This window comes from Mytilus galloprovincialis, chromosome 9 (assembly GCF_965363235.1).
Source record: "Mytilus galloprovincialis chromosome 9, xbMytGall1.hap1.1, whole genome shotgun sequence".
NCBI classification, from domain to species: domain Eukaryota; kingdom Metazoa; phylum Mollusca; class Bivalvia; order Mytilida; family Mytilidae; genus Mytilus; species Mytilus galloprovincialis.
In genome coordinates this window covers 92,993,750-93,119,906 of record NC_134846.1, presented here as the reverse complement: position 1 = coordinate 93,119,906, position 126,157 = coordinate 92,993,750, and the positions used below count along the sequence as shown (strand labels likewise).

The following is a 126,157-nucleotide window of genomic DNA, read 5'->3' as shown; positions in this document are numbered from 1 at the left end:
CGTTATCTATAGAACGACGTTGCTGGCATAACAGCATTTCTTGCAATGCTTGGGCTGAATTAAAATATAATAACTATATCATGATTGAATCTTTTTTTAGATATATATATATTGATTATTCATTGATATTTTTATCAATCTATCGAATCGTTAAATATAGATACAGTAACATTAAATTGTAAAGTAATTGTCAAAGTTGAAGCAGTTACATATACTGTTCCCAGGTTGAAGTCATCTTTAGTATTTCTTAATTGCATTGGTTGTAAGGGGAAAACGAATGTTTGTCTCCGATGATGCCGTATTATGCAAATAAGTTTCGGCTTCCAGGTTAAGAATCTTCTATCTCGGAATACCGAGGATATCCGTGCTAAAAGGTAACACGCTCCTTTTAGACTGCAGATAGAATAATTTCACGAGCTTGTCCATTCGCATCGTGTAGATAAAACCCGAAATGCCGTGTTTGAAATGCCATAAACTCAAAACGTTAATAAAAACTATTTTCGTAAGGAATTAAAAAATGGTTAACATTTCCGTAATTACACAACGCTTCATAATCACGTCAGTTATTCGAACTGTGGAAACCAATTTTTTGTCTGAGTTCTATCATCCCGCACCCATTTTTCATACATCGTTTCGTGTTCATTGTACATAATATGTTCAGTGTTCATCGCCTGGGTATTAAAGCTTTATGTATTACTTATATATGATATTTCCGTTCGATTAATCGCGCAACCTTGGTACGTTATGAGATATACAATGCATCTGATAATTCGGTGCTACACATCGTTTAAATATTGATATCAGGAACATATAATGTTCCCAGTTGATATGTAATAAATCAATCTTTTAACTTATAATAAACGGAACTAGTTTTTTTTTCTTGTTCTGCTACATCTTCTGTGTTTCTGTGGAAAAGTTGATATATTTTATCTAACTCTAGTTTTTTGTCAGATGACAAGTGAAGTGTTGATGATCGTTGATAACATTTGAAGACATTTTAATGAGTTCGAGTTCCAGTTAGATTTTGAGTTGAAGTTCGAGTATCATTTTGAGTTCGAAAATTAACTCGAGTAAGAGTTCTAGATAAAGCTCGAGTTCCGCTTAGAACTTCCAAGTTATAGTATTACTGTGAGATAGTATGAGAAATTTTGGTAAGAGTTAAAATTTTGAGATCCGATATTATTGATGGTGAGATGTTAATAAATTAGTATTGTATTATTGTATGTCCGATGAAATTAAGAGAAAGATTGCAGTTTCTATTTTCTGTTGGTGCACCTCTTTTTCTTTGAATGTATATTCTTTTATAACATTTATGTTTCAATATGGTATATATACTTTTGTTTCCCAATACGGATTAATAATAGGTAATTTGAAAATAACTGATTAATTGTGTGTGCCATTTTCAACACTCTGATATATAATGTTGGCCATTATTCTTAAAAAGACTAAAAGAACCAAGGTATCAAGAGAAAATCAGCTGCCTTTGTATTAAAACAAAATCGCAAGGGTTCCGCGGAACCAAGTGTCTTGCCTTCTTTTGCTGTTAATCCCTCAACAAAAATGAGGGGGAAAAATCAATAAGAATATTCCGCTCGATACTATCTTTTCATTGTAAGAAGCTTCTGTCCAAGATTGGTAAAAATTAAGGATAGTTTATGAATCTAATAAATGTTTTTTAAAACTTTAACTGTAGACTGTATGTAATATTAACTGGAAGAAAAACTAAGGTCATTTATAAGTAAAATACGGATAAACAGGAACAAAATTTCCTTCAAGACAATAGCTAATCATAAATTTAATCATAAACAAGCTTCAGTCCAAGTTTGATACAAATCCAGAATAGTATAAGAAAGTTATTAAAATTTAGAAAAAAATACAATCACAGAGTAAATGTGTTGTACCCTGGCAGAAAACCTAAGTCTATTTATAAGTAAAATACGGAAAAAATGGATATTCTTTTTTCAAAATTTACTTCTGGATACTGTCTTATGATCATAAACAAGCTTCTGTCAAAGTTTGGTAGAAATCCAGAATAGTTTAAGAAAGTTATTCAAATTTCAAAAACTTTAACCACAGAGTGAATATTTGTGGACGCCGACGCCGATAGAATGTAGGATCGCTATGTCTCCCTTTTTCGACTAAAGTCGAAGGCTCGACAAAAATTGTTGTCCTTTTCAGTCATGATGGGATTCCGACAATCTCTGTATTTCACTGTTTTTTGAAAGGCAAGTGATCACATTGAGAGATCTGAACACACACTTACATCTAAACAACCAGTTTTTGTTTTGTTTTTCCCCCGTCTTTTTTCTTTATTTTTGTAAATATTTCAGTGGCAAATATTACACGAAATTCAGCACAAAAACATTTTTCTATATGAGTTGAACACTCTTTTACAAGACGGACCCTGGTTTGATGGTTACAGTTTAGCACTCTGAAAGATATGTTACTCTACATAAATACATGTATTTGTGTGTTAAATATTTCTCTTGTCGGTGACTTGTAAAACCAAATATACAGTGTGGAACTTTTGGTGTTGTGGTCATCAATAGGACCAAAATAACTAGGCATAGTGTTTGATATTCCCATATTGCTATGACGTCTAGTGGTCGTATGTTTTAATCTGCTGGTCGTACAGTTTGTTGCATGTAGCTACAGTTTGTTGCATGTAGCTACAGTTTGAAGAAATACAACAACATATATTTTTTTGGTGCTTAAACTATAAAGCATTAAAGAAAGATTGAGTATGATTTATTTTATATTACGGTGCTAATTTTTCATTGATTTCGACAGCTAGCAACCGATGTAAAATTTTGTATGCTTCTTACAGTGAATTTTAACTGGCGTTATTCTTAAATAACGTTTGATATATTTCAACAAATATATGATTACTCTAGAAATCACTCGTGTTCATGTATTTGTGCTCCACCTCCCCAAAAGTTAAAGAAAAAAATAGAGGGAAAGAGAGACGTAAGATACCAAAGGAATATTTTGGGAAAGATGGATGACACTTGGATAATTTCTGTCGTCACATGTGAAATAAATAATATTTCAAACATTTCACACATTAACGGCCAGTGGCAAGTTAAATAGATATAGCTGACTATGTGGTATGGGCTTTGCTCATTGTTAATGGCCGTACGGTAACATATTGTTGTAAATGTCTGGATCATTTTGGTCTTTTGTGGATAGTTGTCTCATTGGCAATCCGATAACACATCTTCTTTTTAATATATTCAGACCTAGAACATATTGACTTATGAATTTTGACCCTTCTTTGTATAACCCGACCGGCTAAGTCGGATAAATACAAATGTGAAATTAAGTTTGGATGAATTGTTTAAGCCTGTAATATAGAAGACTATATAGTAATGAGGTTTCATGTGATATGAGAAAACTTACAGTCGACAGAAACTCCTTGTTCTTGTTTATGTCCCTATGCTTGACAGAAAACTACAAGTTCTAGACGCTGTACGCTTACACGCTGTTTTTCTTGGTAATAATATATTGTTAGTTTTTTCCGGAAAATATACGCTGAATCCCACATACCGCATCGCGTCGATATGCTGCCAACAGCTGGGTTACACTAATGACAGGACGAGACAGGATATTCACCGGAACTTTCTTGTTATTTGATAGATTATTTTAATATTTGAATACCTTAGAGATACAAGACTATTTTTTATGAAAATCTAACAAAAATTGTTTAAAAAATATTTTTGAGCAAAAAAAAATTGCCCGGACGGATTTCACTCTACGTACGCTTTACATCGACAAAAAGTGTTAATATCTCTTTTGATTTCCAATATTTTTTCATACCACTAATAAATCTGCAAGATTAATAGTTATCTTATATGAAAATGTAAATCTTATAGTAAAACAAATTGTTTTTCTACAAAAAAATTTTGACCGGACGGATTTCTTATTCGCCAATTTACGTGTTGATTATATTGAACTGATCGACAAAAAGTTTTAATATCTCTTTTGTTTTACAATAGTTTTTCATACAACTAAGAAATCTGCGAGATCAATAAATATTTTATTTGAAATAATATATAAACTTTACAGTAAACTTAAAGGTTTTTTTTTATATACAAAAATGAGTTGAGCGGACGGTAATTCATATCAAGACCATATCAAGACCACTATCGGCTATTTTTGTTGCCATACATTGTGATTGTATAAAAAAAGAAGATGTGGTATGATTGCCAATGAGACAACTGTCCACAAGAGACCAAAATGACACAGACATTAACAACTATATGTCACCGTACGGCCTTCCATTTCAAGTAGCATTTTTATTGTTGCACTTAAATAAAAACATGGTTTGCTTTCTTTTGCTTTAGTGAAACGTCCCTTCGAGCGGGCCGCCATTTTAGAATTTAGCAACCACTGCGACGGAATCGAAAACGGCGACGTCATAATACGGCCACGACACTATAGCGGCGCCGAGAGCGATGCGTATAAACAATAGTGTGATTTCCCTTTAAATTGCCCTTCTTATGTATCCAATTAGCAAACCTCCAGGAAAATGATTTGAAGCTTTGAAAATTCAATGTATTGACTATGAGGTTTTTATGTTCATTCTTAAGTTCAGAAATTAGCAATATATAGAAACAATCATGAATATCCTTTTTAATAATTTCATAGATATTTCTTTCTTGTTTAACTTTTTTAGTTCAATACAACTTATATATGAAATAGAACAGATATCAAAACAAATTAAAATCTCATCCAAATCAATAATTATTGATAGACAACTTGTTGTTTGCTTAAATACCAATGGCAAGTATCCAGGACAGGAATACAGGAACTGATTCTTTCATCATTTATTTGATTCTATTTCACTTCAGACAAGACAGAGAGATCAGTTAAATATTAATCTAAACAACAATCTAATATCACATTTATTTACAGGTTTTACATAAAACTTTATGGAAATCTTAACATTTACAAATTACTGATAATCTTCTGCTTGGAGTTTAGAGTAGTACTGAGATTTAAATGTGTTAAATATCTTTATTCTACAGAGTAAAAGACAACAGTTCAAGTTAATCTTTAACAAGTATCATATTTTACTTATTTGACAATAAAGAATCATTCAAAATTCCTTACATCAAGTACAGTTTAGTTATAAACTTTTTAAAAATACATATCTCATATCAATCATACACACACAACTTGCATTCATTCACACATGAAAATAAAACATACAAACATATGTATACACCACACATATACATACATCCACACATGTATACACTACACCATACACATTCATAAACTCATGTATTTACAACACCATACACATATACACCCATTCATTTTTGTTGACAGTTCTATCTACTTCTGGTCATGTATGATTTGAAAGTGTCTGATTTCATAAATAAAACATAGGCTGCTGCTATACCAAGTCCAACTCCTCCTCCTATTAAGGACTTCCGGAGTCCACCTGGAAAATATAAATAATAATTTGATGAACTTTAACATATTTCAATTTTAATTTTAATTTTTATTAAATCAAAATTAAAGCCTCTTTCTTAAACAGTCTAATTGAATAATAGAGGAAAATCAGTTTTAAATATTAAATATCATGAATAAATATTCATTTAACCATCATGTTTATGCAAAAAGCTGATAAAAATAACAGAGTGTGAAAAGGGTTGTTTTGTACTTAAAACATTTACACCTATAATGTCAATTTGTTTTGTTCACACACAATTGTCAATATAATTAATGCAGTTTTCATACAATTGAGAGGTTTAGCAAGCTTTAAAACCAGGTTTAATCCAACATTTTCTGCATAAAAAAATGCCTCTTCCAAGGTCAGGAATATGACAGTTGTTATCGATTCGTTTGATGTGTTTGAGCTTTTCATTTTGCCATTTGATTACAGACTTTCCTTTTTGAATTTTCTGTATTTTTGTGATGTTAAGTAGAAAATAGAATATATCCGGTAATGTGATATTTTTACTAAGGTTTTGAGTATTTGCTGGACCTGTCCTTACCTGCAGATTTGTATAGCAGACCGGTAGCAGTCACTGCTGTTATTGTATTGTATTCATCATCTTCACCTCGTGCTAACTGTAATCCCACGCCAAATAAACTGTACAACAAAGCTGAAACAGAAAACTTTTTTTTTTAAACGTAATATTTTTTTTTAAACGTAATATTGAACAGAAAACACATAATCTTAATACTTCTCCACTGTAACATTCATTCTATGCCTAACAAAATTTCTTGATATGTGTCAGAAGATAACTTGTCTCAACAGTTAACACCTTTCCAAAAGCTGATTAGGGGATGAGGTTACATTAAATGCCCCCTAGTGACTCTGCTCATTCCATGGTAAAAGTAGGGTAATACATTGCCCCCCCCCCCCCTAGTGATTCCAATAATTCCAGGGTAAGACAATCAACCTACCTATTACACCTACTGACTGTGCTGATGCTGCTCCTCTTTTACCTATAAAATTTAACATCCTGTAATATAAAAAGAAGTAATTAATATATACTGTGAGCCAGCCTTTCAGACTTGATTGCAAAAAGCTGTACATCCATTTTTCAAGGAATTCATTACATTAAATTATTTCTTTATTAACATTTCATTCAATTTTATGAAACTCTCTCTCCAAGTCTAGAAAGGAAAATACATTTTTCAACAAACAGTTTTGTCTACCTTAGCTAGCTATATATAAAACTTCCTTTAAAAAATTTGAACCAAACATATTTTGTAGTTGTCTTGATTTTGTTTATGCATCTTATATTTTTTCTTGAGAAAACAGAGTCGATACAGGTGTGTTAACCCTGAAATGCATAATGTTTTAAGCTAGTCCTGGTATCCTTTTTGAGTATTATGTGACTTAGTAAAATGTCTCTTTCTATTCTGGAGGTTTCTAACTTAATTTTGTAGTTTAAATTTGTCTTGACCAACAGTTTAGTAAACTTGTGAATATTGTCAACTGTTAATAAATTAAGATAACTAAATTAAGATAACTAAGAATGAATTGTCTCCCTTGGTATATATTTTAAAGAAAACACCTGTGATATAATATACGTCTTGTGCTGAATACCATCACTTCTTCATCTATATAACATTAATAAAATACTATCACAATTTCTAATCAATCATAAAGGATAATATAAATAGAGTACAATAACTTTTTTATTTTTAAAATTGAAACCAGATTGATCAGATAAAGGTTCACTTCAACTAGCAAGTTATAGCTATAGAAGGCTAAAAAGTATTGCTCCTTTTTATCATTAACCCTATGGGGCTTATGTAAATATAAAACATCTGTTATAACACTATGAAGGTCATTTCAATGCCATGTAACCCTTACTGTGTTCTCTTTACAGCAGTTGACATGTCTGTAGCTCCTTTAATCTCTCTGTAACCAGTATAAATACCATTCATTCCACCCGCTGCTCCACCTGAAAATCAAACAAGTATATATATTATATATATATTGTGGAAATCTAGATCTGGTGTACAAAAAAAATATTGACACCTTGTGTTTGTGGCATAACATCTTGGCCACAAGTTTATTCGGTTTTCTGTTTAGTATTAAAATTATATTAACCCTTTCCTCAATAATGACGCTTTTTGACGCCACCCCCTTTACTCCATAATGACGCCTTTTGACGCCTGTGTAGTGCTTCAGTTGAAACGTCTTACCAAGGAAAAATCTTTATCAGAACTTATAAAATTTGTATCTAATATAAAAATGATATTCAAGAGAATATTTGACTGGAATTTCATTGATGAAATATTCCTTTTTGCAATGCATTGATACTTTAAACCTGATGATTTTTTTTAATTGAAAAAATCCTATGCGAATCAGGTATGTGTAAAAAAAATGTCAATGGAGGAAAGGGTTAAGATCCATTTTGTTACATCTTGTGATCAATTTTATTTGGCAATCGCCATGGCCGTCAGCAGGGTTTAAGGACATCAGTTGTTTGACCTGTAAGTCAAATGTGTTTTGTTTAAATATACTTTTTCACTTTTTTGGTCTTTTGGAAAATGTTGTTTGTGCTGTATTTAGACCCTTCTACAACTAAATTTGTTTCACATGCACACGTATAAAAATTGCGGTTTTTATCCAACGCAATCATAGGTTTGAACGTAGTTTTCAATTTAGACTTGTTTATGTTAAGATATATGTATATATTTCTTCTTCGATAAATTTTGCTATATTAATTTATCTAAATTATTTTAGACTCAAGGAAATAAAGAGCTTAACACATCAGGGTTTGTCATGTGTGTTTTATGTAGTTTGTATTTTTATATCTATCTTTGTGTTTGTCGGGTTGCTCTTTGAAATTAAACCAAAATGAATAAATCAATTCCAAACATGTTTGTTATATAAATATATGTATACATCAATCTCCTTTAATTTTAATTCAACATTTATTACACTTATAATGACATGAAAACTTGTCAATAAGATAATAGGTTCTTTTATCAAGTTTTTTTTCTTCAATCTCTTTCAGATGTCATTTACCAGATGGCATTGCTGGCATGGTTACCTCTGGGAACAGTATAACTAACGGGAAATGAATCTATAACGCTTTTCAGTATAAAATTGAAAAAATCTCGGACTCCCCGAGACTTCCCGAGAGTTATGGATTTTGGTAGCGTCTGACTGAAAAACTATTGGAACTGCTCAATAAATAAACCACATAATTCTATAATCGTAAAGAAATACAAGTTTTATCATTAAGAAGATATATTTTGTCATATAAAATTACTAAAATAAGTTTGATTTATTTGATGTGAAGTGTTTTATAATAGTTTAGGAATTTGTAAATCATTGCGGCAATGGCCACCATTTTTTTATTACCTTGTTTGCATTCTGCACAGTTCTGTGATGAACTGCTTGCGATTTTAACAAATTTGAAGTGACAGAATACAAGTTTGATACACTAGCATCACTATAAAACTAGTTGGAATGACATATTATTGATATTATCAGAAATTTTTAGGATAATAGTGAGTCCGTTTTTAACACATGTCTGTTTCCGTATTGTATCTTTATTTACGATGGCACGACAATAAAATCGACTACAATCAGGTAGTGTCAAGTCCCGTCAATATATATGTTCCTGGTTACCTGTACTATTTCTACTTTTTTGACTAAAGACATTTTTTGGAGTCGACTTTATTATTGTTTATACTGTAAACTCATTATTATTTGTTGAATACCAATTTTCATGGATTAAAGTGAACCAATGACATATTTATAAAGTTTTCTTTAATCCACAAAAAAATAAATAAATCCACAATACCTTAACATATGTTAATAATTTAATTTTGGATGTTACACGTCTTCTGATTGGCTGACGTTATTTTGTTATGAGCCCATAGACATAATTTAGTCACAGTCACATGACTAAATTATGAAAATTAGGAAGAAATCTTCTTATTTTTGATTGCATGATAAAGAAGTTACAAGTGACAGATAGAAACAAAAGGGATCTTTATAGTAAGTACATGTATTAAGCAATCAGGTCTTCTAACTTCTGAAATATACAGCTTAATACATATGCATTATTGTTTTGCCGCTAAATTGACATTCTACATTTGTTCCACTAACTCAAAAATGATTTCATTATTCTTGATTTTTTCCTGAATTGAAATGACTCAGAACAAACATTTGCTTTCCAGATTAAGTAAAAAACTCAGAATTGGTATATTAATTATTATTATGTAGAGAGTCTTATAACAACAACACTTTAGGGACTGCTGCAGAAAATTTATTGATCGACATGTTTCGGTGCCTAGGGCACCGTCATCAGGATAAAATCAATACATAAAATCATGTTGAAGTAAAAAATCGGGTTGTTAAAATTTAAACGTCACAATGTTACAATGGTAAGTAACGTTATTAATAGCAACGTACTGAATGTGAAAGTGAAAGTTCATTGGAAGTATGTAAATAAACTATAAAAAGAAATTAAAAAATAAAATGTTTTTGTTGTGAAAATGTTTGTTAAAATTATTCTGCCAACATGTGTTTGTCCTCTTGCATCGTGGAAAGAATAATACAATAAGTTGTCAGGCTGTGTATATACTGTATAGGTTGTGTGGTCTGAATGTTCTGTTAACTTTCTTCCCCAAAATAGACGACATTTTATCAGCAATTCCGTACCATTTCGACTGGCTTCCCTTGGCCAGAGGTACTGCTTCCAATCGCGTCAGGAATGCTATAAAATGTTTTGGTCGCCGAAAGTAAAGGACAAAGTATAAATATCACTAGTCTATGTTGAATTTTAACTATGTGTTCGTTCATCAAACTATCGGGTATGGCCAGTAATCTGTAAAAGTTGTTGTATCTCGAGGGTTGTATGTTTGATTAACATATTTTCGGGAGCATCAGATTGAATTTGAAGAATACGAAATCGGGTGCATTTAATTTCAAATGAATTCTGTTAGAGAGAAATAATTTCCTATCACTGTTCTTTTCCTCCTTAAGGCTCGTTTTGGGTTAAGATGGTCCGTAATTATCGATTTCTTTTCTTGTGGTTGATGGCAGCATTCTCGGAAGGTTCCTGTGGGTGCCTCAATAAAATATAACTTTGTTTACTCTGTGCGAATGGCTAGTATGATTAGCGCTGGTTGCAACGGCGGTTCCTTAAAAGGAATGCAGGGGTTCACGATAAAAAAATCAAATCAATTACAAACGAAAGTGAACCAACGCCTGGTGAGTCTGACGCGATTGGAAGCAGTACCTCTGGCCAAGGGAAGCCAGTCGAAATGGTACGGAATTGCTGATAAAATGTCGTCTATTTTGGGGAAGAAAGTTAACAGAACATTCAGACCACACAACCTATACAGTATATACACAGCCTGACAACTTATTGTATTATTCTTTCCACGATGCAAGAGGACAAACACATGTTGGCAGAATAATTTTAACAAACATTTTCACAACAAAAACATTTTATTTTTTAATTTCTTTTTATAGTTTATTTACATACTTCCAATGAACTTTCACTTTCACATTCAGTACGTTGCTATTAATAACGTTACTTACCATTGTAACATTGTGACGTTTAAATTTTAACAACCCGATTTTTTACTTCAACATGATTTTATGTATTGATTTTATCCTGATGACGGTGCCCTAGGCACCGAAACATGTCGATCAATAAATTTTCTGCAGCAGTCCCTAAAGTGTTGTTGTTATAAGACTCTCTACATTTTAATTATTATTAGATTAATTTTGTTTTTATATCTAATCAAGCAAATGAAGTATTTACATGTACATAAACTCTTTCAGGTCTTTAAAATTTAACATGAAAATTACAAACAAAACTACCTATTAAGTTATTAACACTTTATGCAGTTTTACCTGTGATTAAACAATTAAATACCTGCAAAGATTGATCCTCCAATTTGTGCAAACGCCATTTCAAATCTTCCTCGTTGTCGACCAGCACCCTCGGGGAAAATGAAGCCATCATCCTTGGTCTATAAAATGAAAACAGGTTTAGCTTAATTAAATATACATGTATAAATACTTTGAATCCTAACAACTTCATCAGTCTAAGTTTATTTGCTTATTTTTGGTAGACCCCTCCCCCATCAGTCTTAGTTGTTGACGTATTTTAAGAGTATCATTATGCATACAAATACTAGACTTTGTTGTTACTTTCAGACTTCGCGAAAACTTTGTTTGAACAATCGGTCATGGGACCGACAAAGCAAGATTATTTGTCAGTCCTACAAAATTTTAGCCAGTCCTAAAAAATCTGTCAATTTGATCCTAAAATAAAAATAATAACATATTTTATCCAAAAATAACTTTATTATTGCCACGGACAAATTAATAATGAGGGACCAGTTCTGATATTCTGATTGTTCTTAATTAAAGTCATTCTCTCTATCCATTTCATCATCTGAATCATTTTCTCAGTATTGTTATCTCCATCTAAGATTTCAATCGCCGATAGTTTGCCATGAACAGCAGGACATGCACATGTAGATCGGCACTTTGGTTTCCATAGGTTTCAGTTTGTTTATAACAGGAAACCAGTACCGGAAATTAGCAGCAGGTACATCTGAAGACCGATGTTAACACATATTGGAATTAGTTGCGGTACAACTAATTACTGATAAAAAGGCACTGCAACGACCGTTTTTACACCGGTCATAGGGACCGGCACTAGCTTTCAAAATACTGGTCCGAGCCTCATTTTGATCGATAGGACCGACCATTTTCACGAACTCTGAACTTTTGTCTGGTGTCCTAAAAACACAGCATACCAAACAATTTTAAAATAAGTAAACTTTTGTGTTTTCAATATACAATTGTATGAAAGAGGTAAAAAGCCTTTAATCAAATGCACTTTTGGTCGCCATTTTACAATCAGTTTTTTTTTTTAATCTGGCGACATGATTAAAGATCTCCTGTTAACAAAATTCAAAATATGTTTCTTCTTCCAAGTCCCCTGTGCTCTTGCATGTAATATTAATGTAATTTTCAATGAATAGTGTTGTTTATTTTTTTTTACCATGAATGCCTTACGGCAGTTGATGTTTCAACAATAAAATCTGCTGAATTCATTAAATAAAGTAACTTCAAAATGTCCTGTCATTGACCATAAACCTTGTCCTGCTTTAAATAAAAGAATACCATTATCTTGTACATTAAATCCAACAGTTTCCAGAGAAAGAATGTCATGCATGTTCCATTTCACTGACATTCAAGTTTAAAAAGAATGAACATGATGAATGTAAACAGGAAATGAGGTGCAGTTGCCTAACTAATTCTGTTATTAATTGCCTGGCAAAGATGTAACACTTACTGGTAAATACTTTGGATCAAAGTTCATGTATGGTGACATTATACTCCCAGCAGGTCCAGATGTGACTGTAAAGATAAAGAAGGAATTCTTATTTAACATTAAATGTGATAAAGTGCACAATACATAGATCTTATTGGTTTATATAGCTTTTAAAAGAATCTGCAAAATTTAAACAGGAATTTGCAAGTGTTCTGTTACATGTATTTACGTGATATAATCATCACTTTTCTTTACATCATTTACGTTGTCAAACATTTACTCTTGTGATGTCACAGTGGTAAGGGATGATCAGTATAGTGGGGTCATGTAAAGGGAGATAATCCAAAGTTACATGTATTTATCATGTTAAAATATTGTATGAATTGATACAATATTTCATAGGTCGATTCTGGTCTGTTTCTTTTCTTCTTCTGTTGTGTCAAAACTTTGAAATACTGAAGATTACTTGTGTACGTGCATGGTTATTAATGTTAGTATTATTTATAGTTCCATAACTCTTTCTCCCGAGACCAGCCATGTAATTATTCTTGTCGAGACCACCTGCTTCTTGCACATGCCTGACTTCCTGCCCAGCCAGACTCGTTGTCCCCAGGAACTATAAGTATGAAGTCACTCCCCGTGTTCAGGGAAGTCTACACTTAGGATTAGTCCGAGATTACTCTGACGTCCGACGGCTGTTTTGCCAGACAAGCTGGGGCCGTGGGACGTCAGAGCTCGTCCCATATCAAAAAGTGGATATTTGCCCACCCAAAATAGATGCGCTGCTTCGTTGCTTCTGATGCCGACTGACGGCCCTGGAATTATATAAATCGGGCATCAATCTGTTCATTTTTCAATTATCTCTTTATTTATGTAAGTTTCACCTACCTGCCAACCTTTATTTTTCCATATTTTAACAGTTTTCACCGTGACCCATCGATTTCGGCATTTTGCCTTTTATTTTCAAAGATACATGTAATCACGTGACCACGAGAAAACAGTTTTGATTTATGCATATGACCATAATGTAACACCTCGTTCATTTACGATGCAAGTTATCTAAATGTCCGCGAGCTTCCGATTGTAACGTGGTCGGAACTAAATGTTAAACATCAATCTCCTATGAAGGAGGTGAAAAAATATAAATATTTGCATATTTTGAGTCTCGAGACCACGAACTCTCTCGTAACTTGACGTCCATTTGAAAGTGAAAGTCAAAATGCCGAAATCGATGGGTCACTGTGAAAACTGTTAAAATATGGAAAAATAAAGGTTGGCAGGTAGGTGAAACTTACATAAATGAAGAGATAATTGAAAAATGAACAGATTGATGCCCGATTTATATAATTCCATGGGCGTCAGTCGGCATCAGAAGCGACGAAGCAGCGCATCTATTTTGGGTGGGCAAATATCCACTTTTTGATATGGGACAAGCTCTGACGTCCCACGGCCCCAGCTTGTCTGGCAAAACAGCCGTTGGACGTCAGAGTAATCTCGGACTAACTTAGGATTTGAAATGAGCAGACGCTCTTACCGTTTAGCTTACAAATATGGAACCTTCATTATACAACAAGTAGACTAGCCGCCTCCATATTTTAGTATATGTTATATTGTAATTATGTAAAAATAAACATCTTTATGTTAACTGCAGTTTTAAGTGTAGTTTGTCCAATATCCTAGTCCAAATAATTATGACGTCTGGCAAGGCTATTTTTAATTTTTTTCTGGGAGGAATTTTTAATTTTTTTCTGGGAGTTCCTCCCAGAAAAAAATTAAAAATAGCCTTGCCAGACGTCATAATTATTTGGACTTCCTCCCCGAAAAAAATTAAAAATAGCCTTGCCAGACGTCATAATTATTTGGACTACCAATATCCCAGAACTTGGGTAGACAACAGAACTTACAAGCCAACTTGTGGAAACTCCACTTCCGTTACAGATCTTCCTGTAATTGTTTGCAGTCTGATTGAGATTTGAGTTTTCATATATGTTGTGACATTAAGCTTTTAAACCTTTTTTTTTATAAACAATAATGATGTTACATAAAATTATTTATCACTCATACTTCTGCAAGTCTTCTAGCACACGATTAATTACATACCTGGGACATTCATTGGTAGATCATAAGGCGAGTTAGCAAAGAACCCTGATCGCTTCTTTTGATTGTTATCCATGATGAAATTACCAGTCGCTGCTTACTGTTGATGAAACATGTGCGTCATTGAAAACGGAAGGTCGAAAAAAGGAATATAAATTCAAACAAAAGCTAAGATAAGAATGTCAACCCGAGCTTGGGCCCAAAGAGATTTTTTTCATTATTAGTTTTATAAGGTCTCAAAAATTCAAAATAAAAAGATATTGTTTGTTTTATGGATCGTAATGATATAACCTAATAATTAATACATGATGATATTTTTTATCTAGGAGATATTTAAATCCTAAATATATTGGACGGTTCATTTTAAAGATTTTAGAGTTTACATTTGCAACACGTGCTTCCGGTTAATATCAAAACATTCACAAGGTAAAGAAAACATGCTGCTTCTGAAAAAAATAATTACAAACATAATCTGATTCTTTTCCATTTTAAAAATGTTTTCAATTTCTGCTATTATACTTAATAAAAACCACTGTGATAATGGTTCACAATTGTCAGTTGCAAATAATGAAATATTTCATGCACATTCATTTCCACTTTTTTTTTATTATCCTGATTTTGGGAAGGGGGCAAGTCTTTTTTTCATATAATTACATTTATATGTCAGTTGGTAGTCTAGTGGTTAAGGCCGATGGCTACAGTGCTGAAGGTCGAGTTCGATTGTGATTCTGGGGGGGGGGGGGGTATATTAGTGTATTGCCTCATTTAACGATATTTATCATGTTTATGCATATAAATTTGATTGAAGATTAAAGGAAATTAATGACAATCTTGAGTTTTCAACAGGTGTTACTATTTTAGAAATGATTGTATGTTCTGCCACGTGTTAATTGTACAGACCTGCCAACTTTTGAAAATCTCCATGGGGGATTTAGCGCGCGACCAGATTTTTAAGGGTTACAATTTTAGCGACTTTTCTGTGTGCATTGTTTTTTACTCCTAAAATAGTCTAAGTTCTCTTCTCTTTTCTTTTGGTATACTAATGATGAGCTTGTAGGCCTTGATTTCTTTTATTTGCATGAGTCTTGTACTATTAAATTATAAAATTGACAAAATAACTGAAGAATAGAGAAAAATGGCATTAGAAATAAAGGATTCAAAGTAGAGACCCCCCTTTTTTTCCCTCCAAAGACCTTTTATCTATGAACCTTGACTCAAAAGACCTAAAACTACATGTCCTAAAGTTAGAAGGATGAAGACAGATTTTGATTTAGTCTTACTTATGGTCTTATTAGTATCAATGAGAAAATGGATAAAATTTGAGTTATCTTTCTTTGTATTCAGAGGTGCTCTTACCGGCGGAGGCTTATACAGTAACACAGTAGAAGTGAATACAAAATGGCGTCGATTTTAAATCAACAGACACACGACGTCTGGTTTCAAAAATTAAACGGATTTCAAGATAAACGATGTTTTCTTGAGAGTTCATTACAGTTCTCATCTTTCAATTAATTATGATTTTGTTGTGGAACTACGGCAAATGTTGCAAATTGTGCTTGTATGATAAATTGATTAAAATTGAAAGGCTGTTTGACCAAATTTGTGTATACAAATCAATTTTGAGGACTGTTATGACCCATTATGTAATTGATTACATACAACCACTAGTTATGACACCTGTTGTGACTGTTGATTCGCGTAGGGTCGTTAACTCTCATAATATGTCCCCAGGTAAAATTATAGATTTTTAAAAATTGATCAGAAAACTTCAAAATCGGTAAACAATAATTTTTTCGGGTGTATTTGGTGAAAATCGGGATTTTGACTAGTTTTACGATCCCGATATCGGGATTCGGGTTGAGGGATAAAAATCGGGATACCGCGAAAATCGGGATAGTTGGCAGGTCTGATTGTATAGTCTGACGCGTGTACAAAGTTGAAGGTGTTAATTGGATGTTATCGTAGCAATAAACAAGGGAAACGCGCCTCGTTAATCTCATGTGATGTTCTACATTGTGTATTACCTCTAACGTCCAACGGCTGTTTTGCCAGACATGCTGGGGCCGTGGGACATCAGAGCTTGTCCCATATCAGAAAGTGGATATTTGCCCACCTAAAATAGATGCGCTGCTTCGTCGCTTCTGGTGCCGATCGGGGGCCTTGAAATTATATAAATCAATCAGTTCACTTTTCATTTATCTCTTCATTTATGCAAGTTTCACCTACCTTTATTTTTCCATATTTTGACAATTTTCACAGAGACCCATCGATTCAGTTGTGATTATTGTAAATTATTTTAACTGTTGTTGTGAGCTGCAAGGATGTAAAATCATGCTTTATGAATTGAAAACACACAAGTATTTTTATTCACGACCATTTAAAATTTAAATATTTAATAAATTGATCTTACTTTCCCAATGGCGGCTCCAGAACTTTTCCTAAGGAGGGCCCGCTGACTGACCTAAGGTGGGGCCCGCTCCAGTCCTGCTTCAATGATTCCCTATTATAATCAACCAAATTTTTTCCACGAAAGTGAGGCCTGGGCCCCCTGGATCCACCTATGTTTCTGTTTTATGGATATATTACAATACACAAAAATAAATAATAATTACTCATAAAACCTAAATACTAAAATGGTATGAAATATTTAACGTAGAAGTATAATGATTATTGTTTATACACATTTTTTTGTAGGATGCAAGAAATTATTTAGATTTAATTTTTATGTTTCCTTTACCATGTTTACAAATGAATATTCAAAAATACCAAAGCAGAGTATCTTGTCATATGAAATACTTCTGATTTCAATCATTGTTAGTTTCTTCAGAAACATAAATACAGTATATATTTTGTATATATTTCTTTGCTTCCGATTGTATGAAATACTTTTGATAAGAATATTATCTTTCTGTTTTCCGATCTAAATATTAATATTTTAACCAGAATGTTCTCTCCCGTAAGTCTATGATGAAGTACACAGTAATTCTGTGGTTTAATCTTCAAACATAATAAGTTTACATGTTATCGAGACAACAGACAATACCACGTTATAATTGACCCAGATACACACAGTGTACAGTGGTCGTTTTAAAACAAATATAATTGCGTCGTCAAGGGCCATCAAGGGACCATATCAAAGACGTAGATAACAACCTGCTAAGACCTGTATAAATGAACGAAAACTGTATTCTGACTTCCGGCCGAGAGATATCGAGTGGCCCATAGACACATCCAAAACTCGCCAATATATAAGCATGAACCCCTCGGGGGTTCATGCAAAAAAACTGTTTTCTTGTCGCTAAAATTATTCTTCTTGACGCTTCTTGTTGCTAATTAGTGAGACCCAAAATAACAGCTTCCTCCACCATATAGTAACCAAATTATTAGCTTTAAGGGTCAATATACATTTTTTAAAGACTTTACATGTACATTGCAGTGGTATGACTGCACCTGGAATATTCTTTTCTTCTTGTACAGTTAAAGCCCTTTCCCTAGAATAAATTTTTGATGAAATATTTATTAAGATAAGCCTTTGGCTAAAATGGCTGCATTTTCACGTCAAAATTTACCCTGAGTATAGACAAACCTGTGTATCTTGAAAACCTTTAACATGTTTAAGGCATGGCTTGCCCTAGATAAATAAAATTCAAATATATTCTATGTTTTAGAAAAATTAAAAAAATAACTTATTTTCACTCCTCCAGAATAAACTAAGATGGGAAAGAGGTTTGAGAACTTCTACATGATAAGTAATAATTGAAGTGAACTGATTGATTGAAATGGACAATAGATGAACGATAGATACGTGACAATAATTGGTGATTTAAACTGAGTGGAACATATCAAGTGAAACTTCATGTAAACTGTTTGTTAATTTTATCATCTTCTGCAGGGATAAAAAAAGTCATTAAACATGTTAAAGTGCACTGCAAAATCCAATTTTCTAAAACAAGTAACGCATTTGGATTAAATTTGATCAAGGTATGTATGCTACAGTGTACATGTAAAAGGTAGACAAATAAATTGAGAAGTGGACTTTCCAAAACTTAAAAAGTGCCCTGTTTTCCACTGGCAGCTTGTCCTTTCAATTTCTAGCTGGAGCACTGATTGTTGTTGTGGATATATTTAGAAATTAACTTACACATGTTACACAATTACAATCAATGTAATACTATACTTAACTACTGTCATTTTCTTTTTCAGATAATGGATAAAGCCGTTGATGATTGTATTGTCGTTGACTGTGATGAAATAGAGGGTAGTTCAGTAAACATGGTAAAGGTTGCCAATGATGATGGAGACATAATTAATGTAAATAGTGGTCAAGTATTAATCTCTGATGAAGAGGGAGAATCACATGATGTTCAAAGGGAACAAAACAAAACTGAAAAGCTACAAAAAATTAGAGAAAATTTGAACAAGCTACAGGAAGTGATTGGAAAGGGGAACAACTCTGAGGATTCAGCCGTCGTTTTAGATAGTCCTTGTAAACTCCTGATCGTAGATTCAGAAGTCACAAGTATGGAAATAAACAAACAGAGTAATGTACTTGGTGATGATTCTGTTAATAAAACAAATGACAGTAGCATGCAGAAAAACTGTCAAATAAATACTTCTTTTAGTAGTAGTGAGAAGAACGAATGTAAACAAGACAATGAGCAAGTTTTGGAATCTCCTGATAGTGAAATAAAAATGGCAGAACTAGTATCCACTGAAATCTCATCCAAACAATCGGATGCCGTGAACATTGTGACAGTTAAAGTAGAATCAATTGATGATGATTGTGTCATCACCAGTCAGATTGATCCTGGACAGTACCGTATAAAAGTGGAGTCTGAATCCGATGTAGAAAATAACATATCTAGTGATTCTACTTCATCGTCATCTTCGTCGGAGTCTGAAGATGAAGCAGAACAAGCTAAGAAACCGCAGAGGTTAGTTCACAGGATTTTATAGAAAAATTGTTCTAACAATAAACATGATATAACTGAACATTTATTATTTTTGGCTGTGTTTTTGTCTCTTTGGCGTATACACAATTTCCATTCTGAATTTTATAATTTTTCCATAAATTGCAGTATAGATATAAAATATTTGGTAAGCAACAATGGCTAGGCTTTTCTAATCAATTAAGGGGGTTCGCGGGTCTAAATCATTTATATAGGATTTCTCTATATTTTTCTATAAATGAACTTTATCTTATAGTTAATAGAAAAATAGAATAAAAAAATGGGGTCACCGTTCATTTGCGCTCACAATCTGCCTTCGAAAGAAGCAAACATCTTGTAAAAGTTTTTTTTTTTCTGTTGAACTAATAAGGAGAAATAAAGGTAATATCGAAATAAAAAAAGAAATTTATTACAGAAATCGCTCAAATTTTACAATAATTTAGTTTAAGTACAGCATTTATCGAAATTATATTAAAAAATATAGGTCACCGATGAGTTAAAAGATATATTTCAATTTTAAAGCCAAAAAATGGCATTTTTCCACCAAAGGGAGATAATTTGGAACTTTTTCAATGATGTTTACATTTTAAAAGTCATCTGGGGCCAACACGAATTAATTGTTTTGAATGTTTTTTGTACCATATGATAAAGTAACAACTACAAAAAAAAAATTTGTAATGAAAAACAAATGTAATTTTTTTCTGAAATTTTTATACCCTCGAGCCTCCTTAAAACTGATATCTCCAAGCATGATAAGAGTTATAGAGACTAGAGTTAAATAAGGTCTTTTAGAAGCTTGTAAGATAAACATGAAAAAGCAATTGATTCAGTATTAAGTTAATTTTATATGTTTGATATGAAATAAAAAGTATTAAATTGAAAATATTTGTACAATGTAACATGTGATGTTTAATGATTTTTAAAAAGGATTTTACACGTTTATGTTTATTGTCCTCTTCCTTAAAAAAAGATATAGACTTAAGACTTATCTGATGGAAGAATAGACATACATGTAATACATAGATATATATAGAAGATGTGGTATGAGTGCCAATGAGACAACTCTCCATCCATATAACAATTTATAAAAGTAAACCATTATAGGTCAATGTACGGCCTTCAACACAGAGCCTTGGTTCAAACGGAACAAAAAGCTATAAAGGGCCCCAAAATTACTAGTGTAAAACCATTCTAACGGGAAAACCAACGGTCTTATCTAAGTAAAAAACGAGAAACGAGAAACACATATAAATTACATAAACAAACAACAACTACTGTACATCAGATTCCTGACTTTGCAGCGGGATTAAATGCTTTAATGGTACCAAACCTTCTCCCTTTTCCTGAAACAATAGTATAACATCACAACATAGAAAAAGACACGATAAAATATCAATTGGAAGGCTTAACTCAATCAAAAAATGTAATTTAACACACTATGAATGAATAAATTTGATCTGCGATACCTGAATGCAAATTAAATATGTATACATAGTTAATAAAATATTAAGGATAATTATTCAAGGCCAAAAAGCAAACAAAAATGTCCAAACAAAGCCATGGCAAGACACCACTGCGAAATACTTAATAACCTTTAGAAAATAATCATTTTTAAAAAAAATAATATACACAGGTAAATAAAAAATAACTTTGTCGTTTTAGGTATACTTCTTTTGTGTATATGAAATTTTCCAATATTAGGTTTGATTCCACAACAATAATAATGTAATTGAATTATTGTAGTAGATCCAGACATTCCAGTACTTCATCATTGACAGATAAACAAATCAAACTGTGTAAGGAAGAAATCAGAACAAAAGGAGAATTATTTCCTGAGGTAATTAAAAGAGTAGATATTGGAGTGTGCAGTGTAAGAATGCTTTTTTCTCTTACATGAATACAATTATCATGATTAGGCCTAAAAAATATATGTCTTTAATAGTTATCCCACGATGATGCGGTGTGTCAGTGTAAGATCACCCCGATGGCCGGAGGCCAGAGGGTGATCTAACACTGACACACCAAGTCCGTGTGGGATAACTATTTTACATCCCAGCTGTTTTAGATTAGACGAAAAACCATTTACAATTCATAAAATCTAGTTTAGAACGCCACACAACCTTTATAATATACTTTATACATTACTATATGATTTATACCCTTTTTGACCCCCAAACACGATGAGTAGATATCATACAATGTCAACTCGCCCCACCTTCCAATCGGCCCAACCTATATTGCCACTTTATGAAAAAATCGCCCCACTCTTGTTTACCGACTCTCCCCACTTTTGAAAAAGTGTAAAATCAAACTGAACAATCACTCACAACTCACTTTTTAACGAAAGGGTTTAAACCCCACTGAATAAAGGTATGCCAACTCGCCCTAAATTATAAAAATATCTTGCTTCCTTTAAGTATGTTAAATTACTGATAGTTCGTATCCAGTCATCCTGGTGTAGTGGTGGTGTCGTGGCTTGATATGCTAAAGGTCTTGAGTTTGAATCCCAGCATATACACTGGATTTTTTCTACGTGAATTTTGATACTATGGATTCATTTCTTTTCTTGGGTATCAATTTTCGTGGATAGAGAAAAAAAGACGTTTCGTGGTATACGTATATTCGTGGATCGCTGATTACAAAAAAAAAATTCTGAAACGTAATTCGTGGATTTTGTTTTGATTTAGTAGATCATTTAACCTCCTTGGTTTGATCAATAATATAAACAAACAAAAAAGAAGGAATTCATTGAAAAAGTTTTAAATTGTCAAAATCCTCGCTTGGTCATTTTAGATTAAAGTGTTCATTGAAAACTTCTATTACAATAATGGACAAAGACAACTAATTATTTGTTTGTTTTACAATTTATAAATGCTTGTCGGAATTCTATAAGGCAATCAAAACTTTATGATTGAAAGCTCATTTTCCTAATCACGATACAATAAACAGTCATATAAGTAAAAGGTGTGAAAATAAATGTTCCTGTCATAAACAATATTACCTACGGGCAATATCCCTGTACTTAATCCTATTGATTTTCAACTAGTAAACCAAACTATGACACGGTAATTAACAACTTGCAGTTATTTTCCATGAACAGTTTTAATCAATTTTAAAAAGTAAATTATCACTGATATTCGATATATTAATTATTGATTTAATCAAAATACTTGTATCTTCTTTTAAGGGCTATTCCAGAAAAAAATGTATGGTGGGGTTGGAAGGCAGTTTGTCACAGCACCCACAACCTATACAATTGTAATTGAGAATCCTAGTGCATTAAACATATGAAAAGTTGCTCTGATACCCATCACCCATGTATTATTAATATAACGTGCCTTCCAACCCTCCCATACATTTTTTTTCTGGAATAGCCCTAATAAAAAACACGTGTTATGTTACAACGTTTATCGCTAGTCAACACTATACTAGAACTGCATAACAACCAGAAATAAACATCCGACTCTATACATTTTTATCGGGATTATTCTTCGTTGAATTCTTAAATTTGTGGTTCCCTGTGACCCTCGAAACCCACGAAAATTGGTATACCACGAATAAAAATGAATCCACAGTAGATAGTCTTTTCCGTATAATTAAACATTTAATTATAAGTTTTATAGTGGATTTGACATTCCCGCCAAAATGTTACAGAACAAAGGAAAGCATGCATAACAAAGAAACTCAAGTTGGTGTGATCTGGTAGGGGTGATCCGGCTCAGATCACCCCAGTTAGAACAAAGGAGCTGGGATGTAAGATTACGGTTACCTGACCAACCCTATTTTGAGTGTCGACCCTAAGCCATTTTATTTCCGTCGTAAAGTGAAAAATAAACTGAACTCGTGTTTAAAGTGAAGATAGTGTTGCCTGATATATCACAATGTTCATAATCATGAATATGATAGCTGTTTTAAGGAAACTCACGACTCTTTTGATGAAATTAAACATTTTGCTGCCTTTTTTTTCCAATCATAAAAAGTAAGGGTAAACTTGGCCCATGGACAACTTGGACCACAGCAAAGTGGACCGCACAACTCCAAATCAGGGCGCAAAAGATAAAATGGAAATACCGACCTACCTACCCTATTTATTTTGATGATGTAACTTTAAAAAGATATATATTTTTTTTTAATTAGATCAATGATAGACTGACATGACTGAAGTCTTTCATCAGCTACATGTAGGGCTGCACTGGCATCCAAATATGTTACCAGAAACATCATTGGTTTATTAACAAAAATAATCAGCATTGGGTTATTCTGACCACTTTATGTCACATAGTTTGACAATTTCTGAGGTTAAGTTCTGATAATATTTAATGTATCCTTCTTGATCATGTGTGTTAAACTAACCCATGATCAGATATTTTGTAAGTATGAATAATACTTACTGATAAGAAGTAACTTTATTACGAAAACTTATATAAAGTTTTACAAATTTTTTTCAGGACTTACCCCCTTTAGAAGACTTAGCTATAACAGTAGATGAATCTGTACAGCTCATACATATTGGGGATGTTACCAGTGTAATAGGAGTGTTAGGTAATTATAAACATAGAGATGGAAATCATATGTTTATGAAACATTCTCAAGTACAAAGTTTTATATAAAAAAGAAGATGTGGTATGATTGCCAATGAAACATAACAAAGACACTAATGTGCAGCTAAACATGTGAAAGGGCACTGTACAGTGAGATCCCTTCTTCTTAAGTTTAAAAAAAAATCTGGTTTAGTAATGGATAATACAGTTTTTGGGTAAAGATTGCATAAAATGCAACCAGAACATTATATGGTACTGACTTGATATTTTGATCTTCCAAGGTTTATAGGTTTCTCAGTATCTTCAATGGTTCTAAAAAAATAGTGTAGTGAACTGATAATTATTGAGATCCTAGTCAGTGAATTTCATGCATTTCGTTAATGCTAGCAAAACACAATTCAATAGATATAGGAAGATGTGGTATGAGTGCCAATGAGACAACTCTCCATCCAAATAACAATTGTTTATTTAAAAAAAATTGTAAAATGAAAGCAATATTTACCATTCAGTGCTCTAAAGGATTAATTTTTCACTTAGACAAAATCCATTATTTTGTTTACTGCAACTTCAATTTGTAGGAAAATATCTGAACATTGCAGATTGATCTATTAATCTTTTATATATTTCTGGCAATATATTTGATGGAAAAAAAATATAAAAGTGTCTGTTTATTTCATAAATCTAAAAATTGGTTGAAAAGTTGAGTAATTTTACTTTAAGTTTGGTGTTAATTTATCTTACATCCACATATATCGTCAGCTAAAAAACATACACTGTTGTAATAGAAATTATATTTTTCAGTTGTGGTACAATCAAATGATAATATGCCGCCGTTGAATGAAGACACAATTCTATTTTTAGAAGGAAGAGCATCCTGTGGAAAGGTTAGTTGTAAATGCCTCTGTCACTCTGAAAGGAGTCTTGGGCTATTGAGTACATATGTCCTTCACTCCTCCTTGCTTTGTATTAAAATCCAACACTTGTCCCGACTTTTTCTGGCATTACTGTAGATTAAAAGCTGATGAAGCTAGTCATGTGTTACTGGCACATCCAGATTTTTTGAAAAATAATTTGAAGGCTTCATGAAGATATTATGATAGCCCAACAATTACACATTGTATTTACATTTTGCTGGTTCGAAAAACATGCAGGTCTTAGATAAACTGCATTAGACTTGTCTATAGCTATGATGTGGTATTTTCAGGTTAAGTACTATGAGCTTGCTTTCAGTAACTATATGATAAAGTATTTATAATCATTTTGTTTTGGTGTGTACTTTTGATTTTAAATTTGTTAGTCATTATACTGTTATTTTAAAGTTCAGGTAATACAAGAATCTATTTCCATCTTGAATCTCAAACAATTGGCAATGATCAGTTCAGACTTATTGAAATAATCAAAACTTTGATTCTGAATTGTATTCATTTTATTTGATACTTAAAAAGAATACAGAAATACTAGTATCTCAATTGTTTGTAAAACAATTGAAAGGTCTTTCCTGTTATAGTGATGTTTTCGTAATGTACCTTGTACGACCTTTCGTTTGATATACGACAAGCATACCTTCTGAAACTTTCAACTTTTAACACTTAATGACCTCATCCGCCTACATTTTTGAGATCGGAATTATGATATAAATAACATAGAGTAGATGAGCTTTCATTTGATATGCAACAACTCTATGTTGTAGAAAGTTTGATTTTTGCACTTAATAACCCTATCCAACCAATTTTTGGAGGTTGGGAATTTGATATTTCAAATATACACATCATGACCTTTCATTTAATATACAACAACCCTATCTTAAAAGAAAATTTATTTTTTGCACTCAATGACCCCATCCAACCAATTTTTGGGGGACGTCAATTTGAAATTTGAAATGAACACTTTATGTTCTTTCATTTGATATGCGACAACCTTACCATCTGAGAAATTTGAATGTTTGCATTAAATGACCCCACCCTTCCGCCTGGGATGAAAAAGAGGTTTAAAATTTTCATTTTTAAGTAGAGTTTATTGAGACCTTCAATTTGATATATCAGATGACCCCATTTGACAAAGTGCCAAAAATGATGTAATATCAACGATATAAATAGAAGTTATGAAATTTAGAAAGTCAATGCAAAACATGAAAATTTCAAAATGATTTTTTGGTGTTTTTTTTTCCATGGAATGTTTTTGGTATTTGGTCAAACATATAACTATGTGAACCTCTTCAATTTCTTAAACATTTTAAGCGGTAAGCTGTTGTTGATTCAGAAATACATGGCGCCGCTCGCAAAATTTCAAACTGCATTATCTCTAAAACGACAATAGATATCTCAAATCTGTTAAATGGTAAATGATCTACAGTTGAAGGACAACATTATAGAAAAAGAATTGGGACAATTTCAAAGTTCACCAAGGTCACAATTAATCATCAAATATATGATGCAATACCAAACTTGAAAACCGGAAGTCGTAGAGACATGGGATTACCACCATTCAACTCAGAACCACTTGACCTTTCAAATATCACAAGGTCAAGGTCATAGTATACTGTGAAGGTCAATGTGAAATTTCATCATGACTTGACATTGACCTCAAATTGAAGATCTGGAATTACTGATCATCTTTGCAGTTTATAGTAGATTGATATCTGTTACCTTTAAAAAGATATACACAAAATACTTTACTTTCAAGAATCATCCCGTTGTAACTTTTGAACAGACGGTCGGACATTTTTGAACTTATCATATAAAATGTAGAGCTCGTCGAGAGGAACAATTGATATGCTGTATGTATGCAGCAAAGTCTTACCGTTTTCCTAATATGTAAGGTTGAAATTGCAGCGTAATACTTTTTTGCACTCGTCGACCTTTGACCTTGACTGCATATTAAAGGTCACATGAATTAAAGATTATTGGTGAAGGTCCCAAGTCTCTACGACTTCTGGTTCTTGTAATACAATTTTTCTAAAATTATTCTCAATTTTTCAAGGGGAATAACTCCTTATAAGGGTTAATAACAAATGATTGTACATGTTCATTAACATTGCCATCTGGTCCTGTACATGTTGCCGTTTTCAAATCGATTCTATCTCTTATACTTTTTGAGAAAAATGCAAAGGAAAGAAATTGTTTCAAAGGGATATAACTCTCATAGGAGACGATGAAATCCAATTCAGCCTCACATGGTAATACATCATGATGAGATCTACATTATGTCCAATTAAGGTCATGATATCTTTAAAACCAACGAGGGGGGGCCATGTTGAAAAAAATCAATAAAAGGGAGATAACTCCTAAAGGGGATGATGAAAGCCTTAACAGGGTCATTTGGTAATACATCTTTGCGAGGTCTAGCTATGGTACATATTTGGTCTTTATAACTTCAACAGAAACAAGAGGCGGGCATGTCAAAAAAATGTTGGAAGAAAAAAAAGAAAAAACTAGTATCTCAATTGTTTGTAAAACAATTGAAAGGTCTTTCCTGAAAAAGTGATGTTTTCGTAGTGTACTTTGTATGACTTTTCGTTTGATATACGACAAGCATACCTTCTGAAACTTTCGCTTTTTACACTTAATGACCTCATCCTCCTACATTTTCGAGATCAGAAATATGATGTGTGTAACATAGAGTAGATGAGCTTTCATTTGATATGCGACAACGCCATGTTCTAGAAAGTTTGATTTTTGTATTTAATAACCCCATCCAACTCGTTTTTGGAGGTCAGGAATTTGACATTTCAACACATCATGACCTTTCATATGATATACAACAACCTTATCTTAAAATAAAATTTATTTTTTGCACTCAATGACCCCACCCAACCCATTTTTGGGGGACGTCAATTTGATATTTGAAATGTACGCTTTATGGACTTTCATTTGATATGCGACAACCTTACCATCTGAGAAATTTGAATTTTTACACTAAATGACCCAACCCGTCCCCCTAGGATGAAAAGGGGGTTTAAAATTTTCATTTTTAAGTAGAGTTTATCAAGACCTTCAATTTGATATATCAGATGACCCCATTTGACAAAGTGCCAAAAATGATGCAATATCAACTATATAAATAGAAGTTATGAAACTTACAAAGTCAATGCAAAACATAAAAATTTCAAATTGATTTTTTGGTGTTTTTTTCCATGGAATGTTTTTGGTATTTGGTCAAACATATACCTATGTTAACTTCTTCAATTTCTTAAACATTTTAAGTGGTAAGCTGTTGTTGATTCAGAAATACATGCCTCCACTCGCAAAATTTCAAACTGCATTATCTCTAAAACGACAATAGATATCTCAAATCTGTTAAATGATAAATGATCAACAGTTGACGGACAACATTATATAAAAAGAATTGGGACAATTTTTAAGTTCACCAAGGTCATAATTAATCATCAAATATATGATGCAATACCAAACTTAAGAACCGGAAGTCGTAAAGACATGGGACTATCACTATTCAACTCAGGACCACTTAACCTTTCAAATATCACAAGGTCAAGGTCATAGTATAATGTGAAGGTCAAGGTGAAATTTCATCATGACCTGACATTGACCTCAAATTGAAGGTCTTGAACTACTGATCATCTTTGCAGTTTATAGTAGGTTGATATATGTTACCTTTAAAAAGATATACACAAAATACTATACTTTTAAGAATCATCCCGTTGTAACTTTTGAACAGACGGTCGGACATTTTTGGGCTTATCATATAAAATATAGAGCTCGTCGAGAGGAACATTTTATACGCTGTATGTATGCAGCAAAGTTTTATCGTTTTCCTAATATGTAAGCTTAAAATTGCGGCGTAATTTTATGTTGCACTCTGTGACCTTTGACCTTGGGTGCATATTGAAGGTCACATGAAATAAAGATTATTGGTGAAGGTCCCAAGTCTCTATGACTTCCGGTTCTTGAAATACAATTTTTCTAAAATTGAACACAATTATTCAAGGGGAATAACTCCTTATAAGGCTTAGTAACAAATTAATTGTTTATGTTGATAAATATTGCCATCTGTTCTTGTACATGCTGCCATTTTCAAATCGATTCTATCTGGAATGATTTTTAAGAAAAATGCAAAAGAAAGAAATTGCTTCAAGGGGACATAACTCTCATAGGGAATGATGAAATCCTTAGCAGCCTCATATGGTAATACATCATGATGAGATCTAACTATTGTCTAAATAAGGTCATGATATCTTTTAAAACATTTAGAAAGGGCCATGTTGAAAAAAATCAATAAAAGGGAGGTAACTTCTAAAGGGGATGATGAAATCCTACAAAAGTTCATCTGGTAAAAGTTCATGATGAGGTCTATCGATGGTTCAAATTTGGTATTGATAATTTCAATAGAAGCGGTAGGAGGGCGTGCCAAACAAATGCTGGAAGGAAAAAAAAAGAAAAAAAAAGATTAGAAAAACAATAAGGTCTTTCCTCGCGGAGAGGAAAGACCTTAAAAACAGGAGAAAAACAATAAGGTCTTTCCTCGCGGAGAGGAAAGACCTTAAAAACAGGAGAAAAACAATAAGGTCTTTCCTCACGGAGAGGAAAGACCTTAACAACCCTATCTTAAAAGAAAACTTATTGTTTGCACTCAATGACCCCATCCAGCCCATTTTTGGGCGACGTCAAATTGAAATTTGAAATGTACGATTTATGTTCTTTCATTTGATATGCGACAACCTTACTATCTGAGAAATTTGAATGTTTGCACTAAATGACCCCACCCGTCCCCCTGGAATGAAAAGGGGCTTTAAAATTTTCATTTTTAAGTAGAGTTTATTAAGATCTTCAATTTGATATATCAGATGACCCCATTTGACAAAGTGCAAATAATGATGCAATATCAACTATATAAATAGAAGTTATGAAACTCGCAAAGTCAATGCAAAACTTGAAAATTTTAAATTGATTTTTTGGTGTTTTTTTCCATGGAATGTTTTTGGTATTTGGTCAAACATATAACTATGTTAACCTCTTCAATTTCTAAAACATTTTAAGTGTTAAGCTCTTGTTGATTCAGAAATACATGCCTCCGCTCGCAAAACTTCAAACTGCATTATCTCTAAAACGACAATAGATATCTCAAATCTGTTAAATGATAAATGATCTGCAGTTGAAGCACAACATTGTAGAAAAGAAATTGGTACAATTCCAAAGTTTGTCAATGTCATAATTAATCATCAAATATATGATACAATACCAAACTTGAGAACCGGAAGTCGTTGAGACATGGGACTACCACCATTCAACTCAGGACCACTTGACCGTTCAAATATCACAAGGTCAAGGTCATAGTATACTCTGAAGGTCAAGGTGAAATTTCATCATGACCTGACATTGACCTCAAATTGAAGGTCTTGAATTACTGATCATCTTTGCACTTTATAGTAGGTTGATATCTGTTACATTTAAAAAGATATACACACAATACTATACTTTTAAGAATCATCCGGTTGTAACTTTTGAAGAGACGGTCGGTCATTTTTGGGCTTATTGTATAAAATGTAGAGCTCGTCGAGAAGAACATTTTATACGCTGTATGTATGCAGCAAAGTCTTATCGTTTTCCTAATATGTAAGCTTGAAATTGCAGCGTAATTTTTTTTTGCACTCGGTGACCTTTGACCTTGGGTGCATATTAAAGGTCATATGAGTTTAAGATTATTGGTGAAGGTTACAAGTCTCTATGACTTCCGGTTCTCGAATATAAATTTTTGAAAAAATATTTTTAATTTTTAAAGGGAAATAACTCCTTATAAGGGTTAATAACAAGTTAATTGTTTATGTTTATAAACATTGCCATCTGTTCTAATACATGCTGTGATTTTCAATTAAATTCTATCTCTAATACTTTTTGAAAAAATGCTAATAAAAGAAATTGCTTCAAGGGGATATAACTCTCAAAGTAGATGATGAAATCCTATGCAGCCTCATATGGTAAAACATCATGATGAGATCTACCTATTGTCAAAATAAAGTCATGATATCTTTTAACACATTTTGGGGGGACCATGTTGAAAAAAATCAATAAAAGGGAGATAACTTCTTAAGGGGAAGGTGAAATCCTACAAAAGTTCATCTGGTAAAAGTTCATGTTGAGCTCTATCCATTGTTTAATTTTGGTATTGATAACTCCAATAGAAGCGGTAGGAGGGCGAGCCAAACAAATGCTGGAAGAAAAAAAAGAAAAAAAAACATTAGAAAAACAATAAGGTCTTTCCCATGTAGGGGAAAGACCTTAAAAACTAGTATCTCAATTGTTTGTAAAACAATTGAAAGGTCTTTCCTGTAAAAGTGATGTTTTCGTAATGTTCTTTGTACGACCTTTCGTTTGATATACGACAAGCATACCTTCTTAAACTTTTCGTTTTTAACACTTAATCACATCATCCGCCTTCATGTTTGAGATCGGAATTATGATATATGGAACATAAAATAAATGAGCTTTCATTTGATATGCGACAACGCCATGTTCTAGAAAGTTTGATTTTTGCACCTAATAACCCTATCCAACTTATTTTTGGAGGTCGGGAATTTGATGTTTCAAATGTACACATCATGACCTTTCATTTGATATACAACAACCCTATTAAAAAGAATTTTTTGTTTTTTGCACTGAATAACCCTATCCAACCCATTTTTGGGGGACGTCAATTTGAAATTTGAAATGTACGCTTTATGTTCTTTCATTTGATATGCGACAACCTTACCATCTGAGAAATTTGAATGTTTGCACTAAATGACCCCACCCGTCCCCCTGGGATGAAAAGGGGGTTTAAAATTTTCATTTTTAAGTAGAGTTTATTAAGACTTTCAATTTGATATATCAGATGACCCCATTTGACGAAGTGCAAATAATGATGCAATATCAACTACATAAATAGAAGTTATGAAACTTACAAAGTCAATGCAAAACTTGAAAATTTCAAATTGAATTCTTGGTGTTTTTTTCCATGGAATGTTTTTGGAATTTGGTCAAACATATAACTATGTTAACCTCTTCAATTTCTTAAACATTTTAAGAGGTAAGCTCTTGTTGATTCAGAAATACATGCCTCCGCTCGCAAAACTTTAAACTGCATTATCTCTAAAACGACAATAGATATTTCAAATCTGTTAAACGATAAATGATCTACAGTTGAAGGACAACATTATAGAAAAAGAAATGGGACAATTTCAAAGTTCACCAAGGTCACAATTATTCATCAGATATATGATGCAATACCAAACTTAAGAACCGGAAGTCGTAGAGACATGGGACTAGCACCATTTAACTCAGGACCACTTAACCTTTCAACTATCACAAAGTCAAGGTCATTGTATACTGTGAAGGTCAAGGTAAAATTTCATCATGACCTGACATTGACCTCAAATTGAAGGTCTTAAATTACTGATCATCTTTGCAGTTTATAGTAGGTTGATATCTGTTACCTTTAAAAAGATATACACACAATACTATACTTTTAAGAATCATCTCGTTGTAACTTTTGAACAGACGGTCGGACATTTTTGGGCTTATTGTATAAAATGTAGAGCTCGTCGAGAGGAACAATTTACACACTGTATGTATGCAGCAAAGTCTTACCGTTTTTCTAATATGTAAGCTTGAAATTGCAGTGTAAGTTTTTTTTGCACTCGATGACCTTTGACCTTGGGTGCATTTTAAAGGTCACATGAATTAAAGATTTTTGGTGAAGGTTCCAAGTCTCTACGACTTCTTGTTCTCGAAATACAATTTTTCTAAAATTATGTACAATTTTTCAAGGGGAATAACTCCTTATGTGGGTTAATAACAAAATGATTGTACATGTTCATTAACATTGCCATCTGTTCCTGTACATGGTGCCGTTTTCAAATCGATTCTATCTCTTATACTTTTTGAGAAAATTGCAAAGGAAAGAAATTGCTTCAAGGGGATATAACTCTCATAGGGGACGATGAAATCCTATTCAGCCTCACACGGTAATACATCATGATGAAATCTACATTATGTCCAATTAAGGTCATGATACCTTTAAAACCAACGAGGGAGGGCCATGTTGAAAAAAATCAATAAAAGGGAGATAACTCCTAAAGGGGATGATGAAATCCTTAACAGGGTCATTTGGTGATACATCTTGGTGAGGTCTAGCGAAGGTCCATATTTGGTCTTAATAACTGCAACAGAAACAAGAGGCGCGCATGTCAAAAAAATGTTGGAAGAAAAAAAAGAAAAACTAGTATCTCAATTGTTTGTAAAACAATTGAAAGGTCTTTCCTGTAAAAGTGATGTTTTCGTAATGTACTTTGTACGACCTTTCGTTTGATATACGACAAGCGTACCTTCTGAAAGTTTAAGCTTTTTACACTTAATAACCTCATCCGCCTACATTTTTAAGATCGGAATTATGATATATGGAACAGAGAAGATGAGCTTTCATTTGATATGCGACAACATCATGTTCTAGAAAGTTTGATTTTTGCACTTAATTACCCTATCCAACAAATTTTTAGAGGTCGGGAATTTGATATTTCAAATGTACACATCATGACCTTTCATTTGATATACAACAACCCTACCTTAAAAGAACATTTATTTTTTGCACTCAATGACCCCATCCAACCCATTTTTGGGAGACGTCAATTTGAAATTTGAAATGTACGCTTTATGTTCTTTCATTTGATATGCGACAACCTTACCATCTGAGAAATTTGAATTTTTGCACTAAATGACCCCACCCGTCCCCCTGGGATGAAAAGGGGGTTTAATAAAATTTTCATTTTTAAGTAGAGTTTATTAAGACCTTCAATTTGATATATCAGATGACCCCTTTTGACAAAGTGCAAATAATGATGCAATATCAACTATATAAATAGAAGTTATGAAACTTACAAAGTCAATGCAAAACTTGAAAATTTCAAATTGATTTTTTGGTGTTTTTTTCCATGGAATGTTTTTGGTATTTGGTCAAACATATAACTATGTTAACCTCTTCAATTTCTAAAACATTTTAAGTGGTAAGCTCTTGTTGATTCAGAAATACATGCCTCCGCTCGCAAAACTTCAAACTGCATTATCTCTATAACGACAATAGATATCTCAAATCTGTTAAATGATAAATAATCTACAGTTGAAGGACAACATTATTAAAAAGGAATTGGGACAATTTCAAAGTTCACCAAGGTCACAATTAATCATCAAATATATGATGCAATACCAAACTTAAGAACCGCAAGTCGTAGAGACATAAGACTATCACCATTCAACTCAGGACCACTCGACCTTTCAAATATCACAAGGTCAAGGTCATTGTATAACTGTGAAGGTCAAGGTGAAATTTCATCATGACCTGACATTGACCTCAAATTAAGGGTCTTGAATTACTGATCATCTTTGCTGTTTATAGTAGGTTGATATCTGTTACCTTTAAAAAGATATGCACACAATACTATACTTTTAAGAATCATCCCGTTGTAACTTTATAACAGACGGTTGGACATTTTTGGGCTTATTGTATAAAATGTAGAGCTTGTCGAGAGGAACAATTTATACGCTGTATGTATGCAGCAAAGTCTTATCGTTTTCCTAATATGTAAGCTTGAAATTGCAGCGTAATTTTTTTTTGCACTCTGTGACCTTTGACCTTTGGTCCATATTAAAGGTCACATGAAATAAAGATTATTGGTGAAGGTCCCAAGTGTCTATGACTTCTGGTTCTCGAAAAACATTTTTTCAAAAATTATTTATAATTTTTAAAGGGAAATAACTCCTTATAAGGCTTAGTAACAAATTAATTGCTTATGTTTATAAACATTGCCATCTGTTCTTGTACATGCTGCCATTTTCAAATCGGTTCTATCTCTAATGATTTTAAAGAAAAATGCAAATAAAAGAAATTGCTTCAAGGGGATATAACTCTCAAAGGGGATGATGAAATCATATGCAGCCTCATATGGTAATACATCATGATGATATCTACCTATTGTCCATATAAGGTCATGATATCTTTTAAAACATTTAGGGGGGGCCATGTTGAAAAAAATCAATTAAAGGGAGATAACTTCTAAAGGGGATGATGAAATCCTACAAAAGTTCATCTGGTAAAAGTTCATGATGAGGTCTATCGATGGTTCAAATTTGGTAATGATAACTCTAATAGAAGCGGTAGGAAGGCGTGCCAAAGAAATGCTGGAAGGAAAAAAAAAAGAAAAAAAAACATTAGAAAAACAATAAGGTCTTTCCTCGCCAAGAGGAAAGACCTTAAAAAGAAAAAGAAAAAGAAAAAAAAACATTAGAAAAACAATAAGGTCTTTCCTCACAAAGGGGAAAGACCTTAATTAATATATCAGATGACCCCATTTGACAAAGTGCAAATAATGATGCAATTTCAACTATATAAATAGAAGTTATGAAACTTACAAAGTCAATGCAAAACTTGAAAATTTCAAATTGATTTTTTGGCATTATTTTCCATTCAATGTTTTTAGTATTTGGGCAAACATATAACTATATTAACCTCTTCAATTTCTAAAACATTTCAAGTGGTAAGCTCTTGTTGATCCAGAAATACATGCCTCCGCTCGCAAAACTTCAAACTGCATTATCTCTAAAACGACACTAGATATCTCAAATCTGTTAAATGATAAATGATCTACAGTTGAAGGACAACATTATAGAGAAAGAATTGGGACAATTTCAAAGTTCACCAAGGTCACAATTAATCATCAAATATATGATGCAATACTAAACTTGAGAACGGGAAGTCGTAGAGACATGGGACTACCACCATTCAACTCAGGACCACTTGACCTTTCAAATATCACAACGTCAAGGTCATAGTATAATGTGAAGGTCAAGGTGAAATTTCATCATGACCTGACATTGACCTCAAATTGAAGGTCTTGAATTACTGATCATCTTTGTAGTTTATAGTAGATTGATATCTGTTACCTTTAAAAAGATATACACAAAATACTATACTTTTAAGAATCATCCCGTTGTAACTTTTGAACAGACGGTTGGACATTTTTGGACTTATTATATAAAATGTAGAGCTCGTCGAGAGGAACATTTTATACGCTGTATGTATGCAGCAAAGTCTTATCGTTTTCCTAATATGTAAGCTTGAAATTGCAGCGTAATTTTTTTTTGCACTCAGTGACCTTTGACCTTGGGTGTATATTAAAGGTCACATGAATTAAAGATTATTGGTGAAGGTCTCAAGTCTCTACGACTTCTGGTTCTCGAAATACAATTTTTCTAAAATTATGTTCAATTTTTCAAGGGGAATTACTCCTTATAAGAGTTAATAACAAAATGATTGTACATGTTCATTAACATTGCCATCTGTTCTTGTACATGTTGCCGTTTTCAAATCGATTGTATCTCTAATACTTTTTGAGAAAAATGCAAAGGAAAGAAATTGTTTCAAGGGGATATAACTCTCATAGGGGACGATGGAATCCTATTCAGCTTCACATGGTAATACATCATGATGAGATCTACATTTTGTCCAATTAAGGTCATGATATCTTTAAAACCAACGAGGGGGGGCCATGTTGAAAAAAATCAATAAAAGGGAGATAACTCATAAAGGGGATGATGAAATCCTTTACAGGGTCATTTGGTAATACATCTCGGTGAGGTCTAGCGATGGTCCATATTTGGTCTTAATAACTTCAACAGAAACAAGAGGCGGGCATGTCAAAAAAATGTTGGAAGAAAAAAAAGAAAAAAAAAACATTAGAAAAACAATAAGGTCTTTCCCATGTAGGGGAAAGACCTTAAAAACATTAGAAAAACAATAAGGTCTTTCCCATGTAGGGGAAAGACCTTAACAACCCTATAGTAAAAGAAAATTTATTTTTTGCACTCAATGACCCCATCCAACCCATTTTTGGGGGACGTCAATTTGAAATTTGAAATGTACGTTTTATGTTCTTTCATTTGATATGCGACAACCTTACCATCTGAGAAATTTGAATTTTTGCACTAAATGACCCCACCCTTCCTTCCGGTTCTCGAATATAAATTTTTGAAAAAATATTTTTAATTTTTAAAGGGAAATAACTCCTTATAAGGGTTAATAACAAATTAATTGTTTATGTTTATAAACATTGCCATCTGTTCTAATACATGCTGTCATTTTCAATTAAATTCTATCTCTAATACTTTTTGAAAAAAATGCAAATAAAAGAAATTGATTCAAGGGGATATAACTCTCAAAGTAGATGATGAAATCCTATGCAGCCTCATATGGTAATACATTATGATGAGATCTACCTATTGTCCAAATAAAGTCGTGATATCTTTTAACACATTTTGGGGGGACCATGTTGAAAAAAATCAATAAAAGGGAGATAACTTCTTAAGGGGAAGGTGAAATCCTACAAAAGTTCATCTGGTAAAAGTTCATGTTGAGGTCTATTGATGGTTTAATTTTGGTATTGATAACTCCAATAGAAGCGGTAGGAGAGCATGCCAAACAAATGCTGGAAGGAAAAAAAAAAGAAAAATAACATTAGAAAAACAATAAGGTCTTTCCTCGGGAAGAGGAAAGACCTTAATAAAAATAAGCTCCTAATGGGAGATAACTCAATTTTTTTTTTTTAATTTACATTAAATTTTATGTTATGTAGCAAATAACCAAGTTCAAAAGTGACCACATTTCTGCTTTTTAGCATCACTTTGCGTCCGGTGTCCGGTGTTGTCGTAAAATCATTTATATACTTGTTCTTAACTCTCTGGTGGATAGTTGTCTTATTAGCAATCAAAGCACATTATTTTAAAGAGCAGTCTTCTCACATATTCATTTTAAAAATTATATCATAAAGAGGAAAGTAAAAATAAGGCAGGAAGCAAAATGGTTTACTTGATTAAAAATATATGAATTCCTCTTGATCACAAGGCTCTTCAATTTGTTGATTGCATTGACAAATTATATTATAAGTCATAAATTTTTGTATATAAATATTTTAAATTTATATTTTTTTTGGTCAGATATTTGAAGTGTTTGGACCAGTAGCGTTACCATGGTATTCAGTAAGATTCAACTCACTTGAAGATATCACCAACAAAGAGGTTTCCATAGGAACAAAGATGTACTGTGCCCCTAAAGTGGATCAGTATACAAATTATGTATTTGTAGAACATTTGAAACAGTAAGATAACAAACAGATATTATATCATATAGATTTTGATATTTGCATAGATAAGATTTATTTTATATATTGAATGTATTTATAAGGAAGAATGGTGTCATATAACATGTAAAAATGATTCATTACTTATTTATAGCTCCTTGATTAAAGGTTTAATTAAGAAATAATTCATGGGGGCTTGAATTTATACTGATTTGATCACGGGTTGGCCCTTTATGCTAAATATTTTACCACGAACGAAAGTCATAGTGCTATTTCAGATAGCTATATTAAACAGTGAACATACCTCACTGCACAATGTTTGCAAAATTGCAAAATTTTCAGTATAACAAGGTACTTTTTTGTATTTGATATTTTACATAGAACATAACATTTACGGTTTAACATATATTTATTTGCAAAAAAAATCATAAAGTTTACCAAATTCTCTTTATTTCCTTAAAAACCAAGTATTAGACATGATATAAGGAAAATTAACCTGTATATAGAATACATGAATAAATCTGAATATTTCATGATGTACAGCCTTAAAATATGTAGTCAACAGGTGTTTTGAAACAGTTATCATTTACATATTACATGTGTACTCAGTAGTTAATTTCTAGACATTTTCATTCAGACATATATATTAATTTTCCAATATCTGTTTATTGCCTGGCATCTTTCTTCAGGCATATATCACATGTTATGATTGTCTCGACTTCTTTCCTGTGATACTTGATAGTTTCTGATCATTTATAAAGTGGGGGTATACTGTTTTACCTCTGTCTGTCCATCAGTCTGTCCCTCCCGTGAATATTTTCATCACATTTTTATTTGAACTACAAAACAAGGGTTTCTGAAATTTGGTTTCAGGGTTTATAAAAGTCAGCTATACCATGTGATGGGTTTTCAGATTCATCACTCAACAACTTCCTGTTTACAGAACACTTTTATCATTTTACAAGTGATAGCCAAGTTGAAAATTTTTGTCACATTTTTCTCAGGAACTACAACACAATACAATACTGTGTGATGCGTTTTCAGATTCACTTCTCAACAACTTCCTGTTTACGGAAATATTTCGGCTGGGGTACCATCAGTGAGCAGTACTTCACAGTTTCACTTGTTTCATTATGTTTAAATCTCATATGCCGTGTACAAATAATTAGAATAATACAACATAATTTTTTGTTTTCAGAATAAGAGGTTCAGATGCATCATGGGAAGACAACAATGAACCACCTGCTAAGGTAATACCAGGATGTAAAATACTACATTTGTTTAGGGGCCAGCTGAAGGACGCCTCCAGGTGCGGGAGTTTCTCGCTACATTGAAGACCCATTGGTGGCCTTCGGCTGTTGTCTCTTTGACACATTCCCCATGTCCATTCTCAATTTTGCATGTGTAAAAATATACTGCTAGGTAAATAATAACAATGAACCACCTGCTAAGGTAATACCAGGATGTAAAATAATACAGGTCTAAAAATACACTCCTAGATAAAATAATAATAATGAACCACCTACAAAGGTAATACCAGGATGTTTATACTTCAGGTATAAAAATATATCCCATGTAAAAATTGTATCTTTCAAAATATGTTTATGCCCCTGATTCATTTATGTCCCATTGACACTTTCTCCATTAATTAATGTTTTTCTAAGTTTTGATATTATATAGCTAAAGGAAATGGATGCACCTTCTTTTCCTATGTCTTTTGTTGATTAATTCTGTTTGTTTCCTATTTGGCATCTTCAAACCTTCTGTAAGTTAAGGTGTAATACAACCATTGATTTTCCCCTAGATTAGTCTTTGTTAAATTTGCACTTTTCAAAAAAAATGTGGCAAATTTATCTCTGTTTCAAATAAAGAAATACTTGGCATGAGTAAAGTTTTATCCTGTCCAGTACTATAGAAAAAAATTCACATAACATTTCATTGCATATTAGAAAATAACCATCACTGGAAGTTAACCAATCAAATTTCTCCCCTTATTTAACCTGTGTACAAGATTCAGTAACTTTGTAACCTCAAGTCTATGAAATATTCTATAGAAACCCCAAATGAAAAAATAATGGTGCTTTGAAACACCAAAGACATATGTTTATGACACAGAAATGCTTTACTGCAATAAAATGTAGGATTAATTACCTACAACTGTCAAATTCAAAGGAATATTTTTTTATGCCCCACCTACGATAGTAGAGGGGCATTATGTTTTCTGGTCTGTGCCTCCGTTCGTCTGTCAGGTTAAAGTTTTTGGTCGAGGTAGTTTTTGATGAAGCTGAAGTCCAATCAACTTGAAACTTAATACACATGTTCCCCATGATATGATCTTTCAAATTTTAATGCCAAATTATAGTTTTGACCCCAATTTCATGGTTCACTGAACATAGAAAATGATAGTGCAAAGTTCAGGTTAAAGTTTTTGGTCAAGGTAGTTTTTGATGAAGTTAAAGTTACATCAACTTGAAATTTAGTACATATGTTCCCTATGATATGATCTTTCTAATTTTAATTCCAAATTAAAGTTTTGACCCCAATTTCACGGTCCACGGAACATAGAAAATGATAGTGGGAGTGGGGCATCCGTGTACTATGGACACATTCTACCTTTTTTCTCATACACCGGATGTGACGTACCACGATTTGGTGGAATTACATCTTAAAAGAATTTTAAAGGAGATGTGGTTTAATTTCTAATGAGACAACCCACACCAAAACAAAAGGTGTAAACAGGGCACTATAAGGCCTTCAACAATGAGTAATAAGTACAATATAGTTACCTATAATAAACTAGCATGAAAAATTATTAAAAAAAAAATCGTACAAGAAAATTATCAGCCTGATTTAATGAACTTCTTATATTGCAGTTTGTAGAGTACTCAGATGATGAGGAAGAAAAAAGAGCTAAAGCCAAACATAGAAATAAAAAACAACAAGAAAATTATCAGCCTGATTTAATGAACTTCTTATATTGCAGTTTGTAGAGTACTCCGATGATGAGGAAGAAAAAAGAGCTAAAGCCAAACATAGAAATAAAAAACAACAAGAAAATTATCAGCCTGATTTAATGAACTTCTTATATTGCAGTTTGTAGAGTACTCAGATGATGAGGAAGAAAAAAGAGCTAAAGCCAAACATAGAAATAAAAAACAACAAGAAAATTATCAGCCTGATTTAATGAACTTCTTATATTGCAGTTTGTAGAGTACTCAGATGATGAGGAAGAAAAAAGAGCTAAAGCCAAACATAGAAATAAAAAACAACAAGAAAATGCTGATGGTGATCTACTTCCTGGTGCTAAAAATAGCCACAAGAAAAAGTATAGACAGTAAGTACAGTAAAGTCAAACATGTTATAGTAATGGAACTTATTTTATATAGATAAATTTGGCAGGTTGTTGATGGCCTTTGATACCATGGCTCCTGATTTTTTAGGAGAAAATAAATAGAACAGAAATATGCAGGTCTCTTTGGTATGACAGAATCTAACCATACCATGAAAGTTAACACATTAAAATATTCATTATACAGAGAATATATATCATGCATGAACAGTGGTTCTGATTGTGATCCATCTAAACATCATGTGTTTTCATTAATTTTTTTAAGTTTACCTGAGATCTCTTTTTATATTTGATACACTATTTAATGATGTCTAAAATATAAATCTATATTGTTGAAAAACAAAATATGCGGTATGGTTAATGTTTCAAACTAATTAATTTTTACTTCCCGCTTTTTCAGCTTTATTTTTAGCTCAACTGTATAACTTATCCTCATTCTATATTAGTTATGAACAATAAAAATAATCAATCACAACAGTTTCTTCAAGGTTTTGTCAATTCATTGAAATCAAAAAGTGTCAGAGCTTTTTATGCATATGTTGTATTAATCAAGCATGGGTATAATAGATACATTAAATTAGTAAAATTTACTGTTATTTCTATCTCTAGGTCAAATGAAGTTACCAATGAACCACAGCAAACTGGAAACAGTAAGTATTTACCTAGGACAGATATGCATAAAAATGGTAATAAAATGTGTCTTGTAGATTTGTAAGGGGAGGTAATCCATGTAAACAGTAAGTATTAATCTAGGGTAGATTGGTAAATGTTTATACAATGTGTTTGCTTGTATTATAGGGGGAGATAATCCATGATAAACAATCAGCATCTAACTAATCACAAATTTTAGCAGCTTTCTTCATATCTCCTCTCATTCTTATATATTGTTATAGTTAGCAGAAATTAATTTTCATCCATTTTTTGCATAAACAATAATACTGGTTTGATACACTGATATCCCTGATTGATACTCCAATGTGTTGTGCAGTTCAACCAGTTTCTAGAATCAGACACAAGAATGAGGTCAAATCTGTTTAAAGTCATCAGGACAACTCTCAACCAGATATCAAATGACATAGAAGTCAACATCTATAGGTCACTGTACAACCTTCAACAATGAGCAAAACCTATACAGTATACATGGTATAATCAGCTATGAAAAGCCTTGCAATGACAAATGTAAAACAATTCAAACTAGAAAACTTACGTATAAAGTAATTATCGAAAAACAAATATGTAATACAGCAACAAAAGACAACAACTGAATTTTGTTTGTTTAAGGATCATGTAATAAACTGCCTTTTTACAATAGTTCATTTGCCAGTTACTGATTTGATTCCGATATTACACACTTTTTAAACAAATTACTTTCATTTGTCAATTAAGGACAGGATCTATAACAGACAAACTTGGCTTTTGCCCACTCAAAGCATGATTTAAAAGTGATATATTGCCGTTTTAACACATTTTGAGTGAAATAACTTCCTTTATCAAAAGTATGAAAAGTATGTGTATTGAGTTTAACACAAATTAAAATGAAAATATTGTGATTTTACCACTGGTTGTCCCTTTCGCTCAGGGTAAAATATTTAGGGCCTAGCATAATGTGCCAACCTGTGGTAACATCACGATATATTCAAGCCCCCATGAAGTATTTCTTAATTATTATTCATTGTACAATTGTCTTCAGCAGTAAATACATTTTTATTATTCATTGGAAACCAATTTTAGTTTGATTTCTTTGGTACATGGGAACCATGAATTTAAATATTAAACAAATTATGAATCATTTAATATAGGTTTTTAACAAAACCACAAAATTGATTATCCATGAAAATGCTAGTTTTCCGCAATCCACTGTTATATATATACTGGTAACCCCAAAAGTAAATGAATTGAATCCACAGAGTCCTATTTGGTAAACTGAATCAAAATTTTGATGTATTGATCATGTGTTTTTTTTAAGAGGATAATCAATTTATTTTGATAAAACTTTACATAAAGGAAAGTAGAAATAAAGATTATATACCTGAATATAGAGATAGAAAAACAAAATATGTCTTCTTTCAAATTTTAGGTAATTTCAATCCTGGTGCTCAAAGACATCAAGGTCCAAGAAAGTTTGCTCCATTTGGTGGACAGCATAATAAATTTCAACAAAGAGGTCCACCAAACCATAACAATCCCAGGTTTCCTCACCAACCTCTACATCAAGGAAACAGGCCTCGATTCAATGCCAGTAATGGACCAAGTAATGTTAATCAAGGAGGACAAACTTTCAGTGGAAACTCTGGACCTTTTAATCAGCCTCCTCATAATAATACCTATAGTTTTCAACCACCACAGGGAAACAATTCAGGACAGTTGATGTTTAATCAAGATCTTAGTAAACCTCCCCCAAATTTCAGTTTTGGATCTAACCAATGGAGTCATACAAATGCTCTTCAAAAGACCAGTAACTGCCAACCATTTGGAGCATCAAAGAGTAATATTACTTTCAACCAGAACTCTAATGCATCTGAGCAAGCATGGCAAGGACACAATCATACTAAACAAAATCATGCACCTCTTCAAGCAGATAATAGTAATTGGCAACAACTTGCCACCAATAATCAATCTACTGATAATTGGCAACAATCAGTTACAAACCAACAGTCAAGTGATAAATGGCAACAACCTGTCACAAATTATCAATCTGGTGGTAATTGGCAAGCACCTGCTGGTTGTAGTGATTCAGGTGATTCAAACCAGCATACACAGTCTAGATCTGGCAGTAATATTAGAAACTGGCAAACTCCTGCAAGGTCTTCTGACAATACAAACTGGCAAGCACCTTCTAGGTCTTCTGACAATACAAACTGGCAAGCAGCTTCAAGATCTTCTGACAATACAAACTGGCAAGCACCTTCAAGGTCTTCAGGTTCTGACAATACAAGTTGGCAGGAACCTTCAAGATTTTCAAGTTCTGCAAATACAAATTGGCAAGCACCTTCAAGACCTTCAGGTTCGGACAATACAAATTGGCAAGCACCATCAGGGCCTTCAAGTTCTGATAATAATATGTGGCAAGCACCTGAATGGTCTTCAAATCCTAACAATACAAATTGGCAGGCACCAAAGTCTTCAAATCCTAACAATGCAAGTTGGCAGGCAACAGCAAGGTCTTCAAGTTCTGAAAATTCAAGTTGGCAAGCACCTGCTCCAAGAAATAACTCTAATTACTGTGTTCAAAATGATCAAAATTCTGGTTCTTATATTCCTTATCAGAATAGTAATTTTTCACAAGGACCTGCTCCAACTTCTTACGATAACAATCAGACAATGATCAATAGAAATACAGAGAATATTATGTGTAATAATAGTGTTAGCCAGGGACAGACTGAACAGACCCCCGGTAGTGTTAACCAGGGACAGACTGGGCAGAACCCCGGTAGATCTGTTGTTGACAATCGTTACATACAGAATATAGAATACAACAAAGTCAGACAACCAACACCCTTTCAAAATAATCGACCCAGTTTTGGTGGAGGACCACAGTTTAACAGCCAACCTTATTGATGTCAGATGAATTCTTCAGTACATTGTGAATAAAACTTTTATACTCATTGTCTGTTGCTTAGATAAATAATAATAAAATTGAGAATGGAAATAGGGAATGTTTCAAAGAGACAACAACGGGACCAACGGGCAAGAAAACATTCGAAGGGCACCTATGGGTCTTTAACACAGCAACATAAACCTGCACAGTGAGGCGGCTTCAATTAGCCCCTAAACAAAAATGTGTACTTGTTCAGAGAAAATGGACGTTATAATTAACTCCAAAACATGTAAATGAACTTCAGTTGAAAAACCTAAAGTTAGAGGCTCCTGACTTGAGCATGTTGAGATTGGTGCAAAAATGCTGTGGGGTAAAAATATTGACAAACATTCTGCTGCTAATGTGTATCCAAAGGCTAATTCACCTCAATAATATATAAACATGATAAACAAGGATTCTAAAATAATAGTTCAAATAATTCAAACATGAAAAACTAAACAAATACAACAGACAGCAACCATTTATAACTACTGAATTACAGGCTTGTGCCTTGTGACAAAGATAATGTGGCAAGGTCAGACATATTTGTGAGCCCTCAACTCTCCCTTTACCTGGGACAGCAGTGCAAAAGCACAATATAAGAACTACTAGAACTCTGAAAGGGGCACTAGCTACAAAATATGAAGAAAAAAAAAATACATGTATGATTTCGTTTGGGTCAATCATTATTAAAAGTGAAATAATGCAGACAATGTTGTCAAAATAAGCAGAGAAATATCTCATTGAATCTCTTTTCATATGACTTTCAATTAAACCCGTTAGAGATTGGTTATGCATGCATAAGTCATGTTCACTCACTCAAAGAAATAAAAGATGTCAACATTGAAAGTAAAACAAAACTGAACCATTTTGTTGACAGATTCGATCCACAATAAATCATTTCTATACTGGTAAAAGTATTAATTAACTTTTGTTGTTTTGAGGACTTTTGTCACAGAAAGCTCGACATAGAGATAGTGATCCAGGGGCGGCAACGTTTGCTAACTTAATAGATGCCTTATGTTTCGAAGTTTCTGTCTGTCACAAGTTTGAAGAACCATTGCCCTTGACCTCAATTTCATGGTTTGGTTACTACAAAACAAAGTTAAAAAGAGTAATAGGATAACTATTTTTGGTATGAGTGTACCTTGTGAGGTCCTCAGGACTGTTGGACAGGTTTCACTTGACCTCGATCTCATTTTATTGATCAGTAAACAAGGTTAAGGTTTGGTGGTGAAGTCCATATCTCAGATACTATAAGCAATAGGTCTAGTATATTTGGTGTATGGAAAGCATGTAAGGTGTTCATGTCCAACTTGCAGATGTCATTTGACCTTGACTTCATTTCATGGTTCAGTGGTTATAGTTAAGTTTTGGTATGAATTTCGTATACCATATGCAATAGGTCTATTATATTTGGAGTTTGGAATGATTGTAAGTTGTACATGTCTAACTGGCAGGTGTCATCGATCTGACCTTGACCTCATTGTCATGGTTCAGTTATGATTTTCGTATACCATATGCAATAGGTCTACTATATTTGGAGTTTGGAATGATTGTAAGTTGTACATGTGCAACTGGCAGGTGTCATTGTCATGGTTCAGTGGTCAAAGTCAATTTTTTTAGTTTTGGTTATTTTTCTAGTACAAGATGGATTAGGCCTACTATATTTTGTGTATGGAAATATTTTATTATGTATATGTCAGTCTCTTAGGTTAACGGGTTTTATTGCTCACTGAGTCGGTGTTTAGTTTTTGTGTTTTGGTCTGTTTTTCTTAAATTATAATAAGCAATAGGTCAACTGTATTTGTTGCATTGAACGATTGTAAGCTGTTACGCACATGTCTGCCTGGCATGGTTCATTTGAGTTTGACTTTATTTTCAAGATTCAGTGGTCAATGTTTAGTTTTTCTTGATGATGTCTGTTTGTTAGAAACTATAAGCAATAGGTCAACTATACTTAGTGTATTGAATGATTGTAAGGTATACAAGTATTTCTACTTCAGTTTATATGACCTCGATTTCATTTTCTTGAAACTTATGTGATAGTTTGAGTTAAGCTTTATATTAAGGACTTTTAACAAAATATCAATGGTTAGTAAAGAAGGCCAGATAGTTCAGTGTGTGCACTTTTGTTTAAGCTTTAACATAAAATCAAACACCTAAAAAATCCAATTACACATGGTCCCAATCTATTTCTATTTATGTATGCTTATATTGGGTTATGTGACAGGGGGTAGTATTTGGAGGTCTTCTGGATAGTTAATTAGATGACGTCTTACTGTCTACACTAAAATACACATGCAGTTCTGAAACAAATCATCTAGTACATGCTTTGTTCATAACTGTATTTTAAACTTCTTGTAATTTGGATATATATATAGGAAGGGTATATATACGTTTTAATACAAATGTATGTTATAAATCAAATATGACGACTTGAGTTAAATAGGTGAACATGAATTTGACAAGTAATTATGAAAAAGAAGATGTGCTATTATTGCCAATGAGACAACTCTCCACAAGAGACTAATTGACACAGAAATTAACAACTATAGGTAACTGTATGGTCTTCAACAATGAGCAAAGCCCATACTGCAGTCAGCTATAAAAGGCACCAAAATGACAAATGTAAAACAATTCAAACAAGAAAATTAAGCTTAATGTTCCCTTAAAATCTGTTGAAATAGCTACACAAAAGATACAAAGCAACTATAAAGAATATTCACAGGTACCCAAAATTGTAGTTTTGGTTTATTAATTTGGATTTTCAATCAGAAATCCAGTAATGAATTTGGGATGGTACAGTGGCAAATCATGACAAATGGTTAAATATTGATGATTATCACTTTAGCCATACTGGAATTATGGTCCTTTAAAGAACAGTATTAAATTAAGGTAAAGATATTTAAGAATCAAGAATATGTCAATAGAAAATATATGCTCCACTGGCTCTATCATTTTCTATGTTCAAAGGCCTGTGAAATTAGGGTCAAAACTGTAATTTGGCATAAAAATTAGAAATATCGCATCATGGGGAACATTTGTATTAAGTTTCAAGTTGATTATGTTAATTAGACTTCAACTTCATCCAAAAACTTGAACCTGAACAAATCCAGATAAATGAACAGACCTAGATGGGGCATGAACCTGAACTAATCCAGATGAATGAACAGACCTAGGTGGGGCATGAACCAGAACTAATCCAGATGAATGAACAGACCTAGGTGGGGCATGAACCAGAACTAATCCTGATGAATGAACAGACCTAGGTGGGGCATGAACCTGAACTAATCCAGATAAATGAACAGACCTAGGTGGGGCATGAACCAATTTTAATATGGTTAACATGACAAGGAGAATATTGATAAAAAGATAGCTGATGTCTGAAAACAATTATTATTATATGTTGTTTCCAAGCAATAACTTAGAAACCATTTCAAAAGGAGATCAGGTTGATATTTGAGTGTTTTCATTTTTACCAGACAGGAATTGTGGCTCTTGGCCATGAGAGAACCTGGTTTGTTTTAGTTTAGTTTAATTTCACAATGGAGGTGTTTTTAACTAAACATGAAACAGAACTCTCATAAAATTATATTTTAATCTAACAATACAACAGACACAACATTATCTCCCCTGACAAACAGCTGATTAATATGTCTATGTTTGGTTATGTACTCTATTTCTGTTGTATAATCTTTCTCTTGTGAACACATGGCATATTTAGAATCACTCGAGGTAGTTTTCACTTTAGAGTTATACTCTGAGATTTGTTGAGTAGTATTTGGTTCTATTGAAGAAATTTCACTAGTACTAGAAGTCTGCCCTTGATGAATGTCTTCTGTCTCTCTATATTTGTCTGATTGTTTTATAGCTGATGTTTGATTGATAGACAGTTTTTTTGTCAGTCTAACAACACCACTGTCTGTATCTTGACTGTCTGTACATTCTGTTAATAATCTCTCTTTCAATGACATGTGACATTGTTCCTTTGTTAATGCTTTATCACCTTCTGCTATCCCTGATTGTTCATGTGTTAACATTTCACTACCTTCTGCTATCCCTGATTGTTCATGTGTTAACATTTCACTACCTTCTGTTATCCCTGATTGTTCATGTGTTAACATTTCACTACCTTCTGCAGCCCTTAATTGTTCGACTGTTAATGCCTCAACACCTCCTTCCCTCTCTGATAGTTGTAATGATGTTTTACCACTTTCTTTGGTCTTTGATTGTTCCTGTATCAACTTTTCATCACTATTTGTCTTGGATAGTTCTTGTGTAGCAATATCACGTTCTGTTTCTTTTGACTTCTGAAAATAAATACAAATTTAAAGATAATAGTTTGACCTGTATACGGTAATATGTCTTTCTGGTTTTAATATGTTGTTGAAGAAGGGAATTAGTTATCAAATGCATATTCACTAATTTGACTTAATTTATATTTGGTTTATAACACACTTAAATGTATATTTCCAAATTATAGAATGTCTAAATTAAACTATTACGTATTATCAATACATAGACTTGATGATATATATCATCATTTGTGTTATTTTACTATAGATCATTAGATGCCATCTAATTTACGATAACTTTGTGGAGAGTTCACTGGCAAGTGGTATGGATGTTACCTTTTTATAATCATGTTTATTTGACCGTTAGCAGTCTTCAGAGTTATTCTCAATCGTAAATTAGATGGCATCTAATGATCTATAGTAAAATAACACAAATGATGATATATATATCAAACTCTGAAGACTGCTAACGGTCAAATAAACATGAATATAAAAAGGTAACATCCATACCACTTGCCAGTGAACTCTCCACAAAGTTCACATAGTATCGTTGTATTATAATACCATCTTATTTTTAGTAATAACATAACCTATAACAATTATTTAGCATCATATAACCATGATGGTAAAAGACCCTGGGGAGAACACTACTGGTAAAAGTCCCTGGGGAGAACACCCTGGGGAGAACACTACTGGTAAAAGTCCCTGGGGAAAACACTACTGGTAAAAGTCCCTGGGGAGAACACTAGTAAAAGTCCCTGGGGAGAACACTACTGGTAAAAGTCCCTGGGGAAAACACTAGTAAAAGTCCCTGTGTTACACTAGTAAAAGTCCCTGGGGAGAACACTAGTAAAAGTCCCTGTGTTACAGTAAACACTAGTAAAAGTCCCTGGGGAGAACACTAGTACTAGTACTTTCAATTGGATTTTTCTAGGTTTGATTTCATGTTTTCGGTTAAAAAATGTGTTAATCATAATTTTTAGTTGTATAAGAATGATTTTTTGTGGATTGAATCAGTCATCAAAAAGGGTCTAGACATGAACACAATCATATCACTTAGATAATTTGAGGAGGTGTTGTTAGAGGCTAAACAAAGTAATATTTCATACACTAACTTGAAATTTAACAAGAATGTGTCCACAGTACACGGATGCCCCACTCGCACTATCATTTTCTATGTTTAAAGGACTGTGAAATTGGACTAAATTCTCTAATTTGGCATTAAAATTAGAATGATCTTATCAAAGGGAACATGTATACTAAGTTTCAAGTTGATTGGACTTCTACTTTATCAAAAACTACCTTGACCAAAAACTTTAACCTGAAATTTGCACTATCATTTTCTATGTTCAGTGAACCGTAAAATTGGGGTCAAAACTCTAATTTGGCATTTAAATTAGAAAGATCATATCATAGGGCACATGTATACTAAGTTTCAAGTTGATTGGACTTCAACTTCATCAAAAACTACCTTGACCAAAAACTTTAACCTGAAGACAAAAACTTTAACCTGAAATTTGCACTATCATTTTCTATGTTCAGTGAACCGTAAAATTGGGGTCAAAACTCTAATTTGGCATTTAAATTAGAAAGATCATATCATAGGGCACATGTATACTAAGTTTCAAGTTGATTGGACTTCAACTTCATCAAAAACTACCTTGACCAAAAACTTTAACCTGAAGACAAAAACTTTAACCTGAAATTTGCACTATCATTTTCTATGTTCAGTGAACCGTAAAATTGGGGTCAAAACTCTAATTTGGCATTTAAATTAGAAAGACCATATCATAGGGCACATGTATACTAAGTTTCAAGTTGATTGGACTTCAACTTCATCAAAAACTACCTTGACCAAAAACTTTAACCTGAAGCCAAAAACTTTAACCTGAAATTTGCACTATCATTTTCTATGTTCAGTGAACCGTAAAATTGGGGTCAAAACTCTAATTTGGCATTTAAATTAGAAAGATCATATCATAGGGCACATGTATACTAAGTTTCAAGTTGATTGGACTTCAACTTCATCAAAAACTACCTTGACCAAAAACTTTAACCTGAAGCCAAAAACTTTAACCTGAAATTTGCACTATCATTTTCTATGTTCAGTGAACCGTAAAATTGGGGTCAAAACTCTAATTTGGCATTTAAATTAGAAAGATCATATCATAGGGCACATGTATACTAAGTTTCAAGTTGATTGGACTTCAACTTCATCAAAAACTACCTTGACCAAAAACTTTAACCTGAAGCGGGACAGACGGACGAACGAACGAACGAACGAACAGACGGACGGACGAACGGACGCACAGACCAGAAAACATAATGCCCCTCTACTATCGTAGGTGGGGCATAAAAATGAATAAGGAAGCAACCATTTCAATTTCTGGGGGGGGGGGGGCTATGGAATTTTTCTGGACAAACTTTTTTTTAATCTTTTGGGGACAAGTCGACAACATATTTTTTCTTTCAATCTTTCAATTCGCATTACATATAGTGGCAGATGAGGGTGAAACAAACAAATTTTTTTTCTCACAGTCAAAAACAAATTATTTTTTTCTCCAAAAACTGGAAACAAACTTTTTTTCCCAAAAAAATCAATAGCTGCCCCCCAGAAAATCAAATGGTTGCTACCTAAAGTAAACCTGAGAGAAAGGTCAAATGTAATGTCAAATGATAGGATATACACTAGTACAGATACTCACCAGCCAAATATCAAAAGATTAAAAACACCCCAACAACAATATTCATCAAGGATCTATGAGATGTAAGGTAGAGATCATATCTGACAACCAGTAGATAAACAAAACAAAATATTTACGAATATCTGACAACCAGTAGATAAACAGAACAAAATATTTACGAATATTACAGCTGTTATCCTTATGTTAGCAAACGGGTTAGTTGGCTTGCTTTGTTTGTATTATTATTTGAATTGCTCAAGCATTTTAATTAAGATTGACATCTACAAATAATATAAGTAGGTGAAGTTTAACATGTACTATATATATAGTATACCACAATGTTGCACCTGTCCCAAGTCAGGAGCCTCTGGCCTTTGTTAGTCTTGTATGATTGTTGATTTTAGTTTCTTGTGTATAACTCAGAGTTTAGTATGATGTAAATTATCACTGAACTAGTACATATTTGTTTGGGGGCGGAGTCCGGCGGACTGAGGGATGATTCTGGGTGCGGAAGTTTCTAGCTGCATTAAAGACTTATTGGTGGCCTTCGGCTGTTGTCTGCTCTATGGTCAGGTTGTTGTCTCTTTGACACATTCCCCATTTCCATTCTCCATTTTATTAAATTTCAATTTGATTGGACATTTATCAAATAATCAAATTTACCTGTATACAGGTTTAAGTTCCCCTACTTGATTTGTTTGCAGATGTCAATATTAATTACAATGCTTGAGCAAACTTGAATACAAACAAAGCAAGCAAGCAAACCAAATCCTTGTCAACATTAGGATAACAGCTGTCACTCCCTAAAAGAGGTGTGGTTTGTGAAACAGCTGTTATTAAAAAAAAATGTGTTTTCCATTGTAATAATATTCATTGTCTTCTGTACAGATTTTCTGATGACTTTAGAAGAATGTTTTGTTTTGTAATTAAATATGAGACTTAGTCACTTACCGTCTCCAGCAGAGGTTTTCTGATCACTTTAGGAATACGATATGTTTCATCAACATCCATCAATGCCTGCAAATACATGATATGTACACTGGTTTATTTTTTTTTTATTTTTTCAGTTGATATAATAGATTTAATATCATACATGTCATATGGGAGGGGTCTGGATAGTGTTTTAAGAAGAGTGAATAATGCATAACAAGAATGTGTCCAAAGTACATGGATGCCCCATTTGCACTATCCTTTTCCATGTTCCATGGACTGTAAAAATTGGGTAATAATCTAATTTGGCATTAAAATTAGAAAGATTATACTATAGGGAACATATGTACTAAGTTTCAAGTTGATTGGACTTCAATTTCATCAAAAACTACCTTGACCAAAACTTTAACCTGAAACTCCCACTTTCATTTTCTATGTTTAGTGAACCGTGAAATTGGGGTCAAAAGTCTAAATTGGCTTTAAAAATTAGAAAGATCATATCATAAGCAACAAGTGTACTAAGTTTCAAGTTGATTGGACTTCAGCTTCATCAAAAACTACCTTGACCAAAAACTTTAACCTGAAACTCCCCCTTTCATTTTCTATGTTTCAGTGGATCATGAAATTGGGGTCAAAAGTCTAATTTGGCTTTAAAATTAGAGAGATCATATCATAAGCAACAAGTGTACTAAGTTTCAAGTTGATTTGACCAAAAACTTTAACCTGAAACTCCCCCTTTCATTTTCTATGGTCAATGGACCGTGAAATTGGGGTCAAAAGTCTAATTTGGCTTTAAAATTAAAAAGATCATATCATAAGCAACAAGTGTACCAAGTTTCAAGTTGATTGGACTTCAGCTTCATCAAAAACTACCTTGACCAAAAACTTTAACCTGAACGGACGCACAGACGAAGGGACGGACGCACAAACGGAGCCACAGACCAGAAAACATAATGCCCCTCTACTATTGTAGGTGGGGCATAAAAAGTGCAGAATATATTAAAGGCAAAATATTTATAAAAAATAAAGACAAAGGGTATAAATGGTTTTAAAAATATAAGAACCCCTTGTCCCCATCTTTACCCTGATTTCAAACTTGAAAAAAAATATTTTATTATTTTTCAAAGTCTGAATTGGTAGCAATAGACCTTTTTTAAATTCCGCTTGTATTCCTTGTCTCATTAAATTCTAAAAACAAATGCATTTTTTTTAATCCGATTTCAGCACAATTTATCCTTCCCAAATTAAAATGTTTATCAAAAGATATATGAGATATCGTATACAAAAGTTTCACCCTACTTCAGAACAGTTTGACTTACCAGGTTAAAATGTTTATCAAAAGCTATAAGATAAGCTTTACAGTAGCCCCTCCATGTAACAGCACTTCTGGTCCAAACTTTAATTCTGTGTTGTTTTTCCACAGCTTTCTTTAATATAGTGAGGGGACCTTCATCAATTTCTGTAAAACAATTTGATAATATTATGACAGTATATTTTTATTGACAGTGCTCATTTAAAAGGGGCTTTGTCCTTTCACCATACAATTTGACCAAAATGTTTTTCCAAGTTGTAGTTTGATAGAAATTTATCTCTACAACTGATCAACCTTGAAAATTGTGTATTACACACTATGTGTATTAATAATTTAATTTGTAGTGATCCCTGATGCTTGTTAGATTAGTTAATGGTAGTACTAGTGAATGGAAAAAATATTATCCTTTTTTTAATATTGTAAGAAAGATTGTTAGCGTCAAATGCGCCTTTATTCTTTATCACCATCCATCAAATCTGATTGTATAGCCTACTGTTAGCGTCAAATAGAGTAAAATGTATGTCATATCTGTTATATAACAATTATTGTATTTTCATTTGTCATTCATCACGTGGGGTAACCTAAGCCCCTCTCTAACCTCTATGCTGTGGTGGTTGACAATTTGCAGATCATACATACTAGACTATCATCTGCACAAATGAAAAAAAAGCATAGCTTGGAGCAATAATAAGAATTTCACTGTGAGTGAGCTTCCCTCTTCTAAGTTTTAAAAGACCTAATCGTTAAATGGGAATCTGCAACACAGGTACTTGACCTTAGAACTTGCAACACTTGAACATATTGAACTACATTGGGGGGTTCTGATCCCGTATCCCGCTTACACTATGTACGTAAACAATTCTCATTTTTTTGTAATTTGCCTTGTCCCGCTAGACTTCATTTCCCGTTTTCACGGCACAATAATTTGACTTTTACGTGTCACTCTTACAAAAAATCAGCAATCCCCCGTCACGCTTAGACCCCAATGAGACCCACTACATTGATGTCATATACAAGCACTTTTCCTTTTTGAGATCAAGACATTTTCTACAGTGAGGTTAAAAATTTATTGGACCCTTTGCGATGTTGAAGAATACACCTTATCGCTAATCCCGGCTGACCCAGCTGCTTGAACTTTTGAAGCATACAACAATCACTTTTCCATTGTGACGTCAGATATTTTGTTTTACTACGTCAAAATTTTACGGGAACCTGTGTGATTTCCAGTAATGGCGGACAAATAGCGATAAGGTGTATGGAAAACAAATAGTGATAAGGTTTATTTCAAATGATCTTACCCGACATTCTTGTCAGTACATTGCGATTCATTTTTTTCCTACGTGCTAACATCTTAGCAGTATTTTCATCAGTTTCTTGTGTGTTAACACCTTCTGTTTCAGCATGTGGCTTTATGGTAGTTGTTCTGGTGGCTTTTGGGACTTTTTTCCCTCTCCCCTTCCCTCTATTAGATGTGATATTTCCTTTGATAACAACATTTTCATATTCGGCCAGATTATTGAATGTTGTTGGGTTTTTGTGTGGCAAATATACATTTTCGGAGTACAGTGCTTTCAGAGGATTCAAATTCGGGGATGTCAAATCTAATTCTTCTGGAATATTTTCAGATATTTCTACTTTCAATTCTCCCGCAATATTTTCCATGGGCGCAGACATATTTGTTCCGAATTAAAAAATAAGTATTTCTATCCCGTTATTATAATTCGTATACATTTCCGACTCAAAAAACCAAACATTTCAAAAATTACCAAAGCTAAAATAAATTTGCTTAAATTCTCTTTAAAGATTTCTAATGTTTAAAACCATTTGAAGACAATTTATGAAGGATAAGAATTACCAAAATCCGGACGCGAAATAGTTATTTTATCTAGTTCTTCGTTACCGTAGTCACCAGTGACGCCATTTGATAAAGTTTAAAAAAAGATCTAAATCATGCCACCCAAGAAAGGGAAAAAGGGAAAAGGAAAGAAAGGAAAGAAGGGAGGTAAAGGAGACAAAGATGACGGTGCAGGAGAAGGACAAGAAAAGCCCAGAACTCCAGAACCATCAGAGAAAGAAGTCATATTACAACAAGAGTGAGTCAACTGTCATAGAACATATCAAAATACATGATTCTAATATTCCTTTGAGGTAGTGTTAAGAATTCAAATTGACAATAGCTTTATGAATTTGTGTACTTAGTCTCTTTGTTTTATGTACCGACAACACTCAACAGACAACACCACATGTACTTAAAATCTGGTATCAGGTTAGCTGCGTAACCGTAGCTCTTATGTCCTTATGTTATTTTTTTACTATTTGCGGTCTGTTTGCACATTATTTTAATATGAGGCAGGCATTACCTGTGAATGGGGATGAAGTCTGTATAAATTATTATTTGTAATTCAAACGTGTAAATAAAAGAAACAGAAATACCGTGACATTTCCGATTTTGGTTCTGTTGGTAGGGATTTTAGTTGTGACGTTGTTTAAGTTCTGACGTCATCATGGTCATATTCAATGTAAACACAGAAAAGCTGTCAGCAGGTAATGTTTTTTTCATAACAAACAATTTTTGAAAATGAATTAGTATTGCATCATGTTGCATGTATTGATTGAGTTTCTTTCTAAATATTTTACTAGACTGATAAATATCTATTTTATTCCAAGTCTCATGCCAACAAGACAGGAAAATGAGAAAAGGAAGTAGATTTCTATGCAGATGCGGCCATTTGTAAAAGTCTGGGAAAAAAGTTAACGATTTTGAGTTCATTAGTCTTTTTTGTAGAATAAAAAATTCGGGAAATTTTCCAGATTTTTTTTTTTTATTATTGATTTTTTTCTACCGTAATAGGGGAAATTCGTCCTCATATTAAAATATTGGTGAATAAAAAGCTTTTCGGTGACTGGGTGTAATCTTTCCTCATCAGTTTTTATCTAGCATTGTAACACAGTACATAATATACATGATATATCATGTATTACATGATATATCATGTATATATACATGATATATCATGTATATATACCATGTATTCATTATTTTGTAAATTATCTATTGATGAAATATTATAGATCAGCTGAATTATCTATCAAATAAAAGGATCTTATAAATTAATGTCATGGAATACATATTCTAAATAATGAATGATGATATAATACATGTATATAATTATACTGTTTTTATTTTCAGACTGGAAAAAGTTACAAATGAACTAGAAACCAACAGAGCAAGAGTACAAGAACTGTATCTTTTCTTACTGTTATTAATTATTACTTATATGATATACTGCATGTATTTCATACACTGCACATGACAATATTAATGGTTATACACCATATAGAAAAAAGACATAACATTGATAAATAATATAAGATTATGTTGTGTTAGATATATTGCCTTCAGTTGAATTTGTCATCAAATGAGGCTTCTATTTTGCAAATAGGGCTCTTCACGGTTAGTTTCGGCCATATTGGATAGGGGCAGATTTTTTTGAAAGAGGTGGAAATAGTATGAAAGTATTGGAAATCCTATGTGTGTTTCCAAGCAACTGCTCAGTTTTAATGATGTGTTCCCGTATTTTTCACACCATTTGTACCTCCATTTTGAAAATCTGCTCCCTATCCAATATGGCCGAACTAACTGTGAAGAGCCCTATTCTCAGGTTTTCTCCAGTATTGATTATGAAATTATGTTTAAAGAAGATTTCCAGGTGCAAAATGTTAGTTTTTTTACTTAATATAGGAAATTACATGTCAATACTTTCGGGAATTCAATACATTGTTTGTCATCTTCCCTAGAATAAATTACTGACAAGAAGATTGATTTTACTTTAATTGTCATCCAATCTAAACCATTGATCAAAATAATTGCATATAACATAAGTTATGATTTCAAAATCAAAGATCATATCATTAATATTTTAATACCATCTTCAGTGTCCATTATACTGGACAACCTTCATTGGGTACATGTTTGATGAAGACCCCAAAGGATATTCATATCTTTCCCAATAGTTGTAATGTGAGTTATGGTGTGTGTTGATTTTCCTTAATTCTCCGTCAGACGTAAAGAACATGAATGGTTACAGCAGGAAGCTAATAGAGTTAAAATGGAAAGCGTAAGTGTGTATACCAGTACAATTACAATTACATATATATGTAACGTTTAAAAGTTAAAATAATTATAGATGTTACTGTAGTTAGGTGTCGAATGTCCTTATATTTGCTGATATAGTATATAAGTTTATGACCTTTACTAAACAACTGGAGAAAGTTATGAACATTTCAGTCTTATTGATACAGTCAGTTTTATTGTAATGTGTACAATTATAGCATGTCAAGCTACTATTTAATTGACAGTTTTAAAAACAGAAAAAAATGGCAACAACTGATTTTGAAATTTCTATTTGGTCAAAATGAAATTTTTAAGTTTATTTATATTTTGTATTTACATGTACATGTACATCATAAACATCAGAAACATTCTATGAGGTAACTTTAGAATATAACAGTCAACACAATATTTTTAAAATTTCATACTGAATATAGGTCTTGAAATTATTTGTTTTGTTATATATATGTTACAGTAAATAGGTGAAATTAGGAATTACATGTAATTACTAAACATTTCAGTAAATACCTGTAATTACTAGCCAATTTAGTAATTACATGTATTTACTAGTTGTTTCAGTGATTACTGGTAATCACTGATTTTTAATGTCATTTTTACAGCTATTTACTAACTTGATGTTTTTGTTTTAAAATTCAAAACATAATTCAAGATACCAAATAAAAAAGTAAAGGGTAGGGTATTTTAAGGGAGCTTACATAGGGATGTTGGAATATAAGACACATCAAAAGTGCATACTCTTTAGTGTTTTATGAATTGAAACTGGAAAATGGTTGTTTTATAGGTTTTGAAACTCCGTAAATATATGCATGCAAGACAATGATATCAATTCAAAATTGATTTTCATAATTTTGTTAAACTAAAATCTCCATCATGCACTGTGGTTTAAAACTTTAAAATCATTTTCTCCAAATATCCTGGATTTCTACCAAACTTGGACAGAAGACTAATGCTTATGATCATAAGATAATATCCAAAAGTAAAGTTTGAGAAAAAATCCTTTTTTTCGTATATTACTTATAAAAGGACTAGTTTTCCCCCAGTTAACATTACATACACTCTGCAGTTAAAGTTTTTAAAACATTAGAATTTATAAACCATCCTGTATTTTTACCCAATTTTGACAGAAGCTTCTTACAGTACTAGTCAAAAGATAGTATCTAGAGGAAAATTTCAATATTTTTTTCTCATTTTTGTTGAGCCTGCGATTAACAGCAAAAGAAGGCGAGACTATTTGTTCTGCAAAACCCTTACAATTTTAATAGCTTAATACATCAATAACCCATCTCCAGCTAGGGGTTGAATTGAAGGTATTCAATGAGGTCCAAATATTCACTCGCAAGTGCACAACTCATCAACCTTGTTTCTCAGCTAATTTAACAAAAGAGGGACGAAAGATACTAAAGGGATAGTCAAACTCATAAATCTTAAACAAACTGACAACGCCATGGCTAAAAATGAAAAAGACAAACAGAAAAACAATAGTAAACATGACACAACATAGAAAACTCAAGAATAAACAACACGAACCCCAAATAGAACCAGATTGGCTGCTAACAGTGAATTCTAATTTCAATATATCATTTTTATTAATGATTTAACAACAAAAAAAAGATATTTTTTTTTTTTATATCTAGAAGCTAATGACATAACTTTATCTTATCTTTATAAGGTAATAAGTCTAAATATTCTTCAAATTCAAAGTTTTCTTTAAAAAGTTAAAACATAATGCTTTGGGAGAATTTTCCATTTCTGATTTCCATGTCTGCTGAAATTGGTAAAAAATTATCTGTAAAATGGTCAACTTTAACCATTTTGGATTAAAACTAAAGTTACTCTGATTTAACCAAATATTTGAAGGTCCATATTTATTCAATAGATTTTTTTTATACAAATCAACCATTCAAAATTTTAAGAGTACTAACTGATCTTCTAGTTAGTATTACCATAACTTTTGATCATCTAACCATAATACAACATTGTTTTAGCAGTCAGTAAATAGGTGTAAAAATTCATTTTAAAATTAGTAATTACTGGTAATAACTGGGCCGTTTAAGGAATTACTTGTATTAACTAAGTGCATCGGGAATTACCTGTAATTCCTAAATTTTAGTAATTACATGTAATTCCTAATTTCACCTATTTACTGTAACATATATACTAGACTTAAGTTTGTCTACATATTTCTTGGATTGATTCATTGATGATTGCTTAACGTCATATGTTGTAGCATGAGTACATGAGTTATATGGATACAAAAGAAACCATGAGAAAGACGGCCATTATAACGCTCAGTGACCATTACAAACACGAAATTCAGGACATACAAGACGAGAAAAGTCTCATGGAACTAGAATTTAATGAGAAAAAGGAAGCACTACAAAAACTTTTGATGGAGAAAGAAAATACCTTGAAGAAAACAACAGAAGAACTTTCACAACTTCAAGAATATAAGGTAACAAGTAATGATAGAAAAACAACAGAAGAACTTTCACAACTTCAAGAATATAAGGTAACAAGTAATGATAGAAAAACAACAGAAGAACTTTCACAACTTCAAGAATATAAGGTAACAAGTAATGATAGAAAAACAACAGAAGAACTTTCACAACTTCAAGAATATAAGGTAACAAGTAATGATAGAAAAACAACAGAAGAACTTTCACAACTTCAAGAATATAAGGTAACAAGTAATGATAGAAAACAACAGAAGAACTTTCACAACTTCAAGAATATAAGGTAACAAGTAATGATAGAAAACAACAGAAGAACTTTCACAACTTCAAGAATATAAGGTAACAAGTAATGATAGAAAACAACAGAAGAACTTTCACAACTTCAAGAATATAAGGTAACAAGTAATGATAGAAAAACAACAGAAGAACTTTCACAACTTCAAGAATATAAGGTAACAAGTAATGATAGAAAACAACAGAAGAACTTTCACAACTTCAAGAATATAAGGTAACAAGTAATGATAGAAAACAACAGAAGAACTTTCACAACTTCAAGAATATAAGGTAACAAGTAATGATAGAAAACAACAGAAGAACTTTCACAACTTCAAGAATATAAGGTAACAAGTAATGATAGAAAAACAACAGAAGAACTTTCACAACTTCAAGAATATAAGGTAACAAGTAATGACAACAGAGACATTCTTTATAGATATTGGTAAAAAGTAACAATTGAAAATTTGCAGTAAAAACAACTGCAGAATTGTAATTTATAAAAAAAAAATCTGTACTTGAAAGACAACTATATAGGAAGCACTAAACTATTACCGCTTCAAGAATATATGTTAATACAAAGAGAAAGGAATCTTTATAGAATGATTTTTTCAGTTAATAATAATTATGTCTGGTTATTTTCAGGTTATTTTGAGTCGTTCTTCACCAAATACTAATAGACAAAAATGAAAACAAAAAACTCCAAATAAGGAATTGTTTATTTGTTAATCTACTGATGTGATAGTATAAGTTTTATAACATTACATGCAAAAGATTTAAAAGATAAAAAAGCACTTTAAATCAGGTGTTATTACCTTACTTTTAAAAACAATTTTGGTAATATTTGTTTTTTTATATGCAACAATAAAAATCATGCCATGTCTTTTGATTAAATAAAGGATTTACAAGATGAACAATTGTCTAAGATAAAAAGCCTTGAAGCTGAAGTGATGCAGATGAGAGCTAAGCATTCCGACACAATACAACAAGTTAAATCTACCTTCCTTAAAGACAAGAAAGAATATGAGGAAGATTCTAGAGAGAAGATTAATACACTAGAGAGATTAGCTAATAAGGTAATTAAACAACATGTATTGCATGCCAATAAACATTGCTGTTAAAATGTAACCTCATAAACTTGTTTAAGGTAGCACAATACAAAGATTTTTTTACTTCCAATCACTTACCTTTGAAATGCTGTAACTTTCTTATGAATGCATAGAAAATAACAAAAGAGGTATATATAGATAGATAAAAGATAAATCTTTTAAATGAATGCAATATTTTTATTATGCAATCATTATGTAATCAATTATTATGTAACTAGTGGCAAAATGTGGATAAGTTCACTTGAATGAATTTAGCTCTATCATCTTTTTAACTATGCAGAAAATTTTAACGAAATCTTAATCAACACATCATGGGCTTCAAAAGTGTGTCTCAGATTGTCTCTATGGTATTCCATTCTCTCATAAATCTCTAATTAGTGTAAACATCCTAACCACATAAAAGAAGATAATGTTAAATTAGGTGTAAAATTTGTTCTATACATTCTATCTGAAATCTGAGACACCCTTTTGTAGATAATGGCCATAAGAACAACATATCATAAAATCGACCCTCTAGGGATACCTATGAAAAAGCTAATTTCATTTGAAAGTGGAAATTTGGTGAAAAATATTTTAGACACAGTTAATATTATAATTGGTTACATAATTGTTGCATAATACTAACATTGCATTAATTTGAAAGAGTAATCTGTTAGCTATCCAAAACTACCACTTTTATAAATTTTCAAGCATTATTAAGAAAGTTACAGCATTTTAAAACTTGGGAGTTGGAGTTATAAAATCTTTGTATTGTGCTACCTTAAACCAATACCACTGTGTATGTGCCTGTGACATGTGTGAGACCTGTAAATCAGTGGTTATGTTGTTGATGGATGACTATATCATATTTGTTTTTTTCATTTTTTGTTTGTTCTTTTAAAAGTCTTGTATATAGATATAGGAAGATATGGTATGAGTGCCAATGAGTCAACTCTCCATCCAAATCACAATTTATAAAAGTAAACCATTATAGGTCAAAGTATGGCCTTTAACATGGAGCCTTAGCTCACACCAAACAGCAAGCCATAAAAGGTCCCAAATAATTTCTAATGTAAAACCATTCAAACAGGAAAACCAACAATCTAATCTATATAAAAACGGGAAACGAGAAACATGTATGAACTATAAAACATACGACAACTACTGTACATCAGATTTCTGACTTAGGACGGGTGCAAACAGGTAGTTTGCTTTTTTTCTCTAAATTGTTCTACATTTTCTCATGTCAGTGTGCTATACAATTTTGGTTTTGCTCATTATTGAAGGCCTGCAGTTGCTTACATTATTTAGGTGTTTATGAAAAAAATTGTCTCTTGTTGAATCGTTTAATAGAGTTAAATTATCCCCTTGTATTAACCAATCAAATTTGTCATTTGGATCATATGTATGTGAAGTTCAATAATATGAATTATCTCCCTTATTTTGAACACATATTATTGTTAACCATCATGATAATCACTCAGAGCTGCCATAATAAAGACACCCTTCTTTGTAATGAAGTATTGTAGTTTATCTTTATTATGACTTAGTCAACCCACTTGACTCCAATCTTAATTGACTAGGATTGTCAGTTTCCCTATTGAAGGTCAGTGTTTTTTTTCTGTGCATTCCAGCTTCCTCCACCAATACAAACTGGCCGCCACGAAGTAGCCTAAATGTGGTGCTTAAAAATAACGTTAAAACACCAAAAATCAAATAATGACTTAGTCATAGATGACTTTTCTGGTTAAATTCAATAGCTAGTGAAATGGTTAAAATCAATCGTTATTGAAAACAATTATCAAGTCACATTGTTAGTTTGGAAGTGTCAGATCTGATTTGAAAAAAAGAAAATAACATTTTAAAATTTATTAAATTTAAGCATTTTTGTCGAGCCTGCAACTTTTGTTGCAGAAAGCTCGACATAGGGATAGTGATCCGGCGGCGGCTACGGCGGCAGCGGCGGCGGTGTTAGCTCACTTCTTAAAAGCTATATATTTTAGAAGGTGGAAGACCTGGATGCTTCATATTTTGTATAAAGATGCTTCATGTTACGAAGTTTCCATCAGTCACATGTCCAATGTCCTTGACCTCATTTTCATGGTTCAGTGACCACTTGAAAAAAAGTTCAGAATTTTTGTAACGTTGAATTCTCTCTTATTATAAGTAATAGGATAACTATATTTGGTATGTGCGTACCTTGCAAGGTCCTCATGCCCGTCAGACAGTTTTCACTTGACCTCGACCTCATTTCATGGATCAGTGAACAAGGTTAAGTTTTGGTGGTCAAGTCCATATCTCAGATACTATAAGCAATAGGGCTAGTATCAGTGTTCTCCCCAGAAATTTTGGATAGCATCACATTTTGCGTAAAAAAAAATAACTGTATTTTTTTAATGTCGTTTGTCGCGTCGTGTTGATGCTTTATTTCCTTTATATGTTTTAGTTTATATTGTTCAATTCATAACTGAGAATACAATTAAACTATAACCACAAAAACAGTTGTTTCAGTTTATGTCTTCTTTATTCATTTATAGTTACAGAATTATTTTTTTCCTCTTGTGCCAAATAAAAATAAATATGTGGTTTCAGTTACCCAACAATAAGTCAAATGAATGAATGGTTCATTACAGTGCAACCTGTATTTATACAAAACTAAATTATCTAGTACACAAAATTAACTACTTTTTATATTATATCAAGTAAAGATAAAGTAGCAAAAGAAGCAAAAAAAAATCAATTTAAAAACTTTTTTTTATCATGTTTATGAAATTCATTGTTTCATGCAGAGACATATAATACAATTGTACAATTGTATTATATGTCTCTGTTTCATGCCACTCAATGAATTAGGTCCTGTTGTTTCTTATCTTTACATCAAAATGATATGTATTTTTAACAAAGTTATCTAACAAATAGTCTGTTAATGCGTAGTTTTCTCTTTTGGTTTAATTTTTCTGTCTACTGTCCATCTGTTGTCATTATCGTGAAAATGCGGATTTTTGTCATATCTGGTCCGGTTCCGATCCGTAGTTTACACAAAAATGTGCAATGGCGGCCGTAGTAAAATTTACGATAATGAGTCCGAGAATAAACATTGTTTAACAAGAGATTGTGAATGAATAAGACGCTTTTAATGCATTAAATGGATTAAAAATAAACTTAAGCCAATTATGATAACTTTTTATAGAAGTATTAAACTTATTTTAGCTTTAAACCAAAATTCTCGCTCTCGTATTACCGGAAGAGAAAGAAAGTAATTTTTGGAGAGTTGCACAAATAAACGACCTTTTTAAAAAAAATAAAAATCGTTTTAATCTCTGAAATTTCGTAATACAAAACGTTGATTTCGAATTGTTTTGTGATTGCATTTCTCCATGTCGATATTGGTGATTGCAGACACGTGGTATTAGTCATGTCACAAGTGTCAGCTTGGGATATTCGCATCCAAACACTTTTACAGTTATCACCCTGAGGGCAATTAACACCTAGCTATTTAATCTCTTAATTGCCTTTAGTGTCCGACTTAAAGGGATTACAATTAAAGGTGATATAACTTTTATGATCATAATCGATAATAGATGAAAGTTCAAAATTGAGGACAAGTAAAATAGCATCTTCAAAATAATTATAGCGTCGCGGGAATTATTATAGCATCACGGTGAAAACATATAGCGTCGCGGTACCGCGACGCTAAAACGGCCTGGGGAGAACACTGTAGTATATTTGGTGTATGGAAGGACTGGAAGGTGTACATGTCCAACTGGCAGGTGTCATCTGACCTTGACCTCATTTTCATGGTTCAGTGGTTATAGTTAAGTTTTTGTGTTTTGGTCTATTTTTCTCATACTTTATGCAATAGGTCTACTATATTTGTTGTATGGAATGATTGTAAGGTGTACATGTCTAGCGGGCAGATGTCATCTGACCTTGACCTCATTTTCATGGTTCAGTGGTTAAAGTTAATTTTTTAAGTTTTGATCTTTTTATCTAATATTATATGCCAAAGGTCAACTATATTTGGTGTATGGAAATATATTATGATCTATATGTCAGTCCCGCAGGTTTTATTTGACCATGACCTCAATTGCACGGTTCATTGGACAGTGTTAAGTTTTTGTGTTTTGGTCTATTTTTCTTAAACTATAAGTAATAGGTCAACTATATTTGTTGTATGGAAGCATTGTTAGCTGTACATGTCTGCCTGGTATGGTTCATCTGACCTTGACCTCATTTTCATGGTTCATTGGTCTTTGTTTAACTATCTTGTTTAATGTTAAGTTTATGTGACAGTTGTAATAACGCTTTATACTTAGGACTATCAACATAATATCAATGATTAGTAAAGAAGGCGAGACATTTCAGTGTGTGCACTCTTGTTATTTAAATTTCTTTATAAACACTCAATCTACATTGATTTAGATTGATTTAAAAAGATATATATATTGTAAAATTGAGAAAGGAAATGGGGAATGTGTCAAAGAGACAACAACCCGACCAAATAAATAAACAACAGCAGAGGATCACCAACAGGTCTTCAATGTAGCGAGAAATTCCCGCCCCCGGAGGCGTCCTTCAGCTGGCCCCTAAACAAATATATACTAGTCCAGTGATAATGAAAGCCATACTAATTTCCAAATTGTACACAAGAAACTAAAATTAAAATAATATAAGACTAACAAAGGCCAGAGGCTCCTGACTTGGGACAGGCGCAAAAATGTGGCGGGGTTAAACATGTTTGTGAGATCTCAACCCTCCCCCTATACCTCTAACCAATGTAGAAAAGTAAACGCATAACAATACGCACATTAAAATTCAGTTCAAGAGAAGTCCGAGTCTGATGTCAGAAGATGTAACCAAAGAAAATAAACAAAATGACAATAATACATAAATAACAACAGACTACTAGCAAAGATTATGATTTCATCATATGAACATCAGGCACAATCCTTCCCGTTAGGGGTTTAGTATCATACCATCATAACATATATGAGAAGAACATAACCCGTGTCATGCCAACAACTGTTTTTAGAATAAATGTGTTTAGTTCCGATGCAAAGACCTTATCAGTGAGCCAATATTAACGCCAAAATATGCAATCTTTAATGACTTGACAACAGTATCGTAATTATATTCCTTCTTAATAAGTCTATTCAAAGGTTTTGTAAGTTTCTGAGGTGAATACTGACACCTTTGTGCTTTATAAAGAATATTTCCATAAAAAATTGGATGTGAAATACCTGAACGTATTAGAAGTCTGCATGTTGAGCTATATTTACGAATGATGTCTTTATACCGATGATAAAATTTAGTAAATGTTTTTACTAGTTTGTGATATCGAAAACCCTGGTGTAATAATTTTTCAGTAATACATAAATTTCTCTCGTTAAAATCTAAAACATTGTTACATACACGAGCGAATCGTACATGTATTATCTGAGTTTTATGTTGCATATCATTATCTAGTCAAATTGGTACAAAGTTAGAATTTAGTCTTAGTTTTTACATGTTTGTTTTGCACCCACATAAATAATTTCTAATGAATATTTTATCCTCGGTCAAAAAGCCTACATACTTCTGTTTCCACATTGAATGGCCATTACATTATGATACATTAAATAATTGGATATTAGTCTGAAATTGAATTGCAGTGTTTATATGATTTTGTTAAAGGTTATATATCTTTGTTGACCTTTTAGTACCTGAGCTAAACTAAATTGATTCATATCCAAGCACCACAATTAAATACCAGGACAAGAAGATCAATTAAAACTTCATTTATTAAATTGCTTTTAAACTTTATAAATGATATTATCTCAGTTTTCAATTATTTCTTAATCTTCCTGTTTGTGATAAAATATTTTGTGCTGTAATATTTGGTTTGAATGATATGTTATAGTGAGTTTCATGGGGAAAAGAGTAAAAATTATGATCAAATGAGACAATTTATGACATACCACTAGTTTTAAAGAGACAATTTAGAGTTACTGGTCTTTGAATGACTTTATGAGGAATTATTAAAAGGTTTTCTCTACTATTTCCTATTAGTTGTAGGATTTCTGATTAATTGAAATATAATTTACTTGCATCATAAAAGATAATTTGATAGTGTGATTTTATTTGTAACTTTTCATTTCAAGACATATATGATACAATAAAAATGATTGTGTGTGTGTCCATAAAAATGTTAGTGTGTGTGTCCATAAAGGTTTTTATGAACCTTTCCGGTCAAGAAATAATACAAAATTGCTCTGTTTTAGGTACAAAAATGTTTGAGGGGAGGGGGGGGGGGGTCGGGGGGTCAATTATGGGGTAGTTTTCAGGATTTGTTTTATGCACTGCAATTTAAATGACTTGTAGCACATGGTTTAAAAGGGTAAACTTTATCAATAATTGTAAGTTTTGCAGTATGTATGTCATAAGATGATTATCTCCCCTGGTAAGAATTATTAAAGTAGATGTCTCAGATAGATGACTTTATTTTTTTAGAGTTTGATAGGTTGACATACTTTACAAGTTTTGTCTGTAACATAATTATTTACTGAAATGATGTTAATCTTGTATAGTTCTAGACATAAATAATTTGATAGCTTAAATAAGATAGAATAAACTGCAATTATTTTAAAATGTCACAGACAATCTTTATTTATCAGATTCATTAAAAAATAGATCTTGAATTGGTTTTAACTAAATTTGTACAAGAAGAATTCTATATACATGATATAAGAGATTTGAAACACTTTGAAACAGTTAGGTCATAAATTTGTAGTTTCGTGTTTTTAAATATTTGAAAAGAGTTGCATTTTAAACATAGATTGTAGACAAGTAGTGGCAACAGAACCATTTGTATGATTAGCTTTATATTTCTGTAGCTAGAGGACCTGGACACACGTCCTATTTTGTATACATGCATTATGTTGCGAAGTTCCTGTTGGACACGTCAATTTTTTTATACACCCGTAAAAAAAATTTGACGGGACGTATTATGGTATTCAAATGTCTGTCTGTCCAGCGTAATCATGTCACACCGTAACTTATCCAAATTTCATAAAACTTAATACAGTTGTTTCAATTGATGATCAAATAATCTGTATACTTTTTTAGTGAAAATAAGATTAAAAGTTTTTAGTTACGGCACTTTGTAACTAAAACAGGAGGGGGGGGAGGGGGGGGGCGGGGGTCACATGTCGCACTGTATCACAAAAAAGAATTTGAAGTATTGCTTAAAACTTTACACACTTCTTAGTTATATTAACTAAGATCTGTAGACTTTTTGGTGATTACTCAAATTTCATTCTTGGAGCTATTGAGTATTTTGTAAAAAAGGGGGAGGTTTTTTAACATGTTGCGCAATATCTCAAAAACGATTTATGATTATTACTTAAAACTTTACACACTTCTTTGTTATATTAATCTAAAAGTATGTATACCTTTTGGTGATGATTCAAAACTTTATTTATGATTAATTGAGTATTTTGTAAAAAAAAAGGGGAGTTTTTTTACATGTCACAACGTATCTCAAAAACAATTTATGATTATTGCTTAAAACTTTACACACATATCTTTGTTATATTGATCTTAAGATCTGTTTTGATTCAAAATTTTATTTTAGTGATATTTGTTTTTTTGTAAAAAAAAAGAGTGGGTGGGTTCACATGTTCCGCCGTATCTCAAAAACAAAAACAATATATGGTTATTGCATAAAACTTTCTAAGAAACTAGTTATTATTATTGCATAAAACTTCCACACAAGACGACAGGCATATCATCATCTGTTTATTTCACCTTATTTTCATTGTTAACCAACCTCTATCCAAGTTTCTCTTTGACTATATTTGATCTAGTGCAGTGGTTAGATCTTAAACCTCTGTCTTTCTAAGCTAGGTGCATTGTCATCAAATGATGGTAAAAATTAAAGTCCACCACTCTAGAGTTCACTTAGAGGATATATAGGTTGAACTTGATATATGAAAGTACCAGGTTAGATTTACTGGTTCCTTTTCGTGTTACCAAAATCTCAATCAAAAGTAATAGAAATTTTATCTATCTAATTTCAGGAAGCCATTCAATGTTTAACAGATCACACAAATAGAATTAAGACAGAAAATAGACAGCTGAGGAAAGAATTACTAGATCTTATAAATATAACCCGTGCTTACAAAGCTCACCAACTGGATCTCCAGGAGCAGAAGAAACAGTTAGTGAGGGAACAACAATATGCTGGTGATTTAAAAACACTCAGGACAACAAGACAACATAAAGTGTTGAAAAAATTTGGAATGTTAACAGACAATGCAGACTCATCAGATAATGAAGGCACAACAAGTTGATTCTATTTATAGATCTGGGGATGTTATGACAAAAGTATACTTTGTATTGACTTATGCATTTGCAACAAAACTTTATGTGGAATTGTTTTGTGTATTATACATTATTGACACCCATGCACTGATAGTGTGTTATTGTTAATTTGACATGTTGTTCTATTGGTTATAAATTTGTTTCCAATAGTTACAGAGGACGAAGGACAAATAAATATGCCAACTTGGTCATTCATGAACTAACAAGGCATATGGAAATATTTATTATATATTATCTGTGATAAGAATCATATTAAAACAATTAAAAAATAAAGAATGTAACTTGGAATTAAACATGCATGTGTCAGTTATATAAGTATAACCAGTTGTTTTGCTGAAAGGATACTTACAATAAAAATTATATGTATAACATATATATATATATATAGTCTATAGCTGAACTATACTTTGTATTGACTTATGCATTTGCAACAAAACTTTATGTGGAATTGTTTTGTGTATTATACATTATTGACACACATGCACTGATAGTGTGTTATTGTTAATTTGACATGTTGTTCTATTGGTTATAAATTTGTTTCCAATAGTTACGGAGGACGAAGGACAAATAAATATGCCAACTTGGTCATTCATGAACTAACAAGGCATATGGAAATATTTATTATATATTATCTGTGATAAGAATCATATTAAAACAATTAAAAAATAAAGAATGTAACTTGGAATTAAACATGCATGTGTCAGTTATATAAGTATAACCAGTTGTTTTGCTGAAAGGATACTTACAATAAAAATTATATGTATAACATATATATATATATATAGTCTATAGCTGAACATTGATATTTCATTGACTGAAAAGTCTTGATTTTAGAAAACATCTTCTAATCCAAATATTATAATTATACCCCCGCTTTAAAAAAGGGGGGGTATACTGTTTTACCTCTGTCTGTCAGTCCGTCCGTCCATCAGTCCGTCCGTCAGTCAGTCAGTCAGTCCGTCCCATGAAACTTCCGTCACATTTTTCTCAGGAACTACACATCCACCCTTTCTGTAATTTGGTATCAACATTTATATATGTCAGCCACACCGTGTGATGCGTTTTCAGATTCATCACTTGACAACTTCCTGTTTACCGAACACTTGTCTGATTTTACACATGATAGCCAATTTGAAAATTTTCGTCACATTTTTCTCAGGAACTACAATACAAGGATTTCTGAAATTTGGTTTCAGGATTTATATAAGTCAGCTATACCGTGTGATGCGTTTTCAGATTCATCACTCGACAACTTCCTGTTTACCGAACACTTGTATGATTTTACACATGATAGCCAAGTTGAAAATTTTCGTCACATTTTTCTCAGGAACTACAATACAAGGATTTCTGAAATTTGGTTTCAGGATTTATATAAGTCAGCTATACCGTGTGATGCGTTTTCAGATTCATCACACGACTACTTCCTGTTTACACTTGTATGATTTTACACATAACCAAGTTAAAAATTTTCGTCACATTTTTCTCAGGAACTACAATACAAGGATTTCTGAAATTTGGTTTCAGGATTTTTATAAGTCAGCTATACCGTGTGATGCGTTTTCAGATTCATCACTCGACAACTTTCTGTTTACCGAACACTTGCATATTTTTACACTATTAATATTATCCACTTGCGGCGGGGGTATCATCAGTGAGCAGTAGCTCGCAGTTTCACTTGTTATATATTATAATAGTATAAATTATGTAAAGATTTTAGAACTTGGACATATTGGGATCAATCTAATTAAAATTAAATATCAGCACTTCCTCCTTGTTCATAGGAACAACACTGAACAAGTGTGGAGATTTAATTGTAATTAGATTGTGTTGTGTTGGTAATCTGTTCACAGGAACTCTCATCAATGCATTGGACATACTGGAATAGTCCCCTGTACTCACAATAGGCCAAATGTATTCTGTGTATGCTTTAGAGATTAAGATTATCTGTCCGACAAGGTTGACCTTAACTTGCAGGTCTTGTTGTATGGACCAAGTCAAAAGCTAAGACTTAGGTAGCAGCTGTAAAAATATAATACTTTCTGAATAAGACAGTTTATAGTTTCCCTTAAAAATCAACTCTTTTTTCTTGATTGATTTTGCTACAATTCATAATTTTTCATTAAAATCTAATGTGTGTAATTCAATATAAGTATCAGCAGTCTTACATATTATAAATTATGTAAGTAAGACATTCACATGTGTCCACACTTATTATAGTTTATTATCAGAACATCTATAATTAATGGATTGTAATAAATCTATATAAACTAAAGGCAATTTACTTCAATCCCATATTAAAATAGAAATGATAATTTTATGAGTGGCTTTTAAACGTTCTTTCCTGATGATGGCCATAAAGATACAACTCTTTCCTCGCTTAATTGAAATATAGGAAATATATTGTTTGTGAACTAGCTGACCACATTTTATATACACTAACTGACCACAGTTTATAAGTACTAACTGACCACAGTCTATATGAACTGATCAAACCAGAGATAAGTTAAACATTTACAGAAAATATTTAGGTGGGTAAACTCGCTTTTTCTTTGTTAGTACACTACTGTATCCCACATGATTACTCAATAACACACATGTATATATAGAAACACATATATATATAGAAACACACATGTATATACAGAAACACACATGTATATATAGAAACACACATGTATATATAGAAACACAAGATGTTTAGAAGCGTATAATAATGTTCTTTATCATGAATTAAGTGTCTTTATGTTTGAACTCCCCCGGTTTCTTGAAAATAAGACAATTTGTGAAAAAATATATCAAGGCTACCAAGGATCTACCTATTAAGCCCAAACTAAAACCAGGATCAGACTTATCAGTGAAATAAAAAGATGTTTAAACCAAAAACTCCAGAAAAAATAATCCATAATAGTTTAAAGCTCTTGGCTCTCTCAGCACCGTCACCATATAGTCTCAGACTGTGGTTAAATGTTTTTGGCATGCAAAGCAAAATTTAAAAAATATTTATTTCCATTATCCAGTATTTAACTAATACAACTTTTTTGAACTTTTGGTCCTCAATGCTCTTCAACTTTGTACTTGTTTTGGCTTTCAAACTTTTTTGATCTTGAGCGTCCCTGAGTTAGTCTTGTTTGGACGAAACCTGCTCCTGGCGTATTAAATTTTCAACCTGGTACCTTTTGTTAGCTATTATTCGTGTGTTTTTTCTGTCCTATATGCTTTCCCATTTATTTGTGTTGTAGTCCTGTCATGTGATGTTGTCATTTTAATGTTATATTTAACATCGCCATTAAAGCGGGAGGTTTGGCTAGCCACAAAACCAGTTTCAACCCACCATTTTTTTTCTTCAAATGTCCTGTACCAAGTCAGGAAAATGGCCATTGTTATATTATAGTTCGTTTCTCTGTGTGTTACATTAATTTTAATGTTGTGTCGTAGGTCTTCTCTTATATTTGATGTGTTTCTCTCAGTTTTAGTTTGTAACCCGGATTTATTTTTCTCAATCGATTTATGAATGTCAAACAGCGGTATACTACTGTTGCATTTATACTAATTATAGAAATGTGGTATGTGCTAATAAGACAACTATCAATCAAAGGTCAAATAAAGTGGATGAAAACAATTGAACGTACGGCCTTCGACATGGACTTACAAACAAACAAACCACGCCCCACCGGTCACTATCATGTAAAAGTCTGTTAACGACCGGTTTTCCGGTCCGTTTTGTTCTGTTAATGACCGATGGAACTTATTACTGAAGAATAAAGAATGTCATGTGGCCTCTTTTTATCGAATAAGATAAGCTTATTCTTAACCGATATGAAATAATGTAGGTTAGCGCCTGTTTAAACTTATATATATTTATATAAATTATGCAATATCAAATGAAAAGAAAGGAATGACCTAACTTCCTAGAGCTATAGTGTTTGTCAATTTGTTCGATGTAGAGAATACACATTTGACTATTTACTTTTGCGGGATCTACTGTATACATACTATATTATTTGATGCTTGAGCATTTAGAAGCATTATTTGAGGACCATATCAGGTCTTCTTTTATTGATAAATAGCATGCACAGACAAATCTTTTGAACAAATATTCGCATAAGACAAGATAGTAAAGATAAAAATTGAGTAAATATTGTGGTTGAAAACCCCAACTGGTATTTCGGTTAGTATCTACATTGTCAAATATTAATATAGATAAATCTTAAACAAAGATTTGTATAATCACATTGACGAGAGGAAACGACGTAGATTAAGGGCTTTGCTAACGTATTTTGATTAATATTCAAATGGTTACTGTGTGATTTTAGCCCATTACTAGACGTTTCAGATAGAACTGTCGTGAATCAAAGTGACAAATATAATGCATGCAAACCAAATAATACGGAATTAAATTACAAAATCAACACATCGGCCACAACGTCAAAATCAACAAGAACAAATTGACCGAAAATACCACTCGTTCATACGAACATAAAATATGCAGAGTGAGTTTATTTACTTAATTATCCTTCTCGATTGCTTCGTTTGGTAAATTGAATGGTAGACAATTAAATCAAACGATTTACTTAGATTATATACATATAGTTCATGTTGCTTTGCTAAACAGAAAAAAAACACAAGTTGTTAAGCGCTAGAAAACATTTCTTTTACTGTATTAAACAAAATGGTAAATCATATTTATGCTCCGTTTATGCTTTAATTTTTCTTCGGAGTTCAGTATTTTTGTGATTGTACTTTTTGTTTGTTTTGACTTTTAGAAAAACTCGTTTCAGTCTTATGATACCAATAATTGGCAATTAGAAATCTACCAAATAGGGTCTAAATGAAACTGGTGTAAGCAACGATTAATACATGTATTAGAAAAAGGACAAAAAGTGAAAAAAAGTATTCAAACAAGAAAGAAAAATACATATAGATGAATGCACAGTAAAAGAGGTGGGATGTACCAATTACATAGGACATTCAAAATTCTTAACATGAAGATAACTGACAAATATTATGACCATAGCAGATAAAGGCAATACTGTGGATTCATTATTATTCGTTGCATACTAATTTTCGTGGGTAAAGTTGAACCGAGAATTCCAATGTTCAACAAATTACAAATTTTCTATAGGCTTTGTATGCAGAGATTTGCAAAACCACGAAATCAAATATCCACGAAAAGGCAAATCTTTCTTAATCCACGAAAATTGATACCCACGAAAATAAATGATTCAACAGTAGTAATATTAACATACGAACACAAAACGCTACATAGAAAACTTAAGGGCATACGATACAGTTACAGGGGAGGGAAATTTTCATATAGGCTATTTTTTGTTTTTTGTCCATAGATTCATGAGTTTTGAACAGCGGTATACTACTGTTTCCTTTATTTTGCCTGATTAAATCAAATATTTAATAAAAAAAAATATACCTTTATGTGCTAGTTTTTGAGTTAAATGAGGTCGAAATTATGTATATTTGCTCAAAATTCGGATTTGTGAACGTATTTTCCCTTTCGAAAGAAAGAAATAACTTTAACTTTTGTGTTTTAAAAGATAAACACAAATTGTTTTTTGTTAAATAATTTGTAATTTCTGTATTTTATAACTATCCTAAAAATTAATGCATTTTTTATTCAAAAATAACTTATTGTGAAAAAAAACGTCATATTTTGCTGTAGATTTATCAAAATTTAAAACAAATGCGTTATTTACAGTCTTATAAAATTTGGTCTACATAATCTCCCTGCAAAATGAAACAAAATTTCGTTTTAAAAAGTAGGGGTCCATGCACTCGTTTTCAAATTAAATCAGTTTGAATGATAAAAATCAGTCGAGGGAGGTAATGAATCGGCTAATGTAAATTGTTATTTTCTCGACGTCAAACTATAACTTATCGGGAAAAGATTCAGTTTTCAACTGATAATATCATTCAAACTTAATTAATTTGAAAACGAGTTCATGGACCCCTTTTTTTAAATGCCATTTGGTTTGATTACGCGAGAAGATTATGTGTGCCAATTTTCATGAACGTAAATAGTGGATTTTTTTTAGATTTGATAAATATACAGCAAAAAATTATGTTTTTTCTACATTCATGATTATTTGATAAATATGAGTTATTTCTGATTAAAAAATGTATAATTTTTTAGGATACTTATAAAATACAGAAATTACAAACTCTTTAACAAAAAACAATTTGTGTTTATCTTTTTAAACAAAAAAGTTATGTCTATCTTTCGAAAAGGAAAATACGGCCACAATCCGAATTTTGAGCAAATATACAAAATTTCGACCTCATTTTACTCAAAAAGTAGCACATGAAGGTGTATTTTTCATTACATATTTGATTTAATTAAAAAATAGTCTATATGGAAATTCTTATCAAAGTGTAAATACGGGATCAAAACTGTATCGTATGCAGTGGATGTCATGTTTAATGATAACACTGGTACACTTAAATAAACCGTCCTTGTTGTTCGTTTTTGTCGAGCCTGCAACTTTTGTTGCAGAAAGCTCGACATAGGGATAGTGGCGGCGGTGATGTTTGCTTACTTCTTAAAAGCTTTATATTTTAGAAGGTGAAAGACCCAAATGCTTTATACTTTGTATATAGATGCCTCATGTTACGAAGTCTCCGTCAGCCATACGTTCAATGTCCTAGATCTCATTTTCAAGGTTCAGTGACTACTTGAAAAAAAAGTTAAGATTTTTTGAAATGTTAAATTCTCTCTTATAAGTAATAGGATAACTATATTTGGTATGTGCGTACCTTGTAAGGTCCTTATTCCCGTCAGACAGTTTTCACTTGACCTAGACCTCATTTCATGGATCAGTGAACAAGGTTAAGTTTTGGTGGTCAAGTCCATATCTCGGATACTATAAGCAATAGGACTAATATATTCGATGTATTGGAGGACTATAAGGTGTACATGCCCAACTGGTAAGTGTCATCTGACCTTGGCCTCATTTTCATGGTTAGTTTAGTTTAAACATATTTTATTTGCTCAAAGTAAAATGGATCGGACACAAGTAAGCCATACTTATGAAGTCCGCTCCGAATGACAATAATTTACAATACAATATTAATATGAGCATGCAATATCAAAATAAACAATATTTTACGAGTCTATCAATTGAGAAAAAAATAAAATGAAACAGAAATAGATGTAAACATTGAAAACGTTGATGATGATGATGATGATGATGATGATGATGATGATGATGATGATGATGATGATGATGATGATGATGATGATGATGATGATGATGATGATGATGATGATGATGATGATGATGATGATGATGATGATGATGATGATGATGATGATGATGATGATGATGATGATGATGATGATGATGATGATGATGATGGATGATGATGATGATGATGATGATGATGATGATGATGATGATGATGATGATGATGATGATGATGATGATGTACCGTAAATACATTTTATGATGATGATGATGATGATGATGATGTGGATGTACCGTAAATACATTTTCTACATAACAAGAAATCTCTCAGACCTTTTGATAAATTCAAATACGTGTTTGAATATATTCACATTTTGTTCATACGAGAGATTCGGATTACCAGAGGTAAGTAACTTAACATTTAATATAAGGTCGTCAGGAAGCCATCTTAGATTATTCATCAGAATTTCTCTCTGGTGTATATATAAAGAGCAGTTGAAAAGGAAATGGTGTACAGTCTCAATGTTACATCCACAAAAGCAAGATGGATCAGCAATTATATTGACTCTAAACAAGTCATAGTTCAAGAAAGATGAGTAGCATCTGAATTGTGTTAAAATCATATTTAGTTTCCTCGGTCCATATAGAAAGTGCTTTGGTACATCTTTATTTGTGGTATTTAACCTTTTTAATTGGATTTTAAACTTTGCTATAGAGTCTGATTTTCGAAGGGACAAATCGGCATGATTCCATAGGTTAATAGTTGATGGTATAAAAGATTCTTTAGTAAGAGATAATCTACAAAAAGGAACAATGATGTCATTGCCATTTCTCAAGGGATATGCAGTTGTGCTCTGTACACTAGGTGGAACAAGTTTGCATAGATAATCCGGAGCTTAGTTATGTTGAATATTATAAAACATTTGTAATTTTCGTCTTTTCCTCCTGTCAGCTAAAGTTTCCCACCCAATTTCTTCATACAGAATTTCAGATTTTGTAAATATAGGCAAACCAGTAACTATTCTAGCAGCTTCTAGCTGCAAACTTTCAAGTGTATTGACATATCCTATCCCGCAATTATCCCAAACTTCAGTTGCATATTCAAAAATTGGTCTTATAAATACTAAATAGAGTTTTTCTAAGTTTTTCCTACAAAGCTGATACTTGAGTTTTCTCAGGATATTTAAATGTTTCGTAACACTGATAATCAGATTGTCTATATGACTGTTCCACCGAGCATCAGAGCAAAACGTTACCCCAAGGTGTTTGTGACATTTTGTTGTAGGGATTTCTTTATCATTTAAGTAGAATTTTAAAACGGGTGCATCTTTATTTGAAAAAATCATTATTTCTGTTTTGTCTGGATTAAAAGACATTAGCCACCTCCGTGACCATTCGTTTAGCTCTTCGAGGTCACGATCAATAACAGTTTTTATTTGCTCTTGGTCGTTCCTCGAGTAATTAAACGAAGTGTCATCCGCATAGAGTCTAGTAAGAGATGTGAGTTTCTCTGCAATGTCATTTATATATATTATGAATAATAAGGGACCAAGTACTGAGCCTTGAGGTACTCCAGCTGAAAGACTGCAAAATGAGGATGATGATGTATTAATCACAACTTTTTGTTGCCTATCACAAAGATAACTCTCAAACCAGTTAAGTAGATTACCATGTATTTCATGGTTCAGTGGTTATAGTTAAGTTTTTGAGTTTTGGTCTGTTTTTCTTATACTTTATGCAATAGGTCTACTATATTTGGTGTATGGAATGACTTTAAGGTGTACATGTCTAGCTGGCAGGTGTCATCTGACCTTGGCCTCATTTTCATGGTTCAGTGGTCAAGGTTAAGTTTTTTTATGTTTTGGTCTGTTTTTCTTATACTTAATGCAATATGTCTGCTATATTTGGTGTATGGAATGATTGTAAGGTGTACATGTCTAGCTGGCAGGTGTCATCTGACCTTCAACTCATTTTCCTGGCTCAGTGGTCAAAGTTAAGTTTTTTGAGTTTTTTTTCTAATACCATATGCAATCTAGGTCAACTATATTTGGTGTATGGAAATATTTTATGATCTATATGTCAGTCGTGCAGGTTTTATTTGACCTTGACCTTAATTTCATGGTTCATTGCTCAGTGTTAATTTTTTTGTGTTTGGTCTGTTTTTCTGTAACTATAAGCAATATGACAACTCTATGTTGAAGAATTGTATGCTGTACATGTCTGCCTGGCATGGTTTATCTGACCTTAACCTCTTGTTCATGGTTCATTGGCCAATGCTTAGTTTTCTTGGTTAATGTTATGTTTATGTGACATTTGTAATAAGGCTTTATATTTAGGACTATCAACATTGTATCAATGATTAGTAAAGAAGGCGAAACATTTCAGCGTGTGCACTGTTGTTGTTTGTCATACTTGTTTTTCGCTTGTCGTTTTGTACATACATCAGACCGTTAGTTTTCCGCGATTTAATTGTTTCATATTTGTCATTTTGAAGCCTTTCACTGCTTACTTTGTGGTGTGGGTTTTGTCCATCGTTGAAGACCGTAGTACGATGACCAACATTTTTTTTATATAAATAAAGCCGTAAGTTTTCTCGTTTTAATTGTTTTACATTGTCATTTTGGGGGCTTTTATAGCTGACCATGTGGTATGGGCTTTGTTCATTGTTGAAGGCCGTACGGTGACCTATAGTTGTTAATTTCTGTGTCATTTTGGTCTCTTGTGGACAGTTGTCTCTTTTGCAATCATGCCGCATCTTCTTATTTACATTGTTACCTTCTATGTCATTTTGTGTCAAGTTGAGCGTTATCTTACTGACAGTCGTACAATATTTTCTTATTCCTATATCACGTATTGAAACAGAAATTATTTCCCCCTGTTATCTAACAGCAGAAATTTTCCAGTACCTTCCTGGTTGATAAAAATCGATATCAATATGTAACATAATATTGTACAACATATTGCACTTCAACTAACTAACTTTGATACGTTTTGATATCTAATACACCGTGTCTTTACACGTTGTTCATTTCATTTAAAACATTTTTATTTATTTTTTAACAACATAATAAGATATTTATTTCAAATATTTGCACATATCTTATTAGCTATCGCATATAAAAAAAAAAAAAAGGATTTTCAAAACCTTATCATATTTTGGTGTTTGTTCTCTGCTCTAATAATGCTAATGCCAAATATTTTAATTTTCGAAAAGATGATAAACAACAGCAAACTAATTTGTTATCTTCAATTTTTTTTTAGTTTAGACTATAGCGCTATCTGTGTTTTTGATTGCTCCCTTGATATCGTTACCCCATTTTTACAGTTCTTTGTGTATGGATTTTGACGAGCATTGTGAAGGTAAAAATTATACCCATAAAAATCAATACCAAAAATCGACGAAAACATGACACGAAAGAAGAAATGCACGCTCACAAACACTAGCAAAGGCATTTAAGTCTTAAACGGTCAATTTGATCTTCAAAAGTAGTCATGATAAAACTTATCAATTGTGGGAAAATTACGTACTGATAAGACAGTTCGCTGCCAGGCGATTCAATAATGTTCAGTTGAGGGGTTTAGCTAGCTATAAAATCAGGTTTCATCCACCATTTTCTACATAAGAAAATGCCTGTACCAAGACAGAAATATGACAGTTGTTATCCATGCGTTTGATGTGCTTGAGCTTTTGATTTTGTAATTTGCTCGGGGACTTTCTGTTAAGAATTTTACTCGGAGGTCGGTATTTTTTGTTATTTTACTTTTTTCAGTAATGTTTTCGACAATTCAGTATGGTGTTGATGAGTGCAGGTACTGAACAGGCTGAACTTAGACTAAACAAATCTTAATTGACTGCAAGCAACGCAGAATCTCTTAACAGAACTGAATTTACCACCATTGACAGATCAAAAAGATGACCGAAAATTGAAAGTAACTTAATATTTTATTGTTCAGCCTTTTCAGTACTTAAAACCAGATTCAACCTACCATTTTTTTCTTAAAATTTCCTGTATCAAGTCATGAATATGGAAGTTTTTATCTTAATAGTTTGTTTCTATGTATGTTGTATTGTCGTTTGATTTTTGTTGCACTTCAGTGTTCTGTTGTTTCGTTGTTTTACTCTTATAGTTGATGTGTTTACCTCAGTTTTAGTTTGTAACCCGGAATTGTTTCCTCTCAATCGATTTATGACTTTTGAACAGCGGTATACTACTGTTGCCTTTATCTGAAAGATTTTCAGATCAATATAAACGTTTCAGATCAAATTTGGTTTACTATAGTGAAATATTCAGGAACGCTCTAAACAATGGTTGAACATACTATTTACGTTCTATATAAAACTTTCAAAAGAGATCACTCGATATTTACGAATAAAATCATTATTTCAGTAACATTCATGTAAGCAGCAAGCCTTCACCAAGAAAATATCAAATTTAATAGAAAACCAGATAACATGTTAATGATTTAATATGATGCAAGTTCAATATATTTCTTTTCCACTAATGTTGGAATCGGAGTGGTTTTAACCAAATATATTATGCTGACAAAATAAAAATATGTCATGCATGTTAAGGACGAGAACAAATAAACAAGAAATACAATAGATATGTCCTGGAATAGGGGTCGTCGAGAACGAATACAATAGGTATGTCCTGGAATAGGGGTCGTCGAGAACGAATGCAATAGGTATGTCTTGGAATAGGGGTCGTCGAGAGCGAATGCAATAGGTATGTCCTTGAATACGGGTCGTCGAGAACGAATACAATAGGTATGTCCTGGAATAGGGGTCGTCGAGAACGGATACAATAGGTATGTCCTTGAATAGGGGTCGTCGAGAACGAATACAATAGGTATGTCCTGGAATAGGGGTCGTCGAGAACGAATACAATAGGTATGTCCTGGAATAGGGGTCGTCGAGAACGAATACAATAGGTATGTCCTGGAATAGGGGTTGTCGAGAACGAATGCGCTCGATTTGCAACTAGAAAAGGAGGATGATAGCTATTGGAATGAAAATTAATTCTTGCGCCAGGCCAACCGCAAATCGCAAAATGAGATGTTTTAAGGTTTCTGAGCGTACAGAGAGGGTTCACTAATAAATAAATAAAAACAGTAGTATACCGCTGTTCAAAACTCATAAATCCATGGACAAAAAACAAAATCGGAGTAACAAACTAAAACTGAGGGAAACGCATAAAATGTAAGAGAACAACGACACAACATTAAAATATGACACACACACACACACACACACGGACTAAGCATTAGACAAAATCCTTTGAGAATAACAAATATAACATCAAAACCGAATACATGAATTTGGGATAGATAAGTACCGTGACACGTCTTATAGTAATGTGAATTCACACTCAAATATAAGAGAAAACAAACCACACATCGGAAACACAACCTTAAAATGTAACACACACAGAAACGAACTATAATATAACAATGGCCATATTCCTGATTTGGTACAAGGCATTTTTAAAGGAAAAAATGGTGGGTTGAACCTGGTTTTGTGGCATGCCAAACCTCCCTCTTTTATGGCCATGTGAAATATAACATTAAAATGACAACACAACATTACAGGACTACAATATAAATAAATAGGAGAACACAATTGACAAAGAAACACACAAATAATAGCTAACAAAAGGCAACAAGTTTAAAAAAAATTTTGATACGCTAGAAGTGCATTTTGTCCACACAAGACTCACCAGTGACGCCCAGATACAAAAGTTTGAAAGCCGAAACAAGTACAAAGTTGAACAGCATCGAGGACCAAAAATTCAAAAAAGCCGTGCCAAAAACGGCCAGGGTTTTCTGTTAGGTACCAGAACATCCCTATTATTTAGAACAATTTATACTTTTGCAAACAGTAAATTTTATAAATTGCCTGTACAAAAGATGAAAAGATAAAACTGAAGTATTAGCTAATTACAGGAAACAAGCGAAATACATTACATAACCAGACAAAACTTTATTATAAAAATACTGAACTTAGAGGAAAATCTAATTGGAAAGTCAATAATCACATGGCAAAATCAAATAACAAAACACATCAAAAACGAATGGACAAGAACTGTCATATTCCTGACTTGATACAGGCATTTTCAAATGTAGAAAATGGTGAATTAAACCTGGTTTCATAGCACTAACCCTCTCACTTTGATGACAATCTCATCAAAGTCCGTTATATTTACAATGATGTGTGAACTAAACAGACATAATAAATAAAATAGTCAAAATATGGGTACAGTAGTCATCATCGTGTAACAATTTTAAAAGGAACAATTTAACAGAGCACAAAAACATCTATCTTCAAACACATTCATTGATTTGCGTGTCTGACGTCAGAAACTTTTATACGTCACATATATCTGTCGATCAATGTATATACGTATGTTAGAATTAACTTCAGAAATAGACCGAGATTTAAAATAGTACAAAAGCTGTATAGAATTTATAAGAATCCACAAATAGTTCATTCCACTACGCGATTGAATAATTTTGACGTTTGTGGTTCAACGTATTTTGTAATTCATAATAGAAATATATCATAATGACATAAAATGTAAACGCATTATAGTCTTGAAACGGTCATGTTGATTTTAGCATTATTTGTTAAGTTCAAAACTGAAAAAGTAAAATCTTATAAAGAATTTAATTTAAATTTTAGGTTTTTACCAATAAGACATTCAGCATATGGCAAAATTTGGGGTAATTTGCTATTTAATTTGCATAGCGGCCATTTTGCCTTATCATGACGGCAGCCATTACAATAGGATTATACAAGCGCCTGAAATAAATATGCCGATATATGCCAATACCGGCTCAATACCTATGTCGAATAAACAATTTGTTCGCATACAGGTGAATTGTACATGTTTTTAGGCTTCTGTCTTTGTACAAATAAACATTGTCTACTCTGAAATCTTTCGGCCTTTTGAGTTTAAAAATCAGAAGTGTAACCATAGTATACTAGTATGCTATATAAAATCATATAAAATTACGGAAAATCGTAAAATAGCAAGATTCAAAACAGAAATACATATGCAAGAAGATATTGTTCATGATTTGTTCGCATATAGGGAAACACCTTGTAGGTTGAATTTTAAAGTTAAATAACTTTTAAATAACCTGCTTTCTTAAGTTTTCGGCCAAATTCTTTTAAAAACATGATGATTTCAACCTTCCCATTTCGTAAAAAGTCAAATTTTAGTAAAATCCGCCAAAGGAAGTTTTTAAGGATACATTAGTTTTAGATACATGACGGATCCGCATATCTAAAATAAATGATATTTTCAATCTTAAGCTAAGAGAAGTAATTTGATCAAGAGGGAGAAAGTCACGTGGTGCAAATCATTTGAATAAAGTACCAACCACTCAGAACATTGTTGACTTTAATTTGCTGTTTTCGATTAGATAAATAGAACTTTAAAAGAGCAACTGCATTGGGGGTTAAATTATGCTGATAATTTATCTAGCATAATATTGTGAGGCAGGCAGTCAAAAGCCTTAGAAAGATCCATTAATACTGCTGCAATGTACTGGTTTTTATCAAGAGCTTCACGCCAGTCTTCTAACACTCTGAGAAGTGTGGTCTGACATCCATGTCCACGTCTAAATGCACACAAAAATGGATTAAATATTTTATCAAAATTATCAGTTAATTGAATTTCATATATTTTTTCAAAGATTTTAGAAAATATGGGTAAGACACTAACTGGTCTATAATTTGTTTTTAATAATGGGTCACTCTTTTTATGAAGGGGGTCACTTGGGCTCCTTTAAGTTTATCGGGGAACCAGTTATTATCAATTGACAAATTTACAAGAGTTGTCAGCTGTGGTGCAATATAAGATTTACAATTTTTTACTATTTTTGCTGGAATACCATCAGCTCCTGTAGCCTTCTTTATGTTTATTTTATTCAAATTTTTTTCGACGTTATCATTTGATACTTTTTTAAATTCAAAATCTGAATTATGTTTTCTGTTATCCAAAATTTCTTTTATACTCGGATGATTTGAGGGGTCATATACAACATCTGCTCCAATTGTGTCTGCTACTGTGGAGAAAAAATTATTAAAAACATTTGAAACTTCATTTGAAAAATTTACAATTTTATCATTTTCACATAATAAAAGTTTTTGCTCTCCACAGTTCCCCTTTTTTGAGAAAAATGGTTTGACTGTTTTCCAAAAATCGCAAGATTTTGACCCACCAGAGCAACGTTCTAAAAAGTATACTTTTATTGATTTTCTCTTTATCTTTGTCACCAAATTTCTTTGTTTTCTAAACTTCTCCCAATTTTTGTCACTCCGGTTTTTAGTATATTGTGAATTAAGCATTTGTATTCTATATATGGCCCCTCTCAGTTCTTTATTCATACATGGAAGTGGTTTATTTCTTTGACCCCTAGATTTTACAGGTGCATGTTTATTTAATATGTTTTTAGAATCTTCTTCATAATCATCATATATACTATTTAAATCTTTCTCAGTACAATTTTCTGAAATCTTTATTTTCTGTAAATCAGTTGTAAATTCATCAATATAAAAAGTTTTGTAACTTCTATATGTTACATCCCTGCGTTTTTGTGCAGGTAAATTTCCTTTCACAACTGTTGAAATAATATTGTGACAGTCACTAACACCATTTGGACTATTTATTGTTTTAAAACGCAAATTCTTTTTATTTGTAATAATAACATCTACAAGGGATGGATTACAACCCTTTTTAAAACATGTTTGGCCTTTAACCAGTTGGGACAAATTAAAAATATCACATATATCATGTAGAGTCTGAGATTTATCAGCAGACAACATGTCAAAATTTAGGTCACCAAAAATAATAATATTGTCATATGACAGAAAACATTTATCTAGTGATTTTGTAAAATTTTCAATAAAGTCATCATTTTTCGTGGATGGAGGCTTGTATGCTCCCATAATAAGCCATTTGGCTTCATTTATATAAATTTCATAGCAAATATTTTCAAGTATATCAGATTCGAAACATTGTTTTCTACTTCATGGAAAGTCAACCGCCGTACTGATTTCTGTCACGCCTTTGTAATTTATAACCTTCAACTTGAAATAGGTTGTCTTGAAAGGTACTGTCCAATTTTGATTCGGCAATCATCAGTAAGTCAACTATATTATCTCTCTCAAGTCTTGGAATAAAAGTTTGTTTACACCGGAAGTAGAGTTAGACGAAAGACTGTCATTTGGTCGTTTGATTCCTCGTTAAAATCAATTAAATAAGAATCGCTAAAATCTGGTAGATAACATATTTTACAGAACCAGCTGTCAGTTGTACTTCCAAGTAGTTCATATTCGTTTAAGGATAGGTCTATGCATTTTAGATGGAACCACACGTTACAATCATCGCACTGGATTGCCCGTTGATTCTTTCTGACTCCCTTCTCACATGTCTCTCATGGAAATTTTACTGGCCCAGGATTTAAAGAAACATCTCCTGATAGTAAGAGTAATCTTATACAAATAGACGTTGTATATTTACAGTTCGTAGTCAGTTCTTTATTAAACTCTGACCAAACTGATTTCTGGATCATACACAACAAAATGGGTACCCAATTGGTTTTTCATCGTATTTCGTTTTCCCAGGGTACTGTTGGGTTTCTTTGACTGAAATTTTGCTATTGATTAACCTTTTGATGTCGTCAGTCTCGTTGTTACACTGAATCTGTATGATCCCCTTTATCGCACCTCATCCGGAATAAGCAGGACAATTGTCGACAAAACATCCTGGCATTGATCCGAGTACAAGATGAACTTGAGTTTCTACATAAGATTATATGAACATTCGTTATCGGAAGCTCTTTTGTCTCCAGTATCAAAGACGATCGGAACACCTCTATGGCTTTTTGCTTCTGCTAATCTTGTGACATATTACATGATTACAAAACATATTTCATGATTTTCTCTTTTAAACTTTGAAAGGATTCCCGGTTTGGAAACATTGTACTTTCGTTGTCAGTAATTCAAAGCACACATTCTTATTTACGGATCTTAAATGATAGTTGGATTTATATTGAATGTCTTGTTTAAATGCATGTAGCAATGAGGAACTTGACGGGTATTCTTTAATTTCTGTATTCTCTTTTCTCTAATTCGTCGTCAATTTATCGCTTTCTTCACCCATTGTATAAAAACATTTAATCAACGTGTGGTTCGTTTGATCTCAGTACTTCATTGGTTAAAATCCGATTATGACGTCGAATTTTCTTGCTTTCCTCTGAATTTCCTATTGTGACGGCATGAAAAAAAAAGGCGACCATGCCTGATGACGTCACATAGAAAGAACACATCTTTTTGCAGATCATTCGAAAAAAAAGGAATAAGTTTGCCTGCATAATGTTAGAAATTCATTAGAGAAACAGATTCCACCACCGAATCTCGTGTAATACGATATTTATCCACTCTCATAGCATAACGAAAGCATCATTTCAAATATGAATATAGTATTGAGAACACAGGTACTAACGATCATGGGAAAACACTTAACTATTTACAAACAGGTTAATCTTAGTATCTCCATGTTTGAATATGCCAAGTAAGAAGTCATAGATTAAATGGACAGAATATAGACAATAACGTGACGAACATTTTAGGAAATACAAATAATATCAGTTAAAGAACATAAGAGATTTTTCAACCCACATTGAAGAGAGGCGGAGAGTTATTTTTTTCTCACGACTTTACTCGGGTGAATAAACTTCTTGCAACATTTTAAGTGCGTGAAATTTCTGCTCATTTGTACTGATTTTTCTCCATTTTATATAATACAGTCAGAAAAAGAAGCACTTAGTATAAAACTCACACTTGTCTGGTTTAACCCCAATAACATATGGCTATTCTTAATAGCTAATGAAATTAGAACATCTTAAAGTTAGTACCTCTAATGTGACTTAATAATTTGCCAATTTACAGAGATGGCGTCCACAGAAATGTTTCTATAGTGATAATTACATGTAAGTTTGTGGCGAAATCAATTTGATGCAATTTTGCTGATCTACTTCAGGCTTATTTCTGTATTGATTGTCATTCGAACTTTACGATAGATCATTTTCATGAAGCCATTTAAAATACAAATTGGACAGAAAACAAGTTAGATGTATTAACTTTCAAATTGTTTTGAAATGCAACAACAACAAATAATTCAATATCCTGTTTGAAATTTCATATAATTTTATTTGCATTGCCAGTGAGGGGATAACTACCATTATAAGTATAATGTGTCACAATTTAACCAATATCATGATATTGTATTGTAATTTTCAGTAAATTTGAATTTTCACGACATGGCAATTTTGATTAGACACCTGTAATTATGATAACAAACATATATCTTTATAATCGAATTTAATGTGTACATGCAAAAGGGAATGTATCGAAAACATAAACTCATAAACTTTATCAAAGGTTATAAATGATATAAAAAATTAAAAAAATCCTAGCTCCAAGGAAAATGAAAAAAAAGGAAAGTTACTTATCAAGTACCAAAGTTAAAAGCTCAAAAACACATCAAACCATGAATGGATACTTTTCATTTTTTGTACAAGTTTATAACTGTTATTTCAGATGGGTGTTTCCAAAAATAAAAATTGACACCATTCATACAATTATCAAAATTTTATACTCCAAAGACAATATGTCTGAAGTATTATTTTTTCTCCAGACCCAATTTCATCCTATCGTATCTTACACTCCTAATTCCAGTCACGTTATAACAAGAGAACCGACAGGAATTAGACATGAGGACCTAGATACAATTATTTCTCTCAGGCCTAAACTGAAATAGCGTCAATATATCACTCAAACTTGGTATGAATATAGTTTTGGATTCTATTGAAGAATTAACATACCAGAATATGGACGAAGAAAGAAAAAGCCAAATAAGACACTATGTTTGATTGAGTTAAATCCATTAAAACATCGATCAGTTCGTTTTTACAAAATAAACAAAAACTATACAAAACGCTATAGACTTCATTCTGTTTTTTAGTAACGCAGATCCTGTAAAAGAGGGACGATAGATACCAGAGGAACAGTCAAACTCAAAAATCGAAAATAAACTGACAACGCCATGGTTAAAAATGAAAAAAAGACAAAAGACAAACAATAGTACACATGACACAACATAGAAAAATAAAGAATAAGCAACACGAACACCACCAAAAACTAGAGGTGATCTCAGGTGCTCCGGAAGGGTAAGCAGATCCTGTTCCACATGTGGCATCCGTCTAGTTGCTTATGTGATAACAAATCCGGTAAATAGTCTAATTCGGTAGGTCACATTCATAAAAGGGAAGGGGATTGTAGTTACTACGTCAGGTTATCATATGTGACACGGTTATTCTATAACGGTTAAGCAACTCTTGATGGCGTCCGTTAAATTTACGAAGGGATAATTTCAACTTCTCCATTTGGAACTCTTGGTTTAATAGCTTCCTTGTGAGCAGCAACCATCTATCAAGAAAATCATGATAGGAAATGCAATCACGGGAATATCATATCAATTGGGAGAAATATACCCCGTATGCAGGTGCTGCTGGAATGTTGCTACTTAGAAATGGAAAGTTCACAATTGTAAGCTGAAATCATCTCTTAAAAGTCATACAAAACAATATGAAAGCCAATTACGTTTAACTGCCATACATGTGAGGAAGTATATTACCAAACATGGTCTAGTAAGTTATCAAATTTACCAGGCTTTTAATGGTCTGTAATTGTTAACTTTTTATACATTATGACTTGCAAGACGAGATGTCTAATTGGAACTCATAACACACGAACCTTTACATAATATTTATTTCTGTTTCAAGATTTATAAAATGTTATCATATGCAAATCATACAGAGATAAACAACTACACTTACAAATATAAAGACGTGTATTAAATTAAAATGGAAATTGGGAATATGTCAAAGAGACAACAACCCGAAGGCCACCAACTGGTCTTCAACGCAGAGAGAAAATCCCGTAACCGGAGGCTATCCTCAGCTGGCCCCTAAATAAGATAGTGTACTAGTTCAGTGAAAATGGACATCGCACTAAACTCCAAAACATATAATTGAAATGAATTTAGAAATAAACTAACATACAACACCAAGGTAATACAGTACTTGACATTGATGCCGATGTTATGTATACAGCTGAAATCTTTCATTAAACATATCAACATATCATCATAGATACTATTAGGAGAAACCTATGTATTCAATCCAGATTAGACAATAAGCCACATATCTAATATGTTTAGTGTTAAGTCTAACTCCTTGATAAGAGGTAAATATCTCGTCATTACTACTTAAATGCTTATTCTGCATTTAAACTTATTATGCGACACGTGCAATATAGTTAACATCAAAATTAACTAAATACCAATTACTAATCAGCTAGTTGTCTCTCAGTAGTGAATATCAGTAGACATTAACTTTATCTGTCATTTTATGAATGAAAATGGACCTCATTGTTTGGCATATTTATGCAATTTGTGTGCTGTGATATGAATGACGATATATATTTTCGGGTCACTAACAGTGGTTCCCTTTAACTAGCATTAAATGAAACGTTTTGGCACATGAACGGATAACAATACATGTGTCTTACTTCACTAAATTCGATGCATACCATAAACAAATAACACAAATATCTGTGTCATGTTTGAAATTACCATAAACGTTATTTCAGTGGCCTCTTCATCTGTTTCTGTCTTGTATCTTAATTTGTTCCCATAATTCTCATTATCTGATAGTTCTTCGGAAATAATTAGAGAAATACAGAATCGTGAATACGTATTACAGGACAAACGTGACAATTGTGTAGAGTTATTTGGTCATGAATAATTCTTTATCTATCTTAAAGGTTGTTAATCTTTGCTCAGTCAAAAAACGCACACGAGCACAGACATGACAATGACGTTTCATACTGTGACCACCGTCTATCCTGATATAAAATCTATTGAATTGAAGTAAATAAACTCCTCATAGATACCGGGATTAAAATTTTATATATATATAACCGGGAGTTTTCCGTGTTATAGTGATGCAAAGACGGAATACCAATACTTTAAACTTTATTAGCAAGGTCCGGACAGTACCAGACCTAAGACCTAAACTGACTACAAAATAACATACAAAAGCATATATAAAAAACAGTTACTATAGAAAAGGATTAGTGTCCAACGGATTAACTTGTCATGGTCAGAGTGATTTCCATCACGAAAAACATATATTTAACAATAGAATTAATTAGACACAAAGAAATGTAAAAGGTTTGATAAAAGGATTAATAAATTGTCACTATAGCACTAAAATATATTGTCTGAACCTGATTTATATCTAAGTCCTAATTGTCCAAATCTTCCTGGTTATATTTACGCCAGACGCGCGTTTCGTCTACAAAAGACTCATCATTGACGCTCGAATAAAAAAATGTTTAAAAGGCCAAATTGAGTACGAAGTTGAAGAGCATTGAGGACCACAAATTCCTAAAGGTTCTGCCAAACACAGCTAAGGTTATCTATTCCTGAGGTAGAAAAGCCTAATTAAATTAGCCAATAACAGTGTCCAACAATTACATAATGTATAACTATACAACACTTTTTACATCATCAATACATTTTTTAACATATTTATAAGACTTGCATACAATCGAACAACTAACAATTATATCAACAGCGCTCCAAGAGTGTGCATTGCTGTATGTGTGTTTGGGAGAGAGGATATGTATGAACCAATACTGTTAAAAACCAAAGTAATATTTACACTCATATGTAAATGCCAAACAGCACCATGTGAAGAACATAAAACGACCAACAGACAACAGTATGCAAAACTAAAGATGGAGTGAAACGTACAGAGCCTCGTCAAATGTACCTAAGAAACATAGCACGGCATATATAGACAAGCACACAAGCAAAAACTATAGACCAAAATACAACATTGTTTTACCATAACACAATAACACAATGACGGGATGTATGAGTACAGAGCCACGTCGAATGGATGTCACGTTGCACCAAATACAGACTAAACAGTTTAAATGATATTCATAAAAACAAATAAAAGAATACTATAACACGTTATTTAGATGAAAAACAACATCAGTACCCTTACTCTATACTTCAAGACCATCGTTTATCACGTGTGCAGTTATATAATATCAATGTTCTTTGACATACACTTTGTTCATCAACTTTCTGTCCAGACACTGGTGACGTTTAAAAAAGTCTGAGTAGGAGCTGAAAGTTATTAAATACCGAATAAACTGTGAAATGTATATCCCATATGCAGTTAAAGGTAGTATATATTGTATAATATAGGTGCAGGAAATTGATAATTTCAAAATTAAAATCGTCTCGTTTGTCCTACATTCGGGTACTGAGATGACCACGTATGTCAAAATCGAGGTACATGTCTAACAATGAGGCGAATAACAATACCAAAGGGACTATCAAACTCGAAATAAACCAACAAGAACATGGCAAAAACAAAAGACAAATAACATAATGTTGAATATTTTACGGACGCCATCACGTGTTGGTTGACCGTTATGGAATAATCGTTTCACAGATAACATCGGATATGTTCTTAAACTGGAATCCGCTTGTATTACGCTTCATTCAAACTATGAACAAAGTTTAGTAGTCAGCCGAGAACCAGCTTAATATGTTCCTTATGTCGTAACTACAATTCACTTCCCTTTTCACCACTAATGTGACCTACCTAATTAGACGATCTACCGGATTTGTAATAACATTAACACGAATGGTGCCAAATGTGGAGCAGGATCTGATTACCCTTCCGGAGCACCTAAGATCACCCCAGTTTTTGTTTTTTTGCGGTTCATGTGGCGTAGTTCTTTATGTTGTGTCTTGTATACTATCATTTGTCTGTTTGTCTTTTTATTTTTTAGCCATTACGTTGTCAGTTTATCTATGCCTTTGACTTTCCCTTTTGGTCTCTTTCGTACCTATTTGATAGTTTGACATCTATGATTTATATACATGGTGCGATTAGGTGTATTTTATTCACGTTTACCTATTATAGCAGATACTTCTTTTCTTATCTCTTTTAGTTTTGTTGGGCTACTGTACCATTGTTATTATAAACTGTATCTTGTTTTTTTTCCCTATATGAATAACAAATAAAAAGATGAGGTTTAAGTGCCAATGAAACAGAAGGGCACTAACAAAAAGGCAAACAATGTCTACCGTTACAAAAAGTTCAGAAAAAAGGAGTTTTAGATAAGAATTGCACAATGTTAGATTTTTTTGTTATTGATCTAACGACAATTCCAATAATCTTTTTTTAGACTTTGATATTTTATACCTTTTGAGGACCCTTTGTTTCCACGTACTGACAATCATATGTGCGTGTAGTTACTTTTGTTTGGAGAAAAACTTAAATTTCACAGAATCAGTCAACATTTATTATTTTTTTTTTTTAAATCTATTATGATCCATGATTAAAAAATACAGATGATTAAAACATAACAATATGAAAGCCCGGTTACAAAGGGTATCAATAATAATAGTTTGTATTGATTAAATAATAACCCTGCCTTTCATTTATCACTTTCTGAATAGAGTATAACGGAAGATATTTATTTTATAGCAGTACTTTCCTAGCTCTAGTATTAGGATGTAAATTGCCTATCTAGCACTGATCCTTTTGACAAAGAACTTTATGTACACTGTCAACACGACAAGATCAGCAGGATTATTATCTCCATTACAACTTTATATCCTCAAGTAAAAGGAAACAATTAAGATGTTTGGGTATGCATTTTCCCTGTTGTCAATTATAGCATGATCAATAATGTGATTGCCGAATGTCAACACGGATTCCTCAGGTTACAAAATCTTCTGATTAACTCAGGAGAAATCTTCTTTGCTAAAATTGTAGCAATATTGACAAAGTTTCCCCGAGGCCAGTCATATAACTTTAAGTAAGTTTTACATACGTCAAAAACAGAATTTTTTATTAAATTACTACCAAGAAAATGTTTGTTCCAAATGATAAATAGAGAAGTAAAATCATGAATTATAGCAAACATGCATTGTTTAATACAAAATCTTTTGTGTGTATTAAATAAGCCGAGTATCTTCAACTTTGATAAATTGAAAGATGTTTCTATTTAGAAGACTTGCATTTTTGGAACAATAAACTGATTGAAACATGGTATATTTCTATGTACATAATCATAATATTTTAAAATGTATTTGAGAAGAAGATAATAATAAATCGTTTACAACTATATGGATTCAATTGAACACTCAGATGTTTTGAATGAATGCTCGGTTTCTACAACTCGAATGTTGAGGTTAAGATTGCTTTCACAAATACCTCTTGCCATAATAATGCACTGACTTATTAAATTGTTGATTAAAATTTGATGAAAATAGAAATAAAAAACACTGTATAAAATTAAATTACTGAAGCCGCGTTGACAGGTCTTTTTTGGCATAAACAAAAACACTTGTACACACACGGGACCCAATTCAACTAAGTGTTAATTCTAGTTCATTGCATGTATTAGGGACCATATCAAAAGTTCAATGTAGGATAAAAACTTAATTCATATTGTTTTTTCACTGACTTCCTTACCTCCCCCATAACTTAATTTGGGAAAAATTGAAGAACCAATAAGGATATGTATAAAATCGATGTCAATTATATATAACATCGACGAGAATTAAAACAAAACCTGCAGAAATGTTGACCCTCACCCCTAAACTATTTGAATTAAGTTTTTTTATCCTACATTATTTGTTATGTCGTCCCTTAGATAATAAACTTTATTTTTGCATGCATTTTTTTAAATACAACTTAAAACTATTCTTCTTAAAAGCTTTTATTTGACATTTGTCATCATACCATGTGTCTTATGAGTAACATCGCTTTCGTTGAATGACTTTGGTTAACTTAAGTTTATGAGGGAATATTTGCTAACTTCTTGATTTGAAACGCTCATATAATCCTCCGATTTAGGTCTGGTGTACTAAACATCTGCTGAAAAAAAACTATGATTTGGATTGATTTGTCAAAAAAGGCAGAGAATAATATTCGACTTTTCTTTTGCATTTTGAAGTGAAAGCATATGAACATTTTTATGGGGATTGTGATTCGTAGTTTTTGTCATGTTGTGTTTTGTGTACTGTTGTTTGTCATAAGGTCAAATAAAACAAAGTCCTTTCCTTTGATTTCTTTTCTTAGTATAATATCTATGACCATTGAATAACAATTTATGTAATCAACATTTTTTTTATTTTGTATTAAGACGGACAATGCCCTATCATAGATAAACGAATAAAAGTGCTCATTACTAAGAAACCAGACTTTTCTCTGTGAATATTAGTAAATATTAACCGGGAATTACAACGCAACTCAATCATCAATTATCGCTTATAAGGACAATTTCTAAAGTAAAATAAATGGTCTTCTAGAAAATATATCAAATAGAACAAGCTAAAGCGGAAGTAATCACAGTCTGTAATTTTTCTCTTCTAAGAAGTATGATTAGTTTTATTTTCAAAATGGGTCAGACTCATCATATTATATCTTTTAATATAAAAATAGAACATGTGGTATGATTGCCAAAGAGACAACTCTCCATCCACGTCACAATGTGTAAAAAGTAAACCATTCTAGGGGACTATACACTGTAAAGTTATTACAGGAATGTCATAACAAGGCAATATATGTAGGATAATTTATAACCATTACAACGAAACAAGAAAAAGGCGATATTAGAAAGTTAACATAACCAAAATATTGATCCCCTTACCCCCCCCCCCCCCAAAAAAAACAAAAAACAAAGAAACAAAGAAACCCCTAGTGAGTTATAATTAATTCTATAAAATTCCAAAAAAGACTAGACCACACATGTGAGCTGCTATCAGAGTCGGTTATATGTGTTTTAAAATGCTGATGTAATATCAGTGACACTCCAGGGCAGCCGTATTATATCAGTAAGGCACTTAATTAGTGTAAAGATCAGCCAGTCATGAACATCTGGCAAAAGTGTATTTATTTGTTACACAAACCTTGTCTGTTACCGACTGAACTTTGTCTGTGATTGCAAATTTGCTCTCTCTTGGCGAACAGTTTATTTGACTTTCTTGCATAGCGAGCAAACGTTGAAATGCAATCACCGAGCACAGGAAATGATTTATTCTTCGAAGGAAATTGATATCATAAAGTAGGTAAACGAGTATGCGTGAGACAAGTAAAGGCCTACTTCTTAAACAACAATTGAAGACATGAACCATTTATTCCACATACTAGTTTTCTATTTGCTTTGTTTTTTTAAATTAATCATCAAAATCACTTAACCATACAAATAAACTTTCATATTTGTTGGAAGTTTAACGATAACAATCTAAAACATCATACATATATTTGTTGAAGATAGTCAGTGTATCAATTACGTTAGAATAATTGAAATCCTAGTCATTTGTTAAAATAAACATTTTATTCAAGATATCACGGGATAAAGCTGTTTATACTGTGAATATATTGGATGATGATAATGTATAAAAACCCATTGGAACTGGTAGGTTATTAATACAATAGCGAACAACAGCCATTACCTTAATTAGATAGACTGATAATACGGTATTGTATTAATAAAAGTGTATCAGGCTGATGTTTTTTTTTTTACAAAGTTGCAGTGGTTCATTGAACTACAATAGATTTGCCTGAGCAGCATTATCTCGAAACAAGATCATTTCCCTGTCTTAATTATCAAATAAATATGAAATACGAAATACAAAGAGAAGTAAATATAAAAAAAGAAGATGTTTTATGATTGCCAATGAGACAACTATCCACAAAAGAACAAAATGACACAGACATTAACAACTATAGGTCACATACCACATAGTGAGCTATAAAAGGGCCCGATAAGACAATGTAAAATAATTCAAACGAGAAAACTAACGGCCTTATTTATGTAAAAAAAATGAACGTTATTTAATAAGCAAATGTAAATGCTCAGATAAAGACCAAAGAGTGTATAAGTATGTCATACAATACAATATTTCTTTCTAAGTTTTTTATTTGAATAATTTCTATTTATATAATGCTTAGAGTATAGATTGAACACTTGTAAAACATATTATATAAGTATAAAAGAAAAACTAATATAGTTACAAGTAATATTTTTATCATTATCATACGTTTTGATTATGACAAAACGTCTGTCGTAATTAATATATAGGCAACCGACGTAACACTGTTTAATAGTCAAAAATCGATTTAGCAAAACTAAACCTGGGTTTCAAACAAAACCTGAGGGAAGGACATCAACTATGAGAGGAACACAACTAGCTAGCTTTAAAACCAGGTTCAATCAACCATGTTCTACATCAAAAATGTCTATAGCAGTCCAGAATATGGCAGCTGTTGTTCATTTGGTTGATGTGTTCGTGCTTTCAATTTTAATCTAATTAGGAACCTTTCGTTTTGAGTTTTCCTCGGAGTTAAGTATTTTTTGTAATTTTACTTTTTAAAGTTAGCTAAACATCTTCCTTATATGACAGTTACATAGAATTCCATTATATTGACAACAATATGTGAACAAGAACAAAGAGACATGATAGGTGAAAATGTCAAATATAGGGGAACAGTCAACATTGTTTTATAATTTTAAGGTTTATGACCCCTTCTGTAGCCATTTTTGTACGAACTTTTAAAACTGCAATAGTATCAAATAAAATGAATAATAGAGATAGGCCGTTTTGTACGTACACCAAGGGGAAACTTTATAGGAAGCATTGTTATTAACGGTGTCATTGCATTTAATAGAAAAGAGGAATTTTTGGCAAATAAACCAAGATTTTACAGAAAAGCCACAGCCTTTAATATAGAGATTTTTGTTTTAAAATTTTGAACATGGATTACTCACTTGCTTTTCTATGATGTGCTAGCGTTTATTGTCTACAAAAAGTTCTAAGCAACCTGTAAATTCCAAAACACCTCGTGCTGAGTCACTAAAGTCGAGCGTAACCTAAAAGGTGTACTTGATTTGGTCCATATTTATATTTGTTTTAACCAATAGCTATCTTGATAAACTTGTTTTAAGGAGATTAATGGTAGCACTGCATGCAATATTCCTCTATCAGTCACCGAATTGCCAAACATGAGAGTACAAGGATAAAGGCTGTGGATTTTCTATAAATTTTACATATGTTTTGCATTGAATCAACACAAGGGTACATAATCTTTCAACACTATAAAACAAACCTATTTGTCAATAAAGAAAAACCACACAAGCATATAGACAAAGCACATAAGCAAACTGAAGACAAAAATAAAGATTTGTTATCATTGCACAGTAACACAATGACGGAATGTATCGAGCCACGTCAAATGAATATAACCAAAAATATTAAAACTTATAATTTACAACGACAAATAAAAGAATATTATAACACGTTATTAAGATGATAAAAATGTCATTTCCTATACCATCATTTATTATTTGTGAAGTATTTATGGAATATTTATTAACAAAGTCTTGATATTTCTTATTGACTTTTTTTGGAATTGGACGAGACGTTCTTTGACATACTCCTGGTTCATCAACTTTCGTCTCATACACTGATGACGTTTTACAAAGTCTGAGTAGCAGCTGCATGCCCTTAAATACCGAATGGGAAATGCATATCCCATATGCGGTGAAGTTTGGTATATTGCTACTAAATTTTGGGAAATTGATAATTTCAAAATTAAACTCATTTGGTTTGTCATGACTCTGGTACTGAGATGACCGCTTTTGTCTGAAAATTAGACAGATGATACCGTGTTTGTTCTTTCTTTAAATTCTAGTTGTGGAGGATATAAATTTATGGTACCAAATCGAAGAACTTCATCAATATATCTGAATGTGTCGGTGTCTTTTGTGTCGGTGTCTATTGTGTTGCTGTTGTTTGTGTCGGTGTTGTTTGTGTCGTTCTATTGTGTGTCGGTGTTCTTTGTGTCGGTGTCTTTGATATATTGTGTCAATGCAAAGTTGTCTGATCTGTTATTTTACTGATTCAGTCATATTTACAATTGTTACATTTTGCTTTAGGCTTTATTGGCATGGTGGGGTGGCGCGTGTATAGTAGGTGACATTTACCTTGTTTACGCACCCTTTATCACTCCTCTTGAAGTTAATGAATTCCCCATTGCAAGTTTGTTACCTTATATGTCTATTCGAAATCAATGAACGAGGGTATAAATTAAATATGTAAAGAAGCCTACAAAAATGGTATAATTGTAAAATATTCAATTTATACATTTAATAAAACAAAATGATACACACACATATTTATATTTATGTCATCAACATCATGATTTATTTATAAAAAGACGAAAAATTATAAGAAATACAAAATAACTTGACTATAGAGTTTGTCAATATACAATGCAATAAAAGGCAAAGTTGAGATACATCGATTTGACTATTCATTTTGAAATATATTAGTTGGTCATAAACCTATTGACATTTTCAAGTACTTATATATCAATTGGCTTTGCACGTTTCTGGTATAGGTAAACCACGAAAAGTGCTTTAGACTCAACTAATCATAGTCATAGTTTCATTAGAAACTTAACAAAATAAGGGAATACAACACAATTGTGCAACCTTTATGCTTGTTTTGCAATACATTTGAATATACAAATTAAGATAATAATCTATATATATATATATATATATATATATATATATATATATATATATATATATATATATATATATATATATATATAAAAAGACAGTCTGAGTTTCGTGCCCTTATCAGTCAAATTCGGAAATGAAAATAAAAATAAATCTATTTAGTGACTTTCTATTTTCAATTTTCCTCGGATTTCATTATAATTGTAGTTTTACTACTTACGAAATCATTAAATTAATAAGAATCAGAATACATTACAGTGCTATGGTCATTTATTGTAATCATGTCTTTTAATTTTGTTTATGAACGTTGTATATAGATTGTCTATGTGTCATTTCTTTTCTTTATTGTAACAGTTAGGTATTTTTTTAAATTATGGTAAAGATTATAACACACTGTTATAGCCCAATTTTTGACAATCTTAACCATTGTAACTGTTTGTTTTGCTCGCACATTGTTGTCGATATAATGGAATTCTGTGCTATATTCACACACACAAGTGAAAGTTTTGGTCCGTTATAAAACCAGGTCTAATCCGTCATTTTCTACATTATGAAATGCTTATGTCTGAACCTTTGATTTTGTCATTTGATAAAGGACTTTCTGTTCTTTTATTTTTTTGGGAGTTCGTTTTTGTTATTGCACATTTATTTAAATGATAACTTATTTCTATTTGAATTATTATCAATAACCACCACTTATCTAATTATTGTTGTAAGATTTTGTAATGATAATTTTGGTATTATAAAAAACTAGGTTAATGTTGTTTGTTTTATTAGTTGTATCCATGAGCTATACCGACAAATTTTTGTATCTCATTAGTATTAATCACTTTAGCTTTGAGGTAGTGACTTGATTTATAATCTTCTTTTTTTCTAAATTCTCTGTTGTTAAATCTAAAGTCTATGAAAAAACTAATGTTATAACTTACTTAGCCATAATTACTTTGAATAAATGAAGGGTTTCACATATACGAAAATGTTTCTTGTCCCGTCCAGAGTAGCAGGAAACTTTCAAATTTTTGATGGGGTCGGGTGGCTAATAATCGTTTTCTATGTTGTTGTTTGATCATCATTTTCGACTTCTGTCATTGCAGTGTCGGATTTACGTCTACTAATATGTTATATGCTATTGGTGTCATTAACATTGGCAGACATTCGTCCCGTTGATTGGTATAATCGAACGTAAGGTTTTTAAGGACTTCCAACTTTCGGTATTAACTTTTGAGTTCGGTATTTTTGTTAATACATGTCGGACTAAACATTAATTTCCCCATTGTGTCCCTTGTTAAGTTTCAAATAAAATTTCCCATAATCAAAAGATGCAACTGAATCCTTTTATATATGACTGGCTGGAATGATGTTTTCTCTCGTTTGTTTGTGTTGTAGTCCTGTCGTGTAATGTTGTCAATTTAATGTTATAATTAACATTGCCATTAAAGCGGGAGGTTTGGCAAGCCACAAAACCAGGTTCAACCAACCATTTTTATCTTTAAATGCCCTGTACCAATTCGGGGAAATGGCCATTGTTATATTATAGTTCGTTTCTGTGTGTGTTATATTTTAATGTTGTGTTTCTGTTGTGTCGTATTTCTCTTATATTTGATGCTTTTTTCTCAGTTTTAGTTTGTAGCTCGGATTTGTTTATTCTCTAGCGATTTGTTAATTTCGAACAGCGGTATACTAATGTTGTCTTTATTTTATATATTTCATATAAACATCGATCAAAACAACAACGATTTCAACTGGTTTCAAACCAAGGTAGAACAATGGTAAAAAATTGTCTTTGTCCGTGTTTTAGGGATCAAACTAATTTTGATCTGTAATTTTTTTTCTTTATGAACAAATCAATTAAAAAGGTCCGGAATTACTTACTATTTTGTAGTCAAATCAAAGCATTTCACGAACAGAAGAAATGTTTTTGATAACATTAGGTTTCAGTTTTACGTAATTAGGAAAGAATTTCCTGCTAATTTCCTGAATAACTGTTTGATCCAAGTCCGTTAAGTGCTTTGACCTATGACAGAAACGAGTTACAGAGCGGCAGTAATTCTCACTGACATCGACATTGATGATAATGGCGGGAAATCAAGCAGTACGCTAATTTAATTGTCTGTGTAAGCGGGATAATTGGCTCAGATTATTTGATCTAAATATTTCATGTGTTCATTAAATATTGACCAAACTTTTAGTGATAAGATCTTATACTGTATTTGTGTGTTAATTGTGTCTTATGAGACTTAATATTGTGTAAGATTATATAAGATTTCTTGTGTAAACTGACTGAGGCCCTAATTGAACAAAAAGCATATACTATACTTTCGTTCTTACTTTAAAGGTATATTGTATTTTCGTTACACAGAAGGATAACAATATTAAAATTGATGCGTCCGAATGAATACTCATATTTGTTTTCTTTTACTCACGTTTTGGCTCGTTTAATGACTTTGGCAGATAATAATAATAATAAAATTCTTAAAATACATACAAAATAAAATACTTTATACAGTTATAGGATCACCAACGGACACAAAATAAAGCTAGAACTGTCATATTTTCTGCTATATACTAGTGACTAGCGACCACTAGTGTCCAACTTTTTGTGCCGGTGTATTCAAACCATTAAAAAACACCAGATAGAACAATACAGGTATAGGTATGCTTATGCATTGTATCGTCCCTTATAATTATCAAATCAAGTCAGTTTAAAGTCATTTCAAAGGAAGATAGAACTTATGTCAATGAAACCGTTTCGTTTTTTTTTTTTTTTTTTTTTTTCAACTTCAGATACTTTATTTCACTAAAAGTTGTTAACAAAGCCCTTAATGTTACAACAATGACACTAAGGTTCTTCCCTGTATTGGTAATTGCCAATAAAACTAGTGCATTTCATTTGCATTTTTTTTTATAAATCTACATAGTATAATTACGTGTTAGTTACAAGTTACAGAGTAATAGCTGTCTATATCATGTATACATACATTACTTTACTTTACAATGAAAAAGAAAACAAAACTTTGAACGTCTTTTGTTTAGATTTTAGTTTCGGATAAGCGAAAGTGAAAGAACATGGTTTCTGATCGGATCATGAGGTCAGTATCATTGAATTACGATTGTTTGATTAGATAGTATCGTGTTGTATCGTATTACTACTTTCCGGTGTTTTTGTTTTGGTGCTTATGAAGTATAAGTTTTTGCATTGTTCCTCACCTGTTAACAGCAAAACAACATTTCTACTTTGTCTTAGGGAGTTTCATGGGGTACCCAACACTTTGTCTTAGAAAATTTAGGGGTACCAAACACGTTGTCTTAGGGAGATTTAGGGGTACCCAACACGTTGTCTTAGGGAGTTTTAGGGGGTACCCAACACTTTGTCTTAGGGAGTTTTAGGAGTACGCAACACGTTGAATAAAATAGATTTAAATCGTTTAATTTTCATACAATTTTGACAAAATATTAACTTTGACCGGTTAACAAAAAATGTCAAATTAACATTAAAACAAATTACATGTAAATTACAGAAATACTTTCATTGTATATATATAACTCTAATTTTTATCATTGAGAAACAAGAATTTCTCTTTACTAATAGTATGTGATAAAATCATTTAGTGGATTTTGAATTAGTTAATTAGGTAAAAAAAAATTAACCTCCTTAAACCATTTAAAAAAAATGTCAGACAAAATGTCATGTGACCGAAAAGCATTGACAAACGAGTAAATGATACCGGTTGTTACTATCAGTACACATGCAGCTTGTTATAGAAATACACTATATAGAATATCTCATCCGGAAAGGACAACAGATATTCTTCATTTGATGTAGACATATTCTCGACTATCGGTTTAGATAACACAAATAACACGGACAGTGTCAACAGTATACAAAGCAAAAACTGCAATTCCTTCTAGGACACACGAGTTAATCAAAAGAGTTTGTGTTGCCCATTCTTAAAGTTGTATAGAGTGCTTATGTGCTGTGATTATTTTTTTTTCTTATGTTATGTTTCTACAGGTCAACTTCAAATTCAAGATGCCTTTTTTGTGACTCTGTATTAATACATCTCGTCATTTTGTTATTGTTCTATGATAATTTTTGTATTCCTGCTTTCATTTTTTGTTATGTGCTTTGTTTATGTGCCCTTTTTGTTTCTTTGATACATATGACGTGGTTTTGTACTTATACATTGCGTCATTATTTTATTGTGGTTTGGTAAATGTTTGTATTCGTGTCTTTATTGTTTTCAAATGTGCTTTGTCTATATGCCCTTTTGTGCTTTTTTGTTAAATATGTTTTGGCTTTGCTTTTTAAAGATTAAGATTATAACACAATGTTGTCTCCTGTACCCCTATTTTTGACTTTTTTACCTTTTATGTCGACTGGTTGTTATGTTCACACAACGTTGTTAATATATTGGAATTTTATGCAATAGTCATACAAGTGAGAGTTTTAGCTATCTATAAAACAAGGTTTAAACAACCTCATTTTCTACGTAAGAACATGGTGTACCAAGTCTTGAATATGACAGTTATTGTCTTTTCGTAGGAAGCCCAAGCTTTTGATTTTGCCATTTTCCCCCTTGGAGTTCATTAATTTTGTGATTTTGTATTTTTACTCCATTGTTTGAGTTGAAATATTTGCTTAATGTCGGTCACGCTTCATCATTTATTTTTTTAATGAATCATTGTTTGTTTTAACTTTTATTTGGGATTACTTATTTTAGTATTTCTTGAACTTTATTAGTTACCGATAGTTGTACCTTTTCAATGATAAGTTATTCATTCTAATGTAGATCAAAGCTTACTTATTTCCAATAGTAGACTAATGCTGGTATTAAAATTTTCTTGGATGCCTTTTTATATCCATTCAATTACTTGGAATAACCACCTTACATTTTGTGTTTCCTTTTTATTTGCTGAACGACTTATTCTGTAGACTTTGAGAAAATTAAAAAAAAAAACAAACGATATAGCCAGGAATGATTTAGTGGAGAAATCTATCATGTCAACACGTCAGCTCAAAGCCAATAAATGTAGTTTTCTCTATCATTGTAAAACGTTGACAATTTAAATTCATAGACGGACAAGTAATACGTGCACAGTATTCAAATCGTGAATACAAAACTAAAAAACAAAAATACACCACCTACTAACGTCCAAACCATATCAAACAAGACAATAAAAAGGGAAAAAAGAAATACACATTTGAATTAAGAAGATATGATGTAGGCGTGTGTTTGCATTTTAAAACACAAATGTCTATGTGATATATGAGGTTAAAATCGCATATATCTGGCAAAATTATAAATAAACTTGGTTCTTTAAACAAATTCACATCCCATTCCAATTCTTAATGTGACGTTGTTTTTTTTAGCCTGCAGTTTTGCAAACATATTGATCCTTTGATTAAAGGAATCAAATCAATGTACAATGTATATGGTATATAACACATATAAAAATGAATGCATCATAACTGTCTATGTTTTCATTGAGTATGGTTTTATTTGAATGACAAATAGATTTATATTAGATGTACCACTATATTACTTATTTATGAACGTCGCTGTACTGAGTGTTCTTGTATTTATTTGTACTGTATTCCTATCACTTACTGTTCGTTCTCATTTTATAGGCATTTTAAACATTGGTATATTTGCGGCAAATTTGGCTAACCATACCCATAAAAACCGGGTTCAACCCACTATTTGTTTCTGAAAATGGGTTACACCAAGTCAGAATATGGCAGTTGTTATCAAATAGTCCGTTTCTATGTATGTTGGCGTTTGTATTTGTTACACTTCAGTTTTCTGCTGTTCCCTTGTTTTCTAATTATAATAAATGTGTTTTTCTGTTTTAGTTTGCAGCCTGTATTTGTTTTATTTGCACTCAATAGATTTATGTTTATTGAACTGCGATAAACTACTGTTGCCATTATATGTTTCCCCAAAATAGGCGTGGATTGTCAAATAGCTAAATTTACAAATTACAACCGTAGACAGCCATTGACAAAACACATCGACGTTAAAAATGACTTTAAATAATACAAGATAAACTTTGGGGAATAATTATATCTCGTCAAGATCAGAATTATTAACTTCTATTAAGTTTATGCTTTATTTCACTTAAAGGGTTGCAGTGAAAGTGGAACAATACACTTTCTTAAAAACTAAAATAAAGTTGTACTCATCTTATTCTTGCGGGAATGTCCGTCTATGTAAAATATAATAATAATCAGGTATTTCTTAATCATTTAGAGAGAAAATACTTGATGAGTAGTAGAATGAAAAATAAGTATCATCAAATTGATTAAACATTTTTACCAATTAGTATATACAAGATAATAATTATGTCTTCCAATGTTTATATGACAAGGCCAGTTGTTCGTCTTCGTTTCAGTGCAAATCAGTTATCCAACAAAACCAAAAAAAAAAAAAAAACCACCGATTTCTAGAGACACGAACTGACATTACTTATTGACAAGAAGGAATAGATAGTAGTTTTGTTGGTATTATTGACTAACTAAATGTCAAACACATGTTGAAGTGGATTATATGGATTATATAATGAATAAATCAAAACCAAACTAAGCCAATCTCACTTTTAGCTGTCTTATTTATATAGAAAGAGGAACTATATGTCATACACGAATCGATATCTGTGTAATATAATATACTAATAGAGTAAGTTGCAGAAAGGAAGACATATTCATGATATTGTGTAGGTTCTAGTTCATATGAAATAATTATGTTGACCCCAATTTGTAGCCTTCACTATTTTCCCCTTATATTTCAAATGCTTTAATTTGCTAATTCTACAATCAATTTTTGTTTCAGATTAATAATGTATGTCGATATCAAAATCTTCAGAAATACTTATTGTCTTTCCGTATTCTTTTTTGCCTACAACGTTTCATTATTGAGTAACCTAGCTTAACCATGACACGTTCGTAAGATATAGGACTATCGCATATCTCAAGTAAAATGGGGAAGCAGTGATTAGAGAATAAGTTGCACCCGAATCTAAAAGAGTAATAACAACACCAAATAATTAAAACATGTGTATCTTACAATATCCTTCCATGACATGAGATTACAATTAACATTAAACAACGACATTACGACAGTTGTTTTCCATTCGTTTGATATGTTTGAGCTTTTGATTTTGACATTTGATTATGGACTTTTCGTTTTGAATTTTCCCTGGAGTTCAGTATTTTTGTGATTTTTATTTTGACAATATTCTTTCATGATATTAGGCAACAATATTTTTTATCTATGAGTTTGACTCTCCATCTGGTATCTTTCGTCCCTCATTTTTAACATTAAACAATCTGTGTACTGCATTTAGTTTGTCTTACAATATTTTTATGCTGATATTTTAGTGAATAAGTGGGGAAAAAAAGGATCGAAAAACACAAATTCATTTGTAAAGTTCTAAACTCAGACTCAAGAATCAACCAATCACAATACTGGATTTTATGTTTCGAGCATGATTTTTGTGCTCCGAGCACTGAACAAAGTTTTATGACGTTAACCTAGGATATATATATAAAATATCTAATGCATTTTTTTTGAAAACATATAATATAATCTCGGGATGTGCTGTCTACGAATAATGATAGTATATGATCTAATCTGACTGGGACACACGACAATATAGTTGTAAAATAGTCTACTTAGAAGGAGATAGGCGTAAATTATAGAGAAAGATTTAGTTTAAAAAGCACTAGACAAAGTCTAATCAGCAATATGTGGCAATTATATATTATATAAAAGACATACATTTATATTTTATTGTCAAAATGCCTTTGTTTGTCCTTTAGTTTCAATGAAATTTATTCCAGATTAATATTAGGGTCTATGTATTTTCCATATATATTTAACTGAATAAACAAATTAATTCGAGGATTAAGACCATAGTGGATTCAAAATTCCGAAATAACAACAGTTATATGTCAAAGTTAAACAAAAAAAATCGGAACATATGAGAAATATATGAAAAAAAGTATAAAAAGTATTGCTTTAAAATCTCATTTATCTCAGTACGTCTTGTTTGATTGTACATTTAATTCATGACTTGATACTCTTTGATAATAAAATCTGACAATCATAAATTACGATCAACACTGAACGAACGCAATATTGTTTTTCGATTATACTATAAGTACGTATTCAAACAAGGTTTATTCATGAAAACCTTTTTCTTTCCTAAGCTAAAAGAATAAAATCAATATTGATTAAGCAAATAATTTCTTTTTATTATTATTATTTTTTTTTTATTTTATTTTTTGAATAAATAGTATGGCCCTTTATAGGACGATATTTTTAATGTCATAATGTCATAATACACGTATATTTTTTATATTTTCTTTTACATTTTATGAAAAGGGTGTTATCATTTACTTGTATTGGTTCTGTTGAAGAATATCATTTTCTTCAATACCATTATCAATTAAACTAATCACCGTAATGTTTGTGCACTCATTATTGAACACATTTTCGTGGATAAGCCTTTCCGTATTGTAACTGATTCTTTCTCTGCTACTTCCTGCTTCCACTGGAGTATTATAAGATTCATGAACCATAGACATGTTGTTTCTAGGCGATCTAATATTTGCAGGGCGCCATATGCAGTTGGGTTTCAGCATGTTTCGTACTTCGACAAAACGTATGCAATATATAATCGGATTAAATATTGGCGGTATGACTAATGTGGCATTTCCAATGTTACCGCTTGATGATTGTCCTAATAAGGTCACAGTCACCCTTGGTACAACAGATATGGCCAAAATCAAAAGAACTAGTCCCAGAGTAAGCAGATTCATTTTTAGGCGTATAATTCTTCTGCTTAATTGTAGAGAGGATATATCGTTGTTGATAAACGACACTCGAGTTATCATTTGTTTAATTCTTACAGCAGTAGTTATGTAAATAACAGTTATCACAATAAAAAGTAATATTAAAGGAACTTCAGAGAAGATCATGTATAGATAGTTGTACTCATTCCCTATACATCCAGATTGCAAACTGAAGCCGCTTAATCCAAACAATACATTTGTATATATAACACATAGAACGAACATGAGAATTATATATTTCTTCTGTGCTAAAACATTTCTTCTTATATTGTTTGTCACTGACGTCGCTAAATACCTTTCAATACAGATTAATAACGTCTGACATAATGAAAACAGTATAGAACAATATACCAACAAAGATAATATACGACACAAGTATTTCACATGTAACCTAAATTCTTCTAACGACGAGTTGACAAGTAATATAAATGTAAGTATCATAGTAAGGAAATCTCCTATACTTAAACATAAAGTAAGGAAATGAAATCTACTATTTCGCAAGGTATGTAATCTAAACAATACAACCATACACATTATGTTTAACAGTGCAGAACACAATGGAGTTATAGCGGTTCCAATCAAAATGTAAAACATACCAACATTCGTTTCATTTAGTGTGTGATTATCCGTTTTGCTCTCCATTTCCGGTTTATCCATTTCCGGTTAAGAATACAAATTTCAAAATAACTTTAACTCACACTGCTATCACTCCGATGTCTCATACTTTATATCTACACTTTCTGGTATTCAATCACATTTCGTATACCTTTATATTTACCATAGCAACGAAATAATTTTAGATATTACCATGGTAAGACGTGTTGTTATATATGAATAATATATCAACGAATTGTAAGAACGATATAAGCAATATTATCATACCTAAGTTATAATTTTATACATGAACTAAGTTCGCATTATTTGTTGCCAGCGTTGAACTATTTGATCGGTCAATAGTTTCCACCTCTTGGGTATCGACCCCAAGCGTCATTATATTTCGCAGAATTCCAACTACATCTAGGCACGCGTAAAATGCAGCGGGGTTAAATATGATTTGTGAGATCACAAAACTGAACCTATACCTCTAGCAAATAGAACAAACGAACACAAAGTTCGTTTCTATGAGTGTTAGCGTTTGTTTCAGTTGCAGTTCGGTTGCACTTCGGTGGTCCTGTCGTTCTTTTTTTTCCTTTAGTAGTTGATGTGTCTCCCTAGGTTTTTGTTTGTAACCCGGATTTGTTTTTCTCATTCGATTTATGAATATTCACCACCGGTATACTACTATTGCCTTTATTTGTCAAAAAGACCTTAAACTAAAACATTTATCTAAGATCAAGTTTGCAAGAGGGAGTTATAATTACTGGTCATTAAATCGACTGCAAGAACAGTTTGGTAAAGCGTCTGTACCGAAGTCTTGATATACATACAAGGCAGTGCAACGGAACATGCCGACTCAATGATACAACTATCAAAAAAAAATATTTTACTCTTCACTATGTATATTTTATTAATACCGCTTACCTTCGTGTTTTGTTAATACCGCTTATCTTCGTGTTTTGTTAATACCGCTTACCTTCGTGTTTTGTTAATACCGCTTACCTTCGTGTTTTGTTGATACCGTTTACCAACGTGTTTTGTTGAGTCTTAAGTCTTTTATGTTGTGTACTGTTACTATAATTTTTGTCGTTTTTTGTTTTTTCACCTGAATTGATTGTTTGTTTGTTTATTCCTCTTGTGTCTTTCGCCTCTCTTTGATAAATAAATTACTTTGTAAGACAATAAAGAAAACGAAATGAGGACTGAACAACACGATCTCCATGAACAAGCAGAGGTGATCCTAAAAGGGAAGGCATACCTTCTCTACAGTCGGTAGTTGATAACGTTCCCATTTTTTAACAGGTTTAAGTACACGTATATTGTTAAGTCATACTAATTTGTATAACGATAGTTATAGCTGTTAAAATATTTTCAAAATATTAGTTAAACCTTTGTACTCGAGAGAATCACCAGGCCAGTAGGCTTCTTTTTTGTGTTGAAATGTAATGAACGTTGATATGATCATTTTCTGTTGTTCTACCCTAGACAAAGATAGCTTTATCTGGAACAATTTTTCTGAACTTATGGCTAACGGAATTTGGCTATGATCTGGGAAACTAAATTTTTCTTTCAATTTTTTTCTCGAGAGCCGATGATGAGTCCTTTTTTGTGAATATTTTTTTTCAGTGCTAACATTTATTTTATTAATCATGAATTTAAATACAAGTTAAAATGTATTCCTGCACATTTATGAAACCTAAGATCTTACATACTGCCCATACCATTGGTTCTATTTTGGAATGCTTTTCGTAGTTTGTGTACTGTGTCTTTACGCTAAATTGTATGCTATGTTCTGATTGATCACTACTGGGAAAAGATGATTTTACTAGTATATAAGTCATTCTATCTTTCGGCAGCGGGGACAACTCCAGAATAAGTGTTTTGTGTCTTTATTTTAGTTTTCCCCTCTGCCTCGTATTAAATAGATGATCCCAACAGATGTTTTAAAGTTTCGTTTTATATTGAGATTTTACACCACTGTCTAACGCTAGGTTATTGGATGTACCTCTCACAAACATGTTTAACACCGCCACATTATATATGTGCCTTTTCAATATCCTTTAATTCAATGGTTGTCTTTTGTGTTGTTTTGTGTTGTATTTGTTTTTTCGATAATTGCCTCGTAATAATACCATATATCATAACATTTAATAATCATAATTAATTTAGAAATCAAAGGTGAAGAAATTTAGTCAACCCATGAAAAACATGATAAAAAAAATATCAATATAGTATCAGTATAATAACGTTGATAAATACTCATAACTAGTGAAATTTATTGCTAGTTTGAGAATAATATGAATTTTATTTATTAATTAAGTATATAATCATGATGAATTATAAAACGAAAGCAAAAGATGGCATCTGATATGGACTCATAGAAGGGGACAAATAAAGAGACAGCAACCAAAAGAATCAATTAATCTAAATGACACACAAAGGGTAATATCATTCATTTTTTAACATAATATTTAAAGCTCCAAAATGACCATGATTTATATAAATGGTACATTGTATGACATCAACCTACAAAAGGCATTTCAACAATCTTCAAACAGTTAAGGCAAAGTTTAAAAACCACATCAAAAACTACTCTGTCAAAGATTATAAAGAAAATTACGATCACCCTGGGCAATGTAATAGCTGGACATAGCAGCAGAGAGTTTACTGATACAAATGAGAGATTTAGCTTGTTATAACACGGGGGTTTCATCCACCATTTTCTACATAAAAAGATGCCTGTACCAAGTAAGGAATATGACAGCTGTTATCCATTCGTTAAATTTGATGTCTTTAAGCTTTTGATTAAGCTATTTGATTAATGACTTTCCGTTTTGAAATTTCCTCGGAGTTCGGTGTTTTATTGATTTTTTTTTAATTTTACCACCCTAACTGAGAAACACAAAAAAACTTGTAGAATTTGAGTCGACCAGATCGCTATACCGAACCAACAATTTACAAAAATTGTGACCAAAAAAAATTAAAATAGTCGCGTTCCAATGTAAAAATAAAATTTAGGGAAATTATGTAAATCGTTTGGATGGGTTCAGTAATAATTACTTAAGTGGACTTCAATATAATTTAAGTATATATATATATTTATATCATTAATTCTTAACTAGTACATAATGGCTAGAATGTAACTTTTTATTGTATCTGACAAAATGAAAATAAATGCAATGTTAATTAATTCATTCCTTAACCTCTAAATGTTTGGTTAATGATTCATTGTGTTTAGTTTATAATATCTGAGTTCTATGATTATAATTTATCTATTTGAAGTTGACGAAATATTGTTATTTCATTTCATATAAACATGGACATTCTATACAAACATCAAGTATCAAATGATAAGAATAAAAGCCGAGACGACAACCGCAAAAAAAACATTTAATCGATATTAAATTCTTCAACCTTTTTTTCTATGATATGATTTCTGTCTCCTGTTTAAATAATCCAATTGTAATGTAGTGTGCATCTGACAGTTCTTCCTACTTATCTCATCATAAACACCATTTCTAGGAAAATTATTTCACGGATGACAGGAACTATACTTAATCAAGGCGAATACTGAAGAGTATAATAGATTTGTTTACCTCATTAAATCTAAGCTGAATTAGTGTCATACGTTTTACCCGGAACTTAATGTAGTGTAGTAATTCAAATATAGAAAATAAATGAAAATAATCAAAAAAAATAAGGTCATATAGGTGCTTATATTTTTTGATGTTTATAAACTTACTAGATATGCGTCTATAAATTTCACCAAAGGGCAGCACAACTATATTTAGATAATAAGTAAAAATAATCACACCACATGACATTGCTTTTATGGCTAGAGTTTAACAAGTCATTTGTTATTTGATTTGAATTGTTAGAAATTATGTCATGTTGGGGCCTTTTTTTTAGCTTACTATGCGGAATTCGTTTTTGTTCATTAAAAGGGCTACCATTCATGTTTATGTAATAAAAATGTATTATTCTTCGGTATTGCGTGTCGTTTGTAACGTTGTCTGCTGTTACAGGTGTTTCCCGAATAGACCCAAAAGAAACTCAAATTACATTGAAGCTTATTTGGGGTTCAACCAATCTATCGACAATATATTTGTTGAGTTTGGAGGATTTATATTTCAACAGACAGTCGGTATTCCAATGGGTACTAATTGTGCACCCCTGCTGGCTGATTTGTTTTTGTACTCGTATGAAGCAGAATTCATTCAGAACCTTCTAAAAGACAAAAAGAAAAAGCACCTTGCGAAATTCTTTAATTTTACTTTCCGATATATTGATGATGTTCTATCATTGAATAACCCATATTTCAGTCAATACCTACATCTCATATATCCCAGTGAACTTGAAATTAACGATACTACTGATACTAGAAGGACTGCTTCATACCTTGATCTTTTCCTCAATATTGACGTAGATGGACGACTTCACACGAAAATCTATGATAAACGGGACGATTTCAACTTCCCAATTATCAATTTCCATTTCTTAGCAGTAACATACCCTCTGCCCCTTCGTATGGTGTTTACATATCACAATTGATACGTTATTCTCGTGCTTGTTCACACTATACGGACTTCATATACAGGAGTGAGCTCCTTACGCAAAAACTGCTCCAACAAATTTATAAGGAGGACAGATTAAAATTGACACTCCGTAAATTTTATGGACACCATCACGAATTGGTGGATCCATACGATGTATCTTTGACCAAACTAGGTAAGGACATTTTTACCACATGGTAGATTGTTGTTTGTCATTATGTCGTCTAATCTTTTAATTGCCAAACGTGACTTATTCCCGATTGTGACTGTTTTGCTGAGTGTGAATTCGCATTACTATAAGACGTGTTACGGAACTTGTCTATCCCAAATTCATGTATTTAGTTTAAATGTTTAATGTTTTATTTGTAATTCTCATCGGATTTTGTCAAATGTGTTGACTTCTTTTCTATTATATTTATGTGTTATGGTAAATAATATTAATCACCGCATTCATTTATTAGATTTTATTTTGTTCAACGTAATCAGTGCGATACGTTTGAAGTGAGATTCAAAAGAAACCGGACATAGCTTTATAATATAGTTAATTGCTGCCTTAGTTTGCTATTAATATATATTGAAATGTGCATTGTTATTTGCAATATCAGTATTTAGTTCAAATGTAATCTTTGGTCAGTCCTAGTTCTATCTTATTCATTCAAATGACGTAATTTTTCTTTTTTTGATGATCTGTTTTACAAATTCAAATGACGTCATCATTTTTTGTCATTTTTTACAATTTCAAATATGACGTCACTTGGCGTTGAGGTTTAAACATATTCGGATGTGTCTACATATTGTGTTTCAAATGTCTGGTTATGTAATGTATTTCAGTTGTTTCCTGTAATTAGTTAATATTTCAGTTCTATCATGTACAGCTTTTGTTTATTAATTTTATAAATTTACTGTTTGCAAAAGTATAAATTATTCTAAATGATAAGGATGTTCTGGTAACTAACAGAAAACCCTGGCCGTTTTTGGCACAACTTTTTTGATCTTTTGGTCCTCGATGCTGTTCGACTTTGTGCTTGTTTCGGCTTTCAAACTTTTGTATCTGGGCATCACTAGTAGATCTTGTGTGGATAAAATGCACTTCTGGCGTATTAAAATTTTCAACTTGTTGCCTTTTGTTGGCTGTTGTTCGTGTGTTTCTTTGTCAATTGTATTCTCCAATTTATTTATATTGTAGTCCTGTAGTATTGAGTTGTCATCTTAATGTTACATTTCACATGACTATAAAAGGGGAGGTTTGGCATGCCACAAAACCAGGTTCGACCCGCAATTTTTTTCTTTAAAAATGTCCTGTACCAAGTCAGTTCGTTTCTGTATGTGTTACATTTTAACGTTGCGTCGTTTGTTTTCTCTTATTTTTTAGTGTAAATTCACATTGCGATAAGACGTGTCACGGTACTTGTCTATCCCAAATTCATGTATTTGGTTTTGATGTTATATTTGTTATTCTCGTGGGATTTTGTCTGTTGCTTGGTCTGTTTCTGTGTGTGTTACATTGTAGTGTTGTGTCGTTGTTCTCCTCTTATATTTAATGCGTTTCCCTCAGTTTTAGTTTGTTATCCCGATTTTGTTTTTTGTCCATGGATTTATGAGTTTGAACATCGGTATACTACTGTTGCCTTTATTTATGGTTTAAGGCTGCTTGTTTCTTTAATAAATCATACTACCTCTTCTGTCTTATTTTTGTACTCAATGTATCATTTTCAAACTCAACGGATAAACCGTTGATTGCATAAAAAAGAGTGACGAAAGATACCAGAGGGATATTCAAACTCATAAATCTAAAATAAACTGACAACACAATGGCTAAAGATGAAAAAGACAAACAGACAAACAATAGTTCATATGACACAACATAGAAAACTAAAGAATAAGCAACACGAACCCCACCAAAAACTAGGGGTGGTCTTAGGTGCTCCGGAAGGGTAAGCAGACCCTGCTTCACATGTGGCACCCGTCGTGTTGCTTATGTGATTACAAATCCGGTAAAAAGTCTAATTCGGTAGGTCACATTCATGAAAAGGAAGGGGATTGTAGTTACGACGTGAGGAACATATCCGATATCATTTGTGAAACGGTTATTCCATAACGGTCAACCAACTCGTGATGGCGTCCGTAAAATTTACGAAGGAATGATTTCAACTTCACCATTTGGAACTCTTGCTTTAATAGCTTCCTTGTGAGTAGCAATCCTCTATTAAGAAAATCATGATAGGAAATGCAAGCACAGGAATATCGTTTCAATTGGGAGATATATACCCCGTATGCAGGTGCTGCTGGCATGTTGTAAATGTTGCTACTTAGAAATGGAAAGTTCACATCTGGAAAGCTGAAATCATCTCTTTTGTCGAAAAGTTTTGTTTTCAACCGACCCGCATTGTCAATTTCTAGATGTAAGTCAAGATATGAAGCCGACTTAACTGTATCTGTAGTATCCTTTAAAGAAGGTAATTAAACTAGTCCACCATTTTTTAGAGGCCAGCGTAAGCCAGCCTGTGGGTGCGGGATTTTCTCGCTGCGTTGAAAATCATTTGTTGGATTACTGTTATCTGCTGTTTGGTCTGTTTGTTGTTTCTTTGGCATATTTCTTATTTCTATTCTCAATTTCATAAAACAAGTTAACATTTTTTGAAGACAAACAATATTAATGTTATTATCAATAGATTGATGCATCACGCAATTGGAAGCTTTATACCAATTAGTGATACTTCAAAAGGATTGGCAAAATGTTAAAACTTCACATTCAAAAATGACATGATCATATCTTTTTAAAAATTTTAAAAACGCTATTAAATACTTCAGGAGAAATAAAATATCTGTTTTATTGCGCTTATAATATGTTATATCTTTCATAGAGTTGAGGATATATGAACCCACCATTTTCTTCAAGAAAAGGCTAGTTCCATCTCAAGAATATATGAACGTTGTTTTCCATACGCCCTGGTGGTTGATACAGTCATATATATAAGTTTGTAAATTTTAATGGCCTTCTGCTCTTTGATTTTACCTCGGAATTCGATATATTTTTTAATTCTCCTTTACATCGCAATAACATCAGATGTATTTTTCCAATTTGATATATGGAATATTAAAAGATCAAATGCAGCTTAAATATTTGTATGTTCACTCAGAATGATGTGAAACTAAAGAAAAAGTAACTTAGAATTATTAATTTATTTTGGCGTTAAGTACTAGTTTTCACACTAATAGCTAAGTCGTGACGGGCAGTTTTTACCGAGAAAGCCAGAGTGTTTTGGGTACTACGAAAGTAAAACAGTATGTCTAGGCGGCCAGTTTTTATTGAGGAAGCCAGCGTGCCTGTAGAGAACAATTCAGGTTTAGCAGAAAAACTGGCAATCCTAGTTAAATCGAGATCGGAATCCAATCCTATGTATCTGCATCGTACTGAATTCGAACCCACAACATCCAAATTGATAAACTTATACCACTTGATCACCTACGCCACTATTATACATTTATTTCCCGTGCCTGAGGTAGATATGAGATTTGTTCACCCAAGAAAATTCATACTTCACGAGGGCTCTGTCCGAGGGAAATATGATTTTTCGATGGTGAACAAATCTTCATATCTCCCGAGGCAAAGGGAAATGAATGTTTTATTCCACTGCCTATGCTTTGTTTACTATCTGAACATCAAGTCTTAGTTTACATATATATTCTTTTCTTATCCGCTTGTTTTTATTACTTAACACGACATGCATTGATAAACTACGGATAAAAAGTTAATTTTTGTTAGTCTTTTTGTTTTAACGTCTGAAATAAATTTGTACAAGATAATGATATTTGATATTTCTATATAGAAAAAAAAGAAGTTTAAGACGTTATGAAAATTAACCGCGCGTAACGTCGCATGATTTATTACCAACATTTCAAAGGGGAAAATGATACTGAGAGGGAAATATTATGCTGAGAGGGGAATAGGAAGATTTGTGCAATGACACGTGGGATAGTCTTAACCAATCAAATACTGTTTAAACTATCAATATGTATACACAGTGGAATAATATTAATTATGCATTATATTGTCGTTCACTGAAACAATAATATAACATTATATTTTTATAAATGGAAGTCACATAACACAATGAGTCGTTCCTTTTTTTTTTACTTGAATGAAAACTATTATGAAAACAGTATAGCTGCTAAAGGTTAACATTATAGTAAATATTAAGTACAATAGCGGCCATGATACAAAGAGGGCAAGCAAATAACAAAAAAAAAGGAAAATAAACAGCACTTTGTTGGTCTAAGTTTTTCTATGTTGTGTTTTGCAAATTGTTTTTGTCTTTCGGACCTTTTCCTTTTTGTCAAGGTGTTTTCATTGTTTTTTATTATGAGTTTTAATGTCCCTTATTGCACTTCTGGAGTATTAAAATTTTAAACTTGTTACCTTTTGTTAGCTATAATTCGTGTGTTTCTTTGTCAATTATGTTCTCATATTTATTTATATTGTAGTCTTGTAATGTTGTGTTGTCATTTTAATGTTATATTTCACATGGCCATAAAAGAAGGAGGTTTGGCATGCCACAAAACCAGGTTCAACCTACCATTTTTTCCTTTAAAAATGTCCTGTACCAAGTCAGGAATATGGCCATTGTTATATTATAGTTCTTTTCAGTGTGTGTTACATTTTAACGTTGTGTTTCCGTTGTGTCGTTTGTTTTCTCTTATTTTTGAGTGTGAATTCACACTACTATAAGGCGTGTCACGGTACTTATCTATCCCGAATTGATGTATTTTGTTTTGATGTTATATTTGTTATTCTCATAGGATTTTGTCTAATGCTTAGTCCGTTTCTGTGTGTGTTACATTTTAATGTTGTGTCGTTGTTCTCCTCTTATATTTAATGCGTTTCCCTCAGTTTTATTTTGTTACCCCGATTTTGTTTTTTGTCCATGGATTTATGAGTTTTGAATAGCGGTATACTACTGTTGCCTTTATTTATATACCAACTTTCTTGTACGCAAAACTGAAAAAAGTTAAAATATAAACACCATTCATTACAAAAGACATGCCAACACATATCAACGCATTTCTAATATGTTGGGTTCGTGTTGATTATTCTTTAGTTTTCTATGTTGTGCCATGTGTTCTTTGAACAGCGGTATACTACTGTTGCCCTCATCTATTGTTTGTCTGTTTGTCTGCTTTCATTTTTAGTCAGGCGTTGTCAGTTAATTTTCTATTTATGAGTTTGACTGTCCCTCTGGTATCTTTTGTTCCTCTTTTATAAGGTATCCTAATCAACATCAATGATTGACAGTCAAATTCATGATACTATCTTAACTTTTATAGTTTTAATTCTATTGTAATTATCCTGTGTATGTTCTTTTCATATACAAGATTTATGACATGTATTATGTATACCTAGTATTATCAACAGAACTTTCTAGAGAATAGAGGGCTGGAGATTTACTATAAAATGTGACTACTGAAAAAAGGAATAAAAGGATAAAAACCACAAGGACTGTCTTTCTGTATCGACATAATTGCACTTGTCAATACAGATGTTCACGGAAGAATCTCGGATGATGGCTTAGTAATTTCCATGGTTCTGAAATGTCATTGTCATGTTATCCCTGTCTACAACAGAAGTTGAAAACATGAGTGATTGTCTTTTTATGATAGAATCTACAATAATGGTCAAATTAAGTTTTTACAGGATTAGGGGAACATAGCTTAATGTCATTTATTAAATGATCCATTACCGTTTCGTACGATGATTAAAGACATTTCAAATATGCGCTGCAAATGTTTGTCGTGTACTATTGGATATCAAATTAAAAAAACAGATTTTTTTAACACACATATGACGTTTGTCATTGGTATCATGACGATCTTTAGTTTGATGACGAGGCGTGTTTAATAGATCATTAAATGAAATCATTGTACATTATTGAAATGATTATAATGTGAATATTACATGCATTCACATTCAAATGACACTGACAGGTAAAATAAAAGAGTTTGGATATTTTTTAACAGTTTTTGAGAAGTTTAACTTGTTAATGATAAAGTATAAAAAGTCAGGAGAGAACATTTTTCCGCCAAAATTTCAATGGCTTATATCTCAAAAACAAGCACATTGACCTATATTTTATTTTTGCTCTTTTGGTTCCTTTATAAATCCCATATCAATATATACTAGTGTTATGAAAAGCTTGTCACTAGTATTTGAAACTGAGTAGCGAACCTCCTTAAAAGAAGTAAAATAAATTTCGTTATTAGAATTGCAGCATATTATATTTGGATATAAAATCACAAATATTAAATATTACTTTTCAATTATCTAATAACAGTACTTACTTTTTTTATTTATAAGTCATAGTAGGTATCCGAGGAGAGAAGAAAAATTGTTGATGTCTTCTATAGATATAAATTAAGATGTCCAATATTATTGTCATTTTTTTTTTTAATTAGTCTCTGTATAAGACAATTGTATATATTTTTATATTATGTTCATAAGTGAATTAATTGGATCAGCTGTTTATTTCCCTGGCTAATCATTGAAGTATAGCAGGGTAAATCAAGAGAAGCTTGGAATCTTGGTTAAATTTGTAACAAACAAGATCAGATGAATAAATCTTATAATGTCGTTAAAAAAAAGATGTCCAACCCGACCAAATAAAAAACAACAGCAGAGGGTCACCAACAGGTCTTCAATGTAGCGAGAAATTCCCGCACCCGGAGGCGTCCTTCAGCTGGCCCCTCAACAAATATATACTAGTCCAGTGATAATGAACGCCATACTAATTTCCAAATTGTACACAAGAAACTAAAATTAAAATAATACAAGACTGACAAAGGCCAGAGGCTCCTGACTTGGGACAGGCGCAAAAATGCGGCGGGGTTAAACATGTTTGTGAGATCTCAACCCTCCCCTATACCTCTAACCATAGTCTTTGGTTTGTCAATATATGTATAGAGAGTACCGTAAACATTGAAAATGAATATATGCTATGGTATTCATGAAATTGTTATTTTTCATACGAACCTCAATTTCATCAATAAACTGGGATGTCATTTGTCGATGTCGAGGGTTATTGAAAAGGTCTATTGATAATTAGAATCATTTGGACGTTCTTTAATATAGAAAATATTATGGCAGTTTTATTGATATCTGTATCCGAATGAAATACCATTGAAATCCGTAATAAAGAACTAAAAGTATCAAGAAACATTTCAGATGGTATTTGTCAATTCCATGTTTTAGATACAATTTTAGAAGGAAAAACAATTTCATTTGTCAACTGCAATTTTCATAAAAGGGACTGGTGAAGGATTGATAATTTCTTATCAATGGCTATTGATTCAATTCTGAAATTGAAATGTTACGATCCAAATAAAGCTTTGGGTTTTCAATTATCAATGGTACAATAAGCATATTTTTTCCATTGACATTCTTACACGAAGCAGTGCTACAGTACTGGAATAATTAACCATCTTTTTTTTTATATCTTTAATCAATTTCTTTCATAAACGAAGTAAGATAATATTCGGCAAATGATACATATGTTAGTTATAAAACACTAACCCTGCAAGTAATAGTGTTTTATTATACCAAAACGTTTTGTAGGAGTGTTTGTGTGGTAATATTCATTACCAAGTTTCTGATTGTTGGTGTTTTACCTAGGTATGCGTGGAATAGAATCAGATACCATAGGGATATACACACCCATCAATTTACGACAAACGGACAACGTCATTGCAACAGCAAAAAAACCCCGAAAACCTACTGAAACGTGTTACAAGAGTCGTTTGACTCCTGTATTAAATGATTTTGCATCACAACATTTGTAATTGAGCTTATTCTAGCCCAAAAACATCAGCAGGTTCGAAATGTTGAAATTAATTAAAACCATGTTTTCTTGAACAACAGAAGTAAAGTTAACACATCACGAAGCCATTTAAGTGATTAAATTAAGAGCTCAAAAAGGATTAAAAGCACCTGCTTTGCATGTAAGAAATTAAGACCATGAATTTCGTATCAACCTGGAAATATATACTACATTTGTAACCGCTGCTGATATGAATAAACATGCAAATGTTAAGTTAATAATCAAGATAATTATGTTGAAATAGTCTTTTTTTTGTCGTAAATGTTTTGTTCTTATCAGTGATCATTGTCAATTTCTAGATATCAATAGAGATATGAGGCAACCTTAATTGAATCTGGTATTTCTTTTATTAAGGTTCGATTGGTTTGATGCGTTCAATATAGTTACAAACATTGGTATACTAAGTGAGAGGACATTATCTACATAGATTTACGTGAATGTTAGGGAAATTTCAAGCTTTACTCTTATAAAGATTTTCTTTACAGTACATGCCTCATAGAAATAACACAAACAATGTCAGTGGAATAAACACAGTTGGTTCCCATTGGAATGCAGATGATTTGTTGAAATAAAGGTCCAACACACGTATCAAATAATCGTCTTAAACATGTCAGATTCAGGATATATTTTGATTGGATGATATTGTTTATTTCAAAAAGTATAATTTGACCCTCTTTGAAATAAGAAATTGTTTCTATATTCGTTTTTATATTTTGACCTTTCAAATTCAAAAATGAAAAATAAAATGAGCTCAAGGCCATTTTCATAGTGTCGATAAAACATGATCCAATCAAATGGTAGACCACATCAAACAACAGAAAGAATAAAAAACAAAATGTAGTCTTAAACCATTATAGGTTGCATTTCTGTAAATATTGACAATGTAATTTCCCATAGGAACTCCTTTTACAGCTAAAACTGTACCACTTTTACTATGAAGTTTTGAAAAAAATCTTATCCTAGAATTGAAAGTTCATTTGCACCACAATTTTTTTCAAAGGTCAAAATATAGGGCTGTGCGGCATATTTTCAACGTTTATATGCCCCGAACTTCTCAGAGTTGAAACTTACACTAATTTTCTTAACTACCCCTACCTTGAATGAAAGGTTACCACAGATTTCAATGTAAACAATATGCACGTGTTTATTTACTGGTAACATTCCCCAGTTCTGTCTCTGCGATATGGAACACAGAGAGCATAACTGGGAACCAGTATGTAAACAAAATTAATTTTCTATGAATATTCTATTTCTCCCCAAAAGAGGCGTGTTGTCAGAAACAGCTGTATTTACAAAGTGCAACCTATACAGACATTTATTCAAATAGAAAACTCTCTAAAATCAGTTTTTTCTCACATTATGACTCATTTATCAGAATTATAGTCTTAAAGAAATCACTGTGTATACTCTAAGTTTTTCTTTACTATACATTTTATACCCCCTCCCCTGTTGCATTTTTTTAAAGAATTTGAAAACAAGACTTTAATTATTGCCAGCTTACCCTATTTACATATTTTCTGATAAAAAATGCCTAAAACCTGTTAAAAACTGTTTTGATAACATATTGAAAGCATATCAGAATATTATAAATGTAATGTTTAGCAGTCAATCATCACAACATTCAAGATTATATAAAGTATCCAATCCAGCCTCTGTCTCCAGTCCACATCTTACTGTATGCCTATTTGTCAATTAAAGAACACATTTTCTGCCTCAAATGGTCAATTTAGAATTCTTGTCACAACAGTATCATCTGTAACCATATATCTGACACAATTTAGCTACTATATATACTAGAAGTGTTCAAACAAAGCCATATTTGCAATAGTTGTATGTATGCAGATACCAGTCTGAGATATAAATTCACTTAAAATGTTGTAGAGATGACTGCTAACATCTGATTTTTGCATAACTTCCAAACATAGTTATTGTTTCTATATCAAGAACTTTAAAATCAGAAAATCATAGCATTTACAAGTTAAATTATTTGTTTTATGACCCAGGGGGTAGGCAATTTTCTATGTTTTTTGCCCCTTGGGCCTCAAATTTCCTAAATCAATCTGCTGTTTCTAGCAATTTGAAATATTTAGTACATATTCAGGATAGAACACACTATTGTAAGTTTTCTTGAGATATTTTTGTTTTTCTAGCTTGTATTTGTTATGCCGTGGTGACAAAAAAGAAGAATTAGGTGTTGCGGCTTAATTTTGGGTTATCAAAAGGACACAAATACTCCATAAATAATATTCAGGAAGGATCTATGAGTTTCAATGACTGCGAAGAGTAAATATAAGCACTTTTTAACAATTTAACTTACAAATATGCAAATGTTATGAATTAATTTTGTATCCAGGACTTTAAGTAAACTATGCATACTGTAAACTGTGAATTTATGCTGAGTCATCATATCTAAGGCCCAGGATTCTATCAATCTTCATTAAATATTTATAAAACTTCATATTTGAGTAAATTTCTTTAAAATCTGTGAAATAAAGCAAATTTGGTTAAATTCTGAATGTTCCCCTTTTTCACCCTATATAGGTTGCATTTCTGTAAATATTGACAATGCAATTTCCCATAGGAACTCCTTTTACAGCTAAAACTGTACCACTTTTACTATGAAGTTTTGAAAAAAATCTTATCCTAGAATTGAAAGTTCATTTGCACCACAATTTTTTTCAAAGGTCAAAATATAGGGCTGTGCGGCATATTTTCAACGTTTATATGCCCCGAACTTCTCAGAGTTGAAACTTACACTAATTTTCTTAACTACCCCTACCTTGAATGAAAGGTTACCACAGATTTCAATGTAAACAATATGCACGTGTTTATTTACTGGTAACATTCCCCAGTTCTGTCTCTGCGATATGGAACACAGAGAGCATAACTGGGAACCAGTATGTAAACAAAATTAATTTTCTATGAATATTCTATTTCTCCCCAAAAGAGGCGTGTTGTCAGAAACAGCTGTATTTACAAAGTGCAACCTTATATTATTATAAATAGGTGTACAAAAGATTTTGCACCGATGAATATCTCGCACGGTAAATTTTTTTTATTGAAATCCAGTATTTAAAAGACAGCTAGCATTTATCAGAGTATTGGCTGTGCACATATTATCTTTTCACAACTTCCTCATTAAAATAAAAGAAAAGAAAACGGACTATAGAAAAAGTATACAATACTTCATGACATAATAGTTAATACTATGAACCTAATAGCACAGACTGATTAAAGAATAAAGAATACACAAGAGAACAATTATCTAAGATTTACTTTTATTAGGCTGATAAAAAAAAAATATAAACAAAAAGATTGAAATAATGAAGTATTATGTAATATTTCAATTAAACCAGAGGCTTGTAGTTTGCTTTCTATAGTACATTTAAAAGCTAGTGAATAGATATTGTTCCACTTGTCGTCACTAATCTCCATGTTTAAA

The 126,157-nt window shown here is 32.1% G+C and overlaps 4 protein-coding genes across 6 annotated transcripts; 2 read left to right on the top strand and 2 right to left on the bottom strand.

Annotated features, from left to right (window-relative positions):
* Positions 1–5,002: 5,002 nt before the first annotated feature.
* LOC143046385 (mitochondrial import inner membrane translocase subunit Tim23-like) lies at positions 5,003–15,048 on the bottom strand. Its single transcript, XM_076219524.1, has 7 exons — positions 14,889–15,048; positions 12,810–12,874; positions 11,376–11,472; positions 7,340–7,430; positions 6,421–6,479; positions 6,006–6,116; positions 5,003–5,449 (listed from the first exon to the last, which is right to left on the bottom strand). Exons 1-7 carry the CDS (start codon positions 14,959–14,961, stop codon positions 5,337–5,339), a joined length of 609 nt encoding a protein of 202 aa, XP_076075639.1. The 5' UTR covers positions 14,962–15,048; the 3' UTR covers positions 5,003–5,336.
* Positions 15,049–15,270: 222 nt separating this feature from the next.
* Positions 15,271–45,446, top strand: LOC143046383 (uncharacterized). Its single transcript, XM_076219523.1, has 10 exons — positions 15,271–15,311; positions 19,089–19,819; positions 21,578–21,671; positions 24,283–24,376; positions 25,177–25,259; positions 38,349–38,509; positions 39,690–39,741; positions 41,695–41,825; positions 42,450–42,490; positions 43,918–45,446. The coding sequence occupies exons 2-10, from the start codon at positions 19,092–19,094 to the stop codon at positions 45,396–45,398; spliced, it is 2,865 nt and encodes a 954-aa protein (XP_076075638.1). The 5' UTR covers positions 15,271–15,311; positions 19,089–19,091; the 3' UTR covers positions 45,399–45,446.
* A 3,553-nt stretch (positions 45,447–48,999) lies between these two features.
* Positions 49,000–56,337, bottom strand: LOC143046391 (uncharacterized). Of its 3 annotated transcripts, none has more exons than XM_076219535.1 (5): positions 55,940–56,337; positions 54,649–54,788; positions 53,351–53,416; positions 49,511–49,730; positions 49,000–49,426 (listed from the first exon to the last, which is right to left on the bottom strand). In XM_076219535.1, exons 1-5 carry the CDS (start codon positions 56,313–56,315, stop codon positions 49,017–49,019), a joined length of 1,212 nt encoding a protein of 403 aa, XP_076075650.1. In that variant the 5' UTR covers positions 56,316–56,337; the 3' UTR covers positions 49,000–49,016. The 3 variants fall into 3 exon arrangements, with proteins under 3 accessions (XP_076075650.1, XP_076075649.1, XP_076075648.1); XM_076219534.1 differs by having other exon boundaries at positions 49,000–49,468; positions 49,553–49,730; XM_076219533.1 differs by having other exon boundaries at positions 49,000–49,730.
* Positions 56,338–56,527: 190 nt separating this feature from the next.
* LOC143046393 (coiled-coil domain-containing protein 166-like) lies at positions 56,528–71,737 on the top strand. Its single transcript, XM_076219536.1, has 6 exons — positions 56,528–56,734; positions 57,832–57,885; positions 58,705–58,759; positions 61,001–61,225; positions 62,399–62,575; positions 70,645–71,737. Exons 1-6 carry the CDS (start codon positions 56,592–56,594, stop codon positions 70,915–70,917), a joined length of 927 nt encoding a protein of 308 aa, XP_076075651.1. The 5' UTR covers positions 56,528–56,591; the 3' UTR covers positions 70,918–71,737.
* The last annotated feature ends 54,420 nt before the right edge of the window (positions 71,738–126,157 follow it).

Excerpts from the sequence above, each read along its gene's own strand:
- LOC143046385 (XM_076219524.1), bottom strand. The coding sequence starts at position 14,961 with ATGGATAACAATCAAAAGAAGCGATCAGGGTTCTTTGCTAACTCGCCT. Across the intron at positions 12,875-14,888 it reads TCTACCAATGAATGTCCCAG|TCACATCTGGACCTGCTGGG; the intron begins GTATGTAATTAA and ends TTATCTTTACAG. Across the intron at positions 6,480-7,339 it reads ACTGCTGTAAAGAGAACACA|GATGTTAAATTTTATAGGTA; the intron begins GTAAGGGTTACA and ends TTTATATTACAG.
- LOC143046383 (XM_076219523.1), top strand. The coding sequence starts at position 19,092 with ATGGATAAAGCCGTTGATGATTGTATTGTCGTTGACTGTGATGAAATA. Across the intron at positions 39,742-41,694 it reads ACAATGAACCACCTGCTAAG|TTTGTAGAGTACTCAGATGA; the intron begins GTAATACCAGGA and ends CTTATATTGCAG. Across the intron at positions 41,826-42,449 it reads CACAAGAAAAAGTATAGACA|GTCAAATGAAGTTACCAATG; the intron begins GTAAGTACAGTA and ends TTCTATCTCTAG.
- LOC143046391 (XM_076219533.1), bottom strand. The coding sequence starts at position 56,315 with ATGTCTGCGCCCATGGAAAATATTGCGGGAGAATTGAAAGTAGAAATA. Across the intron at positions 53,417-54,648 it reads TTGATAAACATTTTAACCTG|GCATTGATGGATGTTGATGA; the intron begins GTAAGTCAAACT and ends ATGTATTTGCAG. Across the intron at positions 49,731-53,350 it reads GAAAACCTCTGCTGGAGACG|AAGTCAAAAGAAACAGAACG; the intron begins GTAAGTGACTAA and ends ATTTATTTTCAG.
- LOC143046393 (XM_076219536.1), top strand. The coding sequence starts at position 56,592 with ATGCCACCCAAGAAAGGGAAAAAGGGAAAAGGAAAGAAAGGAAAGAAG. Across the intron at positions 56,735-57,831 it reads GAAGTCATATTACAACAAGA|ACTGGAAAAAGTTACAAATG; the intron begins GTGAGTCAACTG and ends TTTTATTTTCAG. Across the intron at positions 57,886-58,704 it reads AGAGCAAGAGTACAAGAACT|ACGTAAAGAACATGAATGGT; the intron begins GTATCTTTTCTT and ends ATTCTCCGTCAG.